Source organism: Nesoenas mayeri (genome assembly GCF_963082525.1).
Source record: "Nesoenas mayeri genome assembly, chromosome: 3".
In the NCBI taxonomy this organism is placed as follows: domain Eukaryota; kingdom Metazoa; phylum Chordata; class Aves; order Columbiformes; family Columbidae; genus Nesoenas; species Nesoenas mayeri.
Window position 1 is genome coordinate 62,480,531 of NC_137544.1, and position 128,919 is coordinate 62,609,449.

At 37.8% G+C, this 128,919-nt stretch overlaps 3 protein-coding genes across 8 annotated transcripts; 2 read left to right on the forward strand and 1 right to left on the reverse strand.

The window, feature by feature from the left end:
* Window positions 1-38,986: 38,986 nt before the first annotated feature.
* Window positions 38,987-53,458, reverse strand: NMBR (neuromedin B receptor; the record flags this gene model as incomplete). Its single annotated transcript, XM_080341857.1, has 3 exons — window positions 38,987-39,388; window positions 41,734-42,082; window positions 53,043-53,458. 3 exons carry the CDS (start codon window positions 53,456-53,458, stop codon window positions 38,987-38,989), a joined length of 1,167 nt encoding a protein of 388 aa, XP_080197983.1.
* A 7,023-nt stretch (window positions 53,459-60,481) lies between these two features.
* On the forward strand, window positions 60,482-62,156 carry GJE1 (gap junction protein epsilon 1; the record flags this gene model as incomplete). The annotated part of the gene is made up of 3 exons (XM_080341428.1): window positions 60,482-60,520; window positions 61,118-61,300; window positions 61,713-62,156. 3 exons carry the CDS (start codon window positions 60,482-60,484, stop codon window positions 62,154-62,156), a joined length of 666 nt encoding a protein of 221 aa, XP_080197554.1.
* A 4,274-nt stretch (window positions 62,157-66,430) lies between these two features.
* Window positions 66,431-118,446, forward strand: VTA1 (vesicle trafficking 1). 6 transcript variants are annotated; one of them, XM_080343086.1, is made up of 9 exons: window positions 66,951-67,015; window positions 72,588-72,650; window positions 78,477-78,571; window positions 84,980-85,107; window positions 85,771-85,846; window positions 88,645-88,756; window positions 94,252-94,428; window positions 96,274-96,354; window positions 103,499-104,620. In XM_080343086.1, exons 3-9 carry the CDS (start codon window positions 78,491-78,493, stop codon window positions 103,642-103,644), a joined length of 801 nt encoding a protein of 266 aa, XP_080199212.1. In that variant the 5' UTR covers window positions 66,951-67,015; window positions 72,588-72,650; window positions 78,477-78,490; the 3' UTR covers window positions 103,645-104,620. The 6 variants fall into 6 exon arrangements, with proteins under 6 accessions (XP_080199210.1, XP_080199211.1, XP_080199213.1 ...); XM_080343084.1 differs by lacking the exons at window positions 66,951-67,015; window positions 72,588-72,650; window positions 103,499-104,620 and adding exons at window positions 66,431-66,706; window positions 103,134-103,214; XM_080343085.1 differs by lacking the exons at window positions 66,951-67,015; window positions 72,588-72,650; window positions 103,499-104,620 and adding exons at window positions 66,432-66,706; window positions 118,366-118,446.
* Window positions 118,447-128,919: the final 10,473 nt, after the last annotated feature.

A 128,919-nucleotide genomic window follows, 5' to 3' on the forward strand; every position in this document is an offset into this window, starting at 1 on the left:
GCAAGATTGGCATTGCTGTGCCTTGTAAAGCTTTAAAGTCCCCTCCTTGACGTTAACAAATATTCTGACTGTGCCTGTGTTAGCCAAAACCTAAGCAGATGTTGCTTTATGTACAAGGGCCAAGGATTATACTCCCAGCATATGAGGCAGACACTCGTCAGAGGTAGTTAACAATTTTTAAGCAGAACTGGAACTTCTTAATCAGACAGTGGCCAAACAGAAAATCTGTTGGGAATTAAATGTTGGACCATGTATTTATTTGAAGTAAATTGCTATACAAAAGTAAAATTTGCTTTTAAACTATTTAACATAATCCCAACCAGATAGCTGCAGAACAATCCCATTAGTTTAAAACTACAAAAGTTAGTTACGTGATTAAATTGTCTGGGTCACTCAGGAAATCATGTGCATCACTTGCAGTAAGATGAAAATAAATGCACTATCAGTAACTGTATCTATGTTAATTAAAAGATTGGAGAAAGATCGCATAATCATGGTGATGCATGTGCAGTGAAGTCATTTTAACTGCCCAAAATTTAGCCAAGTCCATTTTGTAGAAGACAATAAAAATGAAAATGAATAGATCTGTAGCATTCATGGATTATTACACACAATGTTTCTTTCAGAAATTTAAATTTAAGAAAAATTTAAGAAAAGTGTCAAAAAACTTGGCTCTGCTTAGAAGCACACATAGACAAACAATTTGACTCTGTCTGTGCACCAAATAAATCAGGATGCTGGTGTGCAGACATCCATTTTGGTAACACCTAAACTATCTGTGGTCTGGATACAGTATAAATAACATTTGTGTAGTACGTGCTATCCTGTTATCATATATCTGCAAGTACATAGCCTCTAGTCTGAAACATATAAGCCTCTGTAGTGCTATATTACAATATACAAGAAGGGAAGAAAGACAAATTTGTAATACAAATGCATAATTACTGTTCTTTGCTCTTCCAGAAAGACCTCTGTGCTTTTCCAGATACTCGAGGTGGTTTGTATAGCCCTGTGCATTGTGCACGTCATTGCTTGATCCATCATGAGGTGTGGGGACCTAGGGTTATACCATGTACTTCTGTCCTAAAAATACACTGTGCAGGAAAGAAGAAAGAGGCAGGAGACACACAGGTATTTAAACTGAAGCTAGTCTCTACAGTGAACTGGGAACCAAGAGTGCAGGCATCCATATTTACTAATCAAATCATATGTATTCAGAGATTGAATGGCTGGATTTCTAGAGACGTTGAACAATTTTAGCTCTCTCTGAAGTCACATTCAAAGGACAGTTTTCAAATTATCTTTTACTAGAATTAGCACAAAAATTTAATCTTACCTAATAACATCTCACAAAACTTTAAGATAATCTATGTAATCCTAATTTATCCCTCATGTGTATTAGGGCACGGTCTTTAATTATATCACCTCACTTCATTTTTTCTCCTCGAGACTCTTGCCTCACTCAATACTCCAACTAAATACTTTAGTAACATTATAGCATCAGAAAATACATTTGGTATGATCTTTGTCACCTATAATAATTATTCTGAAAATTGCATTCATTCAGTCAGAACAGGAACCTATATTATACAGTACATTACTGTCATTCACGATTAGGAATGACAACACATAATTTAGCTTATTTCCAGAGGCAAGGACAGACAAATCAAAAATGTCTCACTAAGCTCACACACAAGTAACATGGATCTTAGCAAAGCTGGCATCAGATCTGCTGTTCATTGTACAAGAATTCATTTTTTAAAAAAAGTAGTTCTACCTGTAAAGTCACATTGTATATTGTTGCAACTTATGGAACTAGCTCAGGCATACTGAATTGCCAAAAATATCTCTTGTTCCAGCATTCACAATGTTCATCTGCCTAGGATAATTTCTGTTGTTGTGAACACATTTCATTTATAAATACCAAAACCCCCTTCATATTCCTGATACCTATTCATTTTTTAGCACTTACTTTGTCTTTAGGAACAAGAGAATATGACTGAAGCTCACCTTGGTCTCTTCTGGGAATAGCCAACATGCATCTGACTAAATAGGAACCTTGAAACAACATTTCTCATTAGAATGAAAGGAAAAAAAATGTGGTAATAAGGTAAAAAAGAAAATGCTAGTTAGCCCCCTGACATCTTTCCCCCTCCCCCTGCAAAAGTCAGTGAAGCAGGCAGAGACCAGAATCCAAGGATACCATATGGAAAGTATGAAATAAAAATTAAAATAAAATTTTAAAAATTAAAAATTCATACAAGAGGGAAAACAGAAAGTGCAGGACTGAAGGTTAATACAAACATCAGGAATAGGAAGATTTATGTGAAGAACTATAGGTCTCTTACCAGAAGAAATCTGGGAAGGAAGTATTTCAGACAGGGGCAAGAACACCTATTTCTAAAAAGGAATTAAAAATTCACTCTGTAATAAATTTCAAGACAAATGCTCTTCCAAGGCTCCTATTTAATTTGAACAAGGCTGACAATTCCCAGACAGAGATTCAGGTGATCTTCAGTGAAATTGTTTAATTAACCTTAAAGGAAGTCTTGAGGGAAATAAGAATCAGGAGTTTCATGCCTGACTAACAACACTAAGTGGAAGCCACTTCCCATTGCCAAAGTACTTTATGCAGGTGACATCCATACCATCATTTTCTATGTGAGTCATGAGAGACTATGAGAGATTATAGCTACAGAAATCCAAATCATAGATTTTTCATGCTCCCTTGATATACGTTCTGTATTATCTTCACACTTAATAATGCTGATGAAAATGAATCAGGTTTCTACTGGTTTCGAATTTCCACTGTGAAGAATAAAAGCTCATTTTCTCCCCTTTGCATCACTCTCTCAAACATAATGTAGCATCCCCTTCTTCCTCGGATAGCAATCTCTTCAGAAATCAAATTACATGTACTTTTTACTAATTATATTTTTAAGCTTGGCACCCTAATATGACCATTATGCATACTATTCTATTGGCTCTTAGCTCTGCCAAAAGCAACAAGTATCAGTTCCCATAATGTGCGACATGAACTGCTAATTAGGTTCAGATGTTCAACGTTAGTTTTCCATTTTGAAGCTATTCGGAACATGCTAATTGTAACACAGCAGGTAAATAATAATCTGAAACTCTATTTCATAGCAATTACAAGGAAGCCAAGATAAATGTGTGAGTTACAAATGGATTTAGAAAGCATAGTGGGTTTAATGACTGGTTATACATATTACAAATCTTGCCTGTAGTCAAACATGTATGAATCTTACTACAAGTTGTACAGCGAAAGAGTGCATTTTGATGAGAAGACAGGAAGATCTATAATGTTACTGCATCTTCCAGCTCCACCTATACTAGTCAGGGTAAGAAGTTTTCATCCTTGGTACAAGAAGATGGAAGTATCTCACTCCTGATACAGTTCTCTGGTGTCATGCAAGCACAGGTGTGACAAGAGCCAACAGGGGACCCACTGGAAGAAAGTAAGCATATGCAAAGGTTTCTCCAGTCTGATGACAGTTCTGGTAATGTCTTAGGAAACATCAAGATGACTGAATATTTGCACCTGTTGCAAACACTTCTGTTGTCACAACAAAGTGCTGCAGTAAATGTTTGACATTGATGTGCGGTACCACTGCTTGCTACTGGCTCTAGCAAACACAGTAGCCAGCACTTTCAGAAATAGTTCTGTAGTCTTTAAGAATGAGCATTAAAGTTGCTTTAATTAATTGTAAACTGAAATTTTCTGATTTTTTTTTTTCACTTTGCCACCTAACTTCTGCCCAAGCCTCCAGTTTTCTCCTAAGAGATTGTTTTAAGAGAAAGAGACATAGCTGTGATGGTTCGGGTAACTGCAGTAATTTAAACTATGTTTTGTTACAAACCAGCCTTGACCCTGAACCTACATCCTTATCACTACAGATGAAGACATTTGTATCTCACTATACCTGAAAAATGTGTCTTGCCCAAAAAACCAAAAACAACAAAAAAAAGGCAAATCTGTAGCATGCAGACATTCCCTCGGGTCCAATACAGGGAACGGTAAAGTAAAGGAAATATTAAAAACAAACAAGCAAACACACCCACACACAAACTAAGAAATGTTTCATAAGAGGCATACATGAAGTAAATACCAGATTTTCCTGAAGGATTAATATTTGGCTATCTTGGACCCTTTGTGCTATATTCTTATAGTTTATGATACATTACTGATTATTTCCTGTAGCCACCAATTTTTCATCATTCCCACTAAATTTTATTATGTTTTTGGCGAATATAAATGTCTTTGGCCAGACAGGCCAGGCATGATAAGAAACAATCTCAGTACTGGACCGTTTTTAAATATATAGTGAGCTGCCTGAGGGCTGGCAGGGGCAGGAGAGAAATATTCAGAAAGATGTGGCTAAGGACTATAGAGTTCTTTGTAGGGGTGGACCTCAATATACCCAGATTAAGGGCCACACCTCTGACGTTACCCATGTCCCAGAGTGCAATATCACTCAACACATTAAGAAAACTTGCAGGAATTACTTTTCATTTGTGTTTTCTGTCATTTGAAAGTAGAACTGGAACAGCCTTTGAGGGGTTTTTCGTTTCCTGAAAATTTTATAGTGCAAAATTTGCAAATGTTATTTATTCCTTGCTTACTCCTCTATATGGGGTCAGTGTTGACTTTCTCTAATTATCTATATTTAAATGGCTTTTTGAATTTCTCTAAAACTACAACAGATTCTCAGTTTTCCTTAGGATGTGGATCTTTCAGAGATGGCTCCTATGAGTCAGTATCCCTAACATGTCTCTTGTGTTGTGATACCCAGCAAAGCAAAACTTGCCATTTGTACTCAGAGTACTTTTTCTGCTAACAGATACAAAGTGAAATATTTGCGTTATCAGCCAAATTCAGTGAAGTTAATTTCATTCTCCTTCTTGAAAAAGTTTTTTGATAAATAAATACTTTTAGTTCACACAATTGTATTGCAGAGCAATACACAAACTACTAAGTTACATAGGATTGTCAGCATTATCAAACACTGTTAACATGCTTAAACTGAAAACAGATGCTTTTATCTCATCCTTGATGGCTTGACACATTTGCCCATGTGTAGGCATTTGAAATGCAACTGGAGGTCTGTTACAAGTCCTTCCATGCCCACTTGGTGTCACTAAGCTCTGCACTCTGATAGCTTCAGTCATAATTCATGACTTAATTTATTACCTATTCCTATCACTTTTTTGAAGTGGGCACCTTTATGGTAGTAACAGGGAATAGGTAAGTGGAACTATGTTAAACTACCCCTCCTCTTCCCATTCTTTTACAATAATACTGGTAGTGAGATGCAAGTGCAGGTCAACATTATGGCTTTCCCCGGAGAATATTGCCCTCAGTCTAATCCTTTAATTAGAAAACATATTTGAAGATTAGATCCTGTTTGTTAAATTTGTTACTTCACTGTTAAAATTATTACAATGTAATTCCTAAAATGCAATAAACATGTTTTAAGAAAAACATATTGAAAGACTCTCTTAAAATTCTGAGAGAATATAGCATGAAACAGATGAGACAGGAGTTGCACAAATGTAATAGGGCAGAGATAATGGAAGAGAAATATATAATAAAATGAGACAGCCTTTTTCCTCTCTCCCCTGCAAATCATAGAGTAACTAAAAGGAAGCAACAGAGCCTGAAAATCACAGACCAAGCATATAAAAAATGGAAACAGACAGAGGGGAAATTATTAATTTCCTGTATAACGAGAACAATGTTTTCAAGATACACAACAGTTTTACAAATGAAAACAAAAAAAAAAAAAAAAGAAAAAGCAAGAATAAGTTTCTAGAGACCATTCTTCTTGAAATACCAAAAAAGCACAAACCTCTGTATGTTCTGAAAAAGAAAAAAAAATAAAATCAAGAAAAAGCTTTGTGATTGGTCTAAATTTAGCAAAGAAATTTCCTGGTTCATTTTGTATACAGTTAAGTGGATCTGAAATGTATAACATCTATCCCAGAATATATATCATACTAACAGCTTTTCATGTGGTTACTAAGAATAGGCAGCTAGAATGCTCTTTACATAAAATTATGTATGCTTCTTTATGATCATTATGTTATTTGCATTAAATAACAAGTTAAGGCTACATTATATTAAATTATCTAGGACATTATTAACACATGAATACAACATGCTTTTTGTAATGTAGAGTATTACAACAGTTTTGGTGGGTTAGAGCCCCTAAAATTTAATGTAGAGAAAAATACATTCTGAGGAGCAAAACACAGCATGGGCCAGCATACAGTGCTACAGCCCTACACACAGTGATGACACTCATTTACATCAAGTGAGGACTTGGAATGAAACCCTGCCTTTTCTCATTAACAGTTACCAAGTAAAGCAGATTTAGATGTGATTTAGAGCAACTGGGTGATATGGTACAAGACAGCTGATCTACAGCCCTTTAATCTCCTGCAATTTACTAGCAGCTCCAAAGCAGCTCTCACTCCAGGGCAAAGTCACACAATTAAGAATGAGACTTTGTTGTCTAAAGATTGCCAAGCAGTACAAATCCTCAGCTTTGGGAGCAGCTGAGCCAAGCACAGGCTATTGAGTCTGATATCAGTGACTGCCTTAATGCCCAAAAGGGCCTCCAGGCAGGTTCTGCAGAACCCATGAAGAACATAAGTCCTACAGTTCTTTGCTTTGATTTTAGGGTCACAGTAGATGGCCAGCACAGCATAATGGACAGAGACTCAGGTCAATGGGACAGAGACTCAAGGCAAACGATTTGTTCAGATTTCAGAATTTCATTATCTCTCACCACTGGAAAATTGTCAAAAAATGCTACTAACTTGATATTAAAGAACTGAGCACTGAGTATGAGCTGAAATCAGTACTTCTTCTTGCCAGGACTGTATCAAAGATATGACTGCAACTACTGTATAAGAGGATAGGAAGTGTAGGGTTGCTTTTTCTACTTATTGTACCTCAGTACTTTGGCAAGATAACTCATTTTGATGAACACTAAAAATTTTAAAAGCATTTGCAAATTAATTTCCTGACTGAAGCAAAATGACAGATAATTCACATAGACTATAGAACCTCCTACTAGTCATACTAGACAAGCAAGACAGGATTAGTTTTTCCTGTTTAATTTCCCTTACTATTTACTATGAAAATGAGGGAAGGATGTGATGTGATTGCAATACGTATGCAAGAAAAAAAGGGGAAAGGGCTGAAATTCCTCTACTTAATTACAAACCATAGTCCGACATAATACTGAATTTTTCTCTATTGTAGATTTTCTTTTTAAAAAAGAAATTGAAAACAATTTCTGTTTAAATGGAGTGAAGAACACAGAAATAAAGAACATATAGATGACGATTTCCTGTTTGCTGGGGGTATAAGGAATATCATCTATCCATCATGCTGATTACACTGTAATTACACTGAGCCCTCATCTTCAAAAGGTATGTTGGCCCTAAATTCACACTGTCTGGAGTACTTCAGTCTTAATGTGCATGTACTACTACAAGAAGTTCATAATAGGATCAAGAAATCTGTCCCAAAGAATATTGTGGATTTTAAGCTAGATCGCCATTCAGTCCCAGTAGCTGCCTGAGTTTACTTCATAAAGATGACAAGATAAGGAGTTCAAGCATTAGTGGTTTTCCGCAGAATACCTTACCCACTAAAGGTTTTTACTGATGCAACTGAAAAATGTTTCTAGGTTTTGCATTATTTATTTAACTACCAGCTTCGAGGGTGTGAACATCATCAGTGGTGAAAGCCATTGGAAGATATTTCAGGGGCTCATTAAGCTAATAATTCAATGTAACATAATTATGTAATAGAAAGATGACACAAACAGAACAACGTGTAGGGATTACAACCCAGTAGAACTCCAGGGGGTTGATTCAAAGGTCATTAAAATCATTAGAAAATATTCCTGGTTGTCATGTCTTAAAACCAAGTGACAGCATCAAGGTTAAACGGATTTAGATACCAAACCACCAATTATATATGTAAGTGTTTGAATTTCTCAACTTTCCTGTTCAGAGGGAGAGTCAGTGCCATCCATGAGGAAAGTCAAAGGGTGAGTTAGTGTAGCGGACTCCACCATGTCACGAGCTGCTGCAAGAGACTAGAGGTAGCCTTTGTCCCAAATGTGTTCGGGTTTGGAGGCATAAAACACTCCAATAGAAATACGAGTACCATAATTCTGATTTCTCTGGTGGGTTCAATCAAATATTTTCCTAGGATTCAGAACTTCAATCACAATGTTCAACCCCATTCCTGCCTTTAGTTTTAAATGCCTGACTTTTCAATCTTCCATTCTCAAATTTGAAAAAGCATGTTTTGGAAACAATCAAACTAGTTTACAGTTCTGTGCAGACATGGTCTCTATTGCACAAATGATTTTTTTAGAAACCTTCATTTTGTCCCTCTTGCCATGCTAAGTATGTTTGTAAAGACTGCAAAAAACAAAATCTTGGTGAGCTGATTAAGGTTCAGGTGTTTTTAAGACGGAGACTCACTAAAGATTAAATTCTACCTACTCATGGTTCATTATAATCTATTAATGATACAAACTCACTTTAGCTATGCAGTTAAGCTGTGCTCATGATTCTTGGAATTGCTGAAGAATGGTGGTCAATCCAATATTTTTTAAAATTATTTCTGTGCTGTAAATTTTTGTATGGGTATCATACATGAGACTCCAGATGCGCACTTGAAATTGCTATTGCTGATAACTGTTCATAAAAAAATTGTAACTGTAACTTATTAAGTATTGTTCTGTATGAAGTAAACTGGACCTATTACATCATCTAAATAAGAGGGTTAAATCTGAAGATATAAACAACCACTTCAGAAATTTTCATAAATGTATATTGTCTGGACTTTACATCCACTCTTTATATTGTCTATATGGTTACTGCAAACAGAAAAATAATATCATTTTTTCACCAACAGAAAAGTTATTCATATGAGAAAGATTAGTATAATTTACAAGACTTCACTTCAAAGTTTGTGATGTAAAAAAGATTCTTTTAATGATCAGTAAGGAACAGAAAAAGTATTTTATTCTACAAATTTGAAAGATTATTCTTATAAATCTGTTTTATGTGGTTAACGTTGTATAATATCTTAACCATTAATAAAATGGAAAATAAAAACTAAATGACCAGTCCATGTCTTCACAGTATTTTCTATACCCATCTTGCAGAAAATTCCTAACTACTGAATTATAGCTTGTGAGCATTAATTTATGTATAGGTACTTTATATTTAAAAAGAAAAATTTAACCTCTTGTTACTTGGATCATATAGATTATCCAAAAGCACAGAATTTAAGTCTCCAAGACACAATTTGTTCAATAGGATTAATACTCATAAGACCTCTGTGGTACTTTCCTGAAAGAGAATACTCATTGGTCTACACAGTGGTTTAAATCATATCTCCCCCTTTCCTGCAACATTAAAATCAGAAAATAAAAGTGAGACTTATCATAACAGTATTAAATAGAAAAAAAGGTTTGATAACTTGATGGAATAATTTTAGTTGGAAAACAAAATTTAATGAAACTGTATTTGCTGTTCTGAATGATAATCCTTAATATTCCTTGAATATAAAAAATCTGAAAACTGTCTCTTTTTTTTTCTATTTGCATAACTTTAATGAGATGAAGATTCTTCAAGAGAAAGTAGAGTTCACACTGCTTCTCCTACAGAAAGTAGGAGACCACTATGGTAGAAACCTGATTATAACAGATGATACCACAAGGGGGGCTCATGGTTAAGGTCTATGTTATGCAGTTCCTATTAACAACTGCCAAGGGTGAACGACGCTTTGCACACACCAAATGCAAAATTCTTTTCAAATTGATTTTTATTTTCAGTCATAGTATCTCTATACTTTTTTGGTTATGCACCACTAGAGTGAGTGTTATGAATCCACAAAAAAAAAAAAAAAAAAAAAAAAAAAAAACAAAAAACCAGAATTCCCCGGAGTGAGGAAGCTGGAGGACACTTCATCTCACATGAACAGAGATATGATTCATTACAAGGGAAAACAAAAAAGGAAAATTGGCATTGTGAAAGTTGTCTTTTAATTTACCAAACAAGGTATGAAAGTAGAAATAAGAGAAGACTAAGGTAAACAGAACACGAATATTTTTTCCAAGACAATATTTGCATACCACAATCAACATCTTTTTTGAAAGGCACAAGAACCTGAAGAGGTCTTGTGGTGGCAGTAATGAGAACAGAATAGACTTTAATAAGGTTTCACAGAAAAAGTAACTTGATAGATGATCCTGAATAAAGTTGAGAAACAACAGAAGTAAGAAGGAAGCAGTCAGTAAACTTAGGTAATCTTAAAAATATTCAGAGCCTAGTACTTTGTTCATAATATTGTATGTGCGTATATTTGTATATATTATACATATATTGTTGTACATAAAGAGTGTGGGTGTAACATATACAAACATGCAGATATTTATACACACATACATATATAATTTGATTATATTACATTATATATAACAAACCACAAATAAATAATATGGTATAATGTAATAAATGGACATTTGACATCTTGGCCTTCATTTTGGTTTGAGTGTCTATGAAAATTTGATCAAAGACTTTTACTTGGAAAAGACTTGCCTCTTTATAGAATCACTATTTCTGGGGATTTTATGATGTTGGCAGAGATTTTTATATTTCCATAGCATATACAGACATTTTCTGTGCTAAATGAGGAATGTTTTTGGCATAGTTTTAAAAAATAATACGAATCAATGTAACTGGTGATAGTCTTTAGTTACGTGGCACACAGCAAGGACTAAACTGGTGTGCACTTTGAAACTGCCAAGACCAGGGTGAGACACACTAGGCAGACTACTGGCATCAAAACGTTCCCAAATTAAAAGCACTTCCAGCAATTTTAACTGTTTCTAAGAGGCTAAAATTATAGTAGCTGAATCCAGAATAAAGAACTTCCACAGAGCCCTAATGCTTTGACTTCAGAGGCCTTTGATTTGCTAAAATTCACATAAAGTAATGGGGAAAAAATTAACTTTTAAAAATATTGCAGTACTTCAAAAGTTTTCTTTGTGTTCAGATTGATGCATATGTGCTTCATTCCCAGTTCTCTGTGCCAAATTTCTACCAGTACTAGCTTGTTGTCATAGAGAGAACACAACACATGAGGAGATGACGAACCAGGTGACAGAGTAAACTATGCACGTCTGTTCATCTCTGGAGACTGGATTGTTGGTATCAGCTGGGGACAAATGAAGCTGAATATTGTTATCCAATGTTAGTGTCTGCCAAAACCCAACACAATTTGGCTAATTCTTTCCTCCTGATATAATTATCTGCTTAGCTTAAGAGTTACCATATTCATTATCATTCTGGACATCTCCTCAATCTATATTAATTATATGGATAATATTATTAAAAACACAGAGCTCATGGAGTCACATCATCAGTCAGGGAAGCACACTAGCCTCAGGCTAATTGTTCAAGCAAATTGTTGTGCTTCTGTACATATCATTTAGATCCTAATTCTGTTCAAAACATAAATAATCACTAACTTGACGTAGGCTTTCCTTTCAGTAGAAGTTCCTATGCATACTTGAAAGAGGGAGATTTATCCCATATGGATAAAGAAAAAGGATTTATTTATCTTCAGGTATCTGTAATTGCAATGGTCATCCCCTCAGCAGTATGTGTGCACTTTTACCATGAGTTGAAGGCATGATAAGAATGAAAGAAGAAACAAGTATGTATGCAGATTTAATGGCATCTTCCTTCATAAACCATTTGTACATCTAAGCAGCAGATGTATTCTATTGCATAAAACAGGATAGATGGCAAGTGATAAGGCAGTTGTGATGCAAAAGTGCAAAGCTAATTTTATTAGTCATAATTGATAGCACAATAAGCACAGAAAAACGTGGATACATTTAGTAGGTTTTGTTAACTGTCCTGGTTTTGTTAAAAACAAGTTTCTCTTTCATTGAATTTTGCCTGTCAGCTAAAGCCTTCATATTAACTGCATTTTCCTGGAGAACCAGACACATGTTTTGGTAAAACCTAGCAATGGAATGCAAACTTATTGATAAGCATGGATAGACATCTCGCGAGAGGGGCGACGAGAAATATCTGACCAACTGTGTATAACATTCCATTCACGTGAATACTTCATATAAAATGGGAGATCACGAGGATCTCGGCCCCTTTTTCCTCTTGTTCTTATGGCCGACATTAGGAGAGGACCTTGCTAGTCGTCCCTGCGAACGAGGCCTAGTGAGAGACTGAATCCAGCTCTGGTTGGCTGTGGAGTCTAATCCAGGACTTTGGGTGCCGGCTCTGCAGTTGCTGAGACTTTCAAGATTGGTTTTGTATATTTTGTATTATTTTCTCTATTCTTATTAGTAGCATTAGTAAAACATCTTTAATTTTTTCCAACTCTCTTCTCTCTGTCCTTCTTTTTTCCTCCCAATCGCCTCTCCTGAGTGGAAGGGGGGAGAGGGAGGGGCAAAAAGGGGGAAGAGGGGGTTAACAATACATCTGCCAGGGTTTTATTGTCACCCCGCAATCTTAACCCTCGACATTAACAATCAACAAAACCACTAAATTCATTAATTTTAGCCTTGCAGGGAGGACTAATCTAGATGAGTTTTGCAGAGCAGACTGATAGAGTGCTTTCCCTTGCACAAGGCAAAAAAAAAGCCAAACAGCTGGTATATCTGGATACTCTAGCAAAACATAAAGCAAATAGACATAAGCAGCCATTAGTCTTGGTATAGTATTCCTTCCATTCCAGATGCAGCAATCAGAAACTCTTCTTAGTAAAAATTTCACATTGTTTGAGATCTTATGACTAAGTCAAGTTGGCTTACAAAATGTGTCAGAGGTAAAGAGGAATTTATTATGTCTGCTTTAGAAATCAATCAGATTGTATGGGGGGGAAGTGTGGGACTCTGGAATAGGGAAATTAACTCTAGCACATTCGATGAAAGCAGATCAAATCAGATTTAACTCAGGAAACATTTTCAGTGCAAAGATGTTTTGAGAAGAAGATATATAGTCATTTCAATCAGCAGATTTTTAATTTTACAATCTGTTCTTGCCTTGTGACCAGTCACAAATGAAAATGGTTTCTGTCTTCTTAGACTGCTCAATACCATCCTATACACACCTTCCCAAACACGACAGGTAATGTGCACAAGTGAGTTGCTCTGCTTGGAAGAACTATCCTTTTCTCTAGGGTATGACAGAGCCTGATGTTACCTCTGCCTGCACTTCATATCCCCTTAGTTAAATGGTCCCTTAGCACACGAGAAGGCTTATTCTGAAATGTTCTTAAAAACACACCCATATTCCTTTTAGGTCTGTAGCAGTCTTTCTGCTGACTTCAAACAGCTTGAGATTGTTTCTGTCATGGATAAACAGGGGGGGAAAAATAAGATAAGCAAGGAAAATTAGCTTACAAAAACGATGTTGGTACTAATCTAAGAAGAAAAACATATATATTACACAGCATGTGATAAAGAAAAGATGTTCTCATATAAAAGCTGCATTATAAACAATCCGTTTTATGTGCATAGGCATTTAAGAGGGAAATTTCAGTATAATTGTTGAGGATGTAGATGGTATATTACTGCAGCTAATGGTTCAATACCTTCATTGCTGAGGTAAAATTTTCCGGAAGACTTTCATGCCAACAGACTGCTCAGTGTTGCTACCATTACACAATCCACCAAAACTAATCCCAGAAGCTGTGTTCACCTAAGACCATCTCTAAGCTAGCATGTCCTGGCTAGAGACAGCATTTCCTGACCATGCCTGTATCTCACCTGCTATACCTGCAAGCCACTTGGGCACACAGGGTGTACTGATGTCCAACATTAAATTAGGGACTCTCTGCCTTGGTCTCCATTCACACTGTGAGCGCGCTCTCAGGCATCCTGAGCATTAATATTCCATGGTATCTGCTACTTCTTATTCTGAAAATGTTAAATTGATGAGGAGGATTCATCACAATCCCACAAACATGCCAGATATCTCTGGCTGCTCCCAGTCTCCTGAGACTTGTGCATTGCAAAATGACTGTCCTTCTTGTATAAAACCTTCCATACTAAAAGAATCAGGTAATCTCTGCATTATATAATGTGTGCTTTACTAAGATTTTCTTCTAATCCTAGGCTGTTGTTTTGAAAATGGGCAGCTTAGGATGCTGCAATTTTACTTAAAAACAAAACAAAACACTACTGCATCATAAATATTTTGATTAGCAAGCCACAGTCACAGTATTCCAACGCTATAAGCAAGGTTCTGATGTCAGCTAGGGTGTTGTTCTGACTGTCCATCTGCTCAGTTTTTGGTTCTAAGAATTACATTTTACTGCATTTTGGAGCAGAAATTAGGAACAGTGGGGTTTATTACTGCTCTCCAGATTATATTAGCTATGGCAGCTGTTTTTGAATGGATATGTGAAACAGCCTCACCCCATCTCCTCCAATATGCTTTATGCATTTATCAGTTGAACTGGCAAGTACTATTGGTAGTTCAGACATAAAAGCATTTTGCCATCTCCATAGAGCTTTCTTATCCTTGTAAAATAAATCCTTCTGCATGCAAGCTTACTGTTAGGAAATTATGCTGAGAGTTTTGGAGAAAGAGAGGAAAAAAGACAGAAAAGTATTGCAGGAGTTGTACAGTAGTTTTCCCCTCCCACCACTACTCCTTTCCACATACACATCCTATATGTCTGTTCTATGCATTGCTACTACATACACAGTATATTTACTTAAAAAGTAGACCTGAAAATGTTGATGCAAAAACTGAAGGCTGGGGAGAATTAGCTATTTCTTTGAATTCTAGTGCACCTTGAATTTCTCTCAGTTCCATATTAACTTCAATAATTTGAATTTGACCAACATGTTTTCCCAGAAATAATTGAAGCTTTATTTGAAGACCTTAAGCAATAATAATTGTGATAATAAAAATACCGTTCTTGTTAGTATTTACTGCTTATCTTGGCAGTTTATATAATTGAGTAATTATGAATTTTGTAAAAATGTACTGAATTTCTCATCAAAAGTATTCAGCTTTCATTCCAGATCTTTGACTTTCATCAAATTTCATTTTTCATTGAGCTGAAAAACTTTTAATAAACCTAGTCTTTTCTCCTTCTGAAGATACTTTTACAACTGAATCACATCATCTCTCACGCTTCCTTTTGATATATTAAACAAAGCGAACCCTTTTATTCTTTAAAAGAAAGACATGTTACAGACTGTGGGAATGGCAGGATGTGCAGTTCCAGCTAAAGGGCCTTGGACAGGTTATATAGAAGTATGGTTTTTATGAGTGTAAGGAGTGATAGCCCAGGTCAGTGAGAATGATATCTCAGGTCAGAAAACCGCCCCCATATGTATGATGTGTGAATGTTGAGCCTGGGCGTGTGAATGAGTGGGTCGGAACACAACCCACAAAAAAATACATTAGGTTATTCTTAAAACAAATAAAATCCTTTATCAAAATGCTGTGTTGAAATGTAACAAAAATTCTTTCATCAAATTTGCAAAAAACAGAAGAATCAAACAGAACTCAGGACACTACTTAACAACAGCTTATTATAAAGGTGCATTATAAAAAAACACATCAAACTTAGTTTTATCTTTTTTTTTTTCTTTACAATTAGAAACAGGAAGAGAACTAAGGTACTGGAATAGGTGCAATGAAATACAGGAATTTTTAATTGTTCTTATTTTCATATTTCACTATTAAAAAAAATTCAGTCAGACATCAAATAAAACCTTTGAATGTTCTAGGTTTTCATCCCAAAATTGACCCAAAAGCAAAAATAGGCTATTGTTTCTATACAAATTTTGGAAGCCAACATTTTGTGTTACTGTATGATGTACTTAATACTGATATAACCTGATATAAATAAAGTGCTTAATTCATGGATTACAGAATACCACTTGCAAAAGGTCTCTGCCTCTTGAACTGATTGCATTTATAGGAAAAAAAAAAAAAAAAAAAAAGACATCGTAATTGCAAGAAAGAGTTAGTAGTTAGTGCTTTGTGATGCTATTGAAAATACAGAGATATGATTTTGCCACAGAGCACTGTGTCAGCCTAGAATGAAAATGCTGCACCCCGGGAGTCTAAATGATGCTCACTGCCAGGATCCAGGTGAGGCTGCAATGGCATCTGTATGTGTTGAGGATGTATCACTTGTTCCTCCTCTCAGCAGGCAGAGTGATGACCAAATTTGGAACTGGAGCCCATAGGAAACTCTGGGGTTTCTGTTCATACAGCCACACATGTTGAAGTGCTGCTGCTAGCACAACTTGAGGCAACATACAGACACAAAGCTATGGCAAATGGCATCTTGACATGCTGATAATTCCAGTAGTGGTACAGAAGCAAATGGGATTAAATCTTTGAGCTGGACCAGAAATGAACTTCACATTGTTATGGCTTCATTCCTGTTGACCAATTGATGTACTATTATTTATTTATAGTAATGATTGTGTGGTTCTTTTTTCACTTCAAGGGCTTTTATTATTCTTTTACAGCATATGGGAACTTAGTCACAAATGGCAAATAAATGTGGTTTTGTCTACATGTTGAATAAAAGGGCAGATTCTTCTTTTTACAGTATCTAAAACAGGATGCAGCTATAAAGGTAGAGATATTCAGATACGGAAGCAAAATAATTGACCGAGACACTCTAAGGAGTTGCATTCACTTTTCAATGTTTCGACTGTGAGAATTAATATGCCTGCGCTCTATCTAATACAGGGTTAAGATTGTATTAAGTTGCTTCCAAAGAAGGAATTATACTTGACCAAAAAAAAAACCACTACAGAGAAGATTTTATTAGTCTGTTTTACACATATACAGATCTATTAGTGTATTAGCCCAAAATAGTGGTCCCATTAATAAGGCACATTTTCAAAACTACAGATTTCAAGCCACGTATGTTTCCATTCACACTTTAAACCCTCAAATACACTAGCACACGTTGCAGTTGCACATAAAACTGGTGAGAGTAAGAGAAGGGGAAAGAAAACATGAGATAACCATTTCCTTTTGCTTTTCAAAGTAGAAAGGAAGAGTTTAAATTCCTTACCTTAGTGAAGCATGCACTTTGGAGTGGCAGGAGCCCATTTCCACTGCATGCCCCTACTCTCTTCCTTCCTCCCCAGGAGCACGTGAAACAAGGTCCAGGTAGTCACAAAGTAAAATGTTAGCACTGTTTCTGGTGTTAAAAGGTCCTAGTACTAGCATGTGGAGCTGTAACTTTTGTCAGAAGGCAAGAGAAAACTTATTTCTTACAGACCATCATGCAGAAGAAAGCAAACAAGATGCCACAGGCATCTCCAGAAATGGAAGGGCTGTATTACTAAACAATACTTTTTAACAATAGGGAGAAATGAAAAAAAGCTAATTTTGGAGATAATAATGCTTTCCAAAACGTTAAAAATGTTTAAAATAATTTTTTATAATATCTGCCGAGTAGCTTGCAAAGCTGCTTATTGTTCCGGGCCTAGCCATCAGAAGACAGTGCTATCTTCAGACTCAAAATGAGAAAAGCTGATAACTAAATCAGCCATGTGAGGTATTGAAATTAATTTTCAATGCTAGACTTAGACTCATAACACCTACAAACCCTACAGTATTAGAAAGCATTGCTAGAGTGTTTGTGCCTAAGACTAATTCTCCTCTCAGAAAGCAAATCAGAGACCACTTGTTCATGAGCTGAACTTTACACAAGCATCAAGAAGAGCGAACATCCACTTTATCGTCATGTAAAAGGACATTCTTCTTCAAAAGCTTAGTCAGGTGCCTGATCACAACCTGCAATTATTCAAGCAGATAAGTCAAGATTTTGTCTTTAGTGGAAACAATAATAGAACCACATTGATTAATGTAATTAAGTGTAATTCAGCATTCAGGCTTCCAGTCTGGGCTGGCATTAGGTATTATTCACAGTTTTATTTTGTAGGAAACTCCACTTGCTCAGTTCCTCAAATTCCACGCAAACATATTCTCTAAAAAATATTACAAGGTATTTTGCTGCTGGAGGCACTGACTCCTAGTAAGACAAAAAGCATAGTTGTTTTCATTATAGAGACAAACACAAATGCTGAATCTATCGGATTAAGAAAAGTTAAGGGTAATTCTATTTTCTTTGGTGCCCCTGCCATATTCTAACATCAGTGTCTCAGAAAGTCACAGGCTTTAAGAGTGAATTTAAGTATGAATACAGAGGCCTTCATTTCTCATCTCACTTATGCAGCGTTACATGTGTGCCATTATGGAACCAACCGGAAACTGGCAGGCCTGGGTCATGAACACCATGGGATGTAGTGTTTCCCTGTATAGTTACTGTCTGGACCCTCACAGATATTGTTTAGGTTAATGTGAGATGACAAATGTATGTTAAGTCCATGATGACTTCCCTTTTACTGCCCAAGAGGCAGAAAATAATGATTCATTCAGGTAACTTCCTGTGCCTTAATATTCTTTTCTCCTGAACATGTAGCTCCTTAAAATCCCATTTCATGATCCTATATTAATTGTGCAAATAGCCAGCAGCAGATTTGTACAAGAGGCTATAAAGTTTTACAGGATGTATTTGCAACTACAGTGAAAGAAGCCCTGGGGAATGTAAAGACATTTAACAGGACACTCCTCTGTCAGCACAGTAAGGTGTTTCCAGTTTTAAGCTTTTTTCCTTTGCAAAAGTGTATCTCCTGGGAGACCTGCCTGAGGCTGTGGAATGGTGTGACACTCTTTCCATGGCATGTAGAAATGTTTAATGGTTTAGACTGTGCTCCTAGCAACACTCCAGCTACGCATAAGGGTGACTTCTAGGAAAAAAAAATGAAAACCTCTTTGGAACCTTCCAGGATGAAAATCAAAGATCACATTTTTTTATTTCCTCTGAAGTGCCTTCCTTTTTCCAGTTAAACTTAATAAGATAGGAGTCTAAGCCAATATTTTAATGAATATAATTTAGGAGGGTAACAATAATTTCCTAAGGATCAGAGGTGTTTTTAGTGACACTTCTCTGACATAATGCTTTATTAGAGAAAAAGGGAATGGGAGACAATTCTGACAAAGGTCATTTAAATTAGCACTTTAGGACATGAAGCAGCCGTTCTAGTTACTTCAGATGAGAAAATAAGTTACTGCCCTCTTAATATACACAAGAAATAGTCAGGTTAAATGTCATGAGGAAAGCTCAATAAAGCCAGTGTATCAAACATCAGGTCAATGATATTCATTGGAGAGGCACATTATGGATTATCCTTTGATTTCAAGATTGACCTCGCATCTTTTTATCAGAGACAAAATATCAGGGTTTAAACTTGCTGTTATAGACAACCAAGTGCAGGCCTTTAAGTTCTTTTTAATTCATGTTTTGTTAGGCTTTTCCTCTACACCTCTCCTTTCACCCTGAGAGATGAACTATTATTTTAACATGGGAAAAACCTGCATTTGAGATTTCTTGACAAGAGAAATTATTCTGGAAGTTAGCAATGTTCATTGCATGTATTTAAGTAAACCATTCTTCCTTGTGGTTTAACCCTACCCCTGAATTCCCATAAAACCACACAAGTCCATTACTTCTGAAGGAGCTATGATAAGTAGATAAAACAGAATTTTAAAACTGATTTTCTTTTCCTTTCAGTATGATTATTCTCTTTTTGATTCTCTATCGTTATCCTGCAACTCTTCTGTTTTCTTTCTTCTTTTTCTATTCACTCTTGGCTACAATACTTGTAGAAATAGTAACTCACACTCTTTCAAAAACTACATGGTGACCATGTGGTGAATAAATTTACTAAGTAATTGCAGCAACCATTTTTGGGCATTTGTAGAATTAAATAACATACCTTTTGGAAGACTGTGCTGTGTTAGCAATGCATATAAATGACTAGACAAGCAGAAATGTTGTTGTGCTAATACATGGGAGATAAAACAGAGAAAGATATTTGACCAGTATTTACGGTGCCTATGATTAGGATTGGCTTTCTTCCCAGTAGAAGAAATTAAATGCCTTTAATACTATTAAGAACTAATATTATGCTGGAAAAGCAATACATTTTGTTAAGTCATCAAAGCGAATCTCCATATTCAGATCTAAATAAAAGATACTTCATTTATAATCATCCTCTCTTTTCTGTAATTGCACATCCATTAATTTAGAGCTTTCTTATCGTATTACTGAAAATGAGTTTGCCCATCTTTCTATTATCATTTGCACGTAATTCGGTGAGAAAAGAGTGCCTAAATTCTCCTGTTTGAGTTCCTGGTTCTTTGGGCCTTGAAAAAGGCACTTTCACAGTGTGGCAGGTGAAATACAGTAATTAATCTTACTGAAGGAAAAGTGATCTTGTAGTTGTCATATGAGTTAGCAGACTGCAGAGAAAAATGGTAGAAAACTAAGTACATACCCTGAGCTGATATCCTGGTAAGAAATACTCAGGTTCTACCTATCTAATCCCGTGCTTTTCAGTGGCCATCATTAACAACTCGAGGTTTTGTCTTAGGTCACAACTAGGTGTCCATCATGATAAATAAATGAATAAATACATAAGTACATAAAATAGCTAGAGTGAAACAGAGGAAAAAAATGTATTTTCTCTGTTACTAGAAGATGAAGTCCATTTCCCATGAAGACAGAAAGACTTCCTTGCAAAATCTTTAACACACTTTTGGGATAAGTAAATAGGCGGCCCTAGTTCTGTCAACCAGATACCTGTCTTCGGATTGGTTCTCTAAGGTTTGATACCGTGATTTTTTTTTCAGTTGAACCTTTGTCTAAAGTGTTAAAATTTCAAAACTGAAATAATCAAGTCTGAGATATCAGCATCAATGCATTGACAATTAAAGTAACTTTTTAGATAATTTTGTACCCACATGGCGTTTTTTTTATGAGATTGTCATGGTCACAGATGACACCACCAGCTTTGGGGTGAATTATTTCAGTACAGTGCACACATGGAAAATAATCTTCTGTAGACACTTAGAAACTCAGTAGCTAGAAAATTTAATTAGCATAGTATTTATATCATCATTTGTATAACCTGCTATTTAATTAGTCAACTGAATTTTGCTGACCCTTAAAAATAGTTCTCTTTATCATATTCTTAGTTTAAGCAACAGGAAACAACTGTCACTGGGTTGTTGACAGTATATGCTACATATTTGAATAATAATCTTTTCCTGACACTTAAGTTTAGCACAGATTTTTCCTCTTGCACACAAAAATGTTTGTTCGTGGAAGGATGACTAGAAACTATAAGATGTCACTTACGGCTTCCTGCTGCTGAGGGCTGATCTCAATCAGTCTTAAGGCTATATGAAGTAAGAACTGGGAAGACACAACCACACAGCCTGCCTGTGCCAGACCGCTCCCTCACTGCAACTGGCAATGACAGGGGTGTTACCTAGAGCAACTTTAAACTAGTTTTTCATTTGAAGCAGCTTTCCGCTAATTTGTACCACCTTATCTGAAATGGAAAAGAGATCCTGACACACTCTGTACAAAGACTGTTAGCTAGCAATTAGCTAGCTACCTAGCAGGTGTGTTTTAGGCAGACACGTGTATAGAATCATAGAATCATGGAATGCTAGGGATTGGAAGGGACCTCGAAAGATCATCTAGTCCAATCCCCCTGCCGGAGCAGGAACACCTAGATGAGGCTACACAGGAAAGTGTCCAGGCAGGTTTTGAATGTCTCCAGAGTAGGAGACTCCACAACCTCCCTGGGCAGACTGTTCCAGTGTTCTGTTACCCTCACTGAGAGGAAGTTTCTTCTCAAGTTTAAGTGGAACCTCCTGTGTTCCAACTTAAACCCATTATCCCTTGTCCTACCACTGTTTGTCACCAAGAAGAGCTTGGCTCCATCCTCGTGACATTCACCCTTTGTATATTTGTAAACATTAATAAGGTCACCCCTCAGTCTCCTCTTCTCCAAACTAAAGAGACCCAGCTCCTTCAGTCTTTCCTCATAAGGAAGGTGGTCCACTCCCTTAATCATCTTGGTCACCCTACGCTGGACTCTCTCCAGCAGTTCTCTGTCCTTCTTGAACTGCAGAGCCCAGAACTGGACACAATATTCTAGGTGTGGTCTCACCAGGGCAGAGTAGAGGGGGAGGAGAACCTCTCTTAACCTACTAACCACCCCCCTTCCAATACACACCAGGATGCCATTGGCCTTCCTGGCCACAAGGGCACAGTGCTGGCTCATGGTCATCCTGCTGTCCACCAGGACCCCCAGGTCCCTCTCCCCTACACTGCTCTCTAATGGATCATTCCCCAACTTATACTGGAATATGGGGTTGTTCCTGTCCAGATGCAATACTCTACATTTGCCCTTGTTATATTTCATTAAATTTTTCCCACCCAACTCTCCAGCCTGTCCAGGTCTCGCTGGATGGCAGCACAACCTTCTGGCGTGTCAGCCACTCCTCCCAGCTTGGTGTCATCAGCAAACTTGCTGATAGTACACTCTAGCCCCTCATCCAAGTCATTGATTAATATGTTGAACAGTACTGGCCCCAGCACCAACCCTTGAGGCACTCCACTAGATACAGGCCTCCAACCGGACTCTGCCTCACGGACCATGACTCTCTGGCTTCTTTCCTTCAGCCAGTTCACAGTCCACCTCACTACCCGATCGTCCAGGCCACACTTCCTCAGTTTAGCTATGAGAATGATATGGGAGAGTGTGTCAAAGGCTTTACTGAAGTCAAGGTAGACCACATCCACCGCCCTGCCACCATCTATCCACCTCGTTATATCTTCATAAAAGGCTATGAGGTTGGTCAAGCACGACTTTGGTGAAGCCATGTTGATTGCCCCTGATGTACAGGGCAAACCAATTTGTTCTATCTAATTATTATAACTAGTGACTTTGTAACTTACAGTGACTGCTGGCAGCTGCCAGTGAGCCAGGATCTGGACCTTTCAGGAAAGATACACAAGGCTGTTGTCCATTTCTTTATTTGAACCTGTCTCTCCAAGAGGCATTCTCAGGTGTACTTACCTCTGCCTGCACCATGGAAGCTGTCGCCGAAAATACCTGGATATTCCATGGAGCATGGATCCTGAAGGATTTGTCCTAGGTAGTTTTCATCAGACATGTACTGATAGAAGCCAATACCCTCCATCCCAGAATCAACATTCTTAATTACCTTAAAGTAATTAAGGTATCATGTAATTTGGGCTCAATCTGTCGGTTTCCTCCCTTCCCACGCTTTCCTTAAAGGACAAGATCTTTCCTCCAGAAATTTCCATCATTTCCCTCCAGTTCCTTGAATTTCTTTCTCTTTGACACTTATGTGCCTCCTTTCTACTATAAAAGCTCCCCTCACTCTTTCCAGGAGTTACTGTCTAACTGCTGACTGCTTGCCTGATCCATCCAGGTGTACAGAAGGTCTATTTCCTGTTGTTACTCAGTTGCTTTCAGAAGAAGCCTCCAGAGAGTGCTGCAGGAGCCAGGCAGCATCACCTACAAATAAGCAACCTTCCTCCTTGCTTCCCAGCTAGACCTTTTTCCCAGAAAACTACATATAGTAAATTGAAAACAATACAAGCTGTTACAGCAGCTGCCAGAAGAAGTCCCACAGGTGCTGTACAGTTTTATCACTGAGCGATAATATCTTGGTGCAGTTGTCTTTCTTGAAGCTGTGAGAGCTTCTGCATGGCCAAAAGGCGTATGTGACAAAAGCCTAGTGACACACATAGAGTAGCTTCAGCTTCCCCTAACCCAGCTCCCTGCCACCCAGTTCCCTGCTGCCCCTTCCCCCCTGTGGTGCCTTATCTCCAAGCTGACTTATCCTATCCTTGGTCTCATCTAGCTTCCTCAACATTTCCTGTCCATCCTTTCACATCCCCATTGTATGACAGCCTCTTGGCATCTGCCTACTCTCAAGAGCTAGTCTATCTTCTAACATCTACTCCACGCTAGGTAATGCTGCCAAGCAAATTAATCACTTTCTCCCTCTCCGTCCTATTCACTGTCACCAATTACTTCAAGGCCAAGATGGCTATGAGAAGGTTGTCACCTTTGTTCCAGCAGATAAGCCTTGTTTCAGAGTTGGGATCCACAGTTCAGTACAATCCATGAAAACTGCTGGTGGTCCACACTCTGTTAGGACTACGGTCTTCCCTGGCAGCCTTAGTGGAACACATGATATAGCAGAGGTAAACGGAACAGGACTCAGATGGAAGGTAGGATGGGAACATATCCTACACACGTTAATCGGAAATCTAGCTGGAGAATTAGCAAACTTAAATTCATTGTGAATCCCTGGAGAGAGTGGTAGGTTGGTAGAGTATACTAGTGAATAAGATTTAGATGTTGAAACGCACCTTGTAGGTTTCAATTTCTTGTCTACTTACCTCATTAGTACCTGTTCTGATGCTTTTGTGACTTTTAAAACCCCAAATATGGCACTCAGGGAATACTTCCTCTCAAGTAAGACCATCCTTTTGTGCATGGCTTGCAGAGTTGCAGACACTTCATGACTTGCACACTGAGCCATCGCTACTTACAATCAATCACATTGCTGTAGGCACACTAGAACAACACTTTTTGCCCAAGAAAGAGAAATATTATCTTTTTTCAAGGTTAATTCTTCAGCTTCATTTTTTCCTCCCAAGAAGCCTAAGTCTTCTCTATGTTTATATTGATAAAATACCATCAGAGTAACAAAAAATTTGGCTTTAGGCAAATAGCTAGAGAATTAGTTACTTGAGATAAATTTATATATTTGGATACCTATTTGGTCAATTCTGAGTACACTAATACTTTGGAAATCCTGCATCAAAACACATTATATTATCTGCAGAACCAGAATACCTGCCAAGAACTAGTACAAAGTAACAACACTGCTTAAAATAATACGTTGAAAACTTCTGAAAAAATTGAGGTTTGAGGTTGCATATTATGAAATAGTGTTCTGGGGGAAGTGAACTGGCAAAAGTTTGAGGGGCCAGTTGTTAGATGATTAAGTAACCTCAAATTCCATTCAGCTGTGTCAACAAAGAGTCTAATCCATTATGGCATACTACCAAAATGTGAATTTCATACCCTTGGAGAGAAAAGCCTTAATTAGAAAAGCTACCATAGTTTGTACTAATCAGCTCTCTTCTTGGCAGTCATTACAGATATGCCGACAGCTGAATGAACATGAAGTCTGGGAACCAAGCAGCTGCTGGCAGTTTTTGGAAACAGGAGGTCCACCTGAGACAAATTATTTATGATATGTTCTAGGTACTGAATATTGTTATTAAGGGAGAGGCATAGTACTGGACTAAGACTTGTGATTAGGTTTCTGATTTTTCACCTTCTTTTTCACATAATAACCACCTTTGTGGATATTGTTCTTACATTTTTTAACAGCTGGATGAAACAGTTTTAGAGAGAGAGACCAAGGAATCATGCAAATCACTTTTTGTCAGTTTTATCAAAAATACTTCAAATAAGAGCTAAGATGCACAGTTCAGACCAGTATTGTTACTTGTAAGTGAGATTGTATTTATCATACATAGATAGCAAAAAGAAGAAAAGTAGTTCACACCATAAGAGTAAATGAATGTCTATATAATTTAATGATATGTCTACTTCTCTGCTTCGTACAGGAAACAATAAGTCTGAGTTTATAAATGGTCTTTTAGAAATAAACCGTAAGACCAGTAAACTTCAGGCTCACAGTGTTATTGTCCCAAATGGTAAGTACTGAAGGTCACAGAGTATACAAAAATAAAGGACTTTATACATCAGCATTTACAGAGAAGAATAGGAGTTATTAAGTAGATATTTTTGAGTAGGATGTCTTGAAAATATTTGTCTAACTTTACACCCGGACTTCCGAAATAGATGATGAGACATTATTTTTATTAGCATTATTTTCATTATGCTAATGCTTAAAACAACAATAAAGAGTGAGCATCTTCAAGGGAACTGCATGTACACATATTTACAGAATAAATAGATGAGCCAGTGAAAGAAGAGGAAATTAAATGCAGGACCATTATCTTAAAACACATGGCCAGGAAAAGACTGCACCACTGATTGTAATGTCTGTGTTCATCATTCGGGACAAGTGGAACATCTTAGCAGTGACCTTCACTGTAAGGCACCTAAAGCTGCATGAGCCTGGATAAATGACAATGAAAGTGCAGTTATACAAGCACTTAGAGTCAAAGCATAATTTTTTAAATTAACATCTCGTATTAGATTTATTGCTGATCATAATTTTCACTAGGACAATCCATTTAATATTAATACTTATGTACATGTATGTGTTAAGGGCACATTTGAACTCTTGTGATAGACTAGGATTCTGTTTACCGGCGCTGTACCCAGAGATAAGAAAGGAAGCCTGTGACTGTCAGATGTACCTATATAAGGGAGTTAAGGGAGATGTAGCATATGCATCAGCAGTCTCCAGTCTGTGCACAAGCCAATATATAGGAGATATTTGTAGGGCCCAGAAAACCAGCATGTTGCTGCTTGCAAATGGTGAGTACCCAAGTGCTCTGAGCATCAGAGTGCTCAGCTGGTGGCCATGATGGGTCAGGCTAGCTTGGTCAGCACAAAAGTCACATTTGTGCACCAGGAGCATGACACATATCAGTCTTTTGTAGGGCCTCAGTAACAGGTAGTTTTTGAATGTAAAGACCAAAAAGAGGGCTTTTGCTCTCCACAATAGTTTGAGAATTATTCCTGGAGTGAGGTAGCAAGGCTTTCGAAAAAAATATAAGACCTCTTCTGCCAATACAAGGTGCTGGAATTTACTTTTAAAGTGAATAATAGTATATGGTCCTTTTACCTACCTTCTCAGCTACTTTCCTCTCTCTCTGCTGGACTTCTAATAAAGTGTTCATTCAAATCACTGCAAAGGTCCTATCACAAAAACCTACCATTTTTTTAAGATAATCACAAAAAAGAGAAGTTTCTTTTTTACTAAAACTCTATATACGTGGTGTTTGTTTTAGAGACCAGGCTCAATGAAGCTGTATTCTTGCTTCCCAAAAGGCATATCAGTGCTACAAAGACATGTCTGTATTGCTATACACTTTTTCAACTTAAAGGTCTGGATGAATGCCCTACCCATATCCCAGCTTCATATAATCACAAGACCCTGGCACATGCTACATTTCCCAGTACATCACAGACAGTGGTCTGTAGACAGCTTAAGTTATTTGCCTTCCTAAGCACCATAAACTTTCTGTAGGTAAAGTTAGCACTGTGAAGTCTCCTATATTACCTCTTGAGATTTAAAAGTTGGTCTCAGATGTCTCTTTTTCCCACTCCATAAAATTATAACCTTATAAGGACCATTGATCTTTCAAGTTAATGTTCCATCTTCAACTTCCACCATGGAGAAAGTGGTTTTACCTTGTTATTTGAACCATGGAGTTTTTCCAGAAGGAACAGCACTAACACTGCTACAGGAATGGAGAAGAAGAAAAGCAAAATGTTATTTATCACCATAGCCTGGGGGTGTAAAAACAGACTGAGCATATCATATTTCTCCTTTTTTCTTTTAAGGCATTTCTATCATGATATTACTATATGAAAGATTAATTTCTAGCTTTGGGGTATTTTCTTTCTCTTGTGGAACTGAAAAACTCACTGAATTTGAATAAGAAGAGAAAAAAATATCTCTCTTAACTGCTATAGTAAAAACTGCAGCATATGAAATTGTCCAGATGGTGTGAGCTATCAGAATACCTGATAGAATGGAAAACTTGTGTGTGTATGACATTGTATAATAATAAACAATTAGAAGTTCCCACTGAAAGGGAGCAAGAGACAACCCATCTCTGTCCCAAATCCCTGGTGATGTATTGCCAGATTCCTCATCTTTGTTCATGCCACACTGTACCCATGAATCTTCCTACAGAAAGGACTCCCTTACCAGGAAGATGTACAAATACCTACATGGCACTGACCTGTTCTAGTCCTCCATTCTGAGAAATGCAATGAGGTCCTTGAAGTACATGTCCACTTTCCCCTTGCACTGTAAGTCCCAGGACAAAACCAAGTCAGGTTTCCATAGTAATGCCTCCTGTTTGGTGAAACCTTAGGAGCTTCTTCTCTGGTACTCTTCTATTGTCTTCTTCCTTGTTATTTTCCCATCCCATGCCAGAGGAACTCCTCCTTCTGGGTGAACATGCCCCTGTAGTGAGCAGTTAAGATTGCGTGTAATGCTCAACCAAGCAGCCATTGAACAGTGTGGGGGAGTCTGCAGGACTGACCAAGCTGTGTTTTCCACCAAGAAGTGGGCTATTTTGTGTAGGGCAGTCAGTGAAGCAAGCACTGTGGTCATGTTCTTTGAAATACCCAACCACTTCTGCTTTCAGCACTGTTCTTACACAGGTTATACCTTTCTCTCCTGGCAGAGCACCATTGTTTGCAGATTATGGGGTTCTTCTATTACTGAGTCCTGAAGAGTAGGAAGGATTTGCACCTTTTTTTCTTTTTTCTTTTTTTTTTTAATCTAAAGACCAATACTGGTCTGGTTTTGCAGGATTTTGTCAACTCCATTTTCCTGATGAGTCCTGTGCTGTTAGCTGTCTCCACTTCTGAGAAATGCCATAAGGCAACACACTCTCTGAAGGGTACAGAAGCCCTCAGCAGCCCTATGTGACTGTCTACTCAACAGTACCAACTATGTGAATTATTCTGGTTCTCTGCTATGTATTTATGGCTTGTGAGGGCTTTGTATCTTTCTAAACCTATTTGCCTCTTAGCAAAGAAAGCGCAAAACAGATGCACTGCAAAATCAGCATTCTCCCATTGTTTATACCACACATAATGTTTCACTTGTCACGTTTTGTTTGTCATATTTTTGAAAACACGAGAGAATCAAAAAGTCACAGACTTGACATTTTCTCTTGTCCTTTACAAGCATTGTGCACAGCTATTGATCCAACAGGATTTCATGAAAGACAATTTACAGAAAAGATTTTAATCTATTTTACACGACTCAGGGTGTACCTCAGAACTATATATGTTGTGTACATTTTTGCTTCAATAAGAAAAGAAACTACTTTTGCATTAAAACTTTTGCTTGGTTCTGCTGTTGCACAATCTCTGGGAACACGCTGAAAGGTTCTGATGTGCCATGGCTTCACTTGTGCAGTGTCTGATGCAGCACTTTGTCAGAAAATATCTTTATTTTAGCCTGACAGACTGATGGATTAACCATTTTTACTTTCTGCCTTTCAGTAAAATTATTATGTTGTGCTTGTTCATATCAATATCTTTCACATGAAATGAAAGTCATATGTAATTTAATTAAATATAAAGGGGATTCTCAGGTACAAATTTTCTGTACACAGGACAGATCCTTTATAACTTGACCTTTCCACATGTCATTGCTGCCTGAGGACTGTCAAACAGTTCCTAGATTTAAAAGTAATGCCAGAGAGTTTGAATTGGGAAGTTCAGGTCCTTCTGCTCTTCAAAACCAGAAAATTTCTGGCGGTAAGTATAAAATCTGAGGTGTTTCCTTTGCTTTTTGCTTAGATTCAAACAGAACTGTCATTTTTCTTAATGGATTTAGAATTACTTCTTTCACATACTATGTGATGGTTTTTAAAAAAAGTGTTGAGATTTATTGTATAGTTTATTTTCTTGGAAAGTATTTCCATTTTTCAGACAATCCTTGTGAAAACTGTTACTTAGGACACCTGAGTTTTGTTTTCAGTTTTTCTTTGTTGGTTTTGTGCTTCCATGGGAATTATAGAGGCTAAATGAGATGAATAAATGGATTTTTAACAGGCTTATTACAATGAACACTTGCCAACATGTTCTCAGCTTGAAAAATAAAGCTCTTAAGATTTAATTTTGAGCAGCCTTTCTCCAAAAGTAAAATTTAATTAGAATCCAATTATACTGAAATTGAAGTAACTGCTGAGGTAGTGCAATGAATGCTTGGTCCCATATGGTCTAATTTATAATCTATAAGCACTTTGAAGAATTACATTGTTGTCCTCTATATTCACATGCATTTCCTCTTAATATCAATAAGAATTGTGCGGCTGCTTTGCATATAGTTGAGAATATTTTGAAATAAAGTCATATAAGAATCTCTATTTTATGCTATATGTACTATGGGTTTACAGTGTGAAGAATAAACATGTATAAATTCATGTTAAATTTCAGGACCTTAAAGTTTCTGTTGGAAAGGTAAAGAGGAAAGTATGTGAATCCTTTAGAAATATCTGTGTCACCTCAATTCTTCTAGCGCTGAAAACCCTTTCTAAAAAATACAGAGTAAGTTTTCCCATTTTGTACCTGCTTACAGCAATGTGAGTCCAAAATAATATTTCTGAACTCATATTTATAGTTATTCCATACTTAAAATGAGATCTAACAAACATTTCTAAGCTATATGGTGATCCATAACAAAAAAAGGTTTAAAAAATAAAATAAAATAAAATAAAATAAAATTAAATTAAATTAAATTAAATTAAATTAAAATTAAATTAAAAACCACCCAAAGATATTTTGCCTGACTATTTTCTTACCCTCCATCATTTTTCTCTCAGAGAATTCCTGACATTTTCTAAGGGCTTGTATCCAAGATTACTAGTTAATTACAAGATCAGAACTTAGAGCAGAAGACATCTTCATGCTCTCTCTACCTAAGAGACAACATAAGGTACAAGACAATGCAGAATCAGTGAGGTAAAAAACGGTGAAGAAACTGTCGGTCTGCAGAAATAACCCTTCTTGACTCATGCTCTAAAAAATTTTTTGTCAAATTTCAAGTCAGAAGTAGCTGCAATTGCTTATCTTTTAATATCTATCGGGAAATGTTAATGACTAAGTGGCAAGTAGTTACTTAACATTTCCTGCAAGATAATTTTGATGTGGATTTAAGCTAGCTTGGTAAGTTCAAGCTATGTTCTCCAGAGATCATTTTGTATTTTCAAAATTGTTTCTGTAAGATAGCAAACTATATTTAAAAAAAAAAAAAACAATTTTCTGTGTGATCAATATGATGATCAGGTTTTGCAGGCTAGCCAAACAGTAGCAAGATACCAAGTCAGTGTACTAAAGAAGTATTTTTTTAAGTCCTGAAAAACCTTTTCTTTTTTTTTAATGGAAAGTTCCTCTCACTTTCTCTCATTTTCTTACCCACAAGAGGCTGAAAAATACTCTTATTGTATCTGTTTCCTCCAGTTACACAGTCTGATTGCAGATCTGACAATGCCATGGGAATTCCAACACTTGCCCTTATTGGCAGCTAAATGTCACTGAGTGCTGATATTGTACATCACCATGTAACTTCTCAGATCACACTTGCATCCACAATCCAAGCATGCCGCAGAAAGCTAATGGGTGTTCTTAAAGAGAAGGCAGGACTCTGTGACACTCCACACAAACAATCATTGATCTGCAGCTTTCAATGCTTGAATACACACTGTTGGAAGGTAGAAAATTCTATACCACTGTGCTCTTTTTTTAAACCCAACTGAAGCTGCTACTCTCATTCTAAAATATTCATTAAACATCTTCACGTCTTTGGAAAGGAGCTGAGAAGTTGGTTAACTTCCGAGCATGTACTTGCCCATTTGGGAATCTCACAGGGTGTGATCATCAGCACACTGGCCCTCCTGTACATAACATGTGAAAGAGCATTTCCTCTCCTCTGCACATACTCTTTGTTCTCTGATGCACTTCTGGGTAAAACAGCCAAACTGTGAATTTGCATCTGCTCAGGTTTTAATAACATTATTTGGAAATACGTCCTTATTAGTTGCTTTTCTGGTGAGGTGCTACTAAATCATGTCCAGGTATAAGCTGATTTGAAGCTTTGATGTTTAATTGAAATGTGTTCTTGAGCCTGTTGTTGGTATTGGCCAGTATTCCAGAAAATGCAGACTGCCTTCTTGTGATACAAGCTGTTAGGGTGACCCAGCCACTTTGTTTCAATAAAAGCTAAACCCATGAAAACAATCTTGTTCTGTAAACATCACAGAGAACATTCAAGAAAATCATAGTAAAAGGTTATTTTTTAAGTAACAAAGCTTTCCAAAATTAGGAAATGTTGACTTTACAGTGAACCTTGCTATCTTCAGCTCCTGCCCTGTGCAATGAATACGGAGAAGCCCTGTGGGACTGGAAGAGCTTGTGGTCCTAGAAGTAACAACAAACTCTATGATGTCTCACTCAAAATCCAAGCAGGAGGCTTCTTTGTCAAAGTCCAGGTCCAGCAGCTGAGCCAGGCTATTACAGCAACCATGGATAAAAGGTTAAACTGAGGTGCCAGAGCCTGTACGGCTTCTGGGGGGTGCAAAGGTAGTTTATATAATAGTGTCATTCCTTCACTGAGTGGAGCACTGCTGCAGTCCCTGGGTTTCCCTCCCTGAATCTGTAGGAAAGTGGTAATGAAGAAACATGGCAAATACATCTGTCTTTGTCTAGAGAGGAAATGAAAGCAGTGTCTAGACATGGGAGAAGCATTTAACTGAGGCTGGTATGCAGTAAAAGCTAAATTTGCTGTTGCTGGCATTCTCTCCTGTGGATACTTCCGCTGCTGCTGACAGCTTCATTCTCCACAGCTGAAGGATCAGATCAGGGAAGCCGCTGTAGACTCACAAGCCCACCCAAAGATGTGTTGTGCCTTTCTGAAATGGGTGTTCTGTTACAGAAATTAAGTAACTCTGCTCTTAGACCAGCAAATCTGATGGGGGCTTGTCAGCACTTAGTTTCAGACATTGGGATGCTTCGAGATAAAGGTACTTTGTCATTTTAGAACTGGCAGTGCTTTTAGATCATACCGATTTTATTTCATTGTCTTGACATCACCCACCCTTTGCTTGAAGTATAACTCCAGTCTCTCACAACTCTTGAAATATATTCAGTCCTGGACTATGCATAACTTAAGGCTGGAATGCACTCCCTGGCTCAGCCCGGGCAAAAGGCTGTGCACAGCTTCACAGAGCAGTGCAGAAAATGGTCGAGAGACAGTAAGTGCCACTGGACATAGAGGTGCTCTGACAACAACAGTCATGTCATTCAGGCAGGGGCTAGTTGTCCAGGCCAGGTGCTGCAAAGAGTTTCAGCAACAGGAGATGAATCTTGGGCTGTGTTTATAGGTTTTATGTAAGTCTGGGGTTTGCAGTGGGAAGAGTGACAGTTGCAATGCACTCACCCTTTATGCCTAAAATATATATGGCATTTTTATCAGAAGTTCAGATGGACTGCAGTCAGATGCATCAAGCACAGCTAGCTTTCCAAAGGTGTTCACCTGTGGCGGAGCTGATTTCCCATTGTGCATATACAGGGAGGGGACAAGCATATATAGGATACATCTGAAAGACTTCCTTCTCATCCTTTCCAGATGCCAGCTGCTATAAGAAGCTGGTTGATACATGCCTTGGGCATGAAATCAGAAGATGCTGAAAGAACTGACATGAGAAGGATCTTTTGTGACAGGCAGGTAAGTACTACATGGTACAAATGCTGGAGGGGCTGTCTGCAATAGAGCAAGGTCTTGCAAGATTGCTTATGTCAATAAGAATATCTTATCTCAGATGCCATGTAGATGGGACCCTCCAGCTTTATGGGAGCTAAGGCAGAAAGCTGCAGCCCACACTCACATAGTGGGTGTGCTGTAGGTAGGTTTCTGGACATACGTGGGAAACACAGTCTGTGGGCACTGGGCAGCAGTAATACAGACCAGTTCATGGAGCAACTCAGAATCAGGAAGGGTTAACAGCAGGTATGCTGCAGTACTGTCACTCTTGGGAGAGGGACAACATTCATATCTTCTTCCATTGACTCAAGAGAAATGTATTTTCTGAATCAAACGTACACTTCAAGGTGAATCTGTAGTGTACTGAGCCAATAATGACACAGAGCTTCTGAGTCACAACTTACTCCCCTTGTTTAAAGAACGAAGTGACAAAATCCCTCTCCTGATAAATAAAAAACAGTTTACCAGATTAATTAAGCACGGCCATGTATTATAATGTTTCTGTTCAAAATCAATGCTATAGAAATTACCTAACTGTATCATGTTGCAATACAAAATCCAAACTTCTTTAATTTACCTTGTATGCTGACAATCCTCAACTATACCCTCTAAAAAAAAAATGAACATATTAATCTCCAGTATATTGCCATTTTCCTGTTGACTTGTATCATAAAATTCATCAGTGGATGTCTGTTGAAAGCAAACACAATTATTTCACATTGTTGCTAGTCACAAAAATAGCAGTAATATTGAGAATCAGAAATAAGTCAGAAACAATCAGAAGTTAGACAAGTTGTCTAAATTAAATAAGTAATCAAAAGCAGATGTGACTAAGCAATATACTTTTGGTTCTGACCTGACAGTTTACTGGCTGCAAAATATGCAGTAACATAAGGCATGGAGTCAAGTTCTTCAGTCAGCCTCTTCTCTCCACTGGACCAGGACCAGTCCCAAAAGTGTCTGAATGTACTTGTGAATCGTACTTTGTTCTGGCTTTGCTGTATATTTCCACAGCTTGAAATATAAAACTTCTTCAGGAAGGTAAAATGCTTGAGCTACAGCATGTACATTTTCAGATGTCTTTCTCATCCAGATACTAAGGGATTAAAACTTCTATGTTTTAAACTGTTTGCCAAACTGCAGTCACATTGGCAATCTTTGAGCCAGCAAAGATCATTTGAAGACATATCTTTTTGGTCTATCCTTGTTCTCATTCTTCCTCTTCCCATACCCCTTTCTGTCACAGTGGATGGGGCCCCACTAGCCTTACACAGGCAGGAGGATGAGGAGACTCATCATCGTACCAGAAAAAAGGAAGAAGCCAGCAGTAGGTAACACCAAGCATCCTTGTAAAGCCCTGTGATATTGTTACAAGTACTACAAACATTCAGGTGGATTTTCAAAGGCATTCAGTGATTTTATGAGGTCAAGTTGTGATTTCACTGAAAGGCTGCCTATTGTGCAACAGAGTTTTATTTTAGAAATAAGTGAAGAAAGAAATTATACTGGAAATCAATACTGCAAATCTTCAACTTAATATGAATCTGTTTAAATTATGAGAAAGCATTTTTCTCTTCTACTCCCAAATTGACTCTTCCTGTGCTTTTATTTCTTTGAATCTGTTTTGACTGTTAAGACAAATATCTGTGGGGCAGGTGTGTTGTGAAAAGTAAAGACATTGTTCTATACTGTAACAAAAGTGGCTTTGTTGAAGACAAATAGCACTGTGTAACGCTAAATGAGGTACCCCAAGTACATTGAGAATTCAGCCATACTGACACTTCAAAATCCAGCTTTGTAAAGTTTCTATTACAGGCAGGATACGGTGATAAGATGCTATCAGACTTATTTTGTGCTAGGTCTAGTCTAGAAAAAAAAGAAGTTTTACACAGAGGAAGTAATTATCTCTCATTTTTAAATACTGTGAGAAGGCATGGTAGTTTTCTCAATTGTTGCAAAAATATGATTGAAAGAAAGCAACTCAAAATTCAGGAGAGGAAGACAGAAAAGAACTGATGTTTCTGAAATGAGAAAGTTTCACAACAACAACAAAAATCAAGTAGCATTTTAACAATCATTTTAGCATAGACTTCAAGGTAGTACATGAAAAGTTGTATTGATCTCATTTGGTTTCTTTGACTAGAGTTAGAAGAAAATACGTCATATAATGTGTTCTGCAATCATCTTTTTAATGGTTAGTAAGCAGTGTTGTCTGGAAATAGCATCATACATCCAGATGTACAATGTGTATAAAAGCACAGTAACAGACACTTCCAAAATGTACAGACTGGGCTAGCAATATGCTTAGTAAAGCTCCAGACAGATTGACTAATTCCCCCACACCACACCACAAGAATTTGAGAGAAGGCATATACAATTTAGGCTACTTACTCAAACAGGCTTTGAATATTAGGCCTGGGAAATAAAGAACCAAAATTGTGCTGATTTCCTGACAAGAAGAAGTTATGGTCTATCTGGGAATACCTTCCACACACAACAAAAAAATAACAGGCTATAGCTTGCAGTTCTCCAGCAGGCAGATTTAAGCTGTCCATACCACACATTGCAATTTAAGACACTGAGTCAAGAGTATAAATCAAACACAAGCATCAAATCTATTATAAATTAGATTATTATTTTTCTGGTAGGCTACCTGTGTCATCTGGTAATATCTGCATCAGACAAATGCTTTCAAGAAGTAAAAAAACAAAATGGATTTAGAAGTTCTATGAAATGTTACGATGTGTAGAGAAATTGCCAAACAAAATGAGTCAGGGAACCAGAAAAAAAAAATGCAGAAATAAAAGTGAAACCTGATTGCAGTCAATGATCATTATTGAGAATTGAGAAAGGAAGGCTTTAAGCTTTCGTGTTTTGTGGGTGTAAAATATCCATGAGTAAAAATTATTCAATACTGATCAGAGCAGGGGAATCCAAAACTCTGACTGGCATTCTGGAAGAATTAGTGTAATAAAATTAAAGAGGGGTTCTGAGAACATGTGGGCTTATGCAGAATTAAGGCACGGAAAGAGATAATAGAGCAAAATGGAGCAAGACAAGAATGAGGCAGTGCTAGGCAGTTATAGATGACAACTTCCTAAACTATTGCAGGTAGATTTACAAGACCATGTCCATCTGCTCCTTCATATGAAGACTTCCAAGGAGTCACTGAAGCGACAGGGCCTCTGAAGTCAGCTAGGGCAAGTAGTATGGAGCTGGTCCATTCTGAACTTCATAAATTTTGTTATTTGAATGCTGCACACAGCTTTAACTACGTTACATACCGTAGGTTCCACCAGCTGGACCATGCTGATTTGACATGCAGATCTTCAATCTGTCAGTTTCTGTGTTGAGTGCTATCAGCTGAGGATTTTTTTCAGGTAATCAGCTAAAATAACATACAGATTACATCAATATATCTTCTTGTTGCTATAAAGTTGGAGTAGGAGGATAACTAGCCTTGAAGATATGTGAATTGAGGAAGAAATTTTGAACTTCAGCTGGTTCCACAGAATTACAACTAGAACTAAATTAACAGCAAGTGCATTAATAAGGACAAAAGCAACTATAACCTGCTACACTGTATTAGCACTTGAGCTTTTGAAATTATAAGACTTGCAACTAATTTTGAAATCCAATCTAAATTGCTAGTGTACTTTCTACTGTTCACCTTGGAGAAGTCAGTGCAGAAGTACAGGTTACACTGTTGTGATAGAGACAGATCTGTGCTGGAGCAGTTCCACCCAATTTAAAAGAAAAATCTATTTAAAATTACATTTGGCTCATGAACTAGCCATAAAAAACCTACTTCCACAAGATGCCATTGTCAGCCAGTACTGCCCTTCCTCCTAAGGCCATTGTGAGAATCTCCTCTTTGGAGCTCAGACCCAGAATAGACCCTGCCCCAACTAACCTCTCACCTGGCTTGGGGAACGGTTATTAGTCTGACAACAAGCAGCTGTATAAGACAGGAATCAGCTCCTACCCCATCAGCTCTTTCAGTAAGAGCTGGTGCAGCCCTGAGACAGATTAGAAATTTTCCTGTGGGTAGCCTTACATGAGTTTTTGCAGCAACAAGCTTGAGTTGTTATGCCTCTTTGACTAGCTGTGTTAACACACGAGCTGATTTGAAAAAAGAAAAAGAGTTAAAAGAAAAAAGGAGTCAAAAAAGAGGTGTTTAAAGCCTAATTGCTTGCTTTCTTGTGGTCTGAAGGGCACCTTTGCAAGCCTTGTATAAGGTATCCCCAGGAGAGGAATGTGAATGAAAAGAGAGAGCAGCCCTCCTAGCAAATTTATTCTAGAGAGGATTGTAATTGGTAACTACAGTTTCACCCACCATTCTCTGCTGGTTTAGTCCCAGATCTGCACTGACCACATTTCATTACCTGGGGATTATTTCAGACTGGAGATTGTCTGGTCCCTTGGGTTGGGTTGGATGATCATTAGTGATCGGAGTATGTTAAATGTGTTCCTGCAGGGCAGCCTTCAGTTTGGTTTTGTCTGCTAGTCATCTGGGTCCTGCACTCTGGGACTGCTCAGAGCTGTGGGAAGCCTTGCTGCAGACCCACTTTGAAAAAGCCACTCAGAACTTTACCTCTTTTAGTGTTCAGCTATCCCATTGCTCTTAGTGTCCTTCTTAGCTGTGTACTGGTATCAGCAAGTTGTAGCAAATATAAAGCATGTAAACACTCTAAACCAATGATGTTGCAGACTTAACGAATTAGAAAAATGAGTTTTCAGACACTGAGTTCTCGAAAACCTACACGTTGCACAACACTTTTCTTTTGACACAATAATCATGAAAGGAATATAATTTTAGCAGATAAACTTCTGATCCCAACAGCAAACAGAACCCCAAAAGTAAATTCTGAGAATGTCTGTCTGTCTACCAAAGTGAAAAAGCAAGCTAGATTTAAATGAGATAAAGATCTGGCACTGGATGCTTGATTGTTTTTTTTAATCTGAAACTAGAATCTATGCATTGCAATGGCTCCTTAATTGGTTCAAAAAATGCCTACCAGTCTTAATGAGCAATGCTTGTACACACAGCACAGTTAAAAACATGCAAAATCTATTAGAGTAAGACATGAGTTTGGATCAATATTCAGTTAAAAATACATATTTTTATATCAGAAAATCTGTACTTGTTAAAGCAAATTTCGACCAACTACACTAATATTCACTATTTTCTTTTCTTATATGTTAAACATATATTAGCATATCCTTTAAAGTACAATAAGAACCCAATCAGTTTTATTTTCTCAATAAACCATACTCTTCACTTCTTTCTAAAAGACTAGGTGTAAAATAACCTCAGATTGGCTAGTCTTTAACAGATCCTCTGTGCAGAGGACTCAGATGGTCTAAGCATAAGAGAGCCAAAAGTGAGGTACAAACTGCAAAGAAAAAGTTCAAATGTGTTCCACAGTCAAAAATCACACCTATTAAATTATAATGACATTTCTTGTTTCAAGTTGTGCCCATTCAGTTGTGTTGTGCTAGTCACGGTGTTCCTGGTATTGCTTTTCAGGGAAGTCATTTGAATGGCAGAAGAGTTGCGCAAGTAGCTGGCAGATCTCTCTTGCTGAGCTTTCCTCCTGCAACGAAGCTGGTTGTTGAAATACCTTCTAAAACTCTCACTGAGAAAATACAGTGCAAATGGGTTGACACAGGAGTTGCAGAAACTTAGCACTCGGGCCACTAAAGTAGCAACCATATGTCCTGTCGATGGATCAATCTCATTGTAATTAAAAGATCGGTACATGTACAGCACGTGGTTAGGAAACCAGCAGACAGCAAAGAAGGCAACAAAAACTAGAACTATTTTTGCCAGACGTTTCCGAGTTTCCATCTAAAAAGAAAAAGAGAACCCAAATGAACAATAGCAAATAGAATTATTCCATGTAACAGGCTTAATTAAAACATTTATACTTTATATTCACTTTAACAACTACCATAAGTAAGGGCAGTAAAAAGACTTCCTTCAGCGGCTGAATTACTTTTTCTATCTCATTTACTTTCCACTTTCAGTTTACTTTCAGTGACAGACCCTGGCTGTTTGCAGTCACAGAAGGTTGCTCTTTCTATATGAGATACACAGCAAGAGCGATTCATGACCCAAGTAACCATTGGCTTTTAGCTTGAAAGTAGGAACCAAACTGTAACATGAAACATAACCTTTTCTAATGAGATCTCAATGCTTGGCTTGAAGGTAGCTTTCATTAGAAAGCTATTTAGAAACCACTGGCTTTGAAATGTAGAGACATTGTAAGTGAAATGGAGAGATATGCTAGGGTGTTAGCTATACAATGATACTTACATTCCATTGTTTTGCCTGAAAAGCCTCAGCTTGCACCTCTGTCCTAGACAAACCACCAAAACTGCATTGCACAGTCTGAAGCTTCTTAATTCCAGGGTAAGGTGAAAGGTTCAGTTAATCTTCAATAATGACATGAAAGTAATGTACCTTAATTGCAGTGCTGAAGTATAATTGGATTACAATGTAGACACTGAGAGCCGTTGAAAAGTTGACAGGAAAGGAGCCTACACAGTGGTTCCAAACTGAGAGAGGGAGGGCAGCTGCCCAGGTAAAAGGTACCAAAGACAGGCAGAAAATTCCTACATATTCCTCCCAAAAGATTAATTACACACATCAGGTACCAAAGTTTTGCAGAGGCAGGAAAGTTTTCTGGCTTTGCTCAATTTTCTATCAGTTTTAACCTGAAAAAATTCAAGGGAATTTATTCTAACAGAGTCTCAAAATCTGTGAAATAAATCTAAAGTAGTTTTCCTGGCTTCACCTAAACCAAAACCAGTGGGGAATTCACAAAAGATGGGAAAACTCTACCATTCCAATTTGGTAGGATTTGTACTCAGAGAGATTGCAAAGGCAGACTAAAAGGTACAGAGTTATAGGGTGAATATTACACTTCTGTGCTATGGCCTAAAGAAACATGAATTGATAACAATAGTCTGAATTTACATTCTCTTGCTGGGACATATGTAAGTACACTGGAATTTTCTATTCTTCTGAGCCTCATAGATTAACATTCTAGTTAGGTAGAATGAAAAAATACATTCTTACTTTGAAAATAACATGTGGGTTTAGAAATGTGATATAAATTAAATGCTTTTTCCATCCTGAAGGTTCAGCCAAAAGGCTCTCTATATTTCACAGCAAAATAAAATAATACATGAAGGGCTAATATGTATGCATTTTTGACAAGAAATAGGCTAGAATAGAAATGAAATGCTGAGCAAAAGGACATGAGGGAATGTGGTCTTTCTTTTTAAAAGGCTACATACATGTTATATACGCAAAGATATTTCAGTGAGTGTAAAGGTATTTTCTAAAATATTAGCAGAGAAAACCCTTCCAAACTATTTTAATGGGCATCGGTATTTTTCTCTGTCAATAACAACACTTTTGTAAAGTGACTGAGGCACTTTCACTGCAAAAGCTATTGTTTGTGTATAGAAATGGTCCTGCTAAGGAGCAGCCTTTTGCAATCTTATTGCTTCCTGTTCCTTGCTGGGAAGCTGACTTTGTCCAGCCTATACCTAAAGTTTTATAGCATCTATAATAGAAAGGATATTAGAAAAGTGTGAGTTCAGTATTGTATCCAAGAAAGAACTACTGAGAAAGTCAAAAAATAACCAGTTCATGCTCTGTGTTCATATTTACAGCACTCTGTGGTCTGAGAAGAACCTTAGATCCCCCTAAGAAAATTTTCCCTACCTATGTCAGCTTTTTAATTTCCAAGCACAAATAAAACAAGGAGAGGAAAAAAAAAGTCCATGTAAGATTTCTTCCCAAAATGGCTACCTATGGAGATACGTGAAGTCAGCAGCATTAGCTACAAAAACATTGCTCCTCAGTAAGAATACAAGTAATGGTTACACTAACAACTCTTACAAACTCATATGGCAATTCTCTTTCTTGTTGGGAGTATGAAGTGATGACACTGAATTTATATTTTTTCTTGCTTCTCATCATTTACCTACTGGGCTTAATACTGAGTAATTGTGAAAACAAGAAGATTTTACAGATAATCCTTGGCTTAGTTCATGCATGTAGAAACGGAAATAATCCTCTGCAAAATCCAACAATTCGGATGTTATAGTTCGTACACTTTCATTTATGAGTGTATACAACACACAAATCTTTCACTGGGATGTAAAAAGCAAATTTCTTACCTGCTTTTTGGAATGCTCACTGTATTCTCCAGGGATGTTGTGAGCACTTTTTATTAAACTCCTTGCAATATGATAATAGTAGATACTAATAATGGCAAGAGGAATAAGGAAATACACAAGGAAAATCAGCACAGAATGGATCTTCGGGTGCATATCATCTGTCATGGGGTATGGTATGCATGCTGTGAAAGTAGCATTATTTGTGTCATTGATGTGGGCCAGTTCAGAGAACACCACTTCAGGAACTGCTAGGAGCATGGAGACTACCCAGATGGCAACGGCTTTAACGTAGGTCCATAGCACTGCACTGGAGGTCTGGATATCCATGGGATTTACAATTGCTTTGTACCTAAAATTGATTAAAAAAAATCAGATGCAAATTAAAAGGTATCTTTTCAAATTCAACATGTGATTCATGAGGCTACTTCATAGCTTTGATTAAAATGATGTCATATTTTTTTCTTATTTGACATGTCAATGGGTTTGTAATCTCTTTTAATTTTGCATTCTCTAAATCTTCAACTTCACTTGCAGACATATATCCACCAGAAGGGGCAAAAGGAGTCCTGGATACAACCGGCGGCTGTAGGTGCCCATTACGTGCCATCCTCGTGAAAGGGCAGAAGCAGCCATAATTCCGCTCTTTATTTCCCCAAGTCCTCCCAGCAAATCCACAAATGCACATCCTACCTCCATACTTCCACCTCACTTTCACACCAGCACATGCACACTAGAGTTTGTTTCCTTCCTCAGCTCCCACAGCCCAGGATCCCCCCGTGCCCACCACTATGACTTTCCCACTCTTGGGCTCCACCAGCCCTCTAGGAGCGCATGGCAATTATCAGCATTAACCACCTCTTGTCAGACCAGCAACAACCACTGCAGTGGTGGCTCTTGGCTTTCCAGCCCGGCACCTTTCTGCACACAGATATGCAGGCCCAGCTATAACACCTGGAATACACATGTCTTCATAAAGGCAGGCAGGAATGACTCCGAACAGCCTGTTCAGAAGTATTAAACTCTTACTATAAACAAAGTAAACATTTCCACAACAGTAGTTGGGATCTCCTGCTCTATACTGTGTTTTGGGAAACTGTTTCGTAATATATGAGTACATATAAACTTTTGCGGAATTGATAATTTCATAACCATTACAATGAAAAGAGGAAGAATTGCAGAGAATGGAGATACCATACTAGAGCAAAGGAAAATAAATAGATAGAAGTAGAGTCTAGTCAGGACTTCTTTCATTAAAAAAAATAAAAAATTGTTCCAGAAAGTGAAATTTTCTATAAGAAAAGGTCAGTTTTGAAAGCCAAACCTAACCTGAGAAAAATATTTCAAGGAAATCTTAATGTTTTGAGTCAATTTTTAATATATTTTGAAAGCTTTTTTTTCATTATGTAGGTAGCTTATCTTTTAATATTTTTATTAAAAACTGAACATTAAACAAAACATTTCCACTTGTCTAAGCTGTGGTAATTTGGAAGGTTGTTTTTTCTGATGTACTTTTTTTTTTTCTTCAATTTTTTGTTTCTAGTTTCGATTTGATTTGGGATGGGTGGGTTTTTTTCTGATTTTGAAGAAGGTTTGAGAAATGGAAAAATTATTTTTCTTTAATATCTGAAGGAAATTTAACAGGAAGAAGGGAATCATGAGAGATTCATATTCCGTGTATGTAACATTATTCATCTTCAGATATTTCTAGTTAGTGGATGTGTACTTTGACAGAGTGGTTCAGATTTTAGGTGTGTTGAAACCCTCTCTGAGGTGCTTATTTTTCTCTGTTAGTGATACAATGAGCTTAGAGTGAGAAGAACTGTAACTTAGGCATCTCTACTTGGTGATAAAACTCTTTATCCATGCATGTAGATACATATACATGCATATAGAAATATAAATATTTATGGGTATGAACAGGTGTCTAAATACATGCCAAGGGTTAGCTTATGGCTAAATATAATACAGTTGCTGAAGGGAATGCTGAGAAATGGAGTTGAGATCTCAAATACCCTTTATGGCTGATTTACATATCCTGACAGGTACTTTATAACCCCTCAAGACCTTAAGCAGATCTTTGAGGAACTGCAGATAAAAGCTACACCCTCATGCAGCAGCTTATGAGTTTGCTGGCAACCAACAGTAAAGTGGGCTATGCCATGAAAATGTCTGGAGCACAGCACTGTCTTTGTACCCTAGCAAACTTTTTCTTCAGAGAATATTTGAGTCAAAATGTGTCTTGGACTCTCTCAGGATGGTGATAAATTGTCTTATCACTAAATAATTAAAAATAATGGCTATTTATGTTCATATCCTCTCTGAATTCAGAGAGATGTTTTTTACTGTGTGTTCACCTGTACCACAGAGTAAAAAACAAAACTCAGTAAACCATCTCTGTTAATTTATGTTTACCATTTCTTCTAACACACAATGAGAAAGTCCCTGGACACCAAGGTGTAAAGAAATCCTTTAAACTGTCATAGGAAAGACAGAAGCTTCTGCACAAAGCATGAATATTCCCCAGCACAAACTGTGTCCTTATTATTCTATAATTTGCTTCCTATTGCTGTCTGCCTTGATTGCATTACGTAAACACAGACCATTTATTTCATTTCATTTCATTTCATTTCTTTTCATTCAACTGAAGTTACATCAAGTCCTTACATATACTCATTTCTTTAAAACTACATTGCGGGGGAAAGAGCTGGCTTGGGTACTCTGTGGGGAGAGGGGGAATGACTTTGGATAAAAATCTTGTTTTGTACTACAGATATTTCTTCACCCTCTCTTTTCCCATTGCATTGTTTCAAACTGTTTTGACCACAGCCTTACGACCCAAGACAACGACCACGTCACAATTAATTGTTTTAGCAGCATTTGATCTGGTTAGTATCTAAATGAGAGACATTTTCAGAAGCCTTTATATTAGCAGAAGATGTGGCATATATTTGTGCTTTGGCATATGTTGCTGTTTCTGCAAACGGCATGCTTTTCCCTGAGCTATGACTGATTCCAAGTTGGAAGGCATTGGAGCAGAGTGTCCTTTTTCAAAAAAACAGCTGGGTTCAGCCCAAAAGAAAAGTCTTATTTAGTTCTATCAAAATTCTACTTGCTACTTCATCTGACTACAAGACAGCATTCTTCTTCCTAGGACTCAGCCCTGCACTGTCAATGGGAAGGAAAAGGCACTAAGTACTTTACAAAATCTGTCATCTTGTTTATATCTTTGAAAAGATATAGAGTAGAAAGAGACAGGTTACAGATAAAACCAAATATAAGCTGAGTGAAATCAGAAGTGTTCCCAAAATGAACATCCAGCCTCTTCTTTTGTATAAAACCAGTGTAAGGCTAAAACGTGCCACCAACCATTCAAATTACAAAGTGCATATTTTCTATCAATAAAACAATACTGGTACATCAGAGTAAGGGTGCAAATTATTTAGTCAAATTAGTAAGCAAAATCCATCCTTTCCTTTACTTCACTGACGAAAATAAAAAAGAAAATTATAGGTTGCCATGAAGTTCAGGAAGTAATTATAAATATGCATTTGGTTTTAATTAAAAGTCTTCATGTAAATTATGTCTTCTACATCCTCTATCATTATCACTACTAACAAAGGCACCCCCGATCAGGAAATACTTTTATAATAAGTTTCCTTTCTTTGGAGGTGTGGTTTCTGCCAACAGACACAATCACAAACTTGCCCATTCTGCAGATATTGGTTTTGTTTGTATAGCATATTTTCATTATAAAGCAATCTCCTCCTTCTACAAAACTCAAAAAAATGATGAAAAAAGAATATCCTCTTCCTCCCAAGTTATAACATATTCCTGACTTCTAAACTCCAGTATAGCTTATCTGCTTCTCCACACCTTTGTTTTCAAAGGCCTTCATAAAAGTATTTCTCAGCTCCCCATTAGAACGGAAAGCTCTATTCCTGTCTTTTCTGCATCCATAAAGCTTCTCCCCTCCCACATACTTGACTTCAAAATAAGCTGTTCCATGATCAGCCCTTAGCTATGCCTCCATTGCAGCACTACCTCTTTTTCTAGAGTACTTTCTTGTGATGACCTTCAAAAACAAATTAAAAAGAAAAAAACAAAACAACTAGATAACACGTAGGCAGCCACTGGACTATGATTACAGCCTGCCATTCTAAGCAGAATCACCTCAATATTTCCTTGTTCTTTTGTTTCTGAGTCATCTGTTGTCTCTACTTAAAAGCCCTTCAGGACAAAGACTTTCTTCTTGTTCCTGTTCATATACCACCTACCACAAATAGGACCCTAATTTATCACCTAGTTTCCTACATGCCATCACAATATAAATAAATAAATAAATATAATAATAAAGATGTTCCACTTAAATATGAGAGGAAACTTCTTCACAATGAGGATGACAGAACACTGGAACAGGCTGCCCAGGGAGGTTGTGGAGTCTCCTACTCTGGAGACATTCAAAACCCACCTGGACACCTTCCTGTGTAACTTCATCTAGGTGTTCCTGCCTTAGCAAGGGGATTGCACTAGATGATCTTTCAAGGTCCCTTCCAATCCCTAACATTCTGTGATTCTGTGATTCTGTGTCATAAACCAAGCCGAGACCTAATTCAGGCAGGGCCAATCCATACTACTTTAAATTGCATTTTAATCCTGGATCTGGAGGAGTTGGTATTGGCTTTACCATAAAGCTTCTCTTTCTAGTGATGTTGCGGTGTCATAGGACTGTGTTTCCTGCAAACTAGACGAAAAACATTTATTTGTTTAAAAACATTTATATGTTTGCATTTTATTGCGTCATTACATGAAGATTTCAAATATAAAAAGACAGAGTTTAGCCTAACGATACAAAATGATATAAATATATCAGAATAGGAAACATGGCTGTATGGTCAATATTTGTCCAAAATACTATGACCATGTCCAGGTGTTGTTCACTCCATTAAAGCAGAATGAGATTTTGGGTGGGGTCAAACCCCTTCTCCTTGTATGGGCAGCTCTTTTGACTCAACTCCAGCTGCATCATGAAGAGGAGAACAATTTATCTAGCAGAGAACAATGTGGAGTCATTTGATGTCCACTGTTGTGGGAACTTCTTTCACAACACCCACGCAGCCCGAGATTCACATTTATTCTATTCTATTCTTATAAATTATTGCAATTTAAAGTAGATTTTTTGTTTTTATAGTTAGTCCTAATGTTTTTGTTCTATGCAAGAATTGCATTTACCAGAATGAGCATCTCAGAGGTCTGATAGCTGAATATTAATAAATAGTATTTGAAATGAAGACTAGCAGACCATATGTAAGCACAACTAAAATGAATGTCAATGGCATGTGGTCTGTTTCTCAAGGGGAAAATGCTAAGATTTTCCTAAATGGAAAAAATTTTCTACTCCATAGAAATATGCTCTGTTGAGCCAAAAACTATCAATAATGCTTCAACAAAAAAGTCTGATTAAGTCTTTTGGATGATGATTTCTCCACCTGGAAGAGAACTAAAACATAAGTTTTCCAGAATATTTTGGTTTTTTTCTGTAGGTTTTTTTGGTTGTTGTGGTTTGGGATTTGTTGTTGTTGTTGTTAGTTTTGTGGTTTGGTTTGGTTTCTATTTTTCAGTTGGGTGGGTAGGGTTGTTTGTTTCTTTTTGGTTTTGTTTTTGTGTTTGTGTGTGTGTGTTTTGTTTTTTGGTTTAGCATGAAATATATTACCTTTCCTGTCCACCCAGTGTTTCAGAGGAGAGATTTCTCTTTTCTTCTAATTTTTTATTCTCTTGCTACTTCTTTCTCTTGCCATTCCCCTCACATGAGCTAACTGTATGTCTTACAAGCCCATATAACCCTTGCAATGCTAGCTCACTGCCTACACTCTGGCTTTTTAGATCTACTTGTCTAAGCCCATATACTTATAACTGCACTAGTTAAAAGTACCATCAGTAATTCCCTCAGGTCTCTTCCTGTGAGGAGTAATAGTGAATGGTTTCACTGGCTTTAATTCAGAAAAGTGCATATATGTCAGTATCTCCATTAGAGTTATATTTAAGTTTGATAATTCCAAGTCATTGAGGAGCCAAATCTAACAAAAATATCTGCTACATGTATATTAGCAAACTAAACAACATAAGAGCCTATTCTTCAGCCTGGAGGCCAGACAGGATTGGCAGGACACCTATAACCATTCCGTTAAATTCTCTAATCTCCCAATAAAGACTACCACATCCAAATAAAATAGGTAGTTTATACTTCTGTTGGTAATGGCCCCTGTAACAAGAAATCAGGATTTTAGAGGTCTCCAATCACTATATTTCAGCCTGGATCAGCACTTAACAAGAGAAGAAGCTTTAAATAAATTCTAAAGAGTAAAAAGAAATCTTTATTAAGGATGATTTTATTAATGCAAAATCCTAAAGTAGTTACTAGGGCATCTTTTCGCACTTCTGAATGTCTTCAAAACATTTCCTGAGTCCCCCAAGAAGTAAGAGATAGTAGACATGCAAACTGAGCCAGAATGGGTTTTCTTATCAGTTTTAGTCAGAAGTCAGCACATCATAGATTTAAAATTGCACAAAATGTTTCTGAGTCTTTTTACACTTTAAAAAATACACACTGCAATCTTCCAAACTTAAAGCAAATAAATAAAGAAATAAAACAAACAGACAAGGGTCAAATAGTTTAGCTATGCAAATCTATAGAATACATTTTAAGCATCTGAGTCAGGCATTGCATTTAGTTATTTAAGAATGAATTTACATTTCAAACTCCTTTGTTATTAATATACAGGAAAGGAGTCACAGCACTAATGAAAAATAACTCAGTTACCTGGTTAATCAAGTATTTGCCTGATCAAAGGTGTCTTTCTGTCACACTTTTTGGGAAGAACACAAAGAAGATCTTATTTCAATTGCAGTAGGGTGAGTTGCTCCACTGTTCAGCTTCACTGTCTTCATTAGAGTGCAGCAGGACTGCATTTGAGCTAACACATTTAAACTCTTCATTAAAAAGAAAATTCAATCTAGAAAAAGTAGCAGAATTAAATTTGATGCTATTTTTACAGATCACATAAAAATGAGGCATAAATGACAGTCAAAGAGAAAAGGAAAGACTATGTGGGACAAATCTAGAGCTGTTTTGTGGGGCTGCTATTTATTCCCTCAAAGTCTATTCACCCCAGGTCTCTTGGCACTTCATGTGTACAATTTCTTTTCATCAGCATACACAGTAACGCAGTGATGGCCAGAGGTGCACACTGTAGCACTCCTTCTTAATCCACTGGCCCCTGAACTTTTCCAGCCACCTCTCTGCACCAAGGTTTATGTGTCATCCAGACTCCTAGCTCTGAAAAGCATCTTGAAAACATGTTTCCATTCTTGTAATCCACTTCCTTACCCTAGATTCCTACTCAGGCACAAAGCAGCAACATCTCTCACTCTGAGGAGAAGGTGAGGAGCCCCATGGACCCAGGTTGCATTCTGAGTAAAATGCATGGCCCACCATGAATGTAAATTGAAAAACTGCTCCCTGGAGCAGTGAAGAAGTTCACAGATGGTTCAAGTCAGGCATAGTTCAAGTCAGGTTCATCCCTAGTTGCTGTCCTTTCTGCAGTAACGACACGGTGGCACACCTTTTCTTTATGTGTGCCATGCTGTAGTCCCTCTGGCTACATTTCTCCTCTCACCTCTTTATTTTTACCTTCCTTATCCAAGACCACAGCAAGTCCTGGAACTTTCTAATCAACATCCATTAGCCCTGACCAAAACTCCAGCCTCTGGAGAAGTAAGCTCAACAGGGGACCCATTTTTAATTCCTTGTGCCACTATACCTCTAGGAAGTGCACCACTGGCTGTGATGCATCAGCTCTGTGGGCACTTTCAGGGTGTGCTGAGTGCTATTGGGAGTGTTCTGCTCTGTGGCCCCCTTAGTTTCCTATAATTTTTTTGTACATTTTTGTCCCCCAGCAAGAGGAGTAGTGGCCTTGAGGGACAGGGATTCTGTCACTGCATATCTCCCATGCAGCAATGGGAGGAGACATCTGGCTCAGCAGCACTGTTCCTGTGCTGCCTTCTGTACCCCAGAAGACATAGAGATCTCACCATCTCCCGATGACAACACACTCCACAACCAGTGCCACCATTGCATCATCTCTGCTGACACCATCCCCACCAGTGCCGCTGATCTCCCACCCCTATCTGCCCTAAAATGTGTGGGGCTGCAGCAGGGCACCACTGCTCACCCACAGCAGCAAGACCCACAGGAGCTCAAGGGTGTGAAGGACTGTTTGGTAGGACCAGCTGCTGTTCCTGGGATGTTGATGGGCAACCTTGGGCAGATCTGCTGCGTTTTGCCAATTTCAATCTCCAAGTATTTTCTAGGAAAGTCTGAGAAGCACTGTTACAAGTTGCATAACATGTTTGATAAAAAAAAAAACAAACCAACAAACACAAAGAACAACCAAACAAAAAACAATGCTCTAACACCCTCCCCCCCCCGCCCCCCACCACACACACACAAAAATGACAACAACAACAACAAAACACCTCAGTACTAGATAAGGAAGCTTCTGAAAGAAGGTGTATGTTTGTCACACTGAAAGCACTAGTGATGTTGAGTTGAACTTCTGTGACAATAACTCATACAAAATAAAGCAAATTTAAAAAATAAATATATGCAATGAATACTACTTTTTCTTCCCTGTAGCTTCAATTTGTAAGTAACAATCATTCAGAGTTCATTGTTTTTGTAGCAGTTATTGTTAAATGTACCATATATATGTAATTTGCCATGCAGAATTTCCACATAAACAATAAGTGCTCATTATATCGTGGAAACCAAGACAACCTCCCTTATCCTAATTCACATAGGCACACTGTAAAGGATTCTAAATATTTGTAGATTCATTCCTTAGTGCCATCAGTGTCTGGAGTTCTATACACTCTGTAGTAATAGGGAATAAAAAGCAAGAAAAGCTTTAATGGTCATATACTAAAACATTCTATCAGCACTATCTGTGAAAGAAGGAGTCACTGAGAAGACATTGTATAGAAGATAAAATACACACTAGATTATAATGGAGCCTTTTTAGCAACGTCACTGCTTCCAAACTGCTAACATCCTATGTGAGATTTGCCTATCTGGAGTTAACACTGTCCCAAGCCAAGCCTCACCTCCTCAGCACCTCTCAGATGCAGGATGCTGCCACCACTCCTGATCTTCTGACATAATTACCTCTAGCTGATCTAGTAAAGATGACACATGTTAGGATCTGGCTATGAATTAGTGTGACAAAAATGTCTCCACACCAGTGCCTCCCCTTTATTTCAACACAAGTGTCATACAAAAACGTAGACCTGAGTCCAACCCATACTCCACTGAGAGTCCAGACAAGTTCACTCAAAGATGGCTTGGCCACTAGCAGATAAGACATGGGTCTCTGAAGTCAGTGACTGCTCTTCTGATAGGAAAAAAAAAAGAAGTGCTTTTTGTTCTCGGTAACTGAAAATATAACTACAAAGGATAAAGAAAGAGAGTTGTCAAATCCTTAAAATAACCTTCTCTGATATTCATCTATATTGTGGACTCAAAAATCCTAGAGGAATGTATTTGTTATGAGTTTATATGGTCACAGCACACCATCTGTAGCTAATGCTTTCAATATAAATGGATTCAGCATTATTACTTCTTTAATCTTTCCTGATGTTAAAAGAAGCACATAAAATTATATGGAAAAAGCAAACAATGGATGGTCCAAAACTATATAAAAAGTAAATGAATCCTTAAACATTAAATCACCAGCATTCCCTCACATTCTATTTCACTACAGATACTACCTCCTCTGCAAATAACTTCTTCCCTTTTCAAATAAGATACTGTAATTATACTTTTAAACACAGGAAATAGAGCAGAAATAAAACTGCAAGATTTGCTTGACCCTCCAAGGACAGTTTTTTACATACTCTTTAACTGAGGTAATCAGGGAGTTAGAGGTGTTCACTTCTAACCAGGGGGTTACAGGAGTTTGCTTTAAAGTATGTTTTTTAAGCTTTTTTTTCAAAAATAGGATCCATTTGCATATGTTATAAAATGTTTACACACAACTAGTTTAGGTCTTGATTCAAACATCGCTGAAATTGATGGCCACTGAAGACTGCTCTCAGGTGGAGTCAAATGATTTACTAAACTGGTAAAAAAAAAAAAAAAAAAAAAAAAAAGGCAAAAACCAGTAATAGTCGATAGAAAAAGGATTTAAAGTTTTAAAGAAACATTATTGTAAGGGTGAAGACACATTACTAAACTCAAGCTTTTACATCATGCACCAATGCACTTGTTCGACTTAAAATCCAAACGAAAGAAAATGGGGTATTTCCTATGGAGAAGCAATTGAAGCAATTGAACATTTTCATTTCTCACTGGGAAATAAATAAATAAATAAATAAATAAATAAATCTTTAGATAATGGAGGAAAGATAATTTCATTTAATTTAAGGTTGCCAATTACACTGCCAGATTTTGTCTTTCAGAGCCTGGAGCACAGTCCAATAGCCATTCAGTTGCTATAATTCCCTTAAGTATCTATCTATGTTATCTGGAAGGAAAAGTTTGGGGTCCAGGTCTTTGCTTCTTCCTAATTTGACAAGTGCTAGAGATGGCAGTCCTACTTTCTAGTTTGTTTTGAGTAATTTTCTTCTTTTCTTTTTCTTTTCTATAAGTTCAGAAGAAGCCAAAATGTTAGAACAAAAAGTTTAAGATTGATAATTACAGCAGAAGAGTTTGGTGCCTTCAAATTCCCAGAGGCTGAACAAGTTTTGGCAGTCACCTCTAGTAATCTGCTCTTCTACTAGGCGCAAACACGCATGCACACACACACACACACATACAATTTCTCAGCAGAAAGAAACAAATCTATTAAAAATACCTCTGTGCTTGACTTGGTTTAAATTGCTCACTCCCTATTGACATATCACTGTGTTTTGTCACAGACTGTATTTAGGGTCTAAAATCTTCCTCTAATGAATAGGATTTCAATATATGAGCTGTTACAGAACCATCTCAGAGGTGCAGGAGGCAGTTCTTGCAGCTGGTATCCTGGAAGTTAGAGGCCCAGGTGCACCCATCTTCAGAAAGCCTTTAACTTAAGTTAGTATCAACCAGACTTGCCATCAGTCAGTGAAGCAGGGAGAAGCACCTTATAAGTTGGAATGAGGGAACTGCAAACCAGGGATGCCTTACCAGAGGGGTGCTTTACCTTTCATGCCAGCTCTGGCTAGCTTTAGCCCAAGCTGGAGAGAGCTGAGACAGGGCAGCCCAGCTTTCCTACCTGTCAGCACTGAGGGCAGTGAGGGTGAAGACAGAGACACCAACAGAAGTGAGCTGGATAGCAGGGATGAGCTTGCAGCCCACCTCCCCAAAGAGCCACTCCTCGGAGAAATACCGTGAGGCATCCACAGGCACACAGGTCACTAGCAACAGTAGATCACCGGCAGCCAGGCTGGAGATGAAGATGTTTGGCACGCTCCTCATGGCACTGTTGGAGATGAAGATCTTCATGAGGGTGATGTTACCCAGCAAGCCCACAGTGATGATGAGCAGGTAAAGTGAAGGAATCACACAGCGGATGATGAACATGGCCGTGCCCCGTGCTGGGGACAGCAGGGCTGTGTCTGGCACCAGCAGGGCGCTCCCATTCTCCCCGAGGGGCACTGCTGTGAGCTCGGGAGCCAGCTCTCCCTCCATCCTCCAGCTTCAGGCAGATCGGAGTTGTCCCGTGCAAAGTGCAATGGGAACCACTGGAAAGCTTCACCTCCCTGCAAGTCAACCAACTTTCTCCCTTCTGCCTTTCTTCCTTCCGCTTTTTCTCTGCCGAGTTTTCTCCTCTCAGAAATGCAGAGGAAGCGCTGTCCGCCTGTGCAGTGGCAGAGGGTGGAGGGGGTAAAAAATCCCGCGCCGCTCCCTTTCAGCTCCTCGGACAAGCCCGCTCCCGGGGGGAGGGAGGGCAAGATCCTGAGCCTCCTGGGCAGCAACTGCCATCAGGACCGCAGCCTGTCCTCGCCCCTGGTAGCGTCCTCGGGGCGCCGCCGCCGCCGCGGAGCCGCGGTCCGGCCGTCTCTCCGCGCCCGCGGGGGCCAGAGTGGACACCCGGGGGATCCGCGGGCAGGGTCCGCGCTGCCGTGGAGCCGCCGGCGCTGTCCAGCGGCGCTGGTGCTGCTCGCCCCGCGGCTGCGGGCGGAGCCGGACCCGGGGGTGAGGCGCAGACCAAGCCCGCGGCTTGCTCCGCAGTCCCGATTTATACCTGGTGCTGGGAGGAGCCGCCCCGCCGCTCCTCCTGCAAGCGCTCGTGCTCTCGCCCCAACCCCCGAGCCGCCGAGGAGGATCTTGCGCGGAGGGGAAATGCGGAGCGCAGCCCCAAGAGGCACTGCCCGGCAAACCGGGGAGCTGTCCGCCACGTCGGGCGGAAGGCGGGATCGCCAGCGGGAAGCCCGTCGTCCGGTATCTTACCCGGGTGAAACCACGGCGCTTTGAAATGCAGGGTGACAGGGAGCGAGGGACTTGGAGATGAGGGGATTTTATTTCTGTTATCCAGCTATGGGTTCTGACCCTGCTTGACGACATCAGCTGCCTCTAAAGTTTCAGGGTTTGATTTGCGAAGCTGCATTTCATGTTACTGTCAACTATGGAAATGGGGACAGGTGAGATGTTTTATCCATTACTTACTATTCAAATGGTATAACAGAGTGGTGAACGTTGTTAACCTCTTCAAAGTGAAGCATTTATTCCTAATGTTTCTTGCTTTCCAGTGAGATAATACATTTTACTTCCTAGAGTCTGCACATGTAGTCTTTCCAAACAGCTCCAACTGTTTCCAGCAGAAGCCATGAACACAGGTAGCAGTGCAAATATGCTGGAAGAGGGGCAGACCTACTGGACTGAAGTTTTCAAGGTAAAGAGCTAAGGCAGATGAATAACAGCATTTGCCAGTGACATACTCTGCAGATGGATTCTTTCCCTTCCTCTTCTCAAAAGGGAGAAGGTATGAGCTTGCAGTGAACTTGCTTGTTCATATTACTAAAATAGTTCTTTTGAAGCCCTATGGGTTTATGACAGGTGTATGGAGAGAGCAAACAAATGCATGGAGGACTTGCTGAAGTGAAAGAGTTTGACCACTGAAATACCAGAAGAAAAGCATTAATACATAGCCTGTTCGTGCCACGCTGTCCAGTGAAGGAATTTAATTTAACAGATATTAGCGATTTATCCTAAATAACCTTTTTATAAGATTATCAAACAAAAAGTAATATTGCTTCTTAAAAGTTACACCTCTCTGTATCTATTGATTGATCTTTGTGACTCTTCTCACTTCCCTGAATATATGAACATGTTACAGTTGTGTCAATTACTGTTTCGTATAAAACTGATTACTTTATTATAATAGAAAACCCAGCCAGTGCTAGTCCTCAGAAGTGAGCAGGCTAGAGACTTCATCTTTACCACTAGTCAGCTGATAGGAATGGTCACAGAGATCTTCTGGAAGCGATTCTTTTTACTGATCAAGTTTCCTTAAAATAGAATCAAATTCAACTACATTCCCTTCAAAGCACCCTTACTGTTGTCTTGGATATTTATCACAGCTGCTGATACTCTCTACTTTGCTGAGCATATACAAAATTTTCTAAGACCATCAACATTCAGGTCTCCGCAAGCAGTCTGAATCAGTCTTTTTCATTCGATTAGTTGGATCCAATATGTGCCTTTAACGCTGTAACCCCAGAGTATGGCCCCTTCATTAATTTATTTGAAAATGGGCTTATATGTGAACAATCAATATGATTCCCATTGGGAGAATAGTTTAAAGTCAACACATATTTAATATTGATTTATCTGGGACAACAGGAAGCTGACTCTTTTTGAATGAGTATCAACAGAACGCTTCGAAAACTTATATTGGCATAAACTTCTTGCAGTTTGCATGGAGAGAGGTGAGACCCCTTGCTTTTTGTTGCACAACACACCACTCTTACTGCTGCCCTCTGGGAGAATTTCTTCCATCCTAGTAAGTTTTACCTGTCCTTTAGTCCATGGGATGGAATTCATAAGGTTAAGAAATTAGGAACATACTCAGTGGGAATTTATTTTCCTGATTTTTACCAGTACTTGATTTTCTCTAGTCTATTTTTTCAGAACTCCAAACAGCAAGGAAATAAGGTTTGGAGACTGTGAGTGTCTCCAGCTCAAAGGAAACAGAAAGTTAGATTATGCCTCTAATGTCATTCAACAGATGTCTGTGTAAGGGCAAGGGAATATACTCAAACAGCATGAATATCATTTCCTGCAGAGGCAAAAAGGAGAGGAAAAAGATCCACAGACCCTGACATAAACCAGCCAGAATTTGGATACCCACATACAAACTGTCCATCATTCTGTTTTCAAACAAAAGAATCCACTTGTCTCTTTGGATGTTAGTTCAGTCTGCAGTCTAGAGAAATTCTCATTGTACAGCTGTGACACAGTACTTAGCACAAGAGCAAAGGAAAAAGCACCACAGGTAAGTCTCCTTAGTGGGAAAGAAACTGAGCACAGGCTGAAATCAGCCAGCACAGATCCAGTGTATCTGGGAGTTCAACATCACACGGCAGGGACTGCAACAACTTGGAAACGTGGGGGGAAATCTGCTTCATCAATCCCAAATGTACGAATGCAAAATCGGTCTGTGTAGGAATGAGGAAATGCACACATCTCAAAACGCCCTCTACTGAGAACTGCTTCTAACAGGGGAAAAGGCTCCTTTCACATGTTTGTGCAGCTTAAGGTGCTTGATAATTCTGGGGCTAATTCCAAATTTGTATATCACAAAAAACTGTGTAGTCCAATGAAGAGCCAAGCATATCTGTCACCAAAACTACCTGCAGTAAGTAGCTTTTAATCACGCATGCTTCAAACTAAATGAGACCCGTGTCCAAATGCAACCCTGGAAGTGATCATGTTTGAAGGTCTGATCATCAGTCATGTGTTAAAAAGAAACAGGACAACAAACAAGGAACAAATAGTATTAGTTTTAAACACTGAGCATTAAGAACCAAACCTTAGAGAAATTTTTGTCGTATCATGCATTAGACCAGCAGATAAAGCTGGAAAAAGTGGACATGTACTGTAGCAGAGTCACTTCTCTCAGACAGTTAGATATACAATAACCTCCTGTAAGTCATGTCTTCTTCTTATTCAAATATAGGCTTTCTTAATTTGGTTGAGGTTTGTTTGGCATAGACTTCCATTACCTTTCAACTTATTGGGTCAGAGGCTCTATTTAAAAGACAAGAGGATACAAAATTAGATCACCTCCCTTATCCCCAGGTTTCAAAATAGGTAACAGGGTTTGCTACTGCTACTTATGAGGGTAGCTGGAAGTGGACCCAAGAAGCAGACAGCAAGAGTATCCAGAGATGGAGAAAGGAGGGAAGGGAAACAAGGGCTCTCTACTTGGATATGAAACACTGTGCTGTGGAGCCTTGAAGGAGGACAAATGATTGGCTTCTAAGGCTACCTCTCCAAGGCTAGACCACAAACCTCTGTGACTCTTTTACTAGTAAAATAGCCCTGAAAATTAATAGTCTCATATGCAATGCCAGTGCATTCCCTGGGAGAAATCTATATGAGAAGAATTACTCCAAAAATAATTGTTGTGGACTTATGTAGAGAGTCTCACAACTGGCATAAGCTAGCAAACTTGATATATTCAAAATAGAAATGCTGAGTTCAACTACAGTTTCAAGATTCCAGATAATAGAAGTAGCTATGCTATGTGGTCAGAGCCGAGTTGTGTCCATCAGCAGTACTATGTCCTCAGAGCACTGGGCTGCAAGAAGGAATAGTTTGTGACTTCCCTGGCCTGGCAAAGCTGCAAAAAACACCAATATGGAAATTCCTCTTCATTAGGTCTGCATGACTGGATGTGGTGATGGTGGAAAAGAAAGCTATTTCTTAATTTTTCAAAAAATGCTTGTTAGACTAAACAGGTTTTGCATTAATTCAATTAAAAAAATAGTGAGGAAGAAGCCTTAGGTATGACACACATCTCCCCAGACTGAGCCCATATCCCTGTGCAATTAACCCAAACTCTGCTTAGTCCATCCTCAACTCCCTGACTTTGCATGCTGCCTGCTACTCTTTGTGCTAAACACACAGCAGCAGGCAGTCACCTAGCACCTGCCTCCTAAGACTCCTGCCCTAGCTGAAGGTGAAGCAACCTCCATCTCAGGTCTGAACTGCAGTCGAGGCCCCAGTCTGCAGCTAGTAGAGGCCTCCACTGGGTCTAAGCTTCGATGTGGGGAACTCTGCAAACCAAAAGGGAAATTCAGGTGCTTCCAGCACTAAGCAAAGCTGAAAAGCTGGCCAAAGAGATTGTTCTCCAAGATTTAGGCATGCAAGCTCTCTTTTTGGTATACAAAATCTTATCTTACTGATGACAGTTCATTTTTTTGGGCCATGTCATTTTGTGTGATTTCTATGGTGCCTTTTTTTCATGCCACAAGGTTAACAGGTGTCATTACATTTAACCACACTAATAAAGCAATTAACTGGATACTTAATGTTAAACACACAGTTCATCACTCTAAGCACAAGTGCAGCTTGATGCACGCATTCAGTTTCCAACTGTTCAACTGTGATTATTCAGTAGGATTTCAATTCATTAAAAGGTTAAAGAGCACATTGCTGAGTTGCAACCTTGAGCTGAAAGCCAAACTTAGGACTCACTTAGAAAAAAGTGTGATATCAATATCTTCCATTTCATGTGTGCATGACAGACAAGCAATAGACAGCTGTTCCTGCAGATTCAAAATGAATAATGATTTTCTGTCAAGAAAGTCCCAAGGAACTGCTTGAGTTGCCTTAGCAGACTGCACTGAAAAGGACTGCAGAAGTAGGAGTTTTCAGCTTTCCCATTATTGCTTTTAAAACATTTCTGCTTAAAGAGATCGTAAGAAATACCAATACAAGTATTCTTTGAAGTATATTCAACAGTAGGTTTTCAATATCAATTCACATTTTTTTAATTAAGTGATTTAAATATTATTGATATCAAACATCTGTCCAGCATGCTGAGCTAATGTAGTAATTTTATAGTACTGTGGAAACATTAAAAATTGCTTTTTGAGTACAATTAAACTCCATATGTATTATGAGCAGAAGAAAAACCATTTACTGTAAACAATTATTGCATTTTTGTGAAGGCAAGTCACACATCCTGAGAACCACAATATTTTATTGCAGGTCACATACCACTGGGAGATTATCGCTTTTAGTTCATTCAATGTATACAAACCTCGACAGTGGAGCAGCAGATTGCATTTTAAAAAGTTTAGAAACTCAGTCTCAGTACTACAAACACAGCACCTTTTAGAGCCCTCCAGGAGATACACAGACATTTAAATAACTGCCTGAAAAAGGAGCTGTAGTAAATAACACATAGTTATTGGAGCACTTTTCACAGTCATCATCATCTACCTACTTCAGCAGATGCAGGGCAGGTTCCCCTTACAAAGGGTGTTCCAATGTTTTGAAATAGCTATTCTAATCACGTCATTAATATAGTCATTGTGGTGTCTTTTAGAGTCACAGCAGTCAAGCCCATACAAAAAATGAGCCATGATTCCCATCTCTTCCCTCCTCCTCCTGCTTCCATGCCTATGAGCATACATCACTGAGGGAACAACACTTTTTGTTACATCATCTTGAAGTCACACTGCAAACAATTACGAAGGAGGCTTTCTCATGAGTTTAAAGATAAAATAATAAATGCCCCCTTTTGTATTTGGTGTCTGGATTTCACTTTCCTGTGCATCCTTTTCAGAACACCGAATAAGCTACAGCGCACCACCAACTGAATGACGAGCTACCTCTTCCCCTCCTCTGGTTTCCCACCTCCACCCTTCTTCCCTCTACCTTCTCATAAAACTCCCACTAGGTTCAAACTAGCATGCTGAGGTACATCCCCGTGTTTCACTGGGCAGATGTTCATGACCAGGAGTGTCTGGCACACGCACAGCTCTTCTGAAGTTCTTTCAACTGTGCATATGGAGTAGGCTGTCAAATTACTAAACGCAATTCTTGCCATTAAATCATTTGTAATAATATTGGAGTGGTTAATATTATTTGTTTTAGTTCAATTGTGATTTCTTTGAATTCAGAATCTTGTACATACAGCTTCCAAGTCCAGTTGCATCCTTACTTTCTATTTGACTTAGTTAAATACAAGCTATTAAGCTCTAGATGGTGCAAACTGAACCTCTCGGCAGCCCAGGAGGCTGCCTCTGCGCCCCGGTTCGCGGAGCCCCGGCTGGTCCCGCCGGTGGCAGCCCCGAGACGCACGCGTCGGAGCTGCCCTACTGCGGAGCCCCCAGGACCGGGACCGCGACCGGCGCGGGAGATACGCAGCGCGGGGGAGCCCCGCTGCTGCGGCCGGGCTGGGGCGATGGTCGGAGCTGTGAGTACCCCGAGGCGGGGGTGAAAGGCCGGCGCAAGGCGGCGGGGCAAGAACGGGGAGCACCCGGCAGCGGTGTGGCGGTGGCGGACGGTGCTGCTGACAGTGCTGGCCGGGGATTACCGTCCGGCGCCGGCGGGCTCCGCTTTCGCTGCGCTCGCCACCTCCCCGAGAGCCGGGGCCCGCCCGGGGGGCAAAGGGCGGAGCGAGCCGGGGTTCGAGCCGGTGCTGGGGTTGGGGTTGCCTCCGGCCGCCGCCGCCCGCGCAGGCCGCTTTCCCCAGCCATGTCCCCCAACTACATGCGGAGCTTCTCGGAGGGATGTGTGAGTAACGCGAAGCCAGAGCCGGGAGCGAGGGATTCGGCCCCAAAACCGCGCGGCGGCCGCGTCCCCCATCCCCCGAGCACTGAGCAGCGCTGCCGGCTGCCTCCTGCACGGGCCGCTCAGCAGCAGGGCTGCCCGGGCGGGAAACGAGCCTGTCTGGGCGCTACAAATGACCCCTTGGGGAAGCTGGAATTTAATTTACAAGAACAAGTACCTTTAGGTTTGATGATGGCACAGGCGGTCCTTCTTTTGCCATCACCTGACATAATGTAGAATCGATACAATAGCAAAATGAATGGACTTCTGGTCGAAGCGTCCAGCTTTGCCTGGTGCATTCTGCAACAGCAGAATACAGATAAAGGCAGTGAAACAAATTAACAGAGAAAACTGAATGTTTATATAAAATTAGTAGCAACAATTAAGTGTTCTAATCCATTATTTTGTTAGAAAGCTACTGCAGCCTTCACAGGCAAACCCTCTCCTTTTAAAACAAGTAGAATAAAATAAATATTTCGGATAACGAAAATTAGCAAATAGGCCCTCAAGAATAATGCTGTCCATTTTTGTTTTCATGTTGAATAACCTTGTGATCTCCAGCTCAGACCACCAACGGTAATCGGCCAATTCCACACCCTTTTCTTTGGCTCAGTTCGTATGTTTTTCCTTGGTGTTCTGGGCTTTGCTGTTTATGGAAATGAGGCCTTGCATTTCAGCTGTGACCCAGACAAGAGAGAAGTTAATCTTTTCTGTTACAACCAGTTCAGGCCTATAACCCCTCAGGTAATTATCTTTTGGTTTGTTTTTGTTTTTGTTTTTTAATTGTATAAATCCAGTGTTAAGAAAATAAACTGCAAAAAAAAAAACCAACTAATTATTCCACATGAGAAGTAATAACTGATTGAGATAGTTATCACCTTTTTCTTGAGTATTTTCCTTTTAATAACCTTTAATATGTGACTAAATATGGTGTTGTGCTTTCTATCCTTCATAATAACTATATTCACATTTCAGAAACCAACTGAACTTTAAAAATTAAAACATAACTATGACTTTTACCTTTATCATAATGTAAGTGTTTATACATCTTAGATATATCAAAAGCAGACTGGCAAAATGTTCCAATATGTGTGTGGTTTAGCTGTCCTGATACTGCTGTAAATCATCTGACAACTACATTTCCGTTACATTTTAGGTATTCTGGGCATTACAGCTGGCGATTGTACTGATACCTGGAGCCTTTTTTCACCTTTGTGCTGCATGTAAGAGCATCACACAGGAAGAAATCCTCCAAAAGTCATTCTACACTGGTTTTTATATCTTCACTGTTTTCTTAAGGATTATCCTTGAAGTTGTGGCTTTTTGGCTTCAGATTCAGCTCTTTGGTTTCAAAGTGAACGCAATTTACATGTGTAATGTGGGAGCTCTTGAGAAGAAGTTTAACATTACCCGGTGCATGGTGCCAGAGCACTTTGAAAAGACAATTTTTCTTATTGCAATGTACACATTTACTGTGATTACAGTGGTCTTGTGTGTTGCCGAAATTTTTGAGATCTCATGTAGAAGGCTAGGTTTCATTGACTCAGTGAAGTCAATCACTCCTAGTCATTTACCACCCTGTCCACCTGCAGTTTTATAGCAATGATTTCAAGCTATAACAAAAAAAAAACCAAACTCCTGTCCTCTATGCAGTGTTGCAGAAGAGATGATTACTGCTGCAGAGTAGTCATCTGAGACTCACTCCTCACCTAAAAAAACCTGCATTACCTGAATAATATTTGTTTCTGTGTCAAGACCAAAAGCAATGAGATTTATAAAAGTAGCATGTTTTCATGACCTGCCACATACAACAGTTTTGCCTCCAGAGGAGTGCCTGTGTGTGAGAAGGAGGTTATTTATAATCATATTTTTATTCACATCTTTTATGAATACAGGTACTAATAAGGTACTAATAAGGAGCTAATAAGGTTATTGACCTTCCAGGAAAAACTATTCCAAAGTTCTTACACGTTCTTATGGCTTTAGAATTAAGCACTAATGGTGGTTAAGCTCTGGGTACCAGAAAGTATTCAAACTTTTTCTCAGGCAGTGTTCCTGTTGCAACCTGCATCTCACACCCCAGGGGCAGAGATTCCTGGTGAGGCTGCAGTGACAAAAGGTCCACTGGTATGAGCTGACTTTGCAGTAGCCCAGCTGGTGTCACCTGCCAGCTGTGAATCTCCTTTTACAACTGAGAGAATACCATGATATTCTTTGCACTGACTGGAGTGCCTTACCCTCATTATATTTCAACTTATGATGTTGAAGATTTTTAACAGTTTTGTATGATCACATTTTGAAGGAGTAAAGGGGCTTTATGACTTAGTTTTGCATAAGAAACTTGAAAGTTTCAAAAGAAAATAATGGAGAAAAGCCCTTTCTGGGTCCAGTTATGCCTTGGTTTCAGTGAGAGTTGCTTGTGCATGACTGTAGAATTGGACCCACAGAATTTTTTGCTGTGTGTGTTACATCACATTGCTCTGACTAGGGTTGCTAGAATAAGAGTTAATAAGAAGTCTGCATACTAAAAGTATTCTATGCAAGAAGTGTATTTGGATAGGTTAGGCCTTGAACTCAAGTATCAGATGTTTTTGTGTGCGACAGTCTCTTCTTAAGGACTAATAGACATCTTGAATTTAGAAGTTATTTCATTCCTTGTGCTTAAATGAGGTAATGGAAACAAACAAACAAACAAACAACAACAACCGAAAAATTTCAGAACTGGAAAGAAAGGAGGAGGTAGTTTCCTCTATAAAATATGTACAAATAGAAATCATAATAATTAGTTATTTATTTTCCTTTTGTTTTTAAAATATTTTCAATTTCTAGGAAAAAAAAATGAAAGTTTCTTCCTCTTTCATAATTTTCTATGGCTACTAAATTGAACAATTTCTGTTCTGAATCACAGTGAAACAGGAGACTCAGACCCATCACTAATTAGCAATGATCCAGGAACCAGAAAGTTAAAAGGAGTCTGCAAGCATCTGTGGACACATTTTGAGGCCCATAACACTGAAGGGAAGAATATATTTGCTTCTTGAATTGAAAAAATATCAAGCAGAAAAGCATAAAAAGTTGAGATCCCGGTGACAGCATCTGGGTCCTTTTAGGAATATTTGCAGAAGTCTTGAAAAATGATTACAAAATCTTTTAGCATCAACTGTTGCTTAAGCAGTCCCACGTGAGGTAGTGTTATAAGAGCCTTGTAAATCTCAACCACAAACTTAGTCCTTATTACGTAAATAGAATTCCATGATTTAGGTGTCTTGGATTCAATTGCTTCTGGGCCATTTAAATCAAAGTAGGTCATAGCTACATGTGTGGTTTTTTTGATGAGCTGATGAAGAACAATATGATAAATTTCAATACATTCACTGTACTAAAGTATTAATGTTGTGTTATTTTTTCCCCTATAGAAGTTAATGTTGACTTAAATACATGTCCAGTTAACACTATCAGATTTGTGCAATATTAAACTAGGTATTTGATATTTGCAAGCATTAAAATAGAATAAGAATCACTGTGCTAATTTATTGTTTGCATAACATGCCATGTGCTTGGGTCAACACGTTAAATTTTTTTAATATACATTGGTATCCATCTGGAATTATTCTCTACAAGTTAAAGTTGTAATCTCAGGCAAAAATGTTTTTATTTATAAATAAAATACAATATTTATTGCTACTAAAAAGAATTTACTTCCATGTGCTAAGTACAGTGGTGACCAACCATACTCAAATCACACTTAATCAGGTGTTTGTATCATAATAAAATAACTTCATCACGACCTTGTCAGTATTTTCCCTGGTGCTTCATATTTCCATTGCTTGTTCTTCTTCTTCTGTAGATTTCAAATCACTTCAGAAAGGTCAGAGGAGTGCCAAAACCCACAGCCCCTCAGGGGACTTCCCCATTGCTGTCAAGAAAGAGCCCTGCAAAACTGTGACTGCCTGAGGACTCCTGTGGGGCTCTGGGAGCTGGATTACCCACCAACAGGCACTTTCCCTTGGTGGTCAAAGTCTGGAACATGTCAAAATATATTCTTCCAAAGCATTGACAACACAGATTTTTTTTCTAAATTTCTTGTGAAATTAAAATTGTCAGATTCCTCAGTTTGTTTTTCATTTAAAAACAAAATGTGTGTTGTTGTCTTAACACAAATGTTTTTCTGTAACTGATTCCATCATCAGTTTCCTAAACATGTTGATGGAGATATTACATCCACATAAAGAAACCATTTCCCCACGGTTGTCAACGCTTCTCTTTCTTACATTTGCCATTTGTTTTCCTGGCATTCATTGTATCCTGAAGTGTCTTTAAACTTTTCTTTTTCCTAGTCTTCCAAACTCCTAACTCTTTTATCCTCATTTACATTGCTCTCTATCAACTTCCTTCCACTCTTACTCCCTCTGAGATTTATAATATGCCTGTGTGCATTTCTCAGTGTTTCACTGATTTTAGCTCGAATGCTTAGCAAATATGTGAGATGATCCTGAAGGCCTTCTTTTGTCATTATGAAAGGAATTATGTAATACACTGGGGGATTCTTTGATCCAATTGTATTTCTGTACACAACGAACATGAAGTTCTGTCTCCCAGAACACAGTAGGAAGTATTTTCTTTGCTTACATCAGGGTCACATTATAAGTACTGCTTTGACTTTTTCACTGTTTTCCACCACACTCTAGCTGCCTCATTTTCCACAGACAGCACTCAAAGCAATCCCCAGCTTGTGTGTTACAGTGAGTTTTGTCTCTAGCCAGACATCATGGCCATTTAAGTTCTCACTTAACAGAGATCCATAATTGCTCCCTCCATCATCTTGAATGAAACAAGCTAAATACACTCAGTAAGTGTTGCGATTGCCTTTACATCAAAGGTATAGTTGATCTGGGCCAGACAGCTTCTAGTACACCACTGCAAAATCCCAGTCCTATCACAACTCTATGTTCTGCTCCTTTCTTGACTTCCTTTCTGCTGTTCAGCCGTCATTTCCTTTCTGTTCTCTTTTCAGCACTCTCCCATGATAGCAATGAGACAAGACAGCCACCTCTCCTGCCTCATGCCTCCCTCCAACATGCATCTGCCTCTGTGCCCTGGAGCACTGACCGTTCTCTTGCCTTGCTAATGGCCATTTTGAGACCACGAGGAAGTCTGGCAATGGGAATTTAACTATGCTGTAAGAATGAGAAGATAACAAATGCTAAAATAATTAATACTACAATTTGTGAGATCCATTTGAAACCATTTTGCTGCAATGGTTCCCATTTATTTTCCTGTTCTCATCCCCGCTCAGCAAAAGATAAATCGCTGGAGATTCCTCAGAGAAGAAGTCATCTGGGAACCAGTGATCCTGTGAGATGCACTTTCCAGGGCTGACAGCTGCTGGGAAGCAGCCCAGCCCAGTGAAGCACCCTTAACCAGGGCGCTGGTGGCACAAGGCTTCTCTAGCGGGTGGCAGCGGGATGCAGGGCACAGGCCCAACCATACAGGTGTGCTTGAGTGGCCAAGGGCCTCCCAGACCCCTGGTGGCCTCAGGGCAGCCCAAGGGGAAGTTTTTCAACCTTTAAAGGGATTTTACTTGCAGCTCTACTTCCACGGGAAAGGTGTGCCAGCCCTTTGGGTGGACAGGCAGAAGGCTGGGACAGGGAAGGGCTAGGGAGGGCATCGCCCCTCAGCCCCAGAGAGCCGGCCCGGGCCGCTGTTCCACCGCCTGCACCAGCAAAAGCCCCGGCCCCTGAGGTCTCCACGCCCCCGGTGGCTATGGGACACGTTTCAAACACTTCGGAGACGCGTGAGGCTGCGCCTCCCCGTGGCCAGGACACACCGCCCGCCTGCGGCGACCCAGCTCCGGGGAAACCGCCCCGGCGTCCGCTCAGCAGGGGGCGCTCTTCCCGGGCGCACGGTCACCGGCGGCAGCCCGCCCAGCACGTACGTGTCCCGACGGCCCACCCCGGAAGCGGAAGCGGCCGGCGCCAGGCTCGGGAGCGAGAGGCGTTGTGGGCTGCCCGTGGTTGCCGCTGCGCGTTGCCGTCTGCGCGATGGCGGCCGCGGCGCTTCCCCCGCTGCCGCCGCAGTTCAAGAGCATCCAGCACCATCTGCGAACCGCGCAGGAGCTGGACAAGCGCGAGCCGGTGGTGGCGTACTACTGTGAGTGAGGCGGCCGCAGCGCCGGCCCCCTGGCCGGGCCCGCCCCGGCCTATCGCGTCCCGCCCCGGCCTATCGCGTCCCGCCCCGGCCTATCGCGTCCCGCCCCGGCCTATCGCGTCCCGCCCCGGCCTATCGCGTCCCGCCCCGCCCGCGGCTCCCCGCGGTTGGGGCCGCTACCGCCCCCGGCCACCAGTCGTTGGGTCGGACGGAGCGCGCCCCTCCCTCTTTCCGCTTGGCTGGTTGGGTTGTGCGGAGTGCCCGTGGGATGTACGGAAAGTGGGGTAGGGGAAGGCCCCACCTCTTGGGGAGGTGCGAGCTGATCATGGTCTTTCTTGGCCGCCGTTTCAGCTGCAAGCCCCGACCCGTCTTTCGTGTGCTCTATTTTTGCAGAGTTAAGCCTCTTTGTAGTCGTAGTGGATATGCCAGCAGCTTAAATACATGATTGTACGCACGTGTATAAATTCAAGTTTTCTGGGATAGTCCTAATAAGTATTGCAAAAAACTGACATTCGAGAGTCTTTTCTTTTTTCTGCTGCTGAAAAGACCACTTGTATCTGAGTAAGCAATTTGGCTTTGAGAGTCTTTAATTCCTTATAGTAATGTTAATTTTAGTTTTTGTTAGGTTTTGTCACTTATTCAGGGTTCTATAATGGAGAGAGTGGGTGGCTTTGTTGTTGTTGTTGTTAGTTTCATTGAAATGAACACAGCAAAATCTTATTGTAAATTTTTCAAATTAGTATTTATATTTTCCAGGCTAACTTTTGGCATCTAAGCTAATGGTCGTCGGGGTGGTCTGTGGGCCTTTCTAAAAGGCTTTCCACAGTTAATTAAGGAATGCAAGACTGTTGTTAGTAGTCTTAAATTCCTGTCACAGTTAATCACCACAGTTAGAAAATTTCTGAGACTAGCAGATCACCAGAAATGTTATGTTTATGTTTGTTTTTTTTTTCGTGAGATGTGAGGAGGTCATTTGTGGGTTTACTTGGCAATAGCTTGTCTTCAAAGAGAATAAAATAAAAATAGAGGTAGAACTGTTAGTCTAATTTGTAAGGCAATCTTAAGTTTAGAAGGATGGATTCATGAAATTCAGGCTTCAGAAATCTCTGAAAAAAACTGTCAACTCAGTGTCAGAACAGTAATTTTAATTTTTATGTCTTATGCAGGAATACTGTGCTGACGTGGAAAAATGCCACCAGAGAAGTGAGATAGTCGCATATTAGAACACAGAATGTTCTTGATAGTACCCACTCTTTTTTAATAGAAAGACACAGGACAAGTCATACTTGGTGTGGCAGGAAGTACCAGCTAGGTCAGGTTTCACCGTTTGGGGTTTTGTTTGTTTTCTTCATTTCTTCGGCATTTTTTTGTCAGGTGTAAGACCCTGTCTGGCTATACAATAAAAATACTAGCATTTATTGTAGGTAACAAAATACAGGTCTAGTTGGATTTTAAAAAGTGTTTTGGTGGCTGATGTCTGTGTTTCGTAATGTCTTTTCCATTCTGAAGCTTAATGTAAATCTCAGTATACAGGGTAGGGGGAAAAAAAACCCTGTGTCAAATAATTAGCATTTTCTGTAAAGTCCTTTGTATTGTATGTCCCAAGTGGCCTGAAAATTTGCACATCTTGTTTTTTCATTTGAGTCCTTCAGCACATCTGATTTATTACTGACTATAGTAAAGACTATATTCCAGAGATCTCTTTCTCATTACATTATTACACAAAGTAAAAATCGGTGACTGTTTTTTCAAGACAGGTCTTGATTGGATCCTTTGTTCTTTTAAATACATAAAGGAAAAGCATTAATTTTCCCCAGTGGTCCACTGATGACACTTATTTCTTCCCATGGTGGATGAGTTTGGATTGATTAAAATGCAGAATTTCTGTTTTGTAGTGTTTTGGTGGTTGTGGTTTTTTTTGTGGTGTTGTTGTTGTGTTTTTGTGGTGGTGGTGGTGGTGTCATTTCTGGCTGTGAAACAAAAATAAGGTATATGAACCATTACTTTTGAACATTGTGGGTTTGGAACAATTATATGGAATCCCATAATATTAATTATTAATATTGCTACTGTCAAAAAATATATATATACTTCTAGCAAACTATGAATAATAAAAGCTTTCCTAAAAAGGTAGCTTTTTTAAAGTGTAAGTTTAAGTATAGTAACAATTTTCAGATAACATTTTGAAAGCAACACATGTGGAGTTAAAGCAATGTTTCTCATTAGATGCTTCACTGAAAAAAAGCTGAACATCACTTTGTTGAGCCTTTGAAATGTGTTTTGGAGGAGCTCTGTCCATTGCTATAAGGTATTGTGTAGGAAGGAGTAGTGTGAGGAAAGCTTGATGTGTGCTGGAACATGTGATGTTCTCTCTGCTCATGCTTCTCTGCCAGGCTTGTCTACAGGTATGGGCCTGGCACTGTGCATGTTGTGGGACCAGAAGCCAAGCGGACCCTGCAGTAAAAGATCATGTGAGGGAACAGTGCTGCCATGTTCCATCACACGGTTGCTTGCACAGTCACCATGTGAGGGGAAGCATCTGAATTTTGATCATATGACGGGTGTGACTATCAGTCTGAAGAAAAGAGTAAGGTGCTTATAGATTTGGAATGTTGGCTGAAGTGGTTCATCCCTAGAAAAAAACTTTGGTCCTAATATTTATATTTCCATGGCACAGTAGTTTTCAGTATGGACTTCTGCTAGGTTTTGATTTATGTGCATTTTAGTTAAATTCCACTTGTATATTTCTGAAAATAAGAGCTGCAACACAAACTGATTTGAATATCAGAAGTAAGTGAACTCAAGATGTGTTTGCAACCTAACATATTATTTTCTATGGCTTAGCAATAAAATTGTCAGGAGGAACTACTTACTGCCCATGTTAATATTTTTGTCTCTCATCAGCATCTAGTGGGGCTAGAGGTGTGCTCTCAAACATGAGAACTTGAATGGCAGTTATACATTTTATTAACTTACACCATTTTAATTTTTTTTTCTCTTACATTTTTTAAGTATACTAATTTGAAGCATTAAACTGGCATAAACCAGCGCTACCACCTGAAGAAGATCCTGTAGTCCTTCTCTGTGCTCTCATTCCCGACCCTAATGTGCTTCAGAAGCAGACATTGATGTAATTGTATGATGAAAAACAAGCTGGTTTTCAGCCAGGCCAATTCACTACTGCTTAAACAGCTGTGCTCCCACAGAGACAAAGACATGGAACAAGACACAGTGGCTTGGGGCAATGCGAAGACTCCTTTTTTGATATTGCTGGCATGTGTTGATTTAAATAAATTGTAATTTGATGAACATTAATATCTGTTTTACACAATATGGATAGCTACAGCAGGGATGATTTGTATTTTTCAACTGCCACATAATTTTCCACATGAGAAGTAAAACATTAAAGAACAACATTGATGTTCTTGTGCCCTGTAACATATCACAGATGCTTTTTTTTGTGGTACTTGCTAGAAACACTGCAAAAATTTAAAAATTGTTTTATTTCTGGTAGTCCTGTGTATTCGTTACAAAGCCTTCATGCTTAACTCCAATTTTAGATATTCACATTCAAAGCAATATATGATCAGTAGCTTTATACATTGTTTGTAAACAGTTAAATTTTTTAGCTGTAGCCACTGTTAGTAGATGAACATAATTGATTAAAGCAAAAACATATATTTGCTTCCTGACAGTATGCACTGTAAACTTACATGGTTGTAAAATTTATTCTACTTAGAACATGACTGTAGAGAAATAAAGAAACCAAGCTTACTTTTTTAAGTTATACACGACATGATCTCACAAAATAATTATCCTTTTAAAGAGATTAGATGCTTTTACACAAGTGTTCAGCACTGCAGTATTTTGCTATCTTCTTTTAAAATGCTTACTGCCCCATATGATACTGTTTTTCACATTTCATATTATTTTGTTAATTTTTGTCATTAAGTATGTACCTATTTCAGGTTCAGTAAAGGTCAGCTGACTGGATAGGTATAAGGGAAGGCCAGTAAAGAATGCTTCATTGTTTGCCTAGCAAAAGGAAAATGATCAGTGGTCAATAAGGTAACTTTCTTATCTTGAAAACTTACATGAGTCTGACTGCTTACTTGGAGAAGTTATTCTGCAAACACAAGGAGGCAGGCTTTGATTAAAAAATAATCTCTGGCCTGTGTAATAACCAAAGAAATTTGATCTCTAACTGTGCCATAGGCAACTTGACTCAGAAGTTACTTTTTGAAAAACTCGAAGGTTTGAGACCTAGTTTTGTCTTCTATAAACTGCATTTCAGTGTTTAACGCAAGATTTCCCTTAATAGAGGTTGTTTCAGCATTTCAGTACTGTTGTTAACCTCTTTTCAAAGACGATTGGTAGTTTATTTTATATTTCTGTACTTACTGGCCATTGATATTCTAATTCAAAAGTGTTGAGAGAATGCCAGTGAGTTGCCAGAAAAGCACTGATGTTCCATGATAAATAACATCGTGACACACAGCAGTGTTTGGATATCCAGTGAATTCAATGAAAAAATGTTCTACTAACTTCAGAAAAGCAGGGCTGTGATAGTCTGCTAAACATCAGAAACTATTCATGTGAGATCAGTAGACCTGATCTGTTTAAAAAAAGTGTGAAGAAAATCTACAAATCTCAAATTATTGAGATAGAAAAGTAGCAGAGAAGTCCTTCCTAAAGATCTTACTGTTGTGTTGACATTTCTGGTTTTGTGGGATTAAGCAGGAGAGAAAAGCAAAAGACATTTTTTTTCTTCCACAACTAGTTGACAACTTCTTTAATCAAGTCAATCAGCTTTTAAAGGAAATACCCATCTGTTAAATGTGACTGGCTTTTTACTTATAAGTTTAGTCAGGCTTCCATGAAACAAGCTTCTCAGTGCATACCAATTGTAAGACTCTCTTAATTAAAAAAAAAAAAAAAAAAAAAATCATGACCCAACTCAGAATTTGGGAAATACAGTTACTATGTAATTTTATAACTGTAATATTGTTAATTTTTTACTGATCCTTCCTCAAAACAGAGAACTAATAACAGACATTTTAATGAAGCTTTTAATTTATTTAACTAGATGCATTTTGAATGACTAGTGTAGAATATGCATGTAATTCAGAAGTATTAATGGAAATTAAAGTAACTGGTATTTGCTGTATTTCACTGCAGTGATTTTGCACATGCTGACTTAATTTAAGTGGGATATTCTAGAATTGAAATGCATAAAATAATGTTCTTTTAACATTGCTTAGCTAATAAGATCAAATTCCTGAGCTTTCCCATTGAAATATCAATTTTTTGTACTAGTTTTATATCATCCATTCATAAAAGTAAATTTTCCGTATTCTTACATTGCTTGTGGCAGAAAACAGTTTTGTGTGCTACTAATACTGCAAATTATTTAAAGCCTGTTATTAGAGATTACATACTGAAGAACAGACTTAATCTGTTCTTTAGTCGGGATAAGTTAATTTAAATGGCCAGATATTTAAAAAGTAGATATCCATTTAATAGTGTGCTTTGAAACTTGTTTTGATTGTGCTAAGAGTATGAACTAAAAATATTTCTCAGTTTCTTTTTTTTCCCTGTGCTTTCTAATTTTTTCTGTCTTCAACCTTAGCTTGTTTGCTCTGATTTGTTTGAAAGATCTGTAAGTGGGAAAACTGTGACCTTAAAACTTTACTCTCTCAGAGTTTGTCTGCGGAGAAAAAAAGATTGGGAAGTGATCGGAATAACAAAAATAAATAAACCCCATAGCCCTCAAAGCAAACTGTGGGCAGAAACAAAAATTGAAGATGATGTTAACTACTGTGTCTTATTTTTGGCACTTGCTTTGATTACATATGTAATATTTTAAAATAATCTACTCTGACAGAGATACGAATGAGAACACAAAAAAGAACAAGTGTACTTCAGAGATTCAAAGTGTATTTCTGAGGTATGTATATGTGTACAAAATTCCTAAAGTTCAGTTCTATGGTGTAAATATACTAACATGCATTTTCCACCATATAATTCACAGTATTCTGGTAGATCTTAATTCAACTTGAATCTCTGGAAGTAGAATTAAGAACTGGCTTTTGCTGCTTGAGTTTTCTGTTGCTTCTGAAGGGATGATACATCAGTATGAACATTCTAATTTGCAGAATCACAGAATCATTGAGGTTGAAGGGACTTTGTACATCACCTATTCCAATCCTTTTCTAAAAGCATGATCACTCGTGAAGATTGGTCAGGACTGTGTCCAAGCAGGTTCTGAATCTCCCCAAGGATGGAGACTCCACAGCTTCTGGGACCAACCTGCTCCAGTGGGTGACTGTCCTCACAGTTGAAGATTTTTCCTATGCTTAAACTGGATTTTCTGTATTTGATTTTGTGCCCGTTGCCTCTTGTCCAGTCACTGGGCACCACTGAGAAGTGTCTAGTTTTGTCCCCACTGCTGTCTTCCTCACATTAGGTATTTATGCACATTGGTAAGACCCTCTGAGCCTTCTCTTTTTGAGACTAAACAGTCCCAGCTCTCTGCCTCTCCTGGTATGACAGGTGTTCCTGGCCCTTCATCATCTTTGTGGCTTTTCCTGTGTGTCTTGCACTGGGATCCCAGAAATAGACCCAGCACTCCAGGTGTGTCACACCAGTGCTGAGTAGAAGACATAAGATCACCTCCCTCAACCTGCTGGCAGTGCTTCTCCTAATGCAGCCATGGACACTGTTAGCAATTAAGGTTGGGTTCAGAAACTTATCTCATGGTCATGCCCATCTAGGGTGCTTTGTGTCACCCCATAGAGTAGTTTGAGAGCATGAAATAGGTTTCTTCCAGTTTAAAATAAACTGGAGGATGTTCCACAGGAGTGCATCAGGTTTATGCTCTAATAACTACAGGCTTTTTTACCTGCATGATTTGACCATAACTAATCCAGAGTAGCTGCCTTCTCCTTTTGCCTTCTTGAGATCTCAGTTACTATAAATCCTACAGTTAAGGTAGTTTATCTGTTTTAATGATAAATATTTCATTTTCTTTATTAGACTATAGAGACAAATTTTGGAAAATACTGGTAATTTAAATATTGTGTAAAAGCTTAGAAGCCTGTGAATTCCACATACAGATCTCTTACTCAAGAGACCAAAATTGGGCCTTAAACCACACTGAAGAATGAACTCCGAGTGATTTCATAGAAGTCATAATCGATATTATTAGATTACTTGTTTTGTCATCTGACCTTAATAATTTCCACTCTTGTTTGTAATTGCAAGTTCTGTTTCACCTAGTTTGTTTACAACTTGCTGTTCTTCAAATAACAGTGAATTCTAATGTAATTTAATATCACTTTCAGTGATTTTAAGTAAAAGACATTTTACTTGATATGGTTTTGACTTGACAAAGTTTGTCTAGCATGTAACATAACCTTGGAATATACTGTTATGAATCCATTTTTCCTCTGTAGAATTTAGAATACTATGAAAGAATCTGGGGGGAAGAGAGGGTCATGATACTATCCTTTGTGGTTTGAATTTCTTAATTAAATTTGTGTCTATTCTTCCTTCCTCTCTCCCACTTTTGTCTTGGATTTTTTTCTTGTATTTCTCCTTAAACTAATTTTACTTGAAAATAAACATGTAAAAGTAATTTGTTTTCACTGGAGTGTTTTACATTTTGAACTGATGCTGTCAGCGTAATACCTTTTGCCAGTTTCTTTCAGCATCATATAATGAAGAGGAAGTATCAGACCCTTTGAAGCTTGTTTGTCAGTGCTGTTAAACTTATTTTTAAAAGTATTTGAATTCAGACAACTTTGACTTAGCCATGTAGAAATAGCATAAATTTATGACCTGCATGCAGAAGTATAATACATTCATGTTCATGGAAGCAAGAAAAATTAGTTATTTATTAGTTATATATTCGTTATTAGTTATTTTTCTTTGCAGATGCATTTTTAATGAAAATACAGTTGCAGTAATTTGAGTACATCCAATTTAATGTTTTTGTGTCCCTTGCTTCCCACATTTGTATTCCAACTGTTGTCTTCCTGTACCAACCAGTTAACAAATATTTTTCTGTTAGCGGTTTGACAAAGGCAAAAGGGAAATGTAGAATATGAATGAGTAATAATTTATAGCCTGAAAAAGCTTTCATCTCTTAATCAGAATCAAAATATTGCTAAAGTTTATGGCAGTGCTTTTTCTTACTGTTTAATGTCAATTTGTTACTGTTAAATGTCAAAAATATTCCAGTTCCTAGTCTTTTTTTTTTTTTTTCTATACTTGAGAATTAAATACATGTGAGTGAAAACAACTATAATATTTTGATCCTATTAGGCCAGGAAAAAGAAAAATGGATATTAGGACAGAATTTAGAAGATAGAATCAACCTATTGTGCATGCTTGCTGGCTGGAACTTTTGTTCTCCTGTATTTTTACTTGGCACTGAGTTAGTTTAAAATGGGAGTGAGGGGAGTTTCAGTTGTTATCCAAACATAAATCTGGAATAACTTACTGTGTGTTAGGAATGAATGCTTGGCACATACTGAAGACAAAATACTCTCTCTGAAATTGTGCTGTGTATTAGCAAAGGAAAAATAACGTGGTATTACGTGACATAAATAAAAGCAGAGAAGTTTCTGTAAAGCTCACTGTATAATTCCTTCCAGCACACCCACACTTAGTATTTGCTGAACAAAGATTAAGGGCAACAAATCAAGACATAAATTTTGTAGTTGCCTTGGCTAAACATTTTTCTGAGAATGATTACTTGCCAAGTCTTTATGAATTTGAAGATAAATGTCCTGTCTGCAAACCAAGAGCAAACCCTGTTTTAGTTAATAATTGGCGAAATAGTTCTGTCTTCATGCGTAACAGATTACAAATTACTTTAGCTCTACTTATAATATTAATTAATATTTAGACATTAGCTCTGTGTAGCCTCCTTTACCTTCCTATTGCTTTATTTCATGCAGTTACTACTGTTGTTGGACACACAAAAATCTTTTTTTGTGATTTGATTGGGATAAAGGGGACAAAAAATGTAGATTGTGTCTATTATAAAGCCAAGTGCATAAAACAAGCTTTAAAAGGACCAATCATTGGATTAATTTATTTGTTTCCAGGTACTCTAGATCTTCATCACAAATTGTGAACAGAGATTAGCATTACAGGTCACTTATTTCCAAGATTGTCTGTGTTCTTCAAATTTTGGCTTTAAAAACTTGAAAACTTTTGCAGCTACAATGTATGGTTTTAGTTGTCTTTTTATATCAGAATTTTCAGCAGCTTAGCTTTTCACAGAGCAATTTTTTATCAAAAGTTAACAAGCAAGTGGCTCTTGTAAGTCTAGTTGTTTAGTTTTACAGTATATTACTGTGGTCATTAGGGACATGCACTTCAAACATTTGTCACTGTATCGAGAAATTCTGAAAAGAACAACACTGAAATCATTTTGATGTAAAATGGCATCTCAAGTGTGGTATTTCTAAAAGGTGAAATAATGCAGCTGAAACACAGAACACTAAGAGGATTTCTTCCTGTGGTGTCCATGCCATTCAGGAGATTAACGTCCAGTTATTAGGAATGGAACCACTTGCACTAAAGCAAAATTTTTATGACTTAGCAAGCATAGCAATAATACATTCCACTGCTTTTGCAATATTATAAAAACTAGAACAGCAGTATTTAAAGGAATGTAAATAATTACTGTTTTCTTTTGGGGCAGGGCGGGGGAGGGAACTGAACTCATGTTCCATTTGGTTTTCTCAGCAGAGATGTTGGAGGCAGTAGACTTTTGGCCTCTTGCTTAGGAATTCTTTGCTACTGAGATTACCTGTCAACATAAACATGGAGGACAGTTCTTTGACCATTAATTGCCAGTTTAAAATGTCACTGATCATATTAATGCAGGAAAATTATGTTTTACTTATTGCAGCTGAAAGTTCAGTAATGAACTAAGTTTGCCCATTTGCTGCAAGTTAAACAGGAAAAAGACATAATAATTTCCTTCACTAGATCAAAGCATATCTTTCAGTTACTGTCATGTATCCTTACCATAAGTAATATTTGTGTGATAAACTACACACAAAAGATATGTAAGGGGCTTCTGACACCTTAATTGGCAAAAGTATCAAAACCAACATGGTCTTACCCATAGGCTTTATATAGAATACTTGGGACATTTCAAAATTATCAGGAGCAGAGAGAAGGATTACAAAACGTGCAGACATAGAAAAACTCTTGACTAGAGCAGCATTGAGTAAAGCAGTAAGTGCCTTAATGTTTTATTACTGATGAGGTTCAAACACTGGAGAATATACTTCCCTTTGGATCTTCAGTTCATCAGCTGCAACTGATTTTCCAGGGCATTTTGAGTGGTAGAGTGTGGTTGGCATTTTCTGACCTGCAGGTTGCCTAGTTCTTTGTTACGATCAGGTTGTTTTATCAGAATCAGGGCTCCCTTTCACTACCGAATGCTACTAGGTAATAATGCTCTGTTGACAGTAGTTTTCAAAAGCATCATACTCTTTCTTGATCACCACTTAGTTGAGAATGAGGTAAAGGCAAAAACTATTCCTTCTATGATTGCCTCATCAGAGGCCTGTCTCTGGGCAGGTTTTGTTATACAGTACTCATTTTGAACATTACTGTATGTGGAGATGTGAGTGCATAAATTCTGAACTTTGAAAGTTCTTAACGATTGCAGTAGACTCTATTGTTAGGGTAACTTAAGTGTGCTTTGACCTTTACCAGTTAGTATGATCGTGCAGGAAATCTTTCCAGTTCATATAGATGTTGATACAAGTTGAGGTTTGGTGGCTACTTGTTTTAAAGGGTATAGTCAGTTGTGTCGTACAGAGATGTAGTTGCTTGGACAGGTGCAACACATATCTTCGTTCAGGTGACATTAATAGTCAGTCTGTAGGATGTCTCTGCTCTTAATATCTGTCGAGCTGCTGCTAGAGCATCTTCATGTTTTCTTAACAGTCTGTGTACACTTTGGATAATGGTCCTTCAATCTTGAATGACCCGAGGACTCTTAGGCACCTTAGTTCCAGAGTCTTTTGTTAGCAGGAAAGTGGTGTTGGTATGGAACATTGCTTGATGTCACCCACAGTGTAAATGTATATATAGACAAGAAAAACATGTTTCTTATCTGTAACTGTTGTTCTTTGACCTGTGTTCTCTGTGTGTTTAAGACTCTCTCTTCTGCGTTTGTTCATTGGAATGCCTGAAGGAGGCTTTGAGTTTTTGTCAGTCTCTGAAATCCTAAGAAGGGAGAGGGCTGGATTTTTGGGGCTGCCTACAAAACATACAGATCTCACAGCCCTGTAAATATACTCCTTTTGCGTGTTAGTGAGGAAGAAAATATCTTGCTTTCACAATTTAAATGGATGTATTTGCAATGAATGTGGAAAAATGCCACATATAGGTAGCAGAAGAGTAACAATTGAGCAAATAACAAATAAGCAGATCTTTTAATGATTAAACTGATCCTCAAGACTACAGACATTTGCAAGATTTCTGTTTATATGGAAACAGAGGGAAGAGATATGAAGGGGCATACTTCAGCAAGTAAAATAACTCTATATCCAGTACTGACCAAGGGTATTTTGAATTTATGTCACCCTAACTAATATGACTAGTACTGTAGTGGTACATTGCTAAACCACAAGATGAGTTTGTCTTTCAGATGTGTTGCAGGGGTTTTGCTTTGTTTGCTTATGGGCTTTGCCCTAGATAATCTATCACGATTTTTTGGTGTGTTTTGTCTCCTTTAAAGGTCGTTTGTATGCAATGCAAACAGGGATGAAGATTGACAGTAAAACCCCAGAATGCCGTAAATTTTTATCCAAACTTATGGATCAGTTGGAAGCTGTAAGTAGAATTTATTGCTTTTCTCTAAAATGATTCATTGTTACTTTGATTTTTAATTAAGCTTCTGCAAATATTATCTTTCCTCTGTCGTCAGTCATTGATGCAATGATTCTGTATGCAGGCATACTGTATGAATTTAAATTGTATATAATAAATTGGCAGAAGGATTGAAAGAACATAAAGCTATATGTGTATGTATGTTTACATATGCATGCACAAACATAATTGAAATTTCATACAACAGACATTTCCCGTAATGTTTTGCCAAGACAACATGAATTACAATACTTTATTTTTACATATTCTCATGAGAAATTATAATTCATTGCTAAATAAATGCAGTTCTAGAAGACTTTTTAAATTGATTTATCTTTGATTCCTTGAAGTCTGTGAGAGTTATTTTCACTGCTATAAGACTGGCTAGCCTAGTCCTTGGTGCTTTTGAAATTTTTTACCTAACCTGTTGTACCCAGGGAGTTTTTTAAAACATTCTCTGAAAGATAAAGCTACTTTCGATCATATCCTCTGTTAGAGATTGGGGATCTTATACCATGAATTCTTGTAAGCATGGTCTTATCAGTGTGGGTAAGAGATAGCTATGCCATGCTCTTTTGAGTAGACCTGGTAGTATTAAAGAGCAAACAACCAAGAAAGTCATTGTATAGATGGTCAGATTAAGTTCCAGGAGCTATTTGTGTTCACATGGTGTGGTTTTTAATAATCTCAAAGAAAGCAGTGTGTGAATTTTAAGGTTTAAGTGCTTATTCGGAGCAGAAAGGAACGTTCAAGAATGCAGCAGCGGTTCTTTTTGTGTTCAGCATTAATGATTATATCTAAAAACAAGCCATAGCAATGCCTGAAGAGTTTGTGTGAAACTAGTGCAACAGCCTTTAGTTCTTCAGAAAAAAATGAAACATGAACCACTTGTCTCTTACTCATACCTTGTGCTTCTTGCTATGTTTTATCTCTGATTTTTTAGCTGCCATGAAGAAAATTAACTTTATCTCAGCCCAAACCAGAATGGAAAATCCAGTGTACAGTGACTTCTTGGTGTGTTATTTCATCAAATTTTAATATCTATAATTGGTCTGATTTTCACGCTCAAAAGCAAGGTGGCAGAAGAGGTGATTAAAACTCTGAAAGATATTTCTCTTTATTCCCTAAGAATTGTTAAAATGTATTTGATCCATTGTGGTACTGCAGCAGTTAATCTGTCTGCAGTGTTCAGATACCCCTTTAATTTCAAATTTGGAAAGACTAGAAAACCAGCAGAAATCCATGGTCTCATCTTGCAGTTACTGATAAGATTGTCTGTGTGTCAACTGATGCTCAGATATTGGAGTTCATTCTACATAGCCGAGTGGTGGAAGGATGGAGAGAGAACTCTTAAGCAGATCTTATGCAGCAGGGGTGTCAAACTCATTTTCACCAGGGCCGAATGTAATTTTAGGACTGTACAAATGTAGGCATTACCGTTGAAGGCAACCGTGAGGCTGATGTGGCCCCGGTGAAAATGAGTTTGACACTCCTGTTACACAGCATTTTGGGGCTAAGAAGCTGGTTTATGTGGAGAAGTTGGACCTCCACAGTAATTCAATAGCAGCCATTTTCAGCCTGCTGTTAACCAGGAGGGTGCACAAGGAGGTGTTGCAGGTCTGGGCTAAGTGTTTCTCACAGCTTTCTGTGTGTTGCCACAATTGATTACTTCAGAGATCAAGACAGAAGCTTACAAACAAGACTGAAATTTATGGTAGCAAAGAATAAACTATGTAGATATATCTGGAAATTAGCAGATGTGTTCTTTGCAAGAAACTTCATAATATTCCAAATATGTGGATTAATTAAACACAGTGATTTTGTATCCAAAATGCATGTTTCTGTCAGAAATATGTTTATGTATGATTGTGTTGTTTTGGTTTTCCAATAGGTGACTGTTTATTTAGAAATTTTTAGTAAAATTAAACCAAATTTGCATGATTTTAGGTTCAGATCATGAATCATTATTTGAAACATCAGTATGGCTGCACTGAATCACAGACTGTGTGAAGGGTAGTTTCAAAAGTAAACGACTTGGTTAACTTTAATATTTTTAGAAGCATATATGACTGAGTGTCATTTGTGTGTTTGAAATCATGTCCATTGCACATCAGATCATGTATAGTAATAAGTTATTTTCGGAGTGTAAGGTGTATGCATAGCCTGATGAAATACACATACAGGGTGTTTCAAGAAGATGGACCCAATTTGACATCACTATGTCTCTGGAACCACCAACCGCCCATGAATGAAACTTACCTCTGGAAAGGGCTGGGTATAGAGTTTCAAATGATTACTGCTTGATAACTCGTTAAACGTTTTGTAAATTTGTGTAATTGTACCATGTTGCTATCGTGAAATACACTGCTTTGAAATTGGGTCTATCTTTTTGAAACACCCTGTATAAACAAATAATTTTCTTCCTCAGCTTCAGTGTTTCATTTCAGTTATATAACTTATAAATTGTGGTATACTCACAAGAAAAACAATTACACTTTCTAAAACAGAAATACATTTTTAAAACTGTGTGGAGTATGATTTTGGCAAAAGTCTTCAAATTTAAAATTCTATTTGGAAGGTTTATATTTCACTACTGAAATCAAGTAACTCTCCTGGCAACATTCTATGTATTAAAAAGTTGGCAGCGATCTAAAAAATATGGAAATGCAGCCTGCATGATTAAATTTCCTTCACACACACAATGAAAAATAACTGCTATTCAGAGATTGTTGTAAAATTTTTTGGCAAAATAAAAGCTGCAGGTTAGTATCATGCAGTGTTTCTGTTTTTGTACTCTAAGGATAACCTGAGATTTCCTTATGTGTGAACAGTAAGCCTATTCAGAAGTTGTAAATCCACCTGTTGTAACAGTTAGAGAGTTGTTTGCTTTACTGATTTTTATTAGGAAACCTGAGGATTCTTGTACTCTAATGTCTTTGAAAAGAGGTCATTGAATTAGTGTACACTGCTTACACTGAAAATTCCAGTAAATCTGTAAGTCCCTAAACCTGTCAAGGTAGGGCTCAGACACTTTGAAAGATATAATGAACTGCAGTGAAATAACCTTACAAAAGAGAAGATACATGATCAGTCTGACCTACAGTATCTTTATAAAGTGTGCATTACTTTATCAATTGAACTGGGTAGAATCCTGACACAGGATGCACACTGTTGATGAAGGCTGGGAGGCCTCCCATACCCCTAGGGTGAAATTGGTGTGCTCAGCTTGCTCTTTGAAATGCCTGTACACCAATGCATGCAGCATGGGGAGTAAGCAGGAGGAGTTAGGGATAGCTATGTCCTTTTCAGGAAAGACAGGCCAGCCAGGTGTGGTGGTGGAGTTGCTCTTTACCTGAGAGAGCAACTACAATGTATTGAGTATTGTCCAGGCACGGACGAGGGGCGAGTTGAGAGTCTATGGGTGAAAATTAAAGGACAGGCTGGCAGGGGTGATATTGTTGTGAGTGTCTATTACAGGCCACCAGATCAGGGTGAGAAAGTTGATGAGGCCTTTTATAGACAGCTGAGAGCAGCCTCACAGTCACAGGCCTTGGCTGTTGTGGGGGATTTTAACTTCCGTGATGTTTGCTGGAAGGACTACTCAGCCAGCCAGCCACAGTCTAGGAGGTTCATCTAGTGCCTTGACGATAACTTTCTAATGCAAAGGGTGGAGGAGCTGACTAGGAGAGGTGCACTGCTGGACCTCATCCTCACTAACAAGGAGGGTCTGATTGAAGCAGTAAAGGTCGAGGGCTGCCTTGGTTGCAGTGACCATGAAATGGTGGAGTTCGGGATCTTGTGTGGCAGGAACAGAATAGCAAGCAGAATTGCAACCCTGGACCTCAGCAGGGCAAACTTTGGCCTTTTCAAGCAATTGCTATGGGAAATCCCCTGGGCAAGGCTGCTTGAAGGTAAAGTGGCCCAAGATAGTTGGTTAGTGTTCAGGGACTGCTTCTACCAATCTCAAGATCAGAGCATCCGGACATGTAGGCAGTCAAGGAAGGGAGCCAGGAGACCTGCGTGGTTAAACAGAGAACTGCTGAGTAAGCTCAAGTGGAAGAGGAGAGTTTATAGATCATGGAAGGAGGGGCTGGCTACTTGGGAAGAATGTAAGACTGTTGTCAGAGGGTGTAGGGAGGCAACTAGGAAAGCTAAGGCCTCCTTAGAACTGAACCTGGCGAGAGGGGTCAAGGACAACAGGAAGAGCTTTTTCCAATACGTGGCAGATAAAACTAACACCAGAGGTAATGTGGGCCCACTGATGAATGAGTTGGGTGCCCTGCTGACAGAAGATACAGAGAAGGCAGAGTTACTGAATGCCTTCTTTGTCTGCTCTGCCGGAGGCTGTCCTGAGGAGCCTTGTACCACTGAGGTCCTAGAGAAAGGCAGGACAATGGAGAAGTTTGCCTCAGTTGATGGCAACTGGTTTAGGGAGCAATTAGGCAGTCTGGACATCCATAAATCCATGGGTCCAGATGGGACACACCCATGGGTGCTGAGGGAGCTGGCTGAAGTCATTGCTGGACCACTCTCTGTCATCTTGGCCAAGTCTTGAGAGAGGTGCCTGAGGACTGGAGGAAAGCAAATGTCACTCCAGTCTTCAAAAAGGGCAGGAAGGAGGACCCAGGTAACTATAGACTGGTCAGCCTCACCTCCATCCCTGGGAGACTGATGGAACGACTTATCCTTGCTACCATCTCAAGGCATATCAAGGATAAGAGGGTCATTAGGGGCAGTCAACATGGCTTCACCAAGGGGAAGTCGTACTTGGCCAACCTCATTGACTTTTATGAGGACATAACGAGGTGGATGGATGATGGCAGGGCGGTGGATGTGGTCTACCTTGACTGGAGTAAGGCATTTGACACAGTCTCCCACAGCATCCTTATAGCTAAACTGAGGGAGTGTGGTCCGAATGATTGAGTAGTGAGGTGGACGGGGAACTGGCTGAAAGAAAGAAGCCAGAGCGTCATGGTCAATAGGACGGAGTCTAGTTGGAGGCCTGTATCTAGTGGGGTGCCTCAAGGGTCCGTACTGGGGCCTATATTATTCAATATATTCACCAATGATTTGGATGAGAGAATAGTGTACTATCAGCAAATTTGCTGATGACACCAAGCTGGGAAGAGTGGCAGCCAGAAGGCTGTCCTGCCATCCAGCGAGACCTGGACAGGCTGGAGAGTTGGACAGGGAAAAATTTAGTGAAATATAACAAGGGAAAGTATAGAGTAGGAGTATCTGGGTAGGAACAACCCCAGGTTCCAGTATAAGTTGGGAAATGACCTATCAGAGAGCAGTGTAGGAGAAAGAGGCCTGGGGGTCCTGGTGGACAGCAGGATGACCATGAGCCAGCACTGTGCTCTTGTGGCCAGGAAGGCCAATGGCATCCTGGGGTGTATTAGAAGGGGGGTGGTTAGTAGGTCAAGAGAGGTTCTCCTTCCTCTCTACTCTGCCCTGGTGAGAGCACATCTGGAATATTGTGTCCAGTGCTGGGCCCTCAAGAAGGACAGGGAACTGCTGGAGAGAGTTCAGCGTGGGGCAACAAAGATGATTAAGGGAGTGGAACATCTCCCTTATGAGAAAAGGCTGAGGGAGCTGGATCTCTTTAGCCTGGAGAGGAGGAGACTGAGGGATGACCTCATTAATGTTTACAAATATATAAAGGGTGAGTGTCATGAGGATTGAGCCAGGCTCTTCTCAGTGACAACCAATGATAGGACAAGGGGTAATGGGTTCAAATTGGAACACAAGAGGTTCCACTTAAATTTGAGAAGAAACTTCTTCTCAGTGAGGGTGCCAGAGCACTGGAACAGGCTGCCCAGGGAGGTTGTGGAGTCTCCTACTCTGGAGACATTCAAAACCTGCCTGGACACCTTCCTGTGTAACCTCATCTAGGTGTTCCTGCTCCGGCAGGGGGATTGGATTAGATGATCTTTTGAGGTCACTTCCAATCCCTAACATTCTGTGATTCTGTGTGATTCTGTCATTCTGTGTTTGGTTTTTTGGGTAATAAGGTGAAAAATATCTGTAACTATTCCTTCTCAATATTGTAGTTGTGTTCATTTTTAAGAAGTTAGTTGTTTCGGTTTGTGGGTTTTTTAAAGTGTTTTGTGATCGAAGATGACATTCGGGGTTACTTATTTATAATATTTCTCCCTCCAAAAAGAATACGCTGCCTCTTAAGCATGCTACTTTTAGTGTTTGTTATGTTAGAAGCTGGAGATTTGTAAAATAATTAAAGCATATGTTGTTTCTTTTTAAAATTGTGCTTAGCTTTGTCTGAATCAGCAGCTTCTCCTTGTGTTTGAATTAGATTGAAGAATTGCTAGGGTCTAATAGATAATTAATGTATATTTTTTCAACTTTTTTCAGATGAAAAAGCAATTTGGTGATAATGAAGCAATTACTCAGGAAATTGTTGGTTCTGCTCATGTGGAGAATTATGCTTTGAAAATGTTTTTGTATGCAGACAATGAAGACAGAGCTGGGCAATTTCATAAGTAGGTGAAAAACTTTGGGTTTGTTATCTGAATTAAAGTACTGGTCAGGAAATTTGAATATCCAAACTCTCTTTAATTTGTCTGGAAAGAAGAATTGGGCTTTAATACATTCATTTCTCTTTTATAAAACTTGAGTTGTTACTACTTGTCTCCAGCTTCATACATTAACTGGTATCTTCCTCCTTGTGTTGTCTAAGAGGTTGCTCACCCACTGGGAAGCCTTGTAAAACCCCAGGCTAATATTGAGCTTGACATAAAGCATATTATAGTTTCTGCTGTCCAGTGATATTAAAATAGTTGTTATGATACGTTTTGTAGTTTGATTTACAGCAATTACTACAGCATGTTGGTGGCTTTGCTAGACTTTTTATAAGATAATGTAGGATGTCCTATGTCCTATATTGAACATTCCAAAGAAGAAACTAAATGCAGAACATTTGACCAGATTTAAAAAATACTGAGAACTTTCTGCATAGTTGTCAGGAGACTAGCCAATATATTGCTAAATTTAAACATTGAGAAGTAAGGTCTGTAACACCAGATTGAAAGAAAAAAAAATAGTGATGATTGGCTTGAAATAATCCAGTATGTTCTAAAACACCAACTTCTAAAATCCTGAGAGACTGACATTACTAAGTTAGTGAAATGTTTTCTTTTTTACAGAAACATGATCAAGTCCTTTTATACTGCAAGTCTTCTGATAGATGTTCTAACAGTATTTGGGGAGCTCTCTGAAGAGGTAAGTGTGGGGGATACCAGTGTATTATCTGATTGCTTTTCCTAGCACAGGTGGAAGTTGTTGTTCAAGTTCTGTAAAGTTTTTATGATTTGTTGAATATGAACTTCAAAGAACATAGGTTCTAATTGTGTAGCCAAATACACGTTAATAAGTCAAAATGAATTAAGTATTTCAAATAAATTACATGTGAAATGTTAGATAACTTTTTTGTTAGAAGGTGCTTCATGACTTTATTATCAGAAATTCAAAGTCAGATTATTACTGTGGGACACATAGCATTGCATTGAGCAAGTAGGAATGATTATCGGGAAAAACTATGGAAGGTTCCTGGCTTTTTCCACCTTCACCTTTTTCACCCTGCAAGCAAGAACTTTGGTGCTAGTAATCGAGATGGACTTGTGTACAGTTTTAGTTAGAATAAAAATTTTTGGGTTTGCAATGAACCCCACTTTTAAAAGTCAATGTGCTAAGTTGGAAGATTATGAATTTACCTCATAAAAATGGCTTACTATCTAGCCCTTAGAACATAAATGTTTTAATTAAAAAAAATAATCTACTAAAGTAACTAAAGAAGTGCTTTTCTTGGCAGGTAATTTTTTAATCAAATAAGTATTCTAGAATTGGCTGAACAAGATCATGATTACTTTTATTAAGGCACACCACAATAATCTCTTGGTCTGTTTTAAAACAACCTTTTCTGTTAGGTGAGTGATGAGCTGCTGTCTCTTATTCATGTTTCACAGAAGAATTAATCTCAGATACAGAGGAGCAAGTATTCTTAATATAAGTGTCCTTTGTTCTGAAAATTAGAAGTGAGGATTCCTCGCTAAATTAACTGAAGAGTTCATTTTAAAAATGTAATGGTATAGTTGATAACCTCTGGCAAAGAAAAAAAAAATAGAGAAAGCTACTACAGACTCATGAAGATAAGTCTGAAAGATTGGTAAAGGAAGATTGAAATACCTGGAAAAATAAATATGATACAGCAATGATGCTAAACAGTCTGAGACAAAATCAGGAAGTGCTGATCAAGTGAGTGCTGAATATGTCTCAGGACACCTAAATCCACACAGATAATCTACAAAGTTGGTTGTTTTTTTTTTTTTCCTTTCACAGTGTTACAGGCTTCCACGCTTACGCTGCTAAGCTGGCGGTATCTGTTATGCTGTTGCTCTCTGCCGTATTCTATATACAGTGCAATAGATTTTGTGAAGTATAATTTGGAATTTCAGTTTATTAATTCTCAGAAATATTTGATGTAATTTCAGTCAGGACTTTTAAAGAGAGATCATTCCATCTACCTCGGTTTCCAAGCCACATTACCTGTGATTATTACAGTGGAAACTGGGATTCACCAATCCCTTACAAGTGATGATGTTGATGTGAAACACGCTGCCAACCTCCATTGTTCACTTAGCCAAATTATTCCACTCATCCTTCCACATTTCTCATCTCTGTTTATATTCAGCCTTGTTCCTTGAAATATATTATCTCATAACTGTCAGATCTGGTTATTTCTTTTATAACTTTTGATGAAATAGTTGATTTGCATAATCAGTTTAAGATTTCTCTTAAGATTTGAGAGCTCTTCCTGGATTAAAAAAACACTGATGTAACAGTCTTAAGAGATATAAAGTGACCCATCTTCATTTCATGTTTTGACATATTAAAGTTGTACCTAAGAACAGTAAAGTATATTTTTAAAAATGAAATGGAAAATCTCAAAATAATTGAGATTAACTTTTATTTCAATCACTCATGTTTTGTGAAAAGAAGAATCTGTGAAAACCCAAGTAAAATCATTTTTCTTAATTCTTTTTTCCCTGAAACTGAAAATAGTGAAAAATCATGGAGGTTTTGTTGGTTGGTTGGTTTTTTGGTTGGCTGGTTGTGAGTCTTTTTTAATAATATTGAAGTTACTGCCACAGTTTTTCAATTTCAAACTGTTACCATGGAAATTGAACCAGAAAGGCAAGCAGCAGAGTCACTTCTCACTGCCATTGCTTGATATTGACACAATTTCAGAAGATGAGAGTTGGCAAAGTTATATTGACTGTCAATGTAGTAAGAAATTTTTTGAGAAGTATTAATATTTTTTCTAATAAATGAACTATTAAACTTGTCATTGACAGTTTATATAAAGTAGTTATTATCATAACCCCTCACCCTGTAGGTAGTTTATGTATTGCTAAAGTCCTTCATCTGATTTTTAGCTAAGTTTTGAAGACATTAAATCAAAATATTGTATGTCCTAGAATATCAGGCACACACTACATTAATCTGCAACTACAGCAGCATTTCTGTATTCATGCTCTTAAGTATACTTTTAAAATTTAAAATAATGTAATTCGAAAAGCTTTTATATTGATCAGTAGGAGTAGCATTTTAGGTTTCAGATATTTATCTCTAAAGTAAATAATCATCTAAGTTAGTAGAGATAGGAAGTTTTCGTTATTATTTCACATTAGCAATTAATACATAGAGTACTCTGTCTTTCATACTAGTTGGTCCTGGTATAATTTTTTTCCTTTTCCTGGCATGCTGCACTAATTGCAGATCTCTACCTTTTCCTTTCATGCTGAGATCCTGTTAGAGCTGTTCTTTCTGTATTTTTTTTTTAATTCACTGATTAATTTAACGTGTGTTGGTTATCTTTAAAAGGATATCGAATGATAGCAGAGAAAGCAGTTTAGTTTTATAATCTCTTCACAGGCAGTAAACCTGCTTATATTTCTGTTTTGAATGCATTAATTCACAGAAGTGAGTGGTTAAAATGTCTGGCTTTTTCCTTTCCCCAGAACGTCCAGCACAGGAAGTACGCCAGGTGGAAGGCAGCGTACATTCACAACTGCCTGAAGAACGGAGAGACTCCTCAGCCTGGGCCTATTGGAATGGAAGGGGAGAGCTTCGGTACGTGTTTCCGTTTTCTTTTTAGAAGACCAAAATGGTGGTAGGCAGAGTTCTCCAGGGAGCACCCTACAGGAGGCGTTGATTCCCCGTTTAATATTCCATACATGATGAGCCACCTTCTGCTTTTGCTTTTCTGCTTCTCCTACTGTGACTTTTATTGCACCTTACTTTTTGATTGACTTATTAAATATTTTTTTCTTCCTTCTATAGTGGAGATTATAATTTTCAGTACAGCTACTATCTGAGAAGACATTGTCACCTTTGGGCCAGAACCGTGCATTTCTTAAACGCTACCAACAGTCCTTCTTTTAAATCTGTTCTGTAAAGTTATGAGTTTAGGGAATCTCCGTCCTTGGAAATGTTCAAAACCTGATAAGACACAGTCCTGGGCCACTGATGCTAGCTGACCATGCTGGAATGGGGTGCTGGACTAGATAATCTCAAGAGGTCACTTCCAAGCTCAGCCATTCTGTGCCTAGAGCAGCATGATCTGTGTTAGTGCTGCCATGAGTGAGGAATTGGACCAGGTAACCTGCAAGGAATCCTTCAGCCTTTTTACAATTCTTATATCATTCCGTTTTATACGGAAAAGAGAATCGATGGTTGGAAAGAGGAGAGGGCCAGATAAGAGTGCTTCTGAGGTTCAAATTTAGCCAAAAAAGTGTGAAAAGTGGCTCTCTACAGTGTAAGCTGTTATCATTTATATCTGCTGGGCACCATTACAGATAAAAAATAGAATACAACATCACCATCTCTCCAGCTTGTGTAGAAACAGTAACTGTTCCTCAGCAGCAACAAATAGGGTCTTTCTTCATTTTATTAATGTGGAGGCAAAAGTAACTGATTTGCTGAAGGCTGCAGAAGAAACTGTTGTAGAACGGAAAGTAGAATTCAGACTTTACTCAAATCCTTACTGTTCATTGCAGGTCATTACAAGTGGTAGTATAAACAGGTGAAGACTGTTGCTTACATTACCAAGTTATGTCTATCTACATGCAACTTTAAAGGGACACAAATGCTGAGTGAGCCAAAATTTTGACATCCTTATTCATAGTGAGCCTGCAGTATCTGTAATTGGTTAATAATTTTTTATATGTTGAATTGTGTTTCATTTAATAAGAGAATTTCTCACACCCTTTTTTTATCTGAGCAATGAAATGAAGAATACTACTTGACATTTATTTTTGGAAATGAACTTGGTAGTGTAGGTGTCCATAATGCTTTACACAACCAAGGCAAAAATTTTATGCAAATCAATTTTTATTAGAAGAATCAGTAGAAAAATGTCAATTCTTGCTTTGTGCATCAAGAGAAGAAAAGCAGCATTGTTTGAATGGATGACTGGACCTTCCCCATTCCTTTCTGCTTGCTCATTTTCTTCCTCCCCTTAAAAGTGGAAAAAGTCTGTTTAAACAGAGTGAAACTAGATCTCTGTAGCTTGACAAATTACCTTTTTTTTCCAAAGTGTTATTTCCTTTGTGATTCTTGAAAACCATACTGTAACTCTTAGAGATGTTTTTATAGTAACGTAGGCATGCTTTATGCAGTTCTGCTGTTGGATTTATGGATGGTTTTGCCAGGATGCACCATCAAAACCTTAAAATAACACCCTTGATTTATTAATGCAGTTGGAATGAGTCTTAGAGTACACATAAAGGTCACTTAGCAGTAGCCCTAGGTCATCCAAGAAGATTTGATACTAATGGAAAAAAAATGAAAAATGTAATTTCAAATATGGAAAAGTTCCTAAATGGTCACAGTATAGCCATAGTAAAATACATCAAATGTCACCACTTTCACTGCAATACATAATATGTATTCTACATTTATATTGCAGAATTCCAGGAAACCTGTATAATCCCAACTAGTAGAAAGAGCAATGTGTCAAGAGTTGATGGATTTTTGAGTCCATTTCTCAATCTTAGTAGTTGGGAGGAGAACACAAAAACAGTGTTTCAATAGAACCTTCCGTTGTGCATCTTTTAGCAACAACTCCAGCGTGAGAAAACCAGTGCAACAGAATGAGGAGAATGTTTTTTAAATTCAAATTAATAGAAGATGCCAAAAGTATTGCCTTTTTAATTCTGTGGACTCCATAAAATAGGAATCCATAGAACTGGAGGAGTCTGAACTCCTTAAGAATAAAAAAAATTGCTAGTTTTAAACTTAGTGCTCTGGGCTGCTGAAGTTAAGTCATGATCAGTGCTTCCTTGTAGTAGACAAGGGAATGCCATTACATGAAAGTATCTTTGGACTGTTGGTTATGGGACCAGGGGCATCAACCATATTCCACGAAGTCTTGCCTTCAATAAATAAATAACAGTTAAAAAAAAAACCTGAAACAAACAGTCTGGGTATACTGTAGCTCTAAGGAAAATCCAAAAAGCATATGGATTCATTATGCTGGGAACCAAGCACAAAGGCTGATGCAGTTCCAAGACAAGAAATGCAGCTGGATCTGTAACTGAATGTGAAACAATTGTTTCACTGTTTCAGAGCCTCATTTCAGCATCCTTAAGCAAATTGCAAGGCACTTTAAATTCCAGGTTAATACTGCTTTATGATAAATTAATCCTCTATTTTTCCTAGTGTTCATTCCTGTTCCCTAGAAAAGATTTGTTTTTCAATAATGTCATGGATGTTCTAACTACAGAACTTAAAAGCAGTTTGTTAAATTAAACGTTCTTTTCCAGCAGCCTGAAATCCTTCTGTTCAGCACTGCTGTTAAAACTCTGCACAAATACTGCAAGCATGTATCTCAAAATGGTTCTCATACTTTAATCAAGAATATTTTAAATATTTACTTTGTGGAAATAATACTTACAGTGCTTTGATGACATTTGAGCACTTTAAACACCTAAGAAGAGTTAATTTAAACAAAGCTACTTTTATGTTTAATACAGTGTAACTTTACCAATTGCATAATGAGCAAATCAAACAGTTCAGTTTGATCTCTTGATACATATGCCTGATTTAAAAGTATATTACCCTTTTGTGATTTTTGCCTGTTACTGACACTGTTATTAAGAGTGGTCGTTTTTTTCCGTTTGCTTTTTTTGTTTATCATATTGCCGGACTTTAACTATTTGATTTTGTACCTTCCATGGCCAGTGTTGCCTAGAGCGCTGCGTTTTTACTGAAGTGACTAGAGGCCAAGCTTACCCAGTGGGGAAGCTTGAAGCTGAAACTGGGAGTGTCTTGGAGAGAAGATTGGGAGGTAGTGCAAGACAGACACAAGTATGGGGGCAAAGGGTTGCAGATATGGGATGTGAAGTCCTTGTGCAGGGAAAGATAAATCAGAATGGGACTGAAGAGACAGATAAGGGCAACTAGAAGCCACAGGGGGGCAAAATAATGGAATAAATGCATTAACAGTTTAAGTCTGGACAAGAACTTACAAGTAATTTATCTAAATTGAGATACTAAGTACAATGAAAGCATGTTTTCTCCCACTGACTTGTTTTCAAAAGTGGCTTAGTAATTTTTACAACAGCTTTTCCAAAGTACTGGTTTCAAGCAGGCACCCAACATGAAAAATCCAATTTTATGGCTACAATTTGATCAAGGTATAGATAATTTATAACAGTGTTACAAATAAATTTGGGCAGCCTTACGTTCAGAGAGCATGATTAGTGTTGTGTTAAATGTTTCATTAATCTTATGTAAAATTTTATTTTCCGAAATAGTCTTCAGAATTTTTTTTTTGCTTAACACTAAAACCACTGAAAACTACAGCATTCAACCAATTACTTGTTCCTATCATTGTTATTATTTAAAAGGTAGCATATCTAGTGTTTACTTTTGAATCTCATGTTTTGTTTTGATAGTTTTAACACATTTAATTTTACTTCCAAACATTTTAGCCACATGATATTGCAGTATGATGAGTTACTAGCAAAATATACATCCTTTGTCTTCCAGAAGTCTGCCATATGTTTGCGTATTTCAGAAATAGCTTCATAAAACCACAGCCTGAATTACTGGTTGCAGCAAGTGAAAGTAATGTTCACAAGAGAGACATGCAAAAATTTTAGCATGTTCTGTGTTTTCATATTAAATTCTGCTAGCAGTGCTTGACACTCCTAACAGAACTCTGCTTCTAGGTTTCTTTGCTTTTTAATACTTTTAGATAAAGATTCTTGATATTAAGACTGTGGATTTGAAGGATTTGTGAATTTGTGTAGTAATACTCAAATGTTCTGAATGAAAGTAAACTACTATCACTTTTCAATATAAACTAAAATATATTATTTACCTGTGTATTCATTAATGTCCAGTAAAAAAATGTCCTAACAACAACACTGTTGATTTTGGTCTGCATTATAGCCTTATATTGTATTAAATATTATTGTGAATTAGAAGGGGTTTAGTAATTTTTAGTAAAGATAATAACCTGAACTTTTTCTGAGAGGAAAAGGACCTTACATGGGAAAAAATTCTGATATTTGTAATAGTAGACTATTTAATTATTAAGCAGGAGAGGTGTTTGCATAACACATAATCTTGTGTAGTTGAAGACCAATGTGGATTTCATAAAGAAAAAGCATCTCTTTTGCCAGCTCCAGACACACAGAAGTTTTGTGGTCCCGTATTTGTTTTCCTCCCATTCAAGAACTAAATTTTAACAAAGCCATTACCAAAACTGTGCTCATTCCATGTGACATTATTGATACAGATGAACACACACATAGTAAAAGAAAATTGAACTGAATTCAAATTAAGGAGCAGAAATCAACCATATTCTAAATTAACTGGGTCTTTAGCATAATAAAATTGGACCATTACTTTTGCAGCCTTCAAAGCAACATTGAATAAACCAGACCAGAATGTTAAGAACATGACTAGGTTGAAAAATAGTATCTATGCTCTTTGTACATGCTGTGGAATATATTAAACCTCATTCTTATAGTGCATTACATTCTCTGTTCTAGATACAGTTATGACTCTGCTAAGCGGCATTTCATTTTCTTGTTTGGTATTACTTTCCCAAAGTTCCCCTTTTTTGTTATTTATTTGTGGTTAGTTTAACTGATACGGGATAGAAAGATTGGCACTGTCTTTATTTTTATGAAGAGTTTGTAAGGCAAATACAATTTTCCATATTCTGGTTTGTGGATATATTAAAATATAGATTACTTCGTATTTGTAGTATCTTGTTCAACTACTGTGAATGCAGTACATGGAAGTATGAGGGACTGTAGTAATGAGACATATTGCTTATATTCACACCAGTAATGAGATGATCTTTCAATTTAAACAGAAGAGATCTTTGAAAGTGAGTTTCTAGATCTCTATCCTATTGTATGTTGCTTTTTACTTTGTCAAATCAACTGTTTGCAGTTTGGGTGGATGTTTTATGTCATGCTGTGGTGGCAATTCAAGTTTGAAAAGAGGTTTTAAAAGAAAAATTTGAAAGAAGGTTTTAAAATAAAGATTAATTTTTTAAAGTGTTTGTACAGAAGAGTTACAGTAATTCCTATTTTGTGTTATCTTAGCAGATGTTGAAAGGGAAGAAGCAGGGTCATCTTCTGTCCATAGTGGAACAACTCAACCAGCATCATCATCTACATATGAAGCTAACAACATACCGTCTAGTAATTACACTGGCATACATATACCACCAGGTGCCCATGCACCAGCCAACACTCCAGCTGAAGTACCTCATAACACAGGTAGGGCTCAATCACACACAAGAAATCCATGCCCTTATTGAGAGGTGAATTCTAGCCCTCTTTCTATTACATATAAACTGAATAACATAGGTATTCTATGGCAGAAGCAATTTCATAAATTAACGTCATAAAAATGCCATCAGAAATATTTTTAATTTTTTTTTTTTTAAATACATAATTCATATTTTGGAGCACTTTGCCAGAGAGATGTGTATGGATGGAAAGAGTGAATTTTCCTGCAGACAGAATGTGTTTTTTCTTCTCTGGATTTGTGTGTTGCAATATCTATACTGTAAAGCACCATTTATTTGAATCTTTCCCTTGATAGAGGAAATTAGATGACTTCATTTCATATTTAGCTTTCCCTGTGCAGATCGACCGCTGTTCTTTATCTGGGAACATATCCAACATAGTGTTGAAACTGTTAACAAGAACACTATAACAGTCATGCCTGATGTGCCATTCATACCCTTCTTCCATGTGGTGTATGCTCATTTACCCACACAAATACTTTAGTGTGATTGACCTCAAACAATATTGTTAATGGAAATTTTGTCCCTACGGCTAAACATATTGGCTCCTACATGCTTTTTATTCTGTGTCATTTTTGGACTAAAAACCCAGTTCTTAAAAATTCAATGTTCTTCCCAGTTGCCTTACAAAAAAAAAAGGCTGTATTAAATGATTTGTGAACACAACTTTTTCACCTCATGTTACCTTTTAATTAATTATGTTTAATAAGACTGAAAAATTAAAGCTCTTGATTTAAATCCTGATGATCCTTTGATCGTTCAGCTACATTTTAATATCACAGAACATATGAGATGTTTTTGTCACATAGCCCCTCCTTTTACTTTCTCATTTTAAAAATGCTTCACCTCATGAAAACTTCAGGATGCTCTTTTTTCAGCTTTATCAAAGGGAAATCCTTCAGATAGGTGGGGTTTTTTGGGTTTGGGAGGGGGACACTGTTGTTTTTTTACATTCAGCCTAGATAAACATTTAGCTCTTTGTTTTTACTGAATCTGAAAATTATGGAATATGTACCTTGTTAGAATACATTTTTTTCTTTGCATTACATAGTTTTAACCACAGCCATCATTCCATGAAATAACAGATAATTTAGAAAAGTGATTATACCGTCTTCCAACATAGCAGATGTTGTAGAAATAACTTTGTAAGTCTGGTATGTTCTGGACATACTGCAAAAAATGTAGTTTTGGAATAATGCAAATGAGTGTCTAAAATGTGAACACAAATTCAAGAATGCTTCACAGTGTAAAGTGCTGTTTCTTCTTCTAGCATCACCATTTCCCTTTTAAATCCAGTTAGTTTTTTTGTTCTCACCAATTGCTTTCAAAGGAATTAGGAAGGAGATGGTTTGCAAGTTTGAGATGGCAGGCGTAGGGTTTTAAAAATACAGTAATGGAGACTCACACTGATATTAAAGGGTATAATTTAAACTTCAGATATAAAAGTTTATTCCTAGTCTTCTTTAGCAGGTTTTCCTCAATGTCTAGGGTAATCAGTGTCTTTTGGACTAGGTGTTTGCTTTGTTGTTTTTTTCTTTTTTTGATGCTTGAAATTAAATATCTGTGAAATACTGTACTGATAAAATGAATGACAGCCTGTATATTCTTCTGTATTATTTTATAAAACATTCATAGCCTGAAGTGAGGGTTTTAAAATGTTATAAACTTTCAGAATTGGAAAGCTATCAGCTGCTTAATTTAAAAATAATTTAGTTATTGGGTTTACCTATTATGCTTTCTTGTTTTGTCTGCTTACTTTTTAAGTCTATAAGTGAAAATAATCCAAGTCCAATTTTTTTGCATTGATTTTCAGGAGTGACAAGTAACACCATTCAACCTGCTGCTCAGAATGTTCCTCTAGTCGATCCTTCCCTTTACAGTGCTCAGTCTGCAGGTAAGGTGGTGGCATTTGTGTTGTCTGTACATGGGCATGTTGTGTCCTGTGTGTCTCTCCTGCACTGAAGAAGGAAGTTTGAGAAACAACGTCATCGTTATCTGAATGCTACTAATTCAGAAACCTTGAAAAGAATGGATGTGGTCTAAACATTATGTTGCTAAGAGTTTGATAGTTTCTGTGAGCTTTGCTATAGTGTATGATTCGTGTTGTTGATCTGACTTTTTTGAACCAATGAGCTAGCATTGTGTTAGCCTTTTTGTTATTTATGTTGCTTCTGAGATGAGGTTCTGATATACTTAGCAAAGCGTACATTCCTGATGGCCTTGCCGAATTGTATTTTGGTAGTTAATACACATTCTCCTTACTTAAAATTTCTTCTACAGAGTCATTATGTAAGCTATTTATTCACTTTATTAAATAATCATAATATTCTAGTGGTGGTTTTTGTTGTGGCATAATTGTTATGTTTGCTTGTTGATTATAAGCAGTACCTGTATTAAATGAAATAATTTTTAAGGTACTTCTAATGGTTGCATTTTGATGTACCATTTAATCAAGGCTTTTATCTTTTAAAATGCTATCTGTCTTTCATGTTAAAATCACTGATAACTTACATTACATGTATTTCATGTCTGCTTGTACATATCATACTTCAAAGTGCACACATAAATGCTAACCTTAGGGAAACCATGGCCTGTGAAATAGCAGTGACTGTCAATAAAGCTGGAATCATCCTATATTCGAAGTTGAACAGGGATATGCAATTGAACAAAGTATTAACTTTTCCAGGAATTCTTCTCTCTGTGGAATAGAGATAATAAAAAGATAAGTTACATCTGGTTGCAATAATCAGATTTTTGTTCGCCATATAACATGGATGTTGAGTGAGAAGGAAGTTTGGAAGTCCTAGAATGAAATCTGTTCATATTCTACCCTACAGTTTATCCTTACCAGGGAAAGCTGGTATTGTATATAGTTGATGTTTTAAGTCCCAGATACAGTCCTAGATACCGTCAAATGTTGCCTGTTATGACTACTGAGTTTAGATATGTATATTCTTGTATATTGTAACTTAAAAATAATTGTGTTAGATATTTTAGTTTATTATGTTGTTGAAGAGGGTGTCTATGTTAAAATACCAGCTTTGCTGAAAAAGCTTTTTTTTATTCAATCACTGTAATAGGAGTTTAGTGTTTAGTTTGATTTTAGCCTGCTGTCATAAGAATGCTTAAGAATGTGTCCATTGTAGTAGATAAGGAAACCATTTTTGTAGATGATGTCTTAAAAAGATAAAAATAATGAAATTTACCTTTGATAGAGACATATTAACCTTTAGTGTTCTCTTGAAGAACAAAAGACACATCCTTTTGTTTGTCTGGTGTATTACTGTAATTTCTAGTGATAGTTAACTCATTTTATTGAAGACAATACCTCAGACCCATAGATGAACCATTTAAACTTGGTGATAGTTTTTGAGTTTTGGGGGATGTTGGGGTTCAGTAGCTCCTTAACCTAAACAGCTGAAGGCTTTACCTAAGCTTTTCTGTAGTAACTGCTAGTTGGAAAACAAATTTTGTGTTTGGCAGGAAAGCTTTTATATTTAACCAGCTTATCATGATACTCTAGACAGTTATTCTAATAGGTTTTTGAATAACTACTCTGAAAATTTTAGCCATCATTGTTTCTGTTTTCAGTGTTTAATTTTAGTTGTAAAAATGTCATGATTTTTATTTGAACTTTAATTCTTCATTACGTATTACAAGTTTTATTATTCAATGTCTGGATGGTATCAGTGCATTGCTCTCTCTAGCCACTTACCTGGGATAACTTGGGATAATTTGGTTTTAAAAGTACACAAAAAGGAAATGAATTAATTAAGATATGCTGTGTTTATGAAAATTCGTAGCAACTACTGTCCTGTAATTAAGAGATTAAGACCCTTACTAAGCAAAGTGATGAAACTGTAACTTGATGTAAGCTGAGTATTTGCATGCCTGCATTCCTCCTCTGTACATCTGTTGTGTCACTACATATTTGGGTCTTGAAACAACTTATATGGTTACATCTTTATGAGGGAGTTTTGCAAAAGTGCACCCTGAGATGTGATACAGCTTATACAGACTCTCAGTTCTCAAAGTTTAGAAAATATGGTGTCAGTTATGCAGGAATTTGAGAGGGCATAAGGGATGTGTAAGTCAGCAAAGATACAATAATATTTTTGTTTGCATGCATAGAATTGAGAAGCTTGAGAGCAATGGTAGGTGTTTGTTCTTGCGTGTCACCATCCTGTCATGCATGCTTGGTCATTACCCAAAGCATTGTCCCTTCATCTGTACATGTAACAGCAGATGTCATTCTTCTCTTCATGCTACTCCGGAGTCCTTTTTGTGCCAACAGTACTTTATTCCACAGTAGCCTTGTTCCCTAACCTGCAAGTAGATTTATGAATTCTGGATCTCACAACGGACCTATTACACTGTGCGACCCAGGAGCCCTCCCCAATATTTATCTAATATATATATATATATTTTCAGGCTAGATCCTGGCTGCGTATTGTGGTTAGACTTTGGTGTGCACCATTCCTATGGAACTGAAGTTTCCTTTGGACAGGAAGGAGGAATCAGTGTTGCCCTCCAGTAGATCCGCAGAGCTGGCACAGTTCAAAGTACACTTGCTCCACGATTTAGACACGATGTCTGTGTCTATACTACTAAATTAAACATGCTTGTAAATATTTGACACTGAGAACAGCTGGCACAGAACCACTCACATCCATACTATTAAACTTTTAAACGTTCTGAACAAGGTAGTTTGTGAAGGCTGCCAATATTGCCTGGTCTCTACCCTCCTCTAACCACAAGTCGTGCCCAGGAATTGTTTGGGAAAATGTGAGGTTGTGTGGGCCAAAACCATACTGGAGTCTGTTCCAGCAGTTCGACAGTGTAGGCAGTCAAGTTTGAGTGCTGAGATGCATTCCCTGGCACTGTTGAATGTACTAGTATAGTCAAAACCAAACAGGATATTCCACATATTCCTACAAGACTTTTTCTGGTAGTAAGATCAAATGTATATTTTTAAAATAAATTATGTATTTTATTTCTTTCCTGTAGGACAGGAGAAGCAATTTGCTTAATGCTATGATGACAGAGAAACTTTTGGTGGAGAAGAGTGGAATATTTTATCAAAAGAAAATTAAGTTAAAGCAACAGTATTCCTTTGATTTTAGTCAGGTGAATCCTTCAATAATTGTTGTGTCCTGTAGGAAGAGTTTTCAGAGTTTAACAGTGAATTTTTAAAGTGTCAAAGCTTATGCAATTAAGCATTGGTTAATGTCTCTGACAACAGAATGCAGAGCTACACAGCAGCTTTGTATAATGTATGCATGCACTTCTCTGGTGTAGTTTGCTTAAAAAATTTATTACCCCTAGATTTTTTGAACACTATATGCATTCATGGTTGTGCTGCACAGAGTTTTTATAAATCTTCTTATATTACCATATGCTCCCTTCCACAGGTGGCATAGTATAGAGAAACCATTTGTCCATTCTAGTTGTGTGTATAATCATGTTTGATTTTCTACACACATAGTGGAAATAATAATTTGACTTTGCATGTGTTTTCATGATCGAAGAAGAAATTTTTGAAGATTTGTATTTCAAATATCTTCAGTGCTTTAATGGGAAAAAAGAGCATCGTTTCAAAAATTATTTCAGTTATCTTTGCCATCACTGGTTTTATACATCAAGTCACATTATTAAAATATTCTTAAATCAGCTGCCTTGTCTTTGGGCAACTTCATAAAAGGGAAAAACATCTGATGGATAGAAAAGGATGCCAGGGATAAGCAGATACATCATGTAAAATACATGTCGTTTTCATTTCAAAACTGCTTTTTTTCCCAACATGATTTTCAGCATCTCTAGTCAAATCACCTTTAGGTTTTCACTTTATGTTCCTTTTAAACTAAAAGAATCAGATTTGATGACATTACTTGTGGATTCCATGCGCCTGTCATATTTCAGTAGTAAATATAACTACTGTGCTAGTAATTTCAGATTAACACAGAGGCAGATTTATTTCAGGATAAATACAGTATACTTTTCCCGTCTTGATGTTGTTCGGCGTTTTTAGAGCTCAGAATCACGGGATGATTGAGATCGGAATGGACCTCTGGAGGTCATCTAGTCCAAACACTCTGTTCAAGCAAGGGTCCTGTAAAATGAGTTTCTGAGGACCATGTCCTTTGCGTCTTCCTCTGCGCCTGCACTCTCCCTATGGCTTCATTTGCAGCACCAAAGGCAGAATTTTGAGAAAAGTGTCACTGTTAATTCAAAAGACAGCTTTTGAATCTCTTCAGGGACAGAGACTCTGCAGCCTCTCTGGGAAACCTGCGCCAGTGCTCAGTCACCCTCACAGTAAAAAGTCGTTCCTGAAGCTCAGACAGGAATCCCTTATCTTTCAGTTTGTGCCCATTGCTTCTGGTCCTGTCATGGGCACCATTGAAAGGAGCCTGGCTCCGTCCTGTGTGCACCCTCCCTTCAGGTATTTATGTACATTGACAAGATTGCCCTGAGCCTTCTTTTCTCCAGGCTGAACAGTTCAGGCTCTCTCAGCCTCTCCTCGTATGAGAGGTGCTCCAGTTCTTTCATCATCTTAGTGGCTCTTCAGTGAACTCTCTCCAGTCTCTCTCTTGTACTGAGGAGCCCAGAACTGGCCACAGCACTCCAGGTGTGGCCTCACTATCTCTGAGTAAAGAGGATCACATCCCCCCACCCGCTGGCAACACCCTAGTACAGCCCAGGATGCTATTCGCCCTCTTTGCCGCAAGAGCAGGTTATTGGCGCATGGACAATTTGGTGTCCATCGGGACCCCCCAGTCCTTTTCTCCAAAGCTGCTTAACTGTTAGAATATGTAAATTGAAGTAAGTTACTTTTGTGGTTATTCCTTTGATGTAAGTTCAGATGTTATAGTTAAGTTTCACATTATTTTGAAAACCTAAGAACACAGAGCTGTTCTATTTCTATTCTATTTGTCCATTGTGAGGTGTTGACTTCAATAGGAGCTGAGGCCATTGAGCACATCAAAAGATCAACACCCTTACTGTGTAAACTTTGGTTTATAAATTTTAAATTGTTAACTCTTTTTCCTCAAGTTATGTCATAATAGCATCTGAAGTGGATTTCATAATAAATAAGGCTCTATGCCAGCAAAACATTAATAGAGCTCATACTGTAAAAATAAGATTAGACTGGTGAACTTAGGCTTCTTTCCAATAAATTAGTTGAATACTGGACTGATGCCTTGGACAGTTTTTAAAGAATGATTTTGTAGTTTCTTTTGGCATCGTAGCATAAAGCCACTTTGAAGGGAACTTGGTCTTTTTAATTTCTTTAAGATGTTCAGTAATGTGGTCGCAGATTGACCCCAGCTGCTTTTAGTCTGTGACTTTATTTAGGTTGCAAAATAACCTAAATGTGTGTTCCTGTGTTTATGCACTCCCTCACACGTATTTACCCACATGTATATGCATTTTAAGAGATTTAATGTGGCTTCACTTATTCAGCAGTAAACTAATATTAATTGCAGTGATATTGAGCCCACCAAGTTGTCATGCCCCTCAATATTCAACAGTTATTTTGTGGTTATATTTATTTATTGGAGGGAAAATAAATAGACTCTAGAGTATACTTTAAAAGTTGATAATCTTAAGAGCACTTACCTTTCTTCTTTTTATTGGGATAGGGTTGTTCTGAAAACCAGGAGACCGGTCTAGTTTTTAATATTCCCAGGTTTTCCATTTCGTTTGTTCAAAAGCTGTTCTTAAATAATAAGACTGGGGAAAGGAAAAGCAAATACAATCAACATTTTCTGATAAGAACTGAGATTCTTTGGCAAGTGTTCTCACAGTATTGCTAACAACAGCTTTATTTTGAAAGAAAGAGGTCCATCTGACTGAAATTGTACCATAAAAATGCATTTAAGTATATTCATTTCCTTACTTAAAATTAGAAAGCTGTACTTAGAGAGCTAAGTCTTTAAGTGATTTCTATATAAAATCTGTGGTGCATTTTTAAATGCATTTTTTTCTTAATTTGGGAAATATGTTCATTGCTTATAAGATGCTGTGTGGGAAGCCTATTAAATAAATACATAATTATTCAGTATTGCGTATAATTATTTGTGTCCAGAAATATCAGTCTTTTACAAGTTACATTGTTCTGAAAGAGCATGTGTGAAGATTTTACAATTTATCCATAGGTTAGTGGAGTGGCATGGGATTAGTTTTAAAACTCCTAATGAACTTGTGGCTAAAAGAAGGGACAGTAACATAATTGTGCTTTATTATATGCACACATCAGTGACGCTGTTCACACATTAAAACCCAGTTAGGGCATTAAGTCCCTACTGTACTTTGTAGAACACTGAATATTTGAGCATTGCAGAACTTCCAATGTTTCAACTTATGTCAAGAAAATATTCTGATAAATAAATAATGATTGTTTTATACTATATCATGAGAGTATTTTTTGCTAGCATTCACCAGGATTACAAATATGGGCACATTTAATGGGATCAATCTTGTTTTCAGTCATCTTAAAAAAATTGGAAATGTAAACATTACAATGTGCAGAAACATGCCAGCGAGAAATGCTCCTACATTTTGAAAAGTAATTCCAGTTGAGAAGGAACAGTTTCTAACTGTGTATTATTCCTGTAGAAGAGGGCAGAGTAATTCTACTGTAAACACAAAAACCACTGTCCTTGTTTCTTGCAGGTTGTAATGTGATTACAGCTAACTTACGGTGGTTAAAAAGCTCTTCTTTGCTGCCTTAGATGAAGAGATCTTTCTCAAAGGTATTGACTTACTTTTGAAAGGCACTGGGTTGTACAAATTACCAGTGTTTAGAAAGGTCCTCTTATAGTTTTCAAATGCCGACAGCAAAGAAGTTGAGCATTATATGAATGGAAAGAAAAGTGAACAGAAGAACCATGCTAGTTTGGTCTTTGTAATATTACTACAAGTATTAGCCTGATTTTCATAATATTACCACAAATATAAATAAAACACAGAAATCATGTGAAGGGAAGCCTCAGTCAGATTTCTTTTATAGTAACTTTGTAATACTTATGTTTTTGCAGGGGAAGTCCGTTTGACTCCAGAGGACTTTGCCAGAGCTCAAAAATATTGCAAATATGCTGGCAGTGCTTTGCAATACGAAGATGTGAGCACTGCTGTGCAGAATCTGCAGAAGGCCCTCAAGTTACTGATGACAGGCAGAGAATGAAGCCTTTATTCAACAGATTCTTGTCTTTTGCCTACAGAATTAACACCTTATTACTGTACCTGTTAGGGGACTGGAGTTACACAGAGGTTCTCAAGCCTGTCACCCATGACAATGAAATCACTGTTTCAGTGTCAGGTTAGCAATTAATGGTACAGTAGGAATCTCTCTTCATTTTACAAACAGTGGATCTAGAAACATAAGAATGCAGTGGCTTGATGTAAGCAGAGTACTGAAGAAAGGACTCTGAACACTGCTGAAAAGTTAGAATTCATCTTGCAATATTTAGATATCGGAATGGGAAAATGCGGAATTTGTAAAGAACTTGAGTATAAGAATGTTCTATTAAAATTCTTACTCTGCTTTTATTATTTCAAACAATTATTTAATAAGTATAATAACTTTAAAACGGTAACTAAGATTAGCGCTTTCCTCCTGAAATGAAAGCATGTGAGAAGGCTGACAGACCCACAATACGAAGGATGTTTTTCTATACATAATTTATTTGGGTATTATCTGAGACATAAGTCAAAGTTGAGGGAGACCTGAGGACATTTCTATTTGATTTTAAAACATGCTGGAAAAAACATCTCTTGATACTTCAGAGAGAGCCATTTTGATGTTGTTCCAACCCAATCCCCCACAACTGTATGGACTGCTAGATGTATTCTTGATTATTGGTTCTTACTCCTTTGGTGTGAACACTTACAATTTTGTACATGTATGGGTAATTAAGAGAAAGTACTAATATTTATCAGAGATGATCCTGAAACTGGAGTCAGAGATTCTAAACAACATGAACTTTTGCAGAGATTCACTTCATAGCCGTTCCTTATTTTTAAGAGGCTGAAAAAAGTCCTCTTCTTCAGCCATTAAAGCAGTATGGGTTCATCTCTGGTATTAGTGTCATAGAGCTTTGTATTTACAGCTAATATTCTTCCTGTCTGCTTTGTTGTGGAGACTTTTTGGTCTTGAGATTTAATTAAAATATCTTGGAAACTGAATTTTGAGTCTTTATGAGGTCTGTCCTTCCAATTATAGAGCTCTTGATTGTTAAAAATCCATCCATGCTGTTTGAAAGAAAGGACAAGTTGTCTTTTAACTGACATGACATAATAACTGAGTACACCATAAAGCATGTCTGATTTATGTAATAATTTTAATGACATATTATGTGATCTGTGTTTCCTTTCAAGCTGCCAGATCGAATCCACATATTCTTTATAGCTGCACTGTTTTGCAGTGCCTAAAATAAGTCTGATATTCATAGCAAAAAGATGAGGAAAAGAAAACCAGGTATAAGCATGCATTGAAATTTAGCTGGTCGTATAGTCTCTTTGACAGCAGGTTTGAAAAGAGTAGATGAAACATATAAATATATGCTTAAGCATTTTAGTTGACTGAGATTTAATAAATAAAATGCCTGGTATTGTATTGCTTTCTAATATGGGATAGCATTCTAATCTTGACAGTGATTTGGATTAGGTTTTGATTGTTTTGAGATATTCAGAATAAATAATGCAGTACAGAACTGGGTAATAAGCCTGTGTTTTGTACGGTGCTTCATGCAAGATAGATCCCTCACTTCAGTATCAAACTGAGTTACTGTAAATTATTCCAGGTATATTATTGTGGTGTTACACTTGATTGGAGAAGCTGCTTTTCAGTTGAAAGAAGGATGCAGAACATTGATCTATGTCAGAATATATATATTGCATTACTATAAAAAATCAGAAGTTGTTTTCATTTGGGGATCATACCATCATTTACTATTATCAGCTTCAGTCCCCAGCACTTGAAGGAGGAAAGTCAGTTTTCCTGTTTTAGTTTACAAAATATTTAAAAGAACTTTGTGGTTTTTGTATTACATGGAAAATAAGTTATTATATAATACTGTATTCATTTGAGGCTTTTCAATTAAAAAATGATAATATTTTTTGGTGATTGAATTATATGAAGTGAGGTACATGACTAGGAAGTTGCAAAAGAAAATTTAAGTATTTCTTAAGGTGTATAAAAAATTACCTTGATTATGTTGCACCTCTAAGTTCCTTGAGGAAACCAGGGAATCATCAGAGAAAAACTGATATGCAATGGAAAGGCATAAGCAATTTTCTTGAGTTATCAATTACAAATGTGTAACCTTTTGCCTAGAAAGAAATTAAAAATATGTGTCCCTGAGGGGAGTGGAGATCAAAATACTAACACAAAAGTTTAAGAATTTCTTAGAGAAGCTATCTGGACATTCTTTCAGAACATATATCAGTGTTTAGAAGATTTATGATTAAAAAGTCTCATCAATTCTATAAAATTAAAGATGTCATAATACTGACCTTCAGACCACAACACCTGAATTAGAATATGGAATTTTATTTTGCATAAATTTTGCTCTGATCATTTATTCTTAATCAAGAACTTTTGTTACAGCCACATCTTTAAGCTTCTAGCATTTGATGCAGCAGACTCTGAGTATCATCCAAACTAATGCCTAAAGTAAATTGTAGCGAAACATTTCCATTCCATTAAATATAGCCTCTGGGACAGCGTTAAATGTGGCAGATAGCCCAAAAGTACAAACAAATGTTGCAGAACAGTTCAAGAAGTGTACATATTTGAAAACAGCAGGATAATGTAGGTAGATAGCTTGTAATTATTCCAAATGGGAATTTGTGGTAGGCACTGGAATTTATGGCCCCATTGTTAAATATTGTGTGAGCTTTAAGTGTTGACTGATTCATTTTACAGCCACTCTGAATGATGAAGTATGAAGCCATAGCTCCTCTTATACCAATTCTCAGCACGCACAAGTACAGTATTAAATACAGGAGTATGCTGGTTTTGTTGCGTGCTACAGCCGACAACTCGTTCTTCTTCAGCATGGCTGCCACCTACATGCTTGTTGGCGTTTCTCCTTTGGATTGTGAGTTCTCAACCTTCTCAGTCTTGCTTAACAAAGGAGAAAGAAATGTTTTCTGTCAGATGTTCCATGTTCAGTTTTGCTACTTATGTAAGCTAGATTTTTAGTAAATCTCTTCAATGTTTGTTACTTATAAGGCTTTTGGTATTACCTAATGTTTTTGCAGTTCTTTTTGCTTTCACCTCTCTACAGGGGAAGTTCTATGTTATACTTCAGGATTCCTACAAAAAGTCTTTGAAAAGTGTCTTTTGGAGCAGGTTTATGAAATGGTGGAGATTTTTTCAAATGTGCACTAATTGGATTTGTTAATACTGTAGGTGTTCATTTCAAGTTATCACAGTAATTTCAGGTGGAATTTTTAATGGTCTGTGTAAGTTAAGTTTCAGAAGCACAGACTTACGTATGATCATATTCCAGAATGTGATAGTAATTGTAGTATTTCATGCTATGTAATATGAGAAATTAACAACAGAGAAACTTACTGTTTGAAGTAGAATTCGGAGGGGTGAGAGGTGGTGATTTGTGTGCAGATATGTGTCTGTGCATTTATAATGTAAAGCCTGTAAATTCAATAGTGGGCTGTAAGAGTGCCTTCAAAAAAAAAAAAAACCAAACATAATTAGTACCTTTTTTACAAGTATTGGGAAGATGTCAAATACAAGTATGTAGATACTGCTGACAAATATTGTATTGGAACAGTCTGATCATAGAGTTTGTTCTGAATGTAAGGCCCTAAATGATCTCAGAATAAGAACTTTGTAAGTAAGAGCATTGAAAACAAACTGGAAGGGAGAGTGGAGACATAAGCCAGAGAAGAAAAATAAATCACACTCTCCACAGAATGGGAGGAGGCACAGAAATTATTGCAGAAGAAGGTGGAAGAAATACTTACAATCCCACATGGGATGGGAGCAGGGCAGTGACTGGAATGAAGTTAGAATTGTTGGCTGATTTCTTTAGAACCTTGAAAGAGCTGAGAAGGAAACTTGAGCCCGAGGCAAAAGATTACAAGAAGACAGGAGAGTTGGGCATGAGCTCTAGAATGACAAAAAAAACCACTTTTTTGACTGCAAACTGGGAAAAATGTGTTATCGCACAGTAGGAAGTTAACCTAGTTGAGGAAATGATAGCGAGTCTAGGTGTAGCTCCAAAAGGGAGAAAAAAAAATACAGGTTGACAGCACCCTGAAAATGGAAAGGAGAAGAACTTCTCCTCCTTGGAACCTTTGCGCTCACTAAATGTCATATTTATTAAATAATAAAAAATTGATTTGATATGGCCCTTTTGGAAAACTTAGGAGACTACAGGTATAACTGCATGGTATCTGCAGTGAACTACAGAGACCCATGTTTGTCCTTAAAATGATGTCTCCTGGCTTTGGGGTTTCCTTCCTATCATGATTTGCCTCTCCTATTTCACTGCCTGCATTTATTCTGTGGTGTTCCTGTAGCTAGAGGGGAGGTTGAAAACAATGCTAAATATGAGTGATGGCCCACATGTTTAAACATTCTTGGGTAATTTGGGAAGATTAACAGGTCTGAGTTTTACCCAGTATGGTCTGCGGAGAAAAATGTAGCAACTGTATTTCACTTCTGAGCTTCAGAGGCTTTAGCAGCAGTAGGATTGCAGTATTTAAAGAAGGATATGTGAAAATTAACTCTACTCAGAGCCATATTTCCAATCAGATCTCTGTATGTTTGTGGACCTCCAGCTAAGCAGTTGGTGAAATTGTCAACTTTTCTTTGCCTCTATTAACCCATCTGTGAAATGGGCTGCTTTGGATTTAACGCTTCTTAATATAGTCAGGATTTTTGTAATCCTGACAAGTAATGACAAGGATTGATTATGGTAACAAATTCCCAAAATAAATTTTTAGAGTTTTTAACAGAGGCAGAAAAGGCATTAATATTTAATGAGAAGATGTATAATGAGAATGGAAGGAAAAAAAAAAAACTTCCTAGGATAATTTAGGGGACACTGGACAGGAATGAGGAGATCAGAGATACAATGTATTTGTAAGTCATAGCCAGCAATTTATATGGGTTAGTGATATATAATGCTTATCCTAAAATGTTGGATTTATCAGAGGACCAACATAACCTCCATTATACAGTACTGAAATAAATATAAATCCAGTAATAAGAACTGTTAATGGATCTATAAGTTCACAGTTAGTATTTTACAGTAGCAGAACAGCAAATAAAGCAATTACATTTAAAAAATGTTGTGACCTCTTAGTTTAGTGACAAGGTTAAGCAAAAGCTTACTTCAGATTATGAACAAAAGACTCAAAGTTCTAACATGGGTATGATAGTATGTAGTATGTTTTCTGCTAGCCTTTTTGTTCTGCCCCGCACCCTGGATGGTTTGGGACACTAAGTTTTTAGAAAATTAATGCAATGAAGTTAATGTATTTAAAATGAAGTAATGCATGACATAGGACTCTAAAAATACTTAGGTGGAAATAGATTAACATGAGAATTGAAAGATGGATTAAAGATGGTGGAAGAAGAGATTGCAGTAAATTCTACTAGAGACACATCCCGTTTTGGGTTTCAGTGACTTAGGTTGAGGTCACCATCCAAGTCACAAGTAATTTGTGGATGAGATGAAGTTGGAAAGTATTGCAAGTACTGCAGAGAACTGGGAAAAATTCTGTGACTTTGATGGAGGGACTAGAATGGAGTGAAACTGAAAGCACAAAATACAAAGTCACTTGGGTTCTAACAAGAGAATATTTTTAAATAAAAGTTAGGATACTGGAGGCTGAAGGAATTCTGATTGGCTTTACCTAGTTGAGCAGGCTAATGCTAATTTAGGATGCATTGGATGAGATTGTTTCAGTACAGGGAGCAAGTACACTGTCACTTACAATACTGGGTTTGATTCTGATTATTGTTGATGAAAAGTTATTTACTAGGAAGAGATGTAAAGAAGAGCTACTGAGATGCTGAAAGTCTTATTGAAGAAAGATTAAGTCTAGGTTTGGAATGACTTTTTTAAGGCATTAGGGCCAAAGCATTAATGTATTTTAAGGCATCTTGATAAATGTATGTATTGGATTGGATTGCAAGATTGAAGTTGTTCTAGAGTTAAAATTTCAGTTGATGAGTCAGTGAGCTTTTGGAAAGGTTTTTCTGGCCTCTGCTGAACCTTGATTAATGGTCCATCTCCCAAAATACCTGGAAATGTTACTGTGTAAAAAAATATATATATATATTGCAGGACATGAGACATTGTGATAACCTGATTCCTCCTAATGTCTTTCAGTGGTACATCATTTTGTCTTTATTAGGTCTAATGTCTGTTATGATGCATTGTAAGCATTTTAGGAATAATAGTGTGAGGCAGAATTAAGATATTTTTATGCATTGTATTAATTCAATACCTAGTGTATGTTTGCTTGGGATTATGGAAGAATATCCACAGTCTGCAATAAACTTGTAATATGGTAAGTTTATCAAAGATTTAGATGTATCGATATCGTCAAGGTACAGCACTGCTCAAAATGGAGGCCGTATCTTTTGGTGTGAATACAGCTTTGCAGGAACTAGCCCATAGTGAAATCCCTGTAAGCAGTTGTAGAAAACAGCAAGTATTTTGTTTTGTGCTGGAAGTAATCAAGTGTATCAGCAAAATCTTGGGAAAAATACTTTATTCACTATAGATATTAAGTCTGTATATGTAAAATAGGCATATATGTGCTCACGACTGCTGCACTTCAGCTCAGCAACCCTTTGATAATAGCTTTGCATACGTGTCCTTTATTCTACACTTACTTGCCTGATGAGCTTCACCCATATGAATGGTCCTATTGAGGCAATAAGAGTACTCATGTACACAAGCGTTTGTTGTGTTCAGGTAGAAAGCTTTTCTTCTTGTTCAGAAAAATACAGCTAAAACAATGGCAGTGGCTTTAATGGATGCAAGTGTGGTATGCTGTTAGTTCTCCTGTGTCAGGGCTCTCGTCTTTGTACTGACAGATTTTGAGACAGAAGTTTTGATTTTTTTTCATGTTTTCTGTTTCCAGTGTTCCATTATGACTTTTTTTTCCATGCTTTCTGTTGGAAAATGCAGAGATTTTGTTTCTATTTTATATATGAAATAATCATGATAATTCTTACTGAACCTAATTGCACTTGCAGAAAAGGACAGTACTCCTTTGAAGGCTCTATCACTGTATTTCTTGGTACAGATACATCTAAACACAGCTCCTTTTAGCTACGAATTTTTTATTCTCAGCAACACCTGCATGAATGTGCACAAGCCCTGCAGTACAGGCCCTGCTATGTATACTGCAGGTGGTCTGAAAAAGGGCAACTTCTATTCGTGTTCACTCTCAGCTACCTACCTAAATCAGAACATTCAGCTGTCTTTCAAAGAGAGCATTGTGAACACTGTTGGAGCTTTCTTCCCCTTACCACAGAGCTTTAGAGGATGTATTTCTCCCACAGACTCTTTGGAATACTTAGCAGTTGTCCCTGCTGAAGCTCAAGTGAGATACAAACTGTAAAATGTGAAAATTTCTTTCTACAGCCACTTTTCATAGTAACTCTGTAATATTTGTTGGTACTGTTCAGTCAGCTTTCTGTGAAGTAATCTGTAAACGTTTCTACCTGTAAATGTCGGGTTTACAGATCCGTGTATATTTGATCAAATCACTAAACGCTTTGAACCTCAGCACACTGGAGTATGCTAAACACCTTGCTACTGCATTTCTAGTGCCTGCAATTTCTTCAGTTTCTGGCCATGGAAATACCTATCAAGATTACTGTCTACTGAAATTCCACTTCTTCGTCTGTCAGAGTTCATCTTTTTAATGATCATCTTGCCTCTTTTGACTGCTTTGATCCATCTTTCCAGTCACTGTAGACACAGATGCTGCCACAAACATCTGTGCACTGTGCAAGTTTTCAGGACAAGCCTCAGAAGAACCCACTTTCTTTTCCACTTGTTTCTCACAGCTCCAGTCTTAGATTAAAAATGAGATCACTTTCTGCAAGCATTGGCTCTCAATGGCTAGTGTTCTGTTAGTCTGTCTAGAAGTTTCTTGATCTTCAGTCAACTGCCTTGTGCTTTTAGTCCTCAGCTATGCAAAATACAAGGACTTGAGAGCCCCCAAGAGAAAACATCTGTTTATGCCTCCCAACGTAAAAGCTCTTCCACATTCTTTAGAAAAGGGAAATGTAAAACACAGGGTGGGAACCCTGAGTTTTCCAGACAGAATATTCTTAGATACTGAACAGGCTTTCACTTTGTAGGGCACTTTAGAAAAGACCTGAGAGTAGCAGAAATTTTTCTGAAACTCATTGTCTATTAAGACTGTGATTTAAAGTAGTTTCTTGAGATATTGGCAAGCAACTGGCGGAAGTACTTTACAAGGATAATATGTTGACTTTGTCTAAATATTTGTAGATTCCTCCACTATCACTGCAAAACAGGGGTCTTGCTGACTGGCACTCGCTGGGTGGCTAAGTTCAAAATACCTGACATTATACTCATATCTAGGAACACTGACAAAAAGCGCAAAATACCGCAAAAGGGGCTTGTTTGGTTCACACAGCCAAACGCAGTAGCCACCATGTCTACTGCAGCCTTTAAAAAGTGAACAAACAAGAACTGAGTGGCTTTGTGTATAGTAGAAGATGGTCAACCACTTGACAATTTGATAACATTTGAAGACTCACTAAGTAATTTCACCTGGGACTTGGATGTGCTAGTAGCACAAAACTATTGTCATACAACTCCCTGGGCCTCACAAGATAATACCAAAGCACATGCATTAATGTCTGCTCTATGTCGCTTAATTCCTGAGGAAAATGTACCCTGCAATGGGAAATCATCATTTGAAGGAAACTGTTTTTAGCACCTGTACAGTGAGGCTGTCATTTTGATAAGGATATCTACCTGATACTTATTTTCTCTAGGGGATTTCCCTTCACTAAAAAATAGTAAGTCTATTGTATATGTTATGCTTTTTCCCTTAATCTCCAAAATCCCACACAAGCAGCTTCCTGCAGACTCCATATAGGAACCTCTGTGTTAGGTACTAATATGAACTCTGATGTTACACATTCTAGCTATAAAGGAATTGTTTGGATATCTTTTTGTGGAATGCAATCCAGGTTGTTCATCCTCTGTGTACTATGAGTGGCCTCTTTGACCTAATGTTATTTTAGGTGCCACTTATCTCCAGTGTTTGGCAGTGGATAACCTCAGACACACTCAAAATTATGAAAGAGCTTTTCTTCACAACATTTGAACTCTTTTGTTTCATTTCTCGAACTTCTCCCATGTGACTCCCATTACCTCATTAGACTTGCTAATAGAATCGGACTCAGAATATGCCCAGGAGAAAGGAAATTTAAAATAATTTCTTGTCATCAAAAATGAATATATCATAGGCCAGTCTTAAACCTCAAAAACATTAATATAGTTTCAAGTTTAAGTGAAGAATATAACAGATGTCATCTGCAGTGGTTCATATTTCTCAGTTAAATTGGACCTGATCAGGACAATTCCAAATTAGAGTACTTTTCATAGTCCCAGAGGGTGATCCTCTTCACTTTTGTGGGATTCAGTCAATGGATCAACTTCCTCCATATTGAACACAGAAGCCAAGGTGCAGCTGGTGATCATAGCTGTAGGTTTCTGACTGTTCTCTCCTACTATGTTTGAAGCATTCAGTGATGGTTTTTCCTTTTATTGAAAGCCAAGATCCTTACTGTGATTTACCAGCCTTTTGACCAAGAGCTCTTCTGTCTCCTGCAAAAAAATGCTTTTTCTACTAGCTATCCATCTGCTTGGGAGAGTAGGAAAGAGTCAGTTTCTAGAGTACAGACCTGATGTTCTACAACCTATGTGTAGAAGGCTACTTTGAAGATTCACTGCAAGTTTTTTTCTGAAAACAGGCACCAAAGTTTCACTTGAAACCATTGTCTGTCTTAATCTGTAACCCTGTTCACAGAACTGAGGCTAGGTGAATGCTGTCTTGGCTTCATCTTTTTCTATTTGTAGGAAAGGTTATTTAGGTTATGTCCACATCTACGTCTACAAGCAGTTGGGAATTGGTGTGGAGGTCGTCTCAGTAGACTGTGACAAGGTGACATGGAAAGATGTAGAAGGATGACAAAGGAGTGGATGCTGCTGGAAATGCACCATTGTAAAGGAGTGGATGGAGGTGGTTGAAAACAGAAATGCACTGCTTAATGCTGCTGTATCTGTAGGTAATAAAAGGAATTAGTTATAGGTAACTAATCTCTTTCATACAAGTTTTTAAGACACCTTTCATTGCTAAAATGGCCATAGAAGATACTGTTGATGAAGAAGCAATATAAATTGTAAAGTTAATGTACATGCAAAATATAAAATAATTGAAAATTCAGGGTGAACGTTCATGTTTATCCTTCTTTCCAGTTGTGCTCTGGGCAGTGCCTGGTAAAAGGACTTTATTTGGAAAGCACATCCCACACAAAAGTTTCCACACAGAGTTTCCACACAGAGGTGGATGGAAGAAAGAAAAATGGACTCAGATTCTAAAGTAAAACAAGTGTTGAAAATTGAACTGCCTACATCTTTCTTGCAGTGGGGGGGTGTTGAGGATATGTATGCTAATTTCTGCTTTCAGTACTGTAAGCTTCTATTTTTATTCTATGTAGACATCAAAAGATAAGTACGTGCTTAACTCTTGTAAGTGTGAGTGAAATTATAGTTTTTAATGTAATTAATTTTGTCTCTGGCAAGATATAATTCAAACCAGAGAGAGTTTATGTATTTGAAGTCTCAAAACAGCAAAATATAAGAGAGGCAAGAAGTGGGAGAGGAAACTTAACCAGCAAAATTCACTCATCCTTCAAGTATTTTTCTCAGTGGATCACACCATAGATTCATTTGATTGTCCAGAAGGAAGGAGATTTGCACAGATATTTTGTATCCAGAGTATTTACTAAGTTAAAGTCCTCAACTAACTACTATTGAATCTAAAATTGTATTTTAGACTAGATAGAGGCAAAGTAAAAACTTTGGGAAATGATGCAAATTTGTATTTTGCCTCGAATGCATTTAAATGTACACCACACTTGGGGACGATGGCTTTAAAAGTTAGTGTGGCACACCTATTTTTATCTGGTATTTCTTTAAATGCTACACTTGCCACCAAATGGAGGTTTATAACTTGCATTGTGGCATTTGCAAACAAGCCACCTCACTTAATGATCACACTAAATTCCTGGAAGCTGTTGCAGGCATTTAGCTGTTGAATGCAAATAAATATTTCTTCAGTGGTTCCTTTTCCCAACACCACGTTTTGATTATTGTCATCAACATAGGCAGGGAAGGAAGAAAATGACCTGGTCAGATTGCACCTGAAAAGAAGACTGATAAAATTCAGCATATGAACATTGGTCTCCAGTTTAGTAATGTCTGTCATACCTAATTTAGTGTCTAGATGTCAAGTTTTCTGCTCATGGGAGGAGGAATCTAGAGCCATTTTCACTAAAATGATTAAATTAGCACTTTCCTGGGGATAAAATTAGAACTTTCAATAAGTATATGCAAACCTGTGCAGATTATGCAATATTCATGTTTCAGTGCAAGAAAACTTGTGAGGAAGCAGTCTCTCTGACTGCTTCCAATTACTGTTTCATGTATGCAGCCAGCTGTTGGTCCTGGAGTTGCCATGATTCATGAGCAAATCTCATAAACAGTTTAAAAGAAACCAAATCCCACCCCTGCAGTGTGCCACAGTAATGGCAGGTACTTCAGACTTCTCAGTAGATTGTTTTTATTAACATTATGTTGTAAAAATTATGTGAGTTGCTGGTGAATGGCTTGCATTGTTTTCCTGAGATGGAGCATGCTTATATATATGTATGCTATTTCATATTGCTGCAAACTTGATTTCCATGAATCTGTATACTTGCTACAGGAATCGTAGGTTCTTGGAGAAGGGACTGGTATCATTTGGTGATGTGATTGCAGAGCATGTAAAGGAAAAGTGGGGAAAACTTCCAGGAGTGGGGAGGCAATAATTTGAGGATGCTGGAGAAGTTACATCCAGATTGCCCTAAGAGGAAGCAAAGATTATTAAAACAGAAAAACTCTTAAGAAATCAGGTTAGAGGTTTGAGGCTTTATTTTTTCTGAGGATTTTAGCTGTTGAACTGTGATTCTAAGTTTTCTTAACACTATTTTATACTATCTACACAGACTAAATTTCATCGATGACTGTCGTGATTTTGTCTGCTTGCTTTGCTACACTGGGTCTGGTATTTGGAGAGCACATACTACAAAAAGTTATCCATATATTGTGAAGACTTTTGTGTGTCATGTTTGTTCAGGTATTTTGCTTCCTACCTTCATGGTATTTGCCTTTTCCAAGATTTGCTTGGGAATTGAAGTTGTAATTATCAGCTGACATACCCCTATCTGGGCACTCCTGGCGAGTGCAGTTTTCTGCCTGTGCCATGGCAATGTTGGCATGCTATAGGATTTTAGGATTTCCCTACGTTTTCTTCTGGGAGACAGGTTTCCAAAAAATTCTCACTTTTTTTTTTTTTTCCAAGATACAGCCAAACTCTGAATGGATTCACTTATTTCTGTATCTTGCCAACTCTCATAAAAGTCAGCAGACTAACCAAGATGACTTTTTCCTCCTTACAGATAATATTGAATATATTTTTCTTGAGCATCTTATACAAGACAAACAATTTGTAAAGTAGAAGGAGAAAATCACATCACTTCCTATGATTCTTTTGTATATAGCCTTATTCTACATTGGCAAATATTTTTTTCAGTTGTTCTTTCCATTATAATTTTGAATGTACTATTTCTTAACAGGATACACTTCTGTTTATTTCCTCTAATTACGGTTTTGGATGTGAAGCTTGAGTAGATTTGCCAAAATAAGAATCCAGTGAACCAAGACTAGCTTAAGGGGGAAAAAAGGTGTGAGTCAGTATTTTGCAGTGCAGACTTCATTTTGATCAAGTTTTGCTTTGTCTTTTGGAAGATTCTTTGATAACAAAGCTTTGGGGTACAAACCCGGACGGAACTCAGGCAGGAGAGTGGGAAATGGATGGCTGTGTCAAACAGCTTCCCTCAGCTTCACATCACTGACTGTCATCACCCTGCATAACAGCTGCCAGTTTTCTGTATGGGGGATTTATGTGCTCAACAGGTGTGCTGTTTTTATTTCCTTTAGTTCTGACTAATTTCTTTCAAACAGGAGTGCTGTTCTGAAAACAAAATAAGATTTAAGTATGTATTAATTTTGTCTGAGAAGCTGCTATGATGGGTATCCAAGAGCAGTACTTCTGACTGCAGTGTGATGCGTTAGTAAAGAAATGGGATGTAAGCATGCCAGAGTTTTACAAAGCACCCTTCTTCTTTTAAAAAGGGGAGTGCATGAAGTTGTTGAAGTATATCCAGTGTCAATTAGACGACAAAGGAATAACCATCTCTTTGCAGACTAATTAGACTTCCTATTCTTGCCAGTTTGGAGTCAACAGATATTGTATACCACTTCTTGGCAAAACTAGGAGCCATACAGAGAAAAGAGGATCAGATGGGCCTTTGGCTTTCCCACCTTCCTAATGGATCTGAACTTCTAAAGGAAGAGCAGTGTATTTTTATATTTAACTTTGATTGTTTTACGAATCATCCCTAACATGGGACTGTCAGCAAATTGAAAATAAAACCAAACCAAAACAAAAAAACACATAACCAGCCAAACAAAAAAATACAGTTTTTACTTTGATTCAGTGGTGAAATTCTATTATAATGTTTAGAGTTATAGTTTTTATTTTATGTTACTAGTCTCATTCAACTAGTGGCCCTTCTATTAAGCATGTTTTCTATTTTCTGTAGCACAAGCTCAATAAAACCAATACATTTTAAGAAAAGTTGCTATTGAGGGGTCATAACCAGAACCATAGAAGATTCAACAATCAAGTGCTTCTTACTTCACTTGATACAATTTATTAATCATGAAATGTGTTAATGATAAATTTCTAATATATTTTACTGTCTTACCAAAGGAACTTGCTTTTGGTGTACAAAAGATTAAATTAATCCATCTCCAGAAAAGAGGGTTCGCCAGTGTTGCTGTTCCTTGATCATTCATAAGGAATATATGTGTTGGAGGGGTTCTAACTTCCCCAACCAGTCTCTCTGCTTTTCTGCAAAGATACCTGGCAGTAAAAGTAAAAGCTACTCATACATTTTTTAAACAACAATCCTGAAATGCATAATGAGAATGTTCTGTTGCACACAGCATTTTCAGCAGAAGTTCTGTTCTTCAGAGCTATGTTTCCCTAGGATCCCCCCATCACACTTGCTGCAGGGCGCTGGTGCAGGTATGAGAGAGGCGGTGGCTGGGGCAGGGCAGGAATATTTATGTCCTAATATATATTTTGTATAAATGCAGGACCTTTGATCCTGAAGTGTGCTAATGCAATAATTTATATCTAAATGGCTCCGGTGGTGAAAAAAAAAGGAAACAGACTGGGAAACAATGTAAACCATCCAAGTAATTTCACGGGAGGATATCTGGGTAATTTCTACTTTCCGTAACAGGTTCTCAATCTTACAGAAGAAGATCTAAGCACTCAGCATCATTAACGGACTACACAGGAGACCCACAGTTCCACGTGGCACAAAACTTACCCAAATGCTAGAATGAGAAAATAAATCATGCCTGGAATGCAACAAGTGTAGTGATTCTATAAAAGTCTAAACCAACCCTTTATTTTCAGTAGTGCTTATACTTCCAGTTTCATGCTCCCATTTCTGCTGGTGTTTGAGTTTCAGGTGTGCTTTCAACCTGGCCATCACAACTCCTGGACTGAGAACAACTGAACAAGGTGTTACAATTTAAGGCTTTATACTACCATTCACTGTGGAAATTATCACAATGAAAAACAGACAAATGGTATGTAAACAAGTAAATGAGTATAATAGGAACAATCGTATTGTGCAAGTGAGATAAAGAATATCTGAATATATCTTTTTAATGCTCTAGAATGTCAATATTAAAATTGCATCTTTTTAATACACCAATTCTGGACAGATACACAGAAACATCATCTGAGAAGACCACAGATAGTGTAACAGTTACTTTCAAATGTACCAAATAAGTGGGAGCTTTAATTGCCCTTCAGTTTCCCTCTTTTGTGACTAAAGACTTCACTGGGGAGAAGTAGCTATACTGAAATACCTACTGACATTTCATCAGGTCAGACCATGTTAAGCTTACCGCATATACAGGAAGAGGATAAACTGTAAGGACATTGTGTGAATTCTTCTGCTGAAGGAACACATTATGGGGCTGCATGGAATTTACAGCATGTTTTCACTGATCAAGAATTTGTCACTGTTTCTGTTTCCAGCTCTTCTTATATCCAGGTGGGCAGCATTAATAATTCCATGTAAGACCATATGGTACAGTATAGAATAAAACTGTGCAATCTTCACATCCCATTCTAAAATGCCCATAGTGATGCAAAACTTTTGCATTTCATTGATATGTACTATTTAATAAGCCTGTGTTTTCAAAAAAACAGACAGATGCCCGTTCTGTTTAAATTAACTATTTGCTGTTCCAGGCAGCAGCTTCCACATACTCCCACGATCTGGAACAAGATGAGGAAGCATCAGGTATGTGTGGTCTACAAGAACTATAGTTTTAAGTGTAGGAAATTTGGGAAAGTGATGTATTTATGAACTCTGGTGTCTTTATAGTTACTAAACCAACATTGTCCATTCCAAAGTCAGCCTCCTGATTTGATATTAATGTTCCTCATCTCAGTGATAGTTTGGATGACACTGACAGCTTTCTGCAGATAAGTTATTTGCGTAGTTGAAAGCCAAGTGATATTCTTTGACATCTCTCTTAAGTGGTTATTTCACCAGAACTGTTGACGTAGTTGTCTTACATCATAATCTTGCATAAGTGTGTGGAGAAAAAAGATCAATTAAGTAAATGAGAACCTGATCCTTAGAGTATTTCTCTGTAGATGACTTGAAGTAGATGGATGGCTCTGTACACACGAACACATTTTCCCTGTTTAATATCTAATATAATAGCCCTATCATTTTTGAAAAATGATTAGCTGAGTACCTGTCATGTGAATTTAAATCCTGTTTCCTTGCTGCTTATCAGAAAGCTAGAAGCGATATGCTGTTCCTGGTGTTTTGTTCCCAGAGGAGACAGAAGTGCTATAGCTGTGGCAAATGTAAACCTGGCAGACACTGGAGACCAGGAGGGGAGGGGGAAGGAAGTACGTTAAGTGCTTAAAGTTGGGCAGTGTAAATATCCTTTTCCCCCTCCCCATGCTGTTGAAATCCAGAATATTTAGACCAACTGATAAAGCCAAAAGGGAGCTCTTTGTTTCCAGCCGCAAAAGCAAGGGCATATTTTTGAAGGCTGTTCAACTTCAAGTGAGGATCATTACTGCAGCAAAAGTAGCCCTATCAACATTATCTTAAATACTGCTAACAGCAAAATTGTGGCAGCTTAGATTCCAGTGTTGCTGGTTATCCCAGCTGGCCTGAGGTCAGGAGTGCTAGTGCAGCAGGTGAGGCCGGTGTTCGGGTGCTTTACTGCCATCAGTACTGTGGATGGTTAAAATAAGTGGATTGTTAAAATATTAGTCGCTGTATGTTACTATTTAAGTAGTCTGATTATGCTTAAATCATTAAATTTAGACTGTTAAACAGGTTCCTCTGAATGGTGATGTAACAGTGTCCTCAGCTATTCTCTCGTCTGTCAAATTAAGCATTTTGGTGATGCCCTATACTGGCGAAGGGCTTACTCTAGAAATATTATTTCTGATGCATTAAATCTGCATTTTCTGCTAGTGCAGAAACTACAGTCCATGGTTTCCCTCAGATCAAAATGCCTTTGAAGAACTTTTTTACTTTTATACAATATTTGGTCAATTTTAAAACTGATGTGCACTGAAATACTTTCAGAGCTGTACCAAATCCAATTTAATTTGCACAAATGGTTCCTGTTTTTCAAAGGTTACATGCAAAAGCCATGCTAACAGATGTAGAGAAGCATTTGGCATCAGGTACACTTCAGTAATATACCCCTTTAAGAGGAATATAGAATAGAATAGAATAGAATAGAATAGAATAGAATAGAATAGAATAGAATAGAATAGAATAGAATAGAACAGAACTATTTCAGTTGGAAGAGACCTTTAACAGTCATCCAGTCCAACTTCTAATTTTCCAAATGAAAAAAGTATTTCCTTGTTAAATTTAGATACTTTAAAAGTAGTTTTCATGTGGATTGTGTACATTTCTGATAACGTACTTTTAAAATAACTGTGTCTTGGGAGAAGAGGAGTCTTTATGACCTTTCATACTTTGATATCAATGCAAAACTTGCGATAAAGAAGTCATTATAATAAATGTAATTTATTTATCGCATTGATACACTACAGCTAAATGCAATTTTCAAACACAATGCAGTGGAAATTTCACCCAAATTCCCTGAAGCCAAGTGAGCCATTGTAGCAAAATTCGTGCAACGTATTTGCATGACAAGCTGCAGTATGTGTTCCTCACTGACCTCTAGTTTGCATCTCTGTATACTGGTAGAAAAGTTTATCTGTCAAAGCTAACTATCCTAGGGAGGTGAACTTTCCAAAACTACATTTCCAATCTTTAGTTCTAGGTAATATGCTCCTCATCAGCAGTTAAGCTTCATCCTGGAAACTTCTAAAGCTACATCCAGTCTGCAGGCAGTACCTGAATACGTTAGATACAGAAAGTAGTTGATTGTAGAGCAAAAGATATTTTTTAAAGCAGGAAAAGATGAATTGTAACTGTAATTTGAGTGTTACCTAAAGAAGTGAGGGAGATAGAGGATTTGCCATTAAAAAAAGGTGAAGGAACTGCCTGCATCTCTGCTAGGCATTACTGTTCTCAGCTGTACTTAGCTCACCTCCTGTTAAGGCTCTGTAAACACGTGCTTTACTTCCCAGTGGAGCCCACCTTTCCTAGTTGCACAGTGTTGCACTGTTAGCCTTTATTTGCTGGCCTTTGAACTGAAGTTGAGTTTAACTGGCTTTGTCTGGCCTGCAGTACTTTGTAACTAGTAAATTAATATTGTAATTATTAATTCTAGAGAAGCTAAATAACGTGTCAGTTTTTGAGGGAACTGTAAAAAGCGGTAAACAGAAATGTTTTCATTAAGGGCAGTGCTCTGACATGAAAGAGTTGTAAACAATAACTGGAAATAGTAGATTAGGCATGAAAAATAAGTCCTTCCTTAAAATCGACTCTCTGCTGTTCCTTAAGTCTCTTCCTATTGTGGGACTGCCTGTTTGTTTAATTAAATCTTAGTGCTGAGGGCTACAATAATTATAGCTTTGTTAATGATAGACAATAGCAACGTTTTCTCCTTCAGTATCCTCATTTAATATATGGTTTCCCAGACTTTATTATTGGGACGAACAGTGTATTTCTGTCCTAGCTCTGGTTTTTGTTGAACAGTTGCTACATCAAACCCGGTAATTCTGTAGCTGATTTGGGTAATTTAGATTGTACTCAGTAACAGCTTTCAGTGACACCTTTGGGATGGATCTGTATGATATCTGTTTTGGTAGAACTATGTAGGGAGTTACATCAATATAATGCCTTTTGGGAGCATCAATATACTTTTTTACTGCCATAGTTTCCCTCCAGATGGATGTAAATTATTTCAATATTAGCAGGTCAGTGCTAGGGTATGGTTGCACCAGTTGTCTGAGTTGATGAAGTGCAACAATTCTCTGTGCAAAGAAGGCATATATATATATATATATATATATGTATATATAGGGAGTGTTCATTACCTCTGGAATTATCCTTATATTTAATCTCTCTATTTTTTTTAAATCAAATCTTAGTGGATAATACTTTGTAGCATTTTGAATTTGAAACTGCCAAATTAATGAACAGGTATAGAGTGATAGTTGCATCCAGCCAAAATAGATGTCTTTTACAACAAAACAAAGTAAATGAAAAATAAGATGTGCACAGGCATCCTATCTGTCCAGTGCAGTGCAGTGAAATCAGCAAAATAATTAAAGCATTGTGCTAGCCTCTATAAAATATTTTTCTAATGGAAGCCAGGCAGTATGTGCCCATATGAAACAGACTGCACCAGGCATTCTCAATAGTGGAAAAAACTGTAAATCATTTGCAAATTGGCAAGCAGTTTCAGTAAACAAAAAAGGTCTAAAATAATATACGCAACTAGTGTGTATAACAGCCACCTGCAAGCTCTTCCAAAGGAAATGCCAATTCTTGAAGAGTTCCAGCAAAAAGAGGAACAGCATGAGTAGAGAATAATTAATGAAAAGGAGTTCTGTGTATGCTCTCCCTGCCCCTTTCCACCTACTGTCAAAAACATGGTTACTTCTACACATAGTAATCATGAGATTCCTTTCCCATATCTTAAAATGTGCTGCACAAACTAGTAAACCATGTGTAAAAATATTTTGGATTGGAAAGCCTCAGTTTTGAAATCTTCTTGTGCAACAGGGAAAGGAACAGAGATGTCAGAAGCATTGACCTGGAGCAACTGGAAGCAAAAAAGACGAGGGGAATGATAGCCACTTACAGGACAGAAGTTATATTTGGCATAGCATCTATTGAAAAGTAAATTACTGTCATCTTTCAGAACTTGTTATTTGAGTGTTGAAACACACTTTAAAAATTGTTTTGTATGACTCTGTAATGTCATGAATGAAAAACAGCCTATCACCTGGGGCCATTTTAGGGGAGAATTAAAACTTAAATTCTGACTCTGAACACTGAAATCTTAGCTTAATTGATATGCGCTCTATGTCAGCTATAAATGCCAAGTGTCGCTATCGGTGATTCTCACCCTGACTAGCTCTGACAAGGTCAGAGTCTAGTACCTATCAAGAAAAAAAAAATCACATTTATTCTGGCATATTCTCCCAGCATCTTTCAACTTCAGTGGAAGTTACATTTCCTGCAGAGGGAACTATTTGTTTTACAAAGTCATAGTCTTCAAAAAGGCCACAAAGACAAGCTTCCATATCTCCTCCTTGCAATATTCCACTCATTTCATTAGATGTGTGTCTGCTCAGTAGACAAATGTGCACACGTGCTCTCTAAAGAGTTTGCATGTTGGTCCCACCATCCTTTAGCTGGACCCCTGACTATTGATAGGCTTCTGCTTTGCATAATGGAAAACAGAGATATTTGTCAGCTATATCATTAGTGTATTTCCAGTTAAAGGTGGAGGGAGGTTTCTTGCTGATGTGGCTGGTAAAAAACAAGGTAGAAATGCTGATCCATAGAGCATTCGGGTGTATTCTGTAGTTCATACTAAGGTAAGGCTTCTGCTGTAAACTTTGGGTCCTGCTGACAAATACATGCAAAGAGCATCCAGATAGAAGGCATAGTCTTATCTTGCAACAGAGAAAATGGGAGCATAATTTTGTACAGTGACAGGAGGAATCCACCTAACCTCTCCTTCTGATACTGAACCTGAGTTCCTGCTTCAGTTGGAATACATATCACTTAATCTTTCTCCCTACCAAGCCTGATGGCATTGCAGCAGCAGATGTTAGCCAGGGAGGTGAATGAAATCGCATGGGGGATGGGATGGGATGGGATGGGATGGGATGGGATGGGATGGGATCTCACTTGGCATCTAGTGAGGTGGTGATGTGCTAAGGCTAGAACAAGTGAGTTTAGAGGTGGACTTGGCAGTGTTAGGTTAATGGCTGGACTTGATGATCTTTTCCAACCAAAATTATTCTATGATTTTATTATCATGACAGGACAACTCATGAAACTCTTCAGATTCCTGGGAGCAGTGTGGGGAAAGGAGTCAGAATGTCCCAGTCTGGACTACACATTACTTCTTTTAGTGGATAACCTTCCTGAAGGCTGAGACTTGATTCACCATAAGCAGTAAGCTTTGGTAGGGCAGAGAGGAAGGAAGACTGGACCAGGTGGAAGGAGTATTTGTACCTTGAGTTCTGTCACTGTGTAATGGGAAACTGAGACCAAAGGAAGACTGCCAAAGCCATTGTGGAGATGGATATGTTATTGACTGTCTCCATAAACATGTTGTTGGCTTATTGTTATACTTTCCAAAAATGAAAGCCAGCTTCCCTCTCTTCAAATTTTCTTTGTTTAGATGCCAGCATCATTCTTAAGAGAGAAAGGAAATTGTGTGGGGTCTGTTTCCATCCTTTGCTTGCTGTGATTGGATTAAGTTGTGGTCTATTCTCTTTTTTAGTAATTCTGTAAAGGAAAGAGCAGAAGTGGATGACAAACTAACAAATATTATAAATGGTCATGGCAACCATTAGAAAAAGGTTTTCCTTCGCACATTTGGTGGTGATTTAAGGAAAGTCTAGTCATTTTATTTTGGTGCAAACAGCATAAACTGCCCTCAGTTTGGTTTACAGTCATTCTGATTAGATTGAGCCTAAAATAACTGTTTGTACTGGGAAATTGCAGGTTCCTATCTTAAAGCTTGTAACAGGGTATGTCAACAGTTATATATTAAGTTCTATGGTACTGAATTTAATTATTCAGTTCTCATCTCGCTGTCTTATATTTAAAGTACCATACCAGTTAAAAATGCTTCTCACTATTTTGTGCAACAGCCAATAAACATGATATGCACATTGCATAATAGGAATTTGGGGTTCTTTTACATATATATGTATATAAAAGTATATATACATTTCTCTGGGGTTTTTACATACATATATGTATTTTCATGAAAATAAGCCTTAGTTAACACGGAGGAAGATTTTGCCTGTGTTGTCTCAGTATGTGAAACTCAACATGTTTATCAATGACATTCACACTGTTAAGAAGATCAGCAGTGAGTTAGCAGCTCCTGGAATTTTTATTTAATGGTGTTAGTTAAGGTCACAACTGTACCTGAAACTTTTTGAAAAACACTGTTGAAAAACATTCTTGTGTGTGAGAAGTAGCTGCAGCATGTCATGACACAGTATTGATAAGCGCAGAGCCAGGATAGAAGGAAAAAGTTATTTGCAATGGCGTATAAGTACCAGAAGGGGTCTCCAAAACTGTTGCAGGCAAAACTGTCAAATTTAGTTTATTTATTGCTAGTTAACATAAACTTCTAATTACTGATTCAGAAAAAGAAAACACACACAATTAAACCAATGGAAACAACTTTCCTCCCCCTCTCCTAGGCACAACATCAGGCAATATCTCTCCTTTGCTCTCCCTGGTCTCAATTCCTCCAATTTTTATCACCATATTACCATACCTCCTCTATAGAGAAACAGTAGTAAATATCATAATTAATTGGTCTGTAAGATACAGGAGATTATATGACAGTTGACTGAGTGGTTCTAAATAGCTGATGAGATAAAAGGGAAAGGAGAGCATGAAGAATTTGCAAAGTATAGGATTCATCTCATTTGACATGGGTCAAGTGCGTTAGGCATGCACAGTAAGCTGATTGTCTTCACTCCTGTGGTTATTGCATCCTTCAGTAAGTAAGTTGTCCCATCTGATTATAGGTCTCCAAAAGACATGGATTGGCTCTTCTACACCTCTCTCCCCTAATGAATGAGGTAGCAGAGATACCTATATAAGACTACACACCTATCTTCTAGGTAGCTTCATTTTTACCCACTCAATGAATGTCGCTCTATGTTTTCAGTTATAAAATGACTTATAAAATCCACACTGCTTCCACAGACCAAATGTCCATTAGCATTGTGAGAAAACTTACAATTTAATGGCTCAAAGCTTTTCTCCTGGTGTTAGCTTATTTGTTTTCCTTCTGTGTTTCTGTTGAGAAAAGCCACAAAGCAATTCTCAAAGTTTTACATACACGGATGTTTCCTTAATGGGTCAGACAGCTTTCCCACTTCCACAGAGGTTCACTCTTCTCTAAGAACAGCCCACAGATCAGTTAAATTCTGCCAGTTACCTTCTTTCGTCTGGCTCGTGCCAGCTTGCCTCTCTCATCCAACAGATCTGCTTCCAGAATCTGAGGTTGCAGTGAGTCAGGCTGGGGTGGAGGGACTGTGAAAGGAAAGGGATGTAGCTAAAAGGCTGTGGTTTGAAAAAAAGACGGTATATGAAATTATTTGCTTTATGGACACAAGAGGGTGGGAAGCAGACTGGGAAAAGGATTCAAAATTGCTCTCCTCTTGCATTGTCCTGAGCACCACAGGGTGCTGAAGTTAGTTGGGATGTGATGGAGGCTGCAGGGCAGGGGTCTCCACAGCACAGTGAGGGTCAGAAGAGGAAGGGGCTTTTGTGAAAAGGTGGGCAGTATGTGGGTTGGAGGGAAGACCGTACAGTAAGTACCAAAATTTCCCCAGGTGGATGCTTTCTATTGTCAGGGTATTAACACCATGGGGAGTCGGTTCAGCACCCACGAAGCAGAAGGCAATTTTGAAATTTTAGTGCACCATGACTGTGAGCGGAATGACTAAAAGGCTTCATTTGCCATGGCTTAAGCAGCTTGACATAGAAATATATGGGTAAAACATTAGATGAGGGAACATTGATTTGTTTTGTTTTGTTTTTTGTTTTTTGGTTTTTTTTGTTTTGTTACCCTCATTTGGATTCAGGATCTTAACTGTTGTCTTGGTGATTTCACTCACTGGGCTGTGCAAGACTTGTTTTTATTACATCAGTAATTTAAATGAGTAATTCTAGCATAAGCTAGCGCTAAAATAATAAACTAGAATATATTTACATCTATATAGACACAAGTGGGTTCTTAGCTACTTTATTAAGGTAATATTTTACTTGAGTAATAAACGTATTAGCAAGCTGATCGTTTTTTCTGAATACAGCACTTATTTTTCAGCGTGCATCTACAAGTTTTTAGTTTCTTTAAATCCCCGTGCAGACAATACATTATTAGCTATGAGTTAACACATATATATATGTGTGTGTGTCTGTGTATAGGACATATATGAATGTATCTTGATCATGACACGTGACATTTTCTCTGAAGAGGAAGTCTTTTGTACTAACTATTCACACTGTCCTGCTGTTTCTTATGCAAAGCAAGTAGAAAAGGCATGCTTAGTTGCCAAGGAACTCTTACCTTAAGGAAAAATAAAACAAAAACCTCAGGCATTTGGATCTGCTGTGCATTTAAAGTAAAAAAACAAAAACAAAAACAACCTATTCCATGCTGAAAAAACAAAACACAACAAAAGCAAAAAAAAAAAAACCCAAACAAACAGAATACCTGCAATCTCATCAAGGCTGATTCACATACCTGTTTCATCAGCTAACAAAAGCAGAATAGAAAATATTGCATCCAACTTACCTGCAACAACTTTTGCATCATTAACTAAAATGGCACTGAATTAGGCCCCATGCTTTAACAACCTTATTGTTAAGATGACTTTTTTAGGCATGTCATGGTAAGGCAACCTACTGTATCACTATTATTTTCCTACTAAGTTTGGACTTAGGGGTGTGGTGAATGGGTTACGGTCAAGGGATTTTTTTAAGTTGTACTTCCCAACTGCTTTTATGTGATTCCCAGCAAAAAAAAAATGCTAGTGGGAAGCTTAATTTCATATTTTCTAAAGAAGAAGGCCTCAAGGGCGACATTTTTTCAGAAGCTTGGACAATCTTGTGTAATTTGCACGTATTTGCACTGCTGACACTGGGAAAGATGAATGTGCTTTCTGGCTCAGAAAAGAACAAATTCTTTCCTCTGTCCTGGAAGCTCATAGTCTTTACGAACTTGGGTCCCTACACCAGTCATTGTTCAAACATGGTTTGATGATAAAAATTATCTGTTTCTTATATCTTAAAAACACCAGTTTGCCACAGTAAATTTAACACGTTGCTCACATTTGCTGCTTTTGTCCATATGTCTGCTTGAGCAGAAAGTCCTTTAAAACAAAAATAGTGATTAATCCATTGCTGATCTAAAGAATACAATGTTTAACCATGTGCAGTACCTAATATGACAATTTTAATACCTCTTCAGCCTATGCCATGAAAATAAATCGATGTATTTAATTCTGGTTTAGTATATAAATAATTTATTTTCAAGTCCCTCCTCTTCATAACAATTTTTAAATCCAGTGTAATTCAGAAGGTATTAATGCTTAACTAATTTACAAACATGAAAACAAATGGAAAATCAAGAGAAATGTAACTAAATATAGTTTAGAATTTTTGCTATGTCTGCACAAAATATATGTGTATATCCACACAAAATCAGCTTTTAGAGGGATATTTTGCTATAATCTCAATAAAAAGAACACTCCATAAAAGGGATATTTCTTGGCTCTTAATATTGGCAAATTCAATAAAAAGGGAAGTAGTTATATATTATGTCAAAAAGGAAAT

Excerpts from the sequence above, each read along its gene's own strand:
- VTA1 (XM_080343082.1), top strand. The coding sequence starts at position 66,598 with ATGGCGGCCGCGGCGCTTCCCCCGCTGCCGCCGCAGTTCAAGAGCATC. Across the intron at positions 66,707-78,476 it reads GCCGGTGGTGGCGTACTACT|GTCGTTTGTATGCAATGCAA; the intron begins GTGAGTGAGGCG and ends TCTCCTTTAAAG. Across the intron at positions 78,572-84,979 it reads TTATGGATCAGTTGGAAGCT|ATGAAAAAGCAATTTGGTGA; the intron begins GTAAGTAGAATT and ends AACTTTTTTCAG.